General features: G+C 51.2%; 4 protein-coding genes and 1 pseudogene across 4 annotated transcripts; 4 read left to right on the top strand and 1 right to left on the bottom strand.

Annotated features, from left to right (window-relative positions):
- The first annotated feature begins 4,429 nt into the window (after positions 1–4,429).
- On the top strand, positions 4,430–16,583 carry LOC131093394 (serine/threonine-protein kinase PAK 3-like). The gene is given in 12 exon segments (XM_058040546.1): positions 4,430–4,470; positions 6,834–6,961; positions 9,202–9,588; positions 9,868–10,173; positions 10,365–10,428; positions 11,260–11,308; positions 12,327–12,436; positions 13,029–13,146; positions 14,345–14,444; positions 14,696–14,892; positions 15,798–15,935; positions 16,386–16,583. Coding segments are annotated over 12 exon segments (1,728 nt in total). The 3' UTR covers positions 16,476–16,583.
- Positions 16,584–72,646: 56,063 nt separating this feature from the next.
- Positions 72,647–75,968, top strand: LOC131093412 (class I histocompatibility antigen, F10 alpha chain-like). Its single transcript, XM_058040578.1, has 5 exons — positions 72,647–72,713; positions 74,206–74,469; positions 74,821–75,096; positions 75,368–75,640; positions 75,726–75,968. The coding sequence occupies exons 1-5, from the start codon at positions 72,647–72,649 to the stop codon at positions 75,929–75,931; spliced, it is 1,086 nt and encodes a 361-aa protein (XP_057896561.1). The 3' UTR covers positions 75,932–75,968.
- Positions 75,969–83,493: 7,525 nt separating this feature from the next.
- Positions 83,494–92,801, top strand: LOC131093393 (serine/threonine-protein kinase PAK 3-like). Its single transcript, XM_058040545.1, is given in 13 exon segments — positions 83,494–83,595; positions 83,598–83,623; positions 83,967–84,059; positions 86,289–86,670; positions 86,800–87,105; positions 87,297–87,360; positions 88,191–88,239; positions 89,261–89,370; positions 90,129–90,246; positions 90,640–90,739; positions 90,991–91,187; positions 92,028–92,165; positions 92,616–92,801. Coding segments are annotated over 13 exon segments (1,722 nt in total). The 5' UTR covers positions 83,494–83,546; the 3' UTR covers positions 92,706–92,801.
- A 3,295-nt stretch (positions 92,802–96,096) lies between these two features.
- LOC131093355 (zinc finger protein 850-like) lies at positions 96,097–137,857 on the top strand (annotated as a pseudogene).
- A 194-nt stretch (positions 137,858–138,051) lies between these two features.
- Positions 138,052–138,714, bottom strand: LOC131093354 (gastrula zinc finger protein XlCGF49.1-like). Its single transcript, XM_058040506.1, has one exon. It carries the CDS (start codon positions 138,712–138,714, stop codon positions 138,052–138,054), a length of 663 nt encoding a protein of 220 aa, XP_057896489.1.
- Positions 138,715–142,049: the final 3,335 nt, after the last annotated feature.

The following is a 142,049-nucleotide window of genomic DNA, read 5'->3' as shown; positions in this document are numbered from 1 at the left end:
CAAGACCCAAAGGGGCGTGGAGTTCAAATCAATGAGCACATCCAGACAGGGTCTTTCAAATGCTCTTTATAAGGGAGGGCTTGGGAATAAATAAGCTCTGTTGCCACATGAACCTGGGGGTGAGTGGTCTTTGTCTCCTGCACTGCTCCTCCCTGAAACGTGACCTAACGTGTGGTGACCCCGACATGATGAGGACTCGGCAGCCATAGCCTGGCACAGAGCAAAGGCTTAAGAGCTGGTAGAGTGTTTAGAACCAGGACTATTACAGTGTCAGAGCTGGACATTGGTGCTGGAATCAGAATACAATAGGGTGTAGAGCTGGAATCAGTCTAGAACCAGAATAATTGACAGAGAGCTGGACCAGTGTACAACCAACCGGAACAAACAGCTTAGAGCTGGATCAGTGTGGAACCAGAATAAAAACAGCATGAAAGCGGGGACGTCAGCAAGAAAGCTGTCACAGTAACTGGGACTTTGCTGGGCAGACAGCAAAAAGTGCTATGTGGCTTCAAACTCTGTTTTCGTGGACTAGAATCATTACTGAGACCATGGGAGCCTGGACTTCAACACCAGAATATCCCATCCTGAAGGCATGGATGTTCTTTTTCTTAAAAAGAGGGATTTATTACCATGAACGGGCTCTGCAAGCCCTTTTCAAGTGGTGTGAGAGCCATGAACTAAATGTGTCCAAAGAGACCACTTTAAACTTACCCTTTTGGGAGGGGGTTGGACAATATATATTTGTGGCAGCCTCTAATGGTGAGAACACAGCCATCAGTGCTATAAAGCCTTGGACAATTGTTACGGACTAGATAAAACAGTTGGAATATGACAGGCAAAGGGGGAAGGGCAGCAGCACAGCCGTTTCTTTGTGCAACCCCACACAGGAGCTGCACTGCCCAGGGAGTTGGCGGGCCCTGGCCACTGCAAGAACTACTGCAGAGTGACCGTGGGGAGCGGCACAGCCCCGAGGAGTGGAGGAAGCCCAGCAAATAGAGACAAACCGAGGGCTGCCCGTGCCGTGAATGCCGGTACTGTCCAGGGAGTTGGCAGGACAGATAGCGCAATTCAGCCATGTGGAGAGATGGCGGCCTGGCCCTGGCAGCTCCGAAATGCCCCATGTCCACTCTGGACTGCTGTAGTCACTATGCAGCCACCTTGGGCCACTATATGGCTGACCCAGGCAGATGCGCCATGCCACCCTGTTCTGGCATGATGGCTGCTGAGACGCCTCTTGGGATAAAGGCGAATTCCGCAGCCATTCCGCGGCTGCTGAGACTGCCACCCCACCATTTGCAACGGGACCACCAGCACCTCCCATCACCATGGAAATGTCAAGACTGTCCCCTCCGGAGACCCAGTGAGCTGGCTCCAAAGCCACACCTCCGTGGAGCCTGGCCACGCCTGCATCGCAGGACATGTGTGCCCCACCCCAATCCCAGGGTCCTGCACCCAAGGCAGCCTCTGTGGAACGCAGCTATGCTTCCAGTGGGAATGGCCCTGCCTCTGACCCTGCCCCCAGAGCAGGGCTGGGAATGGCACCACCAGGAGCTCCTGCAAACCTCATACCCAGAAGGAGAGTGTGGGAAAAGCCCCTGAGAGAATCCAGCCTGGCTAAAAGCAGTGGAAATAAGCATGCAAAGGTTTGGTGCCATGATGCAGAAACATTGGAGTCTGCCTCAAGAGATGGGGCCAGATACATGAGATAACTGTTTCACAGCAGCTGAAATCAACACACCCTCTCACCCAGTCCAGCGAGAAGCCAGCTTTTCCCTACAAATGGATGATGAGAAGGCAAAGAAACAAACACCAAGTTTCCACCTCTCAAGGGCTTGACAACCACCTTACCTCCTGATATATCAAGGTTTTCATATTCTGAAGACTCTAATAAACTAATAACATGTGCCAAGAGTAAAAATATTGAAGGGTTATCACACAAGAGTTACAAAAATGTACAACTGTTTGTGAAATCTGCCTTAGAGTTCATAGTTCAATACTTATTATTATTGTTTGCATTTGCTAAAACCAAAATTGATAAGCCTGTGATCACTAGTTCTGCTAAAGTTATTTAAAAAATGTTTACAGTTCTGTCTCAGGCAGGTACTACTGTGTCTTAAGGAAACTCGAGTATGTGTATTAACATGTCTTTTCTTACTCCTAGTGACTATTTTCTGTACTCCTAGTAACTATTCTTGCATTGCTTCAAGATAAATGGGTGAGATTCAAAGAATATCCACTGAGGTACACAAAGAACATTAATTTCTCATAAGCAAATTTCAGTTGCAAAGTTTTTTAACTGAAATTCTGCCACTTGTCATCATTTTAAAAGTTAAAAGTAATCTATTAAAGTCAATAACAAAAATTCTAACTTCTAACAAAGGGGGAAAAGTATATTGCTCGCACTGTTATTCATGCTAAAAATTCTTCTTGCACTAGATATTAATAAAAGCTTGTTTTTAAAATATATACACAGAAAATATCTCCCAACCAAGGTTATTGCCCTGATCAAGCCATGAACCTGGCTGGTAAAGAAAAATATATTAGTAAACCTAGATAAAACTTTGCATAAGGTAAACCATTCTTACATTGAGATAAATGAGAAAGTCTCATCTGGAAGAGGTTTTTTCAAGTCCTGATAGAAAAAGAGACCCCCTCAGTAAATTCCATGTTGTGTTCCTATTTTTATTTATTATACAAAGAAAAAAGGGGAAAAAAGGTTGGGGTGAAAGTACACCCCCACACTGAATTTTAAGTAATATCATGTTCTCATGTTTTACAATAAATAATACAACAGTACAATAACCCTATGATATTCAGCTGCCTAAAATACATTTCAATGGACCCTGAAAATCAGAGATGGCATTCTGATGTCGCCTCAACAGTAGATCACAAATGATCACCTACCTCATGCACAGTTCATATAAGGACTTGATTTGCTTACAAATTTTTTCTCATGTTTATAAACTGTTTTTCTGTTTACAGATTGTTTTCTGGGAGTTGGGTTTTTCTCCAAGCGATAACTGGGTTACAGCTTGTTTTTTAATAGTTGGGTTTTTCTCTAAGGGTTAAATGGGTTAAGGGTTAAATAGCTTTCTGCTTGCAGAGATAAGTTGTAATTCGAATAAGCATTATGCCTGTAGCCTGAGTTCCTCCCTAACAGGTCCTGGAAGTGAATGCTGCAGCTCCACTGCAAATTAGATCCATGCTGTTTTCTGTTACCCTGTTTGCAAAGGGCCCTTGCAGATGGATGACAGAGAGCACTTCACAAAACTTTATAAAGACAAAAAGGGTGAGATATTACCATGATGGACAAGGGCCTCCCCCAATCACATATCTCCCAAGGCTGCGGCATCTCGCTGGCCAGGACCCAAAGGGGTGTGGAGTTCAAACCAATGAGGGCATCCAGATGGGATCTTTCAATGCCCTTCATAAGAGAGGGCTTGGGAAAAAAATAAGCCCTGTTGCAACATGGACATCGGGGTGAGGGGTTTTTGTCTCCAGTGCCGCTCCCCCTCCATATTACTTAACAACCTCCCAGACCATTCAGTATTCCTTGATGCCACCAGAAAATATGACTGAACACAAAAGATTTTCTGGGACTGAAAGCCAACAAATCCACTGTTATTGGAAAAAAAGGCTCCCAATATTACCAGTTAGATTGTGCCTGGGCCAGTCTGACCCTCGCTGCTGGGCCAAAGGCAGCAACTGCGGTGTATCACCCCAGAGATACCTTGGCTTGCTGGTGGTTGCAGCTGGGCACTGAACAAGTCCAGGCTTGTAAGGGACCCCGTTACCTCAGGAGGGATAGCTTCAGGCGATGGTGAAGAGAAAAAGGAGATGGATTCTGCTGGAGGGTTTAATGTCCAGAGGTTTATTCCATGGTTACAGAGGTCTGAACATGAGCAACTGCTCCAACAGAACTGAACCGCATGGTCTGATCCACCTTTTAAGCTCAGGGATAGGGGGAGGGGAGGTACAGGTGAGCCACCAACCAGGTGAGAGGGGCAGGGTCTCAGGGGAAGATGACACCCAGACAGGCCAATGACCTCTGGGCATAGGGGCATCCTTTAAACTTGACCAACCACACGACGCCTTGCTGGAATGTTAAGTCTGAGTGACAGGACTCACTCAGCATGGGGGTAAGGGGGAAGGGAGAGAGTATAGGCACACCTGGGAAAGTGACCTGGAAGGCCAAAATGGGACAATACAGCACACCACAACACACTGTCCCCAAGGAATTCCCATTGTTGATCTGTGTCCCAATGGATGTTCCTGCCCCTGTGTTCATCCAGGCGCCCATGGGAGCCAGGAAGATGTGCAGCCTCCCAGCCAATATCTTCCAAACATGGACCACCTGGACCACGGATCACCAGGGCTCTGCCCAATGGGGGTCAGTGGGGATCATCCAACGCGGATCCTCTCATGGCGGATGGAGCTGGAGCAGCACACAAAGCTCTTCCCACACTTGGGGCACTCACAGGGCTTCCCTCAGTGGCGCCTCCATTGGTGTTGGGTCAAGCCAGAGCTGCTGGAGAAGCTCTTCCCACACTCCCCACACTCGTAGGGCCTCTCCCCGGTGCGGATGCGCCGGTGCAGGGTGAGGGTGGAGTTGCACTTGAAGCCTTTCCCGCAGTTGGGGCAGCGGAAGGGCCTCTCTTCTGTGTGAATCTGCTGATGTATGAGGAGATTGGAGCTGGACTGAAACCTCTTCCCACACTCAGAACACTTGTAGGGCCTCTCCCCAGTCTGGAGGCACCAGTGGTGGCTTCTCAGGGCATAGCTCCACCCAAAACTCTTCCCACACTACAAGCACTCATAAGGCCGTTCGCCAGTGCGGATCACCTGGTGCTGGATTAGACCAGAGACCGTCCTGAAGAGGTGACCACATTACCCACACTCAAAGCGGTTTTCCCCACTGTGGATTGTCTGGTGTTTCCTCAGGTTGGAGCTGTGGCTGAAGCATTTCCCACATTCCCTACACTCATAGGGCTTTTCCGCAGTGTGGATCCTATGGTGTTTGCTCAGGTCGGAGCTGTGGCTGAAGCCCGTCCCACATTCCAAGAACTTGTGGGGCTTCTCCCTGCCATGAGGCTTCTCCACCAGCTCTGAGCCCTGGCTGGATCTCTGGCCGCCTTCCTGGGACAGGGGGAGGTCTTTCCTCCTTGCAGCCCCTTCTTGTCTGGCATCTCCAGGAATTTTCCTCCTCCTCCATCTGGCCACAGCTTGGGAATGAAAAATCCTGGTTTGGGAGAAAAACAAAATGAGAGCGCCTTGGGCTGGGGGCTCCTCCTTGCCGGAGTTCATCTCAGGAAGTCATTGGGCATCTTGTGTCTGTAAAAACTGCTAAAACACCAAGATTCAGCACAAAAATCCTACAAGCATCAAGACACAGATCAATAGCTGCCAAACATGAAGATTCAGCCAGAACCCCCTCCAAAACATTCAGATTCAGCCTCCACAAAACACCAAAGTACCAATATTTACCCCAATAAATCTCAGAAACACCGAGATTCACCCCCATGAAAATCGTGGATCCGCCTTCCCCGGAGGGCTGCATGGGGGGGGGAGGGGAGTTGGGGGGAGGGGCAACGCTCCTGGGGCTGGAGAGGAGGCTGCAGACACAGGGAGAGGTGGAACCTTGTGGTGCCTCCTATTTCTGCTCCTCCTCTTCCTCCTGTGTCCCTACTCTTCCTCACACTCCTCTTCCTCCTGCTATTCCTTCTTCTCCTGCACAATCCAACCTTCTCCTCCCACGTGCATCGTTTGACCTTTTTGTTCCTCAACCCTGCTTCTCCTTCCCTTCTCCTCCTGCCCCAGGCCCAGCACCCACTGCCGGCTCCCTCTTTCCCCCAAACGCACAGCATCCCACGGCAGGGGCAGGGATGGAGCTGGGGCAGCTCGGGCTGGGGCAGCGCTGGGCTCTCGGCCGCTCCCGCCCGCGCTCGGTCCCCACTGCAGCCGCTCCCGCCGGGACAGCGCGGAGGGGCCCGGCCTTGGCGCTGCCGCACTCCCACCTCCCCAAATTCCCCTCGAGGAGGGCGCTGGGGCCGAGCGGGAGCGCAGATGGGGAACGCTGAGAGCCGCGGGTCTGCCTGGCAACTACTGAGTCATCAGCGCCGCGTGCTCTGATTGGCTGAGCACTGCCTGAGGGGTGGAGCTGCAGCAAGGCGGGACACCCTGCTCCAGGGGGGATGTCCCACAAACGGGGGACCCCCATGAAAGGAAGAAGAGGAAAGTGTCTTTACAAACAGATGCTGTGAATCTGCTCAGAGATAGAGCCAGGGACTTGTACATAAAGAAGCGAAAGGAGAAGCCATCAGTTTCAGAAAATGTTATTAATTGATGACACAGACTGCTGCTCAGCCAAGGTCCTGCTAAATTCATGAACTTCGAGAAAAATAACAAAGACTTCTGTGAGAATCTGTCCGAAATATCCTTCATCTGCCTCACGACTGTCATGAAGAGCGACCAGGGAAAAATTAAAACCCCTGTTTGCTGAACCAGTGGGGGGGAATGTCATGTGCCTGAGGCCTGAAAGTACTGCTAGCTTACTGTTTTTCCACAGGTGTTGTTTGCTATATGTTACACTGAGCTCGCAGGGCACCCTGCCCTTTTTGCACAATAGCTCTGGAGTCGTCCCCACCTCTCGGCCTGGCTGCTTTGAGCTTCGGGGTGGTCCCTCCTCCAAGAGAAGACCCCTCTTGCCCGTCCTTAACCGCTGTGACAGACAAGTAGAGATGTAAGAGGCCTCTTCATCAACAGACTGACACGAGGCAGGTAGGACTGGGCAGCTCTGAGCTCTGGCTGGATCTCCGGCTGCCTTCCTGGATCAGAGGGGCTCTTTCCTCCTCACACCTCCCTGGGCTGGGTTTGCAGCCCCTCCACGTGTGGGATCTCCAGGGCTTTTCCTCCTCCTCCATCTGACCACAGCTTGGGAATGACAAATCCTGCTTTGGGGGAAACCAAGATGGGAGCACCTTAGAGTAGAGGCTCCTTCTGCACAATTCCATGTCTGGAACTCAGCAGGAGTCTTGTGTCCATGAAAATCTCCACAATATCAAGACTCAGCCCAATGGTTCCAGGGGTTCCCCATTCTCCAACATCCTGCTTAGGGATGATCCAGGGGCTTTTGGGGATCCATGGATTCCCTTCTGCCCTGATGCTCTACTTACAGATCCCAGGGATCCCAGGGGTTCCTCCTCTCCAGGCCCCCCCCCTTTCCACTCTGCCGGGGTCCCCCAGCTCTGGGATCGCCCCTCTCTGCTCTCCCCAATCTGGGGGTCCCAGGGGTTCCCCTCCTCTGCTCTCCCGGGGGTCCCCAGGACCAATGTCCTCCCCTGCCCATACTGGGCAATGGCCACGTGGGCCCCCAAAGATCCCCCAAGGGGCTCAGCTTTGGGCTCCTGCAAGATCCAAACCTACACACACAGAGAAAAAACCTCCCAGGGACACCAGATGATAGTTGGGGTCAATTCCACAATCTGTGAGCTCCAAACACACCCCAATATAAAACCTTCACAGGGACCCCCAATAGATTTGAGACGGGCTCCCCCTCCCCGCTCACCTTCAGGACGTGCTGGGGGCGATGGTCCCGCAGCCGCGGCCACAGGGGGCACAGGAACCTCCTGTTCCTCCTGTTCCTGCTCCTGCTCCTCCTCTTCCTGCTCCTCCTTTTCCTCTCTCCCTCCTCCTCCTTCCTAACCCCACCTCCTCCCCAGTTCTTGCCTTCTGTGTATTTAGAGTGAAGAACCTTGCTTGTTTTTAGAACTAGAACAAAGATCCCAGATGGAACAAGGCTTGCTGCTTTTAGTCAGAAGTATCAGTGACTAAAGGTAATGTTTCCTTTGGTTTGGTGCGTCCTTGTTCCTCCTCAGTGTTCAGGCTGGGCTATGGGGTGTCCTTGTTTGCTGCATTTTCCGAGTTCCTCTTGCACCCTTTGGGCCATAGGCTGTGCCCTGGGAGGGTTCTTTGTGCTCCTTTGTGACACAGGAGAACCTTCCAGGCGGTTTCTGCGTGAGCTGCTGCTGGGATGTCACAGGAACAGCGCCACGTCCCCGTGGTGTTCCCGTTGCTGTGGGACACGGAGGCCTCAGTGCCCAGAGTGGCTCTGGGCTCGTTGCCGGAGGATCCTCCTGCCCGAGGCATTCTCAGCAGCCAGCCCAGCCCTGATGGGTGTCCTTCTGTGCTTGCAGGGCTACAGGCTGCAGACGTGTGCAGCGCAGCCAAAATGATGCAGCACGTGGCTGCTGCAGTTTGCACTCTGTACTCTGTGGCTTATTCGGGGTATTTTTTAACCCACTTGGCACGTAAGTCGAGGTTTTCCCTCGGTGCAGCATCTGTGGCTTTGGCCTTGCTGTGTGCTTTCTGTTCTTCCTCTGGAGCTGTGTTGACTTTGGAACCAAATTGCCATGAAGACACCATTGCTTTGGGAGAGCTCCTGCCCGCAGCTGCAGCTGGAAAAGGGGGTGTCTGCAGCCAGCAGGGCGTGCACAGCATCTGCAATGAGCCCTGGGGGGTTCTGTTCCCTCAAGCAGGGAGTCTGTGCCAGCAGAGCATGGAACTCCCTCCCTTTGCTGCTCCAGGCAAGAGCTGACCCAGCCCAGTATTTTGTGCTGTTCTCTTGCTTGCTGTGGGAAGGGACTGTGGCTCCTGGAGGGATGCTGTGAAATCAGAATGCTCTCTCGGGTTTGCCTTGCTCCATGGCATTTCCCACTACAGGCAGTTTTTCTCCTAACAGCATCTGGTTCATGTTCCCTCTCCCATTGCAGGGCACCTCATGTCTACATTCCGAGCAGCTCCTCCTTCGGTGAGTGGGAAAGGAACCTTTGGTGTTTGGAATTGTGCAGCAAATTGTGAGCTCAGCCTGTGGCAGCCGAGTGCCAGCCTGGGAGGCTGAAGCAAAGTTCCTGTCAGTGTCTTTGCAGCAGCAGCAGCAAAGGAATTCCCATCAGTTTTCTCCTTTTCTGCTGAAGAGCTTTTGAAGAGCTGCAAGTCTGGTTTTGCAGGCAGAAGATTGCTTGCTGGCTATAGCCATGGTGGAATATTGAATTCCCAACAATAAGTGGCAATGTTGACTTTAGCCAATTGTTAGTTGGAACAGCTCTGAACCCAATTTCTGCTTAGTGCAGCTGGATGTCCAGCTGAGGATAAATAAGGTGATAACTGAGACAGAACTTCCCGTCCCTCACGCTGCCATCTGTCCACAGGGCACAAAAGCAGCACCAGCACCTCCTGGGGCTCCCTCTGCTTCCAAAGAGGAGGCCAAAGAGGAGGAAGACAGCAGTGAGCTTCCCGCTGCTCTGGGGGCCGATGGTGAACTTCCCTCAGTGCTGGGAGATGACAGTGAACTTCCCGCTGCTCTGGGAGACGAGGGTGAACATCCCGCAGTGTGGGAATGCAACGGCGAGGCTCCCGCGGGATGGGACAAGGACAGGGGACATCTCCCGGCGTGGGACGAGGACGGTGGATGTGCCCTGGTGTGGGACCAGAATGGCCAAGCTCCCATGGAGTGGGACGAGGACAACGGACAATTCGCAGTGTGCGATGAGATTGGAGGACATCTTCCGGAGTGGGATGAGGATGGAGGACATGTCCTGGTGTGGAATGAGGATGGAGGACATGTCTCGGTGTGGAATGAGGATGGAGGACATCTTCCGGAGTGGGATGAGGATGGAGGACATCTCCCAGTGTGGAATGAGGATGGAGGACATCTTCCGGAGTGGGATGAGGATGGAGGACATCTCCCAGTGTGGGATGAGGACAAAGGACATCTTCCGGAGTGGGATGAGCATGAAGGACATCTCCCGGAGTGGGATGAGGATGAAGGACATCTCCCATCTCCCATCCTCCTCCCACAGGATGGAGGACATCCTCTGTCTTGGGAAGAGGAGAGTGAACATCTCCCAGCATGGGAAGTGGACAGCAAAGATCCCCTGGCTTGGAAAGATGATGGAGAAGCTGCAGAATTTTGGGAAGAGGATGGAGAAGCTGCAGCATTTTGGGAAGAGGCTGGAGAACCTCCCTCTGCTTGGGAAGAGGACAATGAAGCTCCCTCCGCTGTGGGATCCTGGGCTGAACATTCTGACAGCAGCACAGCCCTGCAGCCAGAGGGGAGAGGGGAGTGGTGCCTGATGCAGCTGAGTACGTCTGCTCTGTTCCTGGGTCCCCGAGCAGGTGCTGTGTGTGTGTCTGGGCATCAGCTGCACCCAGGGTTGCTCTGCAGCTGAATGTCACAGAGCCATTTATTGTCCTTCCCCAGCTGACACCAAGGGGCTCACGGCCCCAGGGAGTGGGGCTGCTTCTGGCTCTGCTGCAAGGTGGGGTCTCACTCTGGGAGGGAGCGTCTTCCACGTTTTTTCTTTCAGGGAACACCGTGAGCGAGGCGGAACCTGGCCAGGAATACCTGGAAGTGGAGCAGATTGGCCAAGGGTAAGTGCACGGCAGCTGCTTCTGCACAAGCAAGGCTGGGTGTTGTGCTGGTGCAGGATCAAGTGAGAGGTCAGGAGAGCCCAAAGCACCTTGAGACACTGGGCTACCATCCTGCTGTCTCTCAGTCCTGATCAGAATTGATAACTGTGGTCAGAAGGCACCGTCAAAGGCCCCTGAGGCTGGCAGTGTCCTGCCTGCAGCAAGGAGCAGGACCTGGAAGATCTTCTGTCACTGGAACTGGATTGCCTAAAAGAGCAACTCACCATCTGGTGACTGTCAGAAAACAGTTCTCAAGAATATTTCTTTCAAATATTTTGCTTCAAAAAATATCCACTGGTCAGGATTATCAACCTAATGGTTTATCAACAAAAACCAGAGATGAACTAATAAGTGCTCTACTCTAGCACAGGTAGCAGACCCCATACATTCAGTAACAGACACAGAGTTGATGCACTCTGGGGTAAAATGCATTGCCTGCCTGATGGCAGGGCCCTTGTGGATCCTGCAGGTCTTAGGCAGGAAATGGAAAAGGATGAAATGCATTCTTTTCCACTTCTTTAGACACCCATTTCTCACCTCAGGTTTTGAGCTAAAGCAATTCAGCCTGGACATTTGGGATTTGCTCCAGCCCAGTTCCTTCGTGTTGGGTCTCAGTTTCCTCTTGCACACCTTGCATGGCAGAGGGCTGGTGGCTGCTGTGCTGCTGTTGGAAGGGTCGATGCACCCAGGTGTTTGTGAACGCTGCAGGCAGCAGAGATCTCGTGTCTGGGCTGGCTTTCACTGCCAGGGCCTAAAGCGCTGCTTCTTTCTTCTCTGCTCTTTTGTCTCCAGGGCTTTCGGAACCGTTTACAAAGGACTCGACAGGGCCACTGGAGGAGAGGTCAGTGCCAACACGCCCAGCACGGCTGGCAGCTCTGCAGGGCTTTCCCCTCTGCTGGGAGCTGTGGCTGCAGCTCTGAGGGCCAGCAGAGCTTTCCTGCCCAGACTGCTCCTCTGAAGGCAGAGCAGTGTCAGCCTGCAGAGCACAGCTGGGACAGACTTGGTCCTTCTCAAGTGCCATAGGAATGGAAGGAGGGCAGCGGTGTCTGTCAGTGAAGGACGCCCTGGCTTGGTCTTCATATCTAAAAGTGTGAATGCATCAGCTACTGGAGACTGAGGTCCAGTTTATCTTCATCCTAGCCTCAGACAGGAACATAATTTAGCAGTTTTTCCATCCTGCCTTTTATCTTCAAAGGGAACCTCAAGGCCTAATTAGGGAGAGCTCCTACTTGGGCTCAGTTTGGGGTTTTAGTCCTACTTCAGCTGTTCACAGAGGGAGAGGGAGAGAAATGAGAAGATGGATGTCAAAGCAAAGCTCTCTGCTAAATCCTGCAGTTGTGTTTGGGTCTGGTGTCAGTGACAGCCTGTGACAGGGATCACCTGAGCCATGGATGTGTGTGTTTGCTTTGTTGTGCAATCCCAAACAGAGCAGTTGGATCTGAAATCATGACCAAATCCCAGAGAATTGCTAAAGGCGTCCTGGCTGTTTTGATCTGTTTTTACAGAACCAGAATTACCTCCTGCTTGCAACATGTGTTTGAATATTAATAATAATGAGAGTGTTGAGGCCATTTGAGAAGACTGTAGGTGCAGAGAATGTTGTTAGAGCTTTGAGGCTGACAGCTGAGGGACCATTTCTGCAGAGCTTGCAAGGCCAAATGTCTCTGGCCATGTGTCCTGTAAACAGCCTCCAGCTGGCAGAGCAATGGGCTGTGGCAATGGCCCTTGCTGAGCTCTGGTGTCCCATCCCAAGGCAGTTGGGCCCAGCCCGGCTCCGTTGCTCTACAAAGTCTCGCTCCGTGTTTGCTGTGGCCTCCTGCCACAGACTCCTGCAGTTAAAGGCTGTAATGTCCCTTCAGGTGGCCATCAAGAAAATGAGTCTCAGAGGGCAGAACAGGGAACGAGCTGTGAATGAGATCCTGCTCCTGAAGGACAAGAAGAACCCCAACATTGTCAAATTTCTGGACAGGTGAGTGCTTCAGCTCTTATCCCGTGCCCGGGCCCTGTGTCAACCTTTCCTGGCATCTGGAGTCTGTAACCTGTTTGTAAAATGCCTGACACAGCCACATCTTCCCAAAACAACAGCCTGGCAGTTCACTCCCTCCATGTGCTTTTGTTGCTTTGCTTTGGTTTTTCCTTCAAGTTCCTCCCCGATTGCTGTGTCTTCTAACAAGTGCTGATGAACCACAGCAGAAATTATTTCCCTTGGCTTCTTCTTCCCAGCCCTTTTCCATTGCTACAGATGCCAGGAAGACCAGGTTCTTGTTTCCAAAAATGCCTCATTTGCCCATTTTTCACTGGCCTTGCCTGTTTCTGAAGGGACTTTCTGAAAGGTTTTCTGATTGCTTTTGTCCCAAGTGCTGCACAGCCTCCTCCCCTGGATAACCCTGGCAGTTGTGTTGCCTTGTTCTGCAGGGAATGTCCTGCCTGGCAGGAATGTCTCTCCATCTGATTCTGTCCTCATTGACAAGTGACCTGGAAACAAAACTCCACTCCAGGCTTTTACATGGGGGAATTGAGCTCTGCACTTTCATTTCCATGCCATTGCTTTCCTCTTCCAGCTTCCTTGTTGATGGAGATGTCTGGCTGGTGATGCAATACATGGATGGAGGAACTTTGCAGGATGTTGTCAGACAGATACGCATGGCTGAAGGAGAGATGGCAGCTGTCAGTCGGGAGGTGAGGGATCCTGCTTGTCACTCCATGGCTCGGACACGATGGTCCTTCCAAACAGGGCGTGAGAACAGGAGTGGCTCCATGCTCAGGTCTTTGTTTCTGTGTTGTTTTAGTGAGCTGGAGAAGAAAGAGCCTCTGCAGTGAACAGCCTGCCAGCATCACTGCACTTCTGCTCTGTTCTTGTTCTCTCTCCTGCTGTTGTGGTACTCTTTGTCTGTTTTGGATTTGATTTGCTGTTCTCAGCTTTGCCTTGAACCGTTTGCCTGGAGCTTGTGTGCACTGCACTCCTGGCCTGTCACAGCAAAGCTGCTGCTGGCACAATTCTGAACCGTCCTTTTATATGTGATATATTCCGGCCATTGGTTTTTGCGCTCGTGTTTCTTGTTGTTATGTTTGCCCAATTATCTGATCATTAAAAAAAAAACCAAACAATATTTGAGATAGCAGCAATTTTAATTGAATAGTTTAGAAATATAATTTGATTTAAAATAAGGGATCATTCGGTTCAAATGATAGCGCATAAGGAAAAGATAACCAATATAATTTGATTAAAAATAACGGATCATTCGGTTCAAATAATAGCCCATAAGCAAAAGATAACCGCGAGGTACAGAGTGCAGGGCTCTTGGATGCTTGCCACCTCACGTGCGAACTTGCCAAGTGAAGATTCCCCCCTTATATGTCATGTGTCAATGCCATCTCCTCTCATTTTCAATTCATCATATTTTTACCTCCACCCTCATCACCACCTTTACCGCGCATGCTCCACCACTCGGTTTGGTGGTCGCACCCGTCTTAGGGGGTCGTTTTGGATGAAGACTTCTCCTCTTCCTCTTTGTCCTTTAATTCACCTTTGGGTTACACATGCGCACCAAGCCAGTATAATGTAAGCCAAAATTAACATATTACTACATTTTAGCATCAAAGCAATAAATCTCTTATAGCGGGCATTTTCCTGGGACCCAACCACATTTTCCCTTCTCTCTCTTAATTTTTAGTAACTGTCATCTCTTGCTTTTTCCTCCTATCCTTGAACATCTGCCAGGAGAGGGGGTGGACCCCCTCCTCTCCCTTTCTTCTTTGGCATTACAAGTTTTAACTGTTTTATTATTTCCAAATATTAATTACTGTATCAATATTGATTACTGTTTCAATTTTATCAGCATGAATCATACCTATTTACCACATTGTTCTCTCTCAGTGTCTGCAGGGCCTGGATTTCCTCCATTCCAAGCGGGTGATCCACAGGGATCTGAAGAGCTCCAACATCCTCCTGAGCATGGACGGCTCTGTCAGGCTGGGTGGGTGTTCCTGGCCAGGCACGGCGCTCCCGGGCTGCGGGTGTGGGGCTGCTTCCCAGGGAGGGCCAGAGCCCCACAAGGGCTGCTGGGGGCACTGCCCGGCCTCTGCTGCCAGCTGAGAGCGGCTGCCCCTGCAGAGAGCTCAGGAGAGGAGCAGGGTGCCAGCAGTGCCTTTGCTTTGCCTATGGCCCTTCTTTGTGCTTGGTTTCTTCATTCCAGCTGCCTTTGACAGGGTTTGTTTCTGTCCTCAGCTGATTTTGGCCTCTGCGCTCAGCTCAGCCCTGAGCAGGACCAGTGCAGCTCCATGGTGGGCACTGCTCACTGGATGGCCCCAGAAGTTGTGACCAGATCTCCTTATGGCCCCAAGGTGGACATCTGGGCCTTTGGAATTGTGACCATCGAGATGGTGGAAGGAGAACCTCCTTACTTCAAGGAATCGGCGGCCATGGTAAGAGGCAAATTCTGCAGTGGCTGCAGAGGCCTGTGAGCACAGGGGGACCCTGCACTGGGAGCAGCAGCTGGAGGTTTCTGCACACGGGGAAAAGAATTCCCAGAAGACTCATGCCTCCACACAGACGAAGATTCTGCAATCTCTAGCAACAATTTGCTTTGGGATTTATGTTGTTGCAGCTCATCTGGCTGTGAGGATGACCTGAAAATGTGAAGCAAGTGCATCAGCTCTAATGTTACCTTGCAAGAAAACTGCACACCAGCCGCACATCCCCTCCCCAAACCTAACAAGATTTCTGCAGGAGATTCTAAAAGAGGTTTTGCGAGATGATTTTCCCCCCTGATTCTTATCACTGGGAAACTTGTTGAAAACATGAAGATGATTGTTTAACATCCCCATAGTCTAACATGTTTCTTTCCTAGTCCAAGCTACTTTCTCTGTGTCACCAAGCCTGAGCTTTCAGCATCACAAACCTCCTGTTCCTTGCCTGGCAGTTTCTGGGATGGGGCATCAGGAATGCATTTACCTGAGTGTCAGTGGCATTGCAGAGATGCACTTGATGTAAGAATCCTCTGAAATAACACAGGCAGACCACACTGACTCTGGAAAATGGCCTGTAAAGCTGGTGTCCATATTTCAAGAAGCAAAATGTGCTATTTCTGATGGAGGTTCCTACTAACAAAGTCAGCCGGTGAAACTGGCTCTCAAGGCGAGATCATTTGGATGTTGCTGTGGCATCCCCAGGGTTTGGTTTTTTTGGTTGGCATAGCAAAATGAGCTCTGAGCAGCATCTCTGGCAGGGAGGAAAGTGCCCCTGGAGCTGGGGCTGAGGCCCCGGGTGGATGTGAGCCCGTGTGGGTGTGAAGGGAGCTGGCAGAGCGCTGAGTTTGCTTTCCCTGCAGGCTTGCGCTCTGATCCGGCAGAACGGGACCCCGCAGCTGCAGGAGCCCCGGCGCCTGTCGGCTCTGCTGCGGGACTTCCTCGAGTGCAGCCTGGAGACGGACGAGGAGCGGCGCTGGGCTGCCCAGGAGCTGCTGCAGGTGAGGGCCAGGGGCTGCAGGGGAAGCAGCAGCGCCAGGGAGGGGTTTTCTTGTGGGGCCCCCTCCGACAGTCTCCAGTCTGGCTGCGTTCCACATGCAGAGCAAGCAGAATCCTCACCTGCTGTGGCTTGGCAGGCTCCTTTGAAGCTCATCTGGGCCTGGTGCCCCACAGCGAGCAGGGACATCTTCAAGCAGCTCAGGGGGCCCAGAGCCCTGCCTGACCTGAGCTTGGATGTTTCCAGGGAGGAGGCACCTCCCACATCTCTGGGCACCTTCTGTCACTGTTTCCTCACTCCCCTGGTTAAAAAACTCTTCCTTAGATCTAATCTCAGCCTGCTTCTCTCTCTTGAGTTTCAAACCATTTCCCTTTGTCCTGTTGCAACAGAGCCTGTGAGGAACTTGACTCTGGAAAGTAACAGTTCATTTCTTTCCTTTCTATCCTTTGGGCAGCACCCATTTTTATCATCTGCCAAGCCTCTCTCCAGCCTGACACCTCTGATCACTGCAGCAAAGCAACTGAGGGAGCAGCGGAGGAGATGAAGCACTTGAGGGCAGCTTCTTGTTACAGTAGTTAGGTCAACTAGGTAGTTATGGTAGTTAGCACTGTTAGTTGGTTATGGTAGTTAGCACTGCTAGTTGGTTAGGGTAGTTAGGATTGCCTGTTTGTTATGGTAGTTAGGACAGCTTGTTTGTTATGGCAGTTGTTTGAATAAAAACTCTCTTAAGCCTCAACTGCCTTGCTGTGTCCCTTCCTTCTCCCGCTGTGCCTCAGCTGCCCGGAGCAATGTGAGGGGAGAGCGGGCCCAGCCTGGCCCAGAGCTGAGCCCCAGCAGAGCCCTGGCAGAGCCCAGAGCAGCCTCGGCCCCTGCAGAGTCAGCCTGGAAGGAGGCGCTTGGAGCCTTCTCGGCTGCACCCGGCTCTGGGTTACAAACTGGGTGTTGTGGAAAATGCCACCGGCTCTGCACGAGGGCGGAAGGGGCCCGGGGAAGGCCCAAGTGCCCCATGCAAGGGAAAAACCTGCCCTGGGTTTGTCATAAATAACTGGGTAGTGTTGGCTTTTGCTATTATGTATTGACTTCTGCAAATTATTCTTAATCCCAACGAGTTTGATAGAGCACAGTTTGTAATCACTTTTAACTGCTTTTGCTATAGTATAATTTGTCAGGTTTTTGTGGTCAGTGCCTGGCCCCTGTGTAGCTCATATCCTCAGAACATCATTTATGGATGATGTTTAAGTTTGTGGACAGTGTGAAAAACATACATTATAGTTTTGGCTTTTGCAAAATATTAAAGTGGATGCCAGATGTTGTCCGTTACAATGTTAACTTTTGCAGAAGTAGCTGTAGTTGTGAAATAATAACTAATGCTTTTATTTTTCTAAGTAACTGACAATAATAACTCAGAGATAGTTGTGAAATAGCTAATGTTCATTTCAAGTACTTGTGAAAATTGCTAAAACCATCTGCATGGTCAGACAACATTTAAGGAAATGATGTGATGAGCACCCCTGCCACTGACCCTTCCACTGTCAATAACTGTCACCTGCTGAAACCACAGAACAGGGGCCCTTGTGAGGGAGTGACACACAACCCTCAAAACAGCAATCCACGATTCCTGCACGTACTCTAAAAAGGCGAGTTGGGGGTCAAACCAACCTAAAGAATTCCTGGAACATGTAAACAAGTTAAAAGAAATGTTTGAATTTCTATAATGATTATGAATATGTATTTGACCAATGTAGGGGGAAAAGGAGATAAGAAGAGTTGCTGTGGTTAACAGGTGTGCCTCAGGCCATCGCCAAGCACCAGTGCTGTTATTCACGTCTCTCTAGTTATCCTTTATTAAAATTCTAAAAGTTCTAAAGCGTGAGGCTCCTTTCTCACAACACCCAAGGCGCTCACCCCTTGTTGTTCTCCTAAGGCAGGATCTTTCAATCATAAGGTTTGTCTGGATGGAGAAGAAAAAGACTGCAAAGAAAAGGAAAATGCATTGGTGTGGAGGCCCATGGGCCTACCATTAGAGTTTAGTCTCCCACTCGTGGAGGACTGGTCCCCAATAAGAGGAATAGATTTCAAGGTTATGGGAGAAGCTTGCTTCTCCCACAGATCTTTGCAGGCACATGCTCATTTATGTAAAGTTATGTTACCCCATTGGCCTAATTACCCTAGTTCAACCCCTGTTACCCATCTCTGGTTAGTCCTTAGAATCTTCTCCTCTCTCTGTCCCTCCATTGGCCCTAATTTACTGCATTCCTCTGCCCCTGTTTCCCTATTAGCTAACCCGACCCTTAACCCCTCCTTTGCACCATTTTCCCCCATATCCATTGGACCCTGGCCCTCAGCTCCACCCTCACTACCCCATATAAAAACCCCCTGTGCCCTCAGCTTGCACCCTGTCTCTGTTCCTGGGCCCCGTTCAGCTCTGTCCCCTGTTCCTGTACCAATAAACCCAGTTTGCTGCAGATCATACCCAGACCCATCCTGCCGACTTTGTCAGCTTTATAAAGCAGCCATGATCTTCGGGCTGCGAAGTGCCGAACGCTCCAAGGGCCTTGGCAGCGCCAGGACGCTCCAGACTGGGACAGCCAGGCAGGGCAGGAGGAATCACTGCCCCTTTCCCCTGTCTGCTGCTCCATCTCCCAGCCCAGCATTGCTGCAGGACAGCCTCACTGCCAACGTCGTCCTGCCAGGGATGGACTGGGGGGATCTCCTTCCCCTTCCCTCTGCCATGGAGGCAAATCCCATCTTCTCCTTGTCCGCCCTCCTTCTTCTCATTCTGTCATACATCCATCCACGTTCCTTTCCCATCTCCTTCCTCCCTTGTTCCTTCTTGTTCTTTCCTCTCCTTCTGCCTTTTCCTTTTCCCTTCTCCATGTCTCTTCCACTCCTTGTCAGCCTGGGGAGCTGTGAGGAGGTAAAACCCTCCCTGTGCTGGGAAGGGTGTGGGGAATTTGAGAAGAGCTTCAGGTAGAGCTCAACCTATTCCTGACACGTCCAAAGATGGCAGTGTCGGATACAGAGATCCGTGGGGCTGCAGAGATCTCCCTGCAGATCCATGGGCATGCAGAGTTTCCCCTGCAGCCCCCGGAGCAGCCACGCTGGAGCACAGGGATGCCTGAGAGGAGGCTGTGACCCCGTTGCAAGAGGGCCCCGCTGGAGCAGCCTGTCCTGGCAGGACTGACCCCGGGGCACAGTGACCCACGCTGCAGCACTTGGAGGGGGGGCTGTGCCTCGTGGGATGGACTCAGCTTGGAGAAGTTCCTGGAGAAGTCTCCGGTGGGAGAGAGCCCAGGGTGCAGCAGGGGAATGACTTCTGTCCCTGAGGAGAGGGAGAAGCCCCGAGGCATGAACTGAGCATGGTCCCCTTACCTGTCTCCAGCACTGCCAGGGTAGGAGGCGCAGCTGGAAGGAGGGAGGCGTGGGGGAAAGCTGCATCTAGGGTTTTCACTTACTTCTCATTATCCTGCTCCGAGGTTTTTGGAGTTCTCTGTCAGAAATCTCTCCCCTCCCCCACTCATCCACAGAGGTTTGGAGTAGTTTTCCCTTTTTGGGGGAAATCAAAGCGATGCACTGCTGCTCCTAATTACAGGCAGGAGAAGTGAGGCTCCAGGGCACCCGCTGAGCTGGAACCACCGGAGCCGCAATGCTGGGAAAGCCATTGCAGGAGGTGTGGAGAAGTTTGTCTGTGTTTTCAGCTCAATCCCCCTCGGGCCCGGGCCCGTTCCAGGGCTGTTCCTCAGCTCTGGCTCTGCCCTCACGCAGCCCAGGGGGCGCTGAGATCGCGGGGCGGGGCTGTGCCGTGTGCAGAGCCTGCCCCTGGCTGTGATTGGGCGACAGTGCCGTCAGACGTGGTTGTGGCACGCTGATTGGTGGGAGCGGGGTGGAGCAGGGCCCCAGTGGCAGGCTGAGGGCGGCCGTGGCTTGGCAGCGGTGGCATTGGCGGAGCATGTGTGTGGGCCCGGGAGTGGCGGCAGCGGCCGGAGCATGGTGAGGTGGCGGTGGAACTCGGAGGTGGCCGCAGCGCAGGTGGGAGCTGTTATAAACAAAAATCGGCCAATTTTTTTGTGAGAAAAAGGTTACCACTCTTGCTGCTGGGCTGCTGCTTGTGTGTTATGGTAATTACGGGTCGTTGTCATTAATAGTTGTTTTTGTATCAGTAAAAGCCCTAGCTGGGGCTGAGTTAATGGCTCTTCTCTGGGACAGTGAAGGGTGGGGACCTCCCCAAACAGTGAGGAGAAGAGACTTAGGAGCGGGGGGAGACATGCAAAATAACCCCAAGACCAGCATGCCATGAGAAGCTACTGCTTCTAGCTTGCTAAAAAAGACCCCGAAAACAACAAGCCAACTAAGAGTTGAGAAACTGGAGTGATGTCTGGACGTGAGGAACAGAGTGCTGAGCCTGCAGAAATGCTGAACACCTTCGTAGTCCCTCTCACCCTGAGCACGACACCGGGAGCGGACGGGGCGAAGTGGCAGAGAACAACATCTGAGGGGTCACCATGACCTAAAAACTCCCACAAGGACTAGACCCCCAGCTCTGCTCCTAGTGGACAAAGCTGCGCATATCCTCCTTCTCTTCGTTGCCTTGGGAGAGACGACGGGAGACTGCACACGCGTCGAGCTGCCCAATTCTGAGCTGATCATTTTTAATAAAGGCATTAAAAGGAGAAAAAGTCTCTTGCCATGTTTATTTCAGCTGGGTGCTCGTCTAGGATAGCCACACCAGAAGAGGACACCAGGACTGGCCATCTTGGACCTGCAGGACAGCTGGCTATCAGGACAAGAGAGATCGGCTCAGGACCAGCGACGCAGAGGAGCACCGGAGCACCGGACTGATGAGAAATCCGGTGGTGGGAGTGGGACATGAGCGCGCGTGTGTGAGTGAGACGAAGGCCGGCAGCCGGACCTTCGATGCAAGAGCAGACCCCTCAGTACCGCATTTCCGTACCCCCGCGAAGGAGCCGTCTGGGAACGGGGGAAGCGTGTGGAATTAGTGTGAGTGAGTCGTCTCCTAAGGGGGAAAGAGGGCCCCCTCCCTCTGGGCGTGCAGAGGGAATAGTTGTATGAGTGGCATGCACCCCCAAAAGTCCTGACAGAGGGAAGTCAGGCAGATTGTAAGTCCCGAGAAGGATTCGGGCAAGCTCACAAGCCCTGCAGGCAAAGTAAGTCCTGACAAAGGGATCAGGCACAAATCCCAGCGAAGGAGGCTGCGCTTTGTTTTTAAGTCTTGATAGGGTGAGGCCTAAAAATTGGCAGGTTAGGCAAACTAAAAATCAAGCAGCTGTTTTTCCTGACAGAGGGGAGTCAGGCACAACCCGGCTTCTTATGCCGAGGTTCCGTGTGTTCAAGTCTTGATAGTTGTAAGACCTTACATTAGGAAAGTTAGGCAATCAAGAGATCGGGCAGCTGTTTCAGTATAAAGTGCTGAGTGTCAGGCAAAATTTTGAAGTTTGGTGGAGGAGGCTGAAGCTCCTCAAACAAGATTTTTCTTGAAATTATCTGTCAGTAGAGGCATCTTTGGGATTTTTTACTGTTGAGACCTGAAAAATTGAAGGGTGTAATAGTAAAAAGACCGGCAAGAGACTGAAGAATATACCTCCCAATAGTCCGTTAGGAGAACTGTTAGAGAAAAGGGATTCTATAGAGGCCATGGAGGGATTAGATAAAGTGAAGATGATCCACTACTGCATAGAAGTCTGGCTGGAATTAGAGGTGCAAGGAGGATGGCTTTGGTGTGGGACAAAGGACAAGTGGGTGTGCCAACAACTAAATCATTATCTTGAAGCCATTTATTATAATGGCTAATAGCTTCTGAAAACAAAAGAATTAAAAGATACTCAAAATTATATCAAGGGGATAGCAGCAGTTAATAAATAACCTAAAACACACTTTCAGGAAGACCTTTGATCAGATATTTAGATAAGGCAATGTAAAATACACTCTCAATATTTGGATAAGGTAGTCTAAAATACACTCACAGAAGAAACTTTGGAATTGGAGTATTTGAAGAAACAGAAGTGGAAGCCAATAAGTTAAAGTGACCTGCCAAGCTGCTAGGATCAAGCCAAGTACAACAATAACTTCAGCCAAGCCATGGGAAAACATGCCAAAGATAACAGGAAGAAGACCAAATTAGGAAAATCTTAAAATTTAACTAAGGAAAACCAGGAATTCCTGGAAGATCCCGCCTGCCTATGAATATGCATGTAATAAATGATGTAATCCTTGTTTAAAATTGTATAAAAACCCGCTTTTGCTGTACATAATTCAGAAATCCATTTTGTGATTTCTCCGACGCGTCGTAATAAAATACCTCCTGCTTATCTGACTTAGACTGGGTCTCTTAAGCAGTTATTCTCGCCTTTTGGGGCAAAATTCAGCATCATTTTCTGGCGACCCAGATGGGACCAGACAGGAGATCCAGGACTTGAGGGGTCCTCCCCGAGCCGGGTCCGGGGTCGGGACCCTCGGGCGCCCCTGACTAACTTTTGTCAGAAGAGAGTCCCCCCCCGGACCAGTGCTTTCGGTGGACGAAGAGTACCCTGCATCTCCTGCTGCAATTAAGAGGTATTTCAATTCTTTATTGGTTTTGGAATAAAGCGCTTTATTGGGAAACGGGGGTCAGACGTGACCGCCCGAAGGGAAAGCTGGGGGACGCCCCAGTAAAGAATCCCAGCTGGGTTGAAATCCTAGCATTGGTTTGCTAGCATTGGTTAGCTAGCATTGGTTTGCTAGCATTGGTTTTGCTGGGGTTAAAAATCCCAGCATTGGTTAAAATTGATTGGGAGAAAACACAGGTTAAAGTCCTGCTGGAGGGAGTATTTGTTTATCTTGGTATCTTCGATCTGTTTTTACTGTGTGGGATCTGTTTTAAACATTGTGCACTGTGTTATAACACTGTGGATTGCTTTCTGAGAGGTCTGTCAGCCGGAGATCCTTTTGTGTCTGTTCTATGTGCCTGTTGCAAAATCTTACAGGAAATATCTTGTCGCTCTCTCTGTAATCTTTTAGAAGAGAATAAGTTGATAGACGTCCGGCAAGAAATTTGTCACCCCCTGCAATTGTTATACTGTCTACAGTTGTGATTGCATGAGTCTGGCAAACCGGTATCTCGCGGTCAGTAGGCGACCTCTCGTGACCAAACCTGGTAAAACAGTCCGTTCTGATATAGACTATAAGGTAGGAACTATTTCGTAAAGGTGTGGGTATGAGTGAGAGTGAATGAGACGCAGCATCGCTGCGAAGCGAGAGGGAGTCCCACTCCGCATTTCCTGTTCTTCGCGAGAAGCCAGGTCGGAAAAGGACGAAGCGATTGCAGATTGTGTGTATGAAGTGTTAAAATAAATTAGTAACAGTACATGCGAGACAACAGAGACTGATCTGGTTAGACAGACACAGGGAATAGCAATGGGAGGCCAACAGAGTAAGGACATAAATATGAAAACCCCCTTAGGATGTATCCTAAATCACTGGAAGGACTTGGGAGGGATCCCGGGGGGAAACATAAGTAAAAAGGCACTCCTTAAATATTGTACACAGTGGTGGCCATTGTACAAGTTAGATGACAATGAGAAATGGCCGCCGGAGTGAACAACTAATTATAACACTATTTTGCAATTGATGCTTTTCCTCCGCCGACTTAATAAATGGGACGAAGTAATGTATGCTGACATGTTCTTTACCCTAAGAAATAAACCGGAGTGGCAAAAAGAGTGCGGGGTAAACGTAGCACCTCAGGACCCCTTAGTACTAGCCCTGGAAAAAGATAAGAAAGGTTCAAAGCCTAAAGAACGTTGCTGTGATGCATGTAGTATTGGGCAACAATGTCTTAAATTAACAAGAAGGGATAGTGGAAAGGAGAGCGAAATAAGCCTATGGGAATACCATCCATTCGCCCCAGGACGGGAAGGGCCTCTTCCCAGGCCAAAGGAGGAACAAGGGGACCCTAGCCCATTAAAGGAGCTGGAACGATGGTGGAAATCTAAGTTTGGGCACAGCCCTCAGAAACTAGACAACACTTGGGAGGAGGATAGCCCATTAAAATCGGGGATTGACAAGAGGGAAAGCAGTCCACAGGGACCAGATAGTCCACAGGGGTCGGGGACCTATAGGGATGCTGACAGCCCACCTAGACTAGAAGTGGAAAGGGAAGAAGACAGTCCACACGAAGCAGAGAGTCGAGGGGAGACACGCAGCCTGCCCGAACTGAGTCCATATGGGGATAGTAGCACACCCAGGAATGGGGGTTTTAGGAAATCAGGTACCTGTAGAATAGAAACCAGCACACCAAGGACTGGGGATAAAAGTAACTCACTAGGAGGCGACGTCTCTAAGTTGAAGTATAGTGAGAATAATGACAATGAGATATGCGAAAGGGAGGCAGAGAACAACTCACAGAAGCTGAATATAGTAATTCAGATAGAGGATAAGAGAGATGGAAGGGGAACAGAAGATGAGGACAGTAGCCCGGAACGGGATAGGCGCCAGCAGATGCGGGAAGAAAGGCAACAGATACAGAGTGAGAGGCGGTTGGACTGTGTAAACTATGTCAGGGGAGTAGTAGGAAAGGAATTAACAGAAATAGAAGGTGAAGATGAAGAACAGGGAAAGGGAAAGAGAAAGGAGAAGAGAAAGAATAGGGAAGACATTGAGGCACAGGAGGAAGATCCTGGGGAAGGGACCAGTCATTCGTATTATACCAGATCTGTGGCACAGAGGGAAGCAAAGCAAAAAGAAGGGAATCATACAATAGCTCCTCTTCGACAACTTATGCCAATGGTAGGAGAAAGGACTAGGGTAAAGGTGCCGTTCTCCACGAGTGATCTGAACAATTGGAGGGATGAGGCAAGGAACTTCAGGAGGAATCCAGAGGGAGTAGCGAAGAGGTTTGAATTAATGGCAAAGAATTTAGATATTGATTGGGAAGATATAGAGGTGATGCTGTCAGAATTGACAGATACAGAAAGGGAACTCGTATTGGAAACAGGAAAACTACATGCTCAAGTATTATCAGGGAGACTAGAAGATAATTTCCCCAGCAGTAAACCAGAATGGGACCCGGGCAACGAAGAGCACTATCGACGACTGGTGCAGTATAGAAAGCTGATCGCGATGGGCTTGCGTAATGCGATCCCTAAGGCTATCAATTGGTCGATGCTATATGACATTAGGCAGGGAAAGGATGAGACCCCGTCAGAGTTTTTGGATAGACTTAGGGCAGCCATGAGACAATACACACCCCTGGACCCAGCAACGGAAGAAGGGAAACAACACCTGTTGGGATTAATGATGGGACAGAGTAACCCAGACATCAGGAAGAAATTGCAAAAACTTGAACATCCAGAAAATAAAAACCTGGAGGCCTTGCTGAATGAGGCATGGAAGGTATATAATAATAGAGAAGTTGAGGAGAAGAAAAGAGAGGACAGGAGGATAGCTCGAGTAGTGGCTGTGGCAGTAGCAGCTCAGAAGACAGGTTACCCAGAACCTGGAGCCAGGGGTAGGGGTAGAGGCTACCCAGTGAGAGGGGGAGGGAGGTTCCAACCCCACCCAGCTAGAGTAGGGCCAGATCAATGTGCATACTGCCTACAAACGGGGCACTGGAAACAAGAATGCCCCCAGTTAAAGAGAAGGCTAATGGCCTCTACTACCACCACACAGCAAGAAAGTGAATGAGGGGGACTGGTGGGCCGTACCCTAGCAGACCCACTGGTTAAAATGGAGCTAGGGGAAGGTAAAGAGGAATTGGACTTTTTGATTGATACGGGAGCAACTTTTTCGGTTTTAAATCAACAACTGGTACCTAAAAGTGATGAATTTGTACAAGTTGTGGGAGCAACAGGCCAACCAGAAAAAGCTTACTTTTTGAAACCTATCAAATACAAAATTGGGAAACAAATGGGAATTCACCAGTTCCTGTATTTGCCAAATTCACCAAAGCCTCTATTAGGGAGAGACTTATTGGAGAACTTGGGAGCCATAATAAAATTCAATAAGGACAGATAGGAATTTCAAGTAAAAGAAGAACAACTGATTACAGCCCTAAGCCTAACAATCAGTTGTGTGGAACCTAAATCTGAGAATCACAATTTTGAGCGAATCCTGAGCGAGGCATACCCATTAGTATGGGCTACTGATATACCTGGAAAATCAAAACAAGCAGCACTGATTGTTGTGGAACTTAAAAACGGGGCAAGACCGGTGGTAAGAAAACAATACCCTTTGAGAATAGAAGACAGGAAGGGGATTGAGCCCATAATCAAAAGGTTTCTGGAACTGGGGTTATTGGTAGAATGTGAATCAGATTTTAATACACCAATCCTGCCAGTAAAGAAACCTAATGGAACATATAGACTAGTTCAGGATCTGAGAGCAGTAAACGAAATAACCAAGACATTACATCCTTTAGTTGCTAATCCATACACGCTTTTAACTAGACTCAGGGATAATTTGGCCTGGTTCACCGTATTAGATTTGAAAGACGCATTCTTCTGCCTTCCCTTAGCTCCCGAGAGTCAAAAGATTTTTGCCTTTGAATGGGAATCTGTAGATAGAGGAAGAAAGACCCAACTTACCTGGACGGTACTGCCCCAAGGAGGGACTAACTCTCCTACAATATTTGGGAATCAGTTAGCCAAAGAATTAGAACAGTGGGAAAGGCCGCTGGGAGATGGCACCCTTCTGCAATACGTAGACGACCTCCTAATAGCAACAGTGACAAAGGAAGAATGCATTGAATGGACTATTTCCTTGTTAAATTTCCTGGGTTTAAGTGGATATCGAGTCTCTCAACAGAAGGCACAGCTGGTGCAAAAAGAAGTGGTGTACCTGGGATACGAAGTCTCCAGAGGACAGCGATCCCTGGGAGCAGCTAGAAAAGAGGCCATCTGTCAGATGCCTAAACCAGAGACAGTGAGAGATCTGCGCGCCTTTCTGGGAATGACAGGTTGGTGTCGGCTATGGATCTACCAGTACGGGATACTCGCTAAACCACTGTACGATTTGTTGAAAGAAACTAAGGACGTTCTAGTTTGGACCCGCGAGGCAGAAGGGGCCTTCAAAAAGTTGAAGCTGGAGCTAATGAGAGCACCGGCCTTAGGTCTTCCAGATGTATCAAAACCATTCTGGCTGTTCTCCCATGAACGACAAGGGATGGCCCTAGGAGTCCTAGCACAGCAGTTGGGAACACACAAGAGAGCTGTGGCCTACTTCTCCAAGCGATTGGATGAAGTAAGTAAAGGATGGCCAGGCTGTCTGAGGGCAGTGGCTGCAGTGATAATTAACATAGAAGAGGCCAGAAAGCTCACGTTGGGCCAAAAGATGACTGTGTTAGTATCTCACACTGTATCGGCCGTGCTGGAACAGAAAGGCAACCATTGGTTGTCGCCTTCCAGATTCTTAAAATACCAGGCCATCTTGGCTGAATCAGATGACGTAACCATTCAAGTAACTAACATTGTGAACCCAGCTTCATTTTTAGAAGGGAGAGCCCCATCAGAACCCATCGAACACGACTGCCTGGAAACAATTGAAGCCGTCTACTCCAGTCGCCCAGATCTCAAAGAAGAGCCGCTCGAAGGTGCGGACAACTGGTTTTCAGATGGCAGCAGCTTCGTGAAGCAAGGAGTAAGAATGGCTGGCTATGCAGTCACTACTACAGAAAGGGTAATTGAGTCAAACCCCTTGCCTGCAGGGACTTCAGCCCAAAAGGCAGAGCTGATAGCTCTGACTCGAGCCCTGGAATTGGCAGAAAACATGCAAATTAATATATGGACAGACTCTAAATATGCCTTCTCCGTTGTACATGCTCATGGGGCCATCTGGAAAGAAAGAGGACTATTGACTACACAAGGAAAAACAGTCAAACATGCTGAAGAGATTCTGCGATTGCTAGAGGCGGTCCAACTCCCAGCTCAAGTGGCCATAATGCATTGTAAAGGACATCTGAAAGGTAACACTATCCCAGAAATAGGGAACAGGAAGGCAGATACGGAAGCTAAATTGGCTGCCACAAGGACTAGAGAAGTAGAAATAGTAGCCCTAATACCAGGAGAGCTGGATACTGATATCAAGCCAGATTACCAGGAATCAGATCACAGATGGATTCAAAAGAATAAAGGTAAACTGTTAGACAGTGGATGGGGACAATTAGAGACAGGACAGTTGATAATACCAAGGAACCTAATGTGGCAGATTGTGAAAACGGAGCATGAAAAGGCCCATTGGGGCCTAGATCCACTTCACCAACATTTGCGAGCTAGGATAGAAGGACCAAAATTATTTACTACTGTAAAACACGTTACATCCCAGTGCGAGCGGTGTCTGAAAAATAACCCGAATACGGGAACCAAGGTACACCAAGGAGCCATAAATCGAGGTAAATTTCCAGGTGAAGTATGGCAAATTGATTTTTCTGAACTCCCAAGAAAAGGGGGGTTTCGGTATTTGTTGGTATTAACTGATACATTTTCTGGGTGGCCTGAAGCATTCCCTTGTAGGACAAATAAGGAAAGAGAAGTGACTAAAGTACTGTTGAATGAAATTATTCCACGGTTTGGGGTACCGAAAAGCATTTCTTCGGATAGAGGTACACATTTCTGTGCAAAAGTGGTGAGAGCAATAAGCAAAGCATTACAAATCAAATGGCAACTACACACACCTTATCGTCCACAGGCCAGTGGGCAAGTGGAAAAGATGAATCATCTCATCAAACAGCAAATTGCCAAAATATGCCAGGAGACTAATTTGCAGTGGTATCAGGCTTTGCCTATTGCTCTGCTCAGACTGAGAGTCAAACCAAGATCAAAAGAGAAGTTAAGTCCATTTGAAATTCTGTATGGTAGACCCTATGCTATGCAAGTTGTAAATGGGGACGCTATAGACCAAATCGGTAATCAGTACATTTATGATTATATAATTACGGTGGGGAAACAGTTCGATAAGAATGCTACTGTGGTGATAGGGCACCAACCTAAACAACCTGATTCTAAGTTGCATCCGTTTAATCCCGGTGATTGGGTGTATGTTAAGAATCTTTTAGGAAAACCCCTACAAGAAAAGTGGGAGGGACCTTTCCAAGTGCTGCTGACTACCTGCACCGCGGTTCGGATCAAGGAGCGACCTACGTGGATCCATTACTCACGAGTCAAGAAAGCTCCGGAGAATAAACCAGAGGAGCAGACATCATGATCCTGACTTCACCGCAGATCTTCACAACCCTGATCATTGGACTAATGATAAGTATAGTTCTTCCCCAAGGCTCTGTCTCAATAGACCCATGGTCTAATGCACACCAGTGTATCCACCTGGAGTTGGAAACAGGACTGAAGGGGCCCTACTTTGAGGTGTATGCCTTACGTAACAATCAGCCATATGCGAGTAAAGTATGGGATCAGCCCTCCATGGTAGCGTACGAGGGAGACCAAATTCAAGTCGGGTGTCGAGAGCTTGACCCAATAGAAGGAAAAACAAGGCGGCTGGTATTAACAATTCAACCCTTGATGGCAGCCTCTGAACACAACCTAATCACCTTTAGTCCAGTGAAAATGGGGAAACCCACTGTCTGGATTCAGCAAAAGGGCCCAATTTCATGCCAGTGGAGTGACTTCAGGGGAGATCCACCCGGATCACAACCCCGAAATTCAGTAGTTTTTAGAGAAGATCCGCTTGGGGAAATACATCCTGAAAACATAACCCTTGACTTACACCCTCTTCTCTTTACTGCGGGAAAGATTGTAGCATCTAATGGTCCTGAGGAAGGGAAAGCACAGTGTGAGATGGCATTTAGATTGGATCAGTCGATGACGTTCACATGTGAAAGGGAGCTGAAAGCCCTGGAAATGGGTTTTGGCTTCCCTAAGCGTGCTGTCGCATATAAGGTAGCATTACCGGAAGACGTGATCCCATTGTATCCAGATCTAGACTTGCCCCAAGAAACCACTCCACCGGTGGTATGTAAAGTAGTACATAACCTAACCTTTATAGGGCCTCAGGTGATAAGAAAATCTAATGAACAAAAATTATTGTTAGACCCCACTTACTCCCTGAAAAAGGTGCAGATGAACTTTCACACCGATATTACGTATTTGCAGAAGGATTGCCAACCGTTTATACAGCAAAGCCTTAAGGGATGGAATGCATGGCTAGCAACAAGGTCTCATCATAGAAGACCACAAAGAGATTTGAGTGGGTGGATTGGCACTGGATTTGGTATATTAAACACGATAGATCAAGAAGTATTAGTGAATAAATTAAGTACCGTCACGTCGAACTTAAGAAAACTAAAAATGCCCCTCAGTTCATCCATGCTTACATTAGCAGAAACACAATCGCTAGTAGCAAAATTGCTAACCATGGTAGCAAACCACACTGAAGAGGATTTTTTGAAGTTCGCTAACTATACAGGGGAACTTAGCAAGGAAATTGCATTAGCTATCCAGTGCCCTCAGACACAACAATGGGTACAATCAATAGCGGCAGGAATACTGAGAGAAGGAACGTCAGGTATATTACCTCAAGAGATAAGAGAAACAATATTAAAGGATAATCATACTACACAATTTGAGAAGGACCACCAAGCCTGGTGACAATTAGTAAATTTCACTTATGAGCCTCAACAGGAACACATTGAAACCTATGTCCTCACCATTAGTGCAGCAGAGGAAAGAGCTATCTTTCCTATCCTCACTCTAGGGACAATACATCAAGATGTTATTGTCAGGCCAATCGACCATAATGTCTGGGCTAGTTATGATAATACCAAAAATAGGTGGCAATCGGTTAGCACAGAAGCATGTATTCCTAGAGGACAATTAGGCTATGTTTGTGAAAACGCTGTAGTAGAAGCAGAAGATCTATGCTTAGATGCCGAGAACAGTGTATGTACCTTTGAAATGCTTCCGCATAATAGAACACAATCACAAGTTTATTATATAGGGAATGGGTGCGCTTGCGTGAGGACAGCTTGTGACAATGTCACCATAGATAATTGCCAAGAAAAGACTAATAATACTAACTTCTGTGTATGCAACTTCACCAAGATAGTAGGTTGTGATTTTCATTATACTGTCCCAATAACTACTCAACAGCTAATTAACGCAGATTTCGACCTGTATCAAGAGATACCGAAATTACAAATAGGGATGGACATCGAAGTTCTTAAATCAATGCTCACACATCCTAAAGTAAAGGAATTGATACAAAAGGTAAATCAAACAACCAAACGAATGGTATGGCAGGTAGAACATAATTCAGAAAAAATAAAGAATGTCCTGACTAAAGTAGAACAAGTAGGCCAGCATCATTGCTGGGATATCTTTGTAGGATACTCCCCAACAGCTACACAAGTCTTTAACTATCTGGTGCACCCAACGCTAATAATAATTATAGTTCTGTTACTATTAACTCTCACAAATATTTGTATGTGGTGGAGACTGAGAATCATAATGAAAAGAACCCAAATGATCTGGGCTATGGTACGAGCATATCAGCGCCCTACAGGGTTAGAATTTGACGAAAGAATTCGTAAGTTATAAGAAAAGGGGGGAAATGAAGCCATTTATTATAATGGCTAATAGCTTCTGAAAACAAAAGAATTAAAAGATACTCAAAATTATATCAAGGGGATAGCAGCAGTTAATAAATAACCTAAAACACACTTTCAGGAAGACCTTTGATCAGATATTTAGATAAGGCAATGTAAAATACACTCTCAATATTTGGATAAGGTAGTCTAAAATACACTCACAGAAGAAACTTTGGAATTGGAGTATTTGAAGAAACAGAAGTGGAAGCCAATAAGTTAAAGTGACCTGCCAAGCTGCTAGGATCAAGCCAAGTACAACAATAACTTCAGCCAAGCCATGGGAAAACATGCCAAAGATAACAGGAAGAAGACCAAATTAGGAAAATCTTAAAATTTAACTAAGGAAAACCAGGAATTCCTGGAAGATCCCGCCTGCCTATGAATATGCATGTAATAAATGATGTAATCCTTGTTTAAAATTGTATAAAAACCCGCTTTTGCTGTACATAATTCAGAAATCCATTTTGTGATTTCTCCGACGCGTTGTAATAAAATACCTCCTGCTTATCTGACTTAGACTGGGTCTCTTAAGCAGTTATTCTCGCCTTTTGGGGCAAAATTCGGCATCAATCTGACAGCTCGAGGAGATACCGATCCCGAGCAATTATTGTATGTGGCTTACTGGTTAAAAAACATTATTGGGGAGGAAGGGGTGCGAATTTGTAAGATGCAGAAGAAGAAAGAGGGGAATGAAGGGAGGGATGATTTGAATTAGTAAAAGATGGGACCCCCTGGATTATTTGCCTCCTTCTGCCCCTCCACCTTATAATCCTCTTCCTCAAGCACCTCAAATGGCAGGTCCGGTTCTCCTCCCGGCTGCCATCTCATTACCACCTGCTCAAATTCCTCCTTCTACCTCTTCAGCTTCCCCTATGATAAACCCAGTATCTCCCCCAGTAACCACTCCCTCACCACCCCCTTCAGCTCCTCTAGTTCCTTCTGCATCACCACAAGTGCCTACTCCACCTGCTGCAGTCTCCACCCCTTCTCCAGCTCCACTTAATATCCACTCAGGCTCTTCTCCCCCTTCTGTTGCTGTCCCTTTACCTCCTCCTAGTTGGGACACAAATGCCTCCTTGCCCAGTAAGCAGCTATCACCAAATACACCTGCAGATGTACAGAAAGTTCAGGGTAACCCAGATACCCCTCAAACCAGTAGTTTGGCATCTGAAGATGGGCCGTACTGTAGCACCAGATCCAGGATCTCCAAGGCAGAGAGACTCCTTCCTCTCAGAGAAGCTCCTATGGGAGGACTAGCGGGAGGTGTTGGCTTTGTGAATGCTCCTCTAACTGCTTCTGAGGTGAGAGGATTCAAGAAAGAGTTAGGGCATTTAGTCGAGGACGCAGTGGGCATAGCCAACCAAGTGGATCAATTCTTAGGTGTGAGAATTTTGCTCAGAAATGGCTTATAGAGTTTTGTTCAGACATTCCATAATCATATACAGCTGATGGAAAAGTAAAAGGCAGCTGTAAGGAGCAAATTCTCACAGCCTGTTTCTGTAAACAACAAAAGTTCTCAGGCACGTTTATGTAAACAGCAGAAGTTCTCAGGTTGTTTTTAATAACAAGTAAATATCTTGTCCTTGGATAAGTTTTGGGAAAGCAAAAATTGACAAACATGGAGGCCTTGAGAACTTTCATAACAGGGTGAGAAAATAAATTTTGGATTCAATAACAAACCACAGGTATTGAAAACAAAAGGAGGGGTTAATGTGTAATCTGTGACCTATGTTGAGCTCGGATTTTGCAATATGCATGAGCTTAATTAACACCACTATAAAAGTGTGTAAGTGAGATCAATAAATTGGAGTTCGATGCTGATCAACAAAGATGGGTCATCTCCCTTCGCTTTCAACACTTAGGTCCAAATATCTGCACTTGGGGAGGAGATGAATTCCATCCTAAATATATTATTTTCCCCAGGAGAGGTCAGGATGATTAGAGCAGCTAGCATAAGAATTTGGGAGAAAGAGAACCATCCAGGACCCCAAGTGACATCAGGTAAACAGAAATTGCCACTAATAGATCCCAGCTGGAACACTAATCAGGAGAAGGGGAGGAAGGCCATGATGGAATATAGGTCTTTGATAATACAGGGGATCAAAGAGTCAGTTCCCAAAGGAACTAATACCAAATTGGCATTTGAGGGTGCACAAGAGAAGGATGAAGCTCCTGCTGCCTGGCTTAATCGCCTAAAGCGGAACTTCCAGTTGTATTCTAGAATAGACCCAGACAACCCAGAAGGACAAGTGCTACTAAAAGTCCCATTTGTTACCAAATCTTGCCCTGATGTACAGAGAAAACTGGAAAAGATTGAAGATTGGCAAGAGAAAGACATTAATGAGTCATTAAGAGAAGCATTGAAGGTGGATGTAAGGAGGGACGAAGAAAAAACAAAGGCCAATGTTGTAGTGCGTTCGGTTATTTTATTTAATTGCTCCGCCATTTGAGGTATTGCTCCCCCTATTTTGTGTAAAATGGTTCTGCCCTCCCCTGTTTTCCCGCCACAGCCCTGCCAGTTATGTTGTTCCCTTAGCATCCCTTGCTACGTGTATTGTCAATCTTTTAGGTTATATAATTCCTCCCCCCCCTTTTTCCCTTATATGTATACTTTTTCTCCTCCCTGGGTCCAATCAATCACCCCCCAACTCCACCTAGTATTCCAGAAGCTTCTCCTCTTTGGGGGTTGGGGTTGGCTGTGGTCCCGGGGGCCCTCCCATACCTCGTATCTATTGGGCTCTCCATTATGTCATTTGTGTTAAGTTCATCCCCTCTCCTCTCCCTATTGGTCTTTTATAAACCCCTCCCTTATCTACCCCCTTCCTTCATAACCCTGCTCCCAACTCCATTCTTGGTCACTCCCTGGTTGGCATCGTGGGCTTTCCAATGAACCTGTTTCACCCCCAGCGAGTGTCCAACTCCTTCCTTCTCGTCGTTTAGCAGCAATCCAGTCTGCAGTCAGCACAGCCTGAGGCCTTACAATGCCGAGGGGTGCTGGCAGGATTTGCAGCTGGGTGTCGGCCTTAACCTCAGCTAGCCGTACACTGACCTTGAAGGCCAGATACACCTCGCTGCAGTTTGGCGCCCAACGTGGGGGCCAGCAGGAAAGCTGGACAACTGGACGCCAGGTCTCTGGACCCCGTGGATTGGATTACAAATTCCTTTGGCCACCAGACTACCTCCAGTGGCAGCAGACCCTGTTTTAGGGGTGGCGCTCCTGGGGGATTCGAAGCTGCAACTCCCCGCATCTGAGGTGGGCTTCCAGACGAGAACCATCCACCTGAATTTTTCTTTTGCACCACTGCTGGATTAGGTGAGCCCCGGACTCGGTGGCTACCCCCCCACCTTTTTAATTTTCCCTGGATGCCTCCCTGCATTGAGGACCACTCCTGACCCTTCTTCCCTTGAGGGCTGATCCCCAGGCAGTACACGTGGCCAGGGGGAATCTCTCTCTCTCAGCGCGGGGCGGGGGGAGCTCTCTAGACATGGTGTGGAGGGCCCCGGTATCGGCCTGCCATGTGGCATGGGGGAAGCGCTTTACTCTGCCCTCTCTCTGTGCGGGGCTGAGCCCTCTCGGCGCGAGGTTTTCTTCTGGGGGCAGTCCTCTTCTCTTTCGTTTTTTGTTTTACCTTCCCTGTGGGGTCTGTCTCCCCAGACTTGGGGCCGGATCCCACCACCCAAGGTCCCTTTTTTCCCTTTTGTTGAAACCCCAGACTTGGGAACAGTGGGGGGAGCAGGGGCTGGCGGCGTGTGCTCCATTGTTTTAGTTTGTATTTTTCTCAGGCGGGTGGAGTGTTCCATCATGGGTGCTTGCTCCTCCTGAAGTTGCCTTGTCTAGGGTGCTCTGGAAGTAAAACCATGGCTGCGGATCTGAGCAAAACCCAAAAAGGAGTTTTTTTTGTGGTTAAGGGTTTGTTACTTGGGGGAGGGTTTACTGCCCCCAAGAAAGAGTTGAAAGTGTTGATTAGGTGGGTTTTTTCTCATTTCCCCGAAGTTTCCCCTGAAATTGCTAAGGAGCCACGTTTTTGGGCAGCCGTTGTGGCCAAATTAGATAAAGAAGTTAATTCTGGGGAAACTCAGTTATCTAAGGTGGCTTATTGGGTGGGCAAGCTAACCTCGCTGCACCTGTCTGGGGAGTTGAGAAAAAGCCCTTCTCATTCAAGTTTGCTCCCCAGTTCGCCCAGTTCTCGTGCTCCTACCCCTTGTTCCCCTCCCTCTCCCCCTCGGCATGAGCCCTTGATAGGGATTCTAAAGGCCAACAGCAAGCAGGAGGATCACCTTGCCCCTGCTCCCTCTCGACCGGCTCGGCCCCCTCCTCCAAAGGGTCCTGGCCAGACTCTTCGAAGTCCTCTTCCCTGTCCCTCTGTTCCTCTCCCCAAGTCCCCAGTTGTTGCAGCCTAGTCAGTTAGGTTTATGGATATACCCCAAGATGGCTCCCATGGAGCTCAAGATGGCAGGGACCGCATGGTCCTTCCCGCCAAGACCCTTTCTCCTTCCCAGAATCCCTTCCTCTCTAAAGCCAATCCCTTCCTTTCCCCTGACCTGTCCCCTTTTTTCATTACTCCACCCTTGGTCCCTCCCTCTGTTCTACCCCCTTCTCCGCCTTCGGCTCCTCCCTCGGCTCCTCCCCCTACTCCGCCCACAGTCCCACCCCCAGCTAACTCCTCCCCTGCTCCTCCTCCATATTCTGCCCCACCTCTGAGCTCCACACAGGAGGCAGAGAGTACTAACCTGCCACGCCCATGTCATTGCTCCACCCAAGCACCAAGCCCCGCCTCAGCCTCCTCCTTTTCCGGTTCCCACGCTCCTCCTTCTGGTTCCCACGCTTTGTGCTCCGGCGGGGGGGGTGGTGGATGACCAGAAGCCAGAGCGAGTGCCTTTATTGGAAGCCGCCCCGGTTACATACCACCTTAGCGGGGAGAGGAGTTCTCAGGTCCAATGGATGGACAGGCCCAGATTAAGGAACTGTGCAAGGCCCAGAGGGAGTTTACTTGGGAGTCTGAGTACTTCCGGGGGCTCCTTCGCTTGGCCCTTGCACAGGGAAATCTGGTGCCTGCGTACTTTAGGGCTCTCTTCTCCCACCTTACAGGACCCATGGAGTTTAGGGTCTGGATGGCTGAGTGGAGGAGGGAGATTGTGGAGGTTCTCCCGACGCTTTGAGGGGGCCCCTCCACATCTCACGATGCGGACGGCCTGGTGCTATCGGAAGAATATCTAATGGGCATGGAGGCATGGGCAAGCGGGGCGGCGCAGGCCAAAGCTCTGTTTCCGGAGCAACTGATAGAAACCGGGCAGGCTGCGGAACAAGCTTTCTATAAGCTCGCAACCATCACCTCCCAGTGGGAGATGGAGGAAATCAGGCAGGGCGCGCAGGAACCCTACATGGCATTTATAGAGCGTCTGTATAGGTTTGTAGGAGCGCAGGTACCGGGGGAGAGGGAGAGAGAGGAAATGCTAAGGCAGATGGCGTACCTTAATGCCAATCTGGCATGTAAGAAGGCCATCCGATCTCTCCCTCGGAGCCCCCGGCCCATTGTGGAAGCAACGATAGAGGCGGTTGCCGGGAGGGTTCCTTTGTCAGATCCAAAAGCGTGCCTCAGAAGATTGTCCATGGCCTTTGCCGAGCTTCCAGAGCCTGAGTACGCCGACGCCGAGGCAGCCGCAGCCAGTGGTCCTTTTACACCCGGGACTGGCAGGAGAACAACAGCTTCTCATCCCTGCCATCTCTGCAGACAGATGGGTCACTGGATGCCGCAGTGTCCCATGAGACAGAAGTTTTAGAGTTTAGGAGGAAGGAGGAGGAAGGAGAAAAACTGCAAAAAAGCTAGATCAAGAGCACAGCCCCTCCCTGTGCCAAGATAGAAATGTGGCGGGTGCCGTAACATCAAGCGAGGAGGGAGGAACAAAGGGAAACCTGTCATGCATGTTACCGGACTTGCCTTATTTCTTATCTATACCTGATGTGACATTTAACAACTGTGGTTTACAGCCTCAACCTGCGTTTAACACCTTGTCCTCTGCTTCCCCATATAGGCTGCAGCTCACTAGGGACCTACACCTTCCCAATAGTGATTTACAGCTGGTGTCTGTCGACCTCCAACATCCGGGTTGATGGAGGAGTTTAGGACGATGCAGGTGGACTGTCGTCGGAGATACTAAGCACACTCCGCGAGACCTTTACATCGTCCCAGGGCTGGTCACTATGGACCGGGACCGTTTCGTGGTAGGGCTGTACTGTGTCTGACCCCCACTCTTCCTCCCCAAGGGACAAATCATTGCCCAGGCCATTCCGTTTTCTGATAAGGACTATTGGAAGAAGTCATTGGGAGACTCCTCACCTCCGACAGTGGCCTGGGCACAAGTAGTGGGAAGGGAGAAGCTCCGCCTGACAAGTCAACTCTTGTTGGGTGGGGACCGCAAAATCATCAGCGGTCTTTTGGACACAGGGGCAGATGTGACGATCATTCCCTCTCGGGAATGATGGGGGCCTGCAAAACGCAGCTGGCACGATTCAAGGTGTAGGAGGGCTCCAATTGGCCAAGCAATCAAGGAGCATTGTACAAATTACGGGACCCGATGGACAATTGGCTTCTGTGCGCCCGTTTGTTTTGGATTACACCAAGCCTCTCTGGGGGAGAGACCTTCTAGCCCAGTGGGGAGCCAAAATTGACCTTCCAAAAGCTCCTCAGGTTTTTCAGGCAGTGGTCACTGAAGAGCGCTGGACCTGGAAGCTGGAATGGTGGTCTGATGAACCAGTACAAGTCAAACAGTGGCCACTTAACAAAAATTGAAGGCGCTCCACGAGCTCGTTCAGGAGCAGCTACTAAAGGGCAATATTGAGGAGACCATGTCTCTGTGGAACTCCCCTATATTTGTCATCAAAAAGCTCAACAAGGACAAGTGGCGGCTCCTGACCAACCTCCGCCAAATTAATGAGAGAATCGTAAATATGGGGTCTCTCCAACCAGGGATGCCATCCCCTGCAATGCTCCCCCGAAACTGGAATTTGGCCGTAATTGACATAAAGGACTGCTTCTTCCAAATTCCTCTGCACCCTGAAGATGCCCGGCATTTTGCCTTCACGGTTCCTTCCATCAACCGCAAGTCCCCAGATAAGCGCTACCACTGGCGGGTCCTTCCACAAGGAATGAAGAACAGCCCTGTCATATGCCAGTGGTACGTCACTTCTCTGCTGTCCCCAATACGTACAGACCTCGGGGATGCCATCATTTTACATCATTATATGGACGACATCCTCGTTTGTGCAGCCGACAACAGTTTGCTTGCCCATGCACTTGACCTGACAACCAATGCGTTGGTGGCTTCAGGGTTCGAGCTCCAGCAGGACAAAATTCAAAGGATGCCACCTTGGAAATACCTGGGCCTTGAAATTACAAAGTGGACCATTGTGCCGCAAAAATTGACTATAAGGACTAATGTCCAGACCCTTGCAGATGTCCATCAACTGTGTGGGTCTTTAAATTGGGTGAGACCCTGGCTGGGCATTTCTACCGACGACCTGGCCCCCCTTTTCGATTTGTTGAAAGGGGGAGAGGGGCTTAGTTCCCCTAGGACTCTCACCCCAGAGGCTCAGGGGGCACTGGAAAGGATCCAAAAGGCTATTTCGGCCAGGCAGGCCCACCATTACCATCCAGGCCTGCCATTTAAATTCATAGTACTGGGAAAATTGCCACACCTCCATGGCATAATCCACCAGTGGGATGAGATTCTGAAGGACCAAGGCTGGGGAGATAAACTCTTAATCATAGAGTGGGTCTTCCTCAGCCACCATCGGTCCAAAAGAATGACAAGGCCACAGGAGCTGGTAGCCGAACTGATCCTCAAAGCAAGATCGAGGATCGGGGAGTTGGCAGGATGAGATTTCGAATGCATTTACATACCAATTGAATTGGAGTCGGGCCAATTAAAGATGAAGACGTTCAATGAACTGCTGCACACTAATGAGAACCTTCAGTTTGCATTGGACAGCTACACTGGGCATATTGCAGTAAATCGGCCGGCCCACAAATTATTTAATTCGGAATTTAAATTATCACTAAAGAAGGTCCAAAGCAAGGGGCCTCTGGATGCAGTGACAGTTTTTACAGATGCGTCTGGAGCATCCCACAAGTCAGTCATGACTTGGAAGGATCCTCAGACTCAGCGGTGGGAGACAGATGTTGCTGTTGTGGAGGGTTCTCCACAAATTGCTGAGTTAGACAGTAGTAGTCAGGGCATTCCAGAGGTTCCAGGGACCTTTCAATTTGGTAACAGATTCTGCATATGTTGCTGGTGTAGTGTCCAGAGCTCAATCTGCAGTTCTGCAGGAGGTCTCAAATCAAAAGTTGTTTGAACTACTCACAAGGCTCGTTGATTTAGTCTCCCACCGAGAGCATCCGTTTTTCGTAACGCATGTGAGATCGCATGCAGAGCTGCCTGGGTTCATCGCTGAGGGCAACCGTCGTGCTGATTCCCTGGCCGCGGCTGCTGTCACGGTGGGCCCGCTCCCAGATGTGTTCGGCCAGGCTAAGATCAGCCACCAGCTCTTCCACCAGAACGCACCTGGCTTGGTCCGGCAATTCCATCTGACCCAGGACCAGGCCAAGGCGTTCGTGGCCACATGTCCCCAATGCCAGCGCGACCAGATGCCCACCATTGCCTCAGGGGCTAATCCCAGGGGCTTGGCGAGCTGTGAGGTGTGGCAAATAGACGTAACGCACATCCCTTCTTTTGGTAGATTGTGTTACGTCCATGTCTCAATGGATACCTTCTCCGGAGCCATCTACGCCTCTGCCCACACAGGGGAGAAGGCCACGGATGTCCAGAAGCATCTGCTTCTGGCATTCGCTGTCTTAGGCATCCCTAGGGCCATCAAAACTGACAACGGCCCAGCGAATACATCTAAGGAACTGCGGAGCTTCCTGCAGCAATGGGGAATAGAACATAAGACCGGCATCCCTTATTCCCCGACAGGCCAAGCCATGGTGGAGAGGGCCCACCAGAGCCTGAAGAAGATCTTAGCTCAACAGCAAGAGGCTGTGAAGGTGGAGACCCCCACATCTGGTTGTCAAGAGCACTTTACACTCTCAACTTCCTTAATTGCTCTTTTGACAATCCCAACCCTCCAGTGGTCCAACACTTCGGCAGCCACCAGCAGTTGCAGCCTAAAGCCAGGCCGCTGGCCCTTATCAAGGATCCGGAGACCTGGCAGATGGAGGGGCCCTTCGACCTAGTGACCTGGGGGAGGGGATATGCTTGCGTGTCCACTCCCTCAGGCCCCCGTTGGATATCATCAAATGGGTCAGGCCCTTCGTCCCGAAGCAGAGGATGCAGAAGGAGGCTGTGCCACAGGTCCAGGTGGTGTGCTGGCGGTGACGGAGAAAACCCTCCCAAACACCATCAGTTTCCTCAGATGTCCAGTTCCTCCCCAATGCTGAGACCCCTCCTCCTACCCCTCTCCTCACTGAACTACCTTTGATTTTTGACTCCAGACCTTCCTCCCCTTCTTCTACTCCTCTTCCTGAGTTAGGTTTGTTGTTTGGGGCAGAACCATCTGTTTAAATATTTGTTGCTCCCACTGTTCTCTTTTGTATTATAGTTACTTCTCCCCAGTGGCCCCCGCATCAACACTGATGGCCCCCAATCTAAACGTCCTGCTGATGCTACTGACGGCCAGCGTATTCCAGCTATCACCATCGGAGTCATGGGTCATCCCCCAGCAGAAGGTCAACGTCTGGCATGCCTTGGCTCAATCACTGGGACAGAATCATATATGCCTTGACACCGGCTCAGCAGAGGACCCCATGTCGTCTTGTCTTGTGGGGATCCCTTTCGCTCCAGACGAGTTTCCCCCGCCTTTAAGTCAGCCTTTTCCCCTATTTTGGCCCAGAGCCTTACTATCCTTCCCAGTTTTGATTCTAGCAACGCCTGGAGCGATGTAGTGTTTAGGCTGAATCCTTTAGCCTCCGAGCCCACACAGAATTACATCTTCTCGGTTCTGCCACCTCCTCTATCTGTTTTCAGTTCGATTACACTTATGTTCCTATAAAGAAGGGCGTGGAGGTGGTCCAGCAAACTAAAAAGGAATATCAGGCGAACCAGTGATGCAAAGCCATGCTGAAGATCAGTGGCCCTACCACCACTGGATGGACCCCATATGCCCTTCCTAGGGGAGCGTTTTTGATTTGTGGCAATCGAGTGTGGGCAGGCGTCCTCTCTGGTCTGATCGGAGGGCTGTGCACTTTTGGCAGACTGACGCTGTTCACCCCCAATATCACCCAAATTGTCAGTTGGAAAAAGGCAAATGTCACGTCTGAATTGGCCAGAGCTAAAAGAGATCTCAAGGATCTCACTGAGGACTGTGACAACGAAATTACACATTGGTCTCACTCTAAATCGGTCGCTTTTACCATTCTATTGCCTTGGGTATCAGTGGCGAAGTCTCTAGGTGAATTGTGCCGCCTAGAGTGTTGGGTGGCAAAACAAGCCAATTTTACATCAGCTGCCTTATACGACCTCCTTACAGATGAGGAAATAACAAGAAAGGCGACACTCCAAAACAGGGCAACAATAGACTTTCTATTGTTGCTACATCATCATCACTGTGAGGAGTTCGAGGGCCTTTGCTGCATGAACCTGTCCTCACGAGCCGAGGACGCCAGGCATTCTGTCAAACGACTTCAAGACCTGCTCCATCAAGTCAGACAAGAGACCTCTCACTGGCTGGGGGACATTTTTAAGGGTTGGGGCCTTAGTTGGTGGGCCGGTTCAGTTTTAGAATCAGTTTATAAAGTTGTTTTAGGTTTGATTATACTTTTAGTTCTTGTTACTTTGATCCTCAGCCTGGTTAAAAGACTTGTGATGAAAGTGTCAACGCCAAGTGTGAACCACGCCACCGTTCCCCTCAATGAGCTCATCGAGCTGGAGGACCTCTCCTCGGAGGCCGGAGAAGCAGTGGATGAGGAGGGGGTGACCGTGCCGCCCCTCAAACACCTATGGGCGGACGGACTCCAGCTTGAGGAGGGCGAGACTTGGTGGGACCAGCCGCAGGTCCCTGCTGTTTAAGTTTTATATGGACTTTTCAGTTCTTTCTATTTTTAATTGGTAAAAAACGGGGAGATGTTGTAGTGCGTTCAGTTATTTTATTTGATTGCTTCCCTATTTGAGGTATTGCTCCCCCTATTTTGTGTAAAATGGTTCTGCCCTCCCCTGTTTTCCAGCCACAGCCCTGCCAGTTATGTTGTTCCCTTAGCAACCCTTGCTATGTGTATTGTCAATCTTTTAGGTTATATAATTCCTCCTCCCCCTTTTTCCCTTATATGTATACTTTTTCTCCTCCCTGGGTCCAATCAATCACCCCCCAACTCCACCTAGTATTCCAGAAGCTTCTCCTCTTTGGGGGTTGGGGTTGGCTGTGGTCCCAGGGGCCCTCCCATACCTCGTATCTATTGGGCTCTCCACTATGTCATTTGTGTTAAGTTCATCCCCTCTCCTCCCCCTATTGGTCTTTTGTAAACCCCTCCCTTATCCACCCCCTCCCTTCATAACCCTGCTCCCAACTCCATTCTTGGTCACTCCCTGGTTGGCATCGTGGGCTTTCCAATAAACCTGTTTCACCCCCAGCGAGGGTCCAACTCCTTCCTTCTCGTCGTTTAGCAGCGATCCAGTCTGCAGCCAGCACAGCCTGAGGCCTTATGATGCCAAGGGGTGATGGCAGGATTTGCAGCTGGGTGTCGGCCTTAACCTCAGCTAGCCGTACACTGACCTTGAAGGCCAGATACACCTCGCTGCAGGCCAAGGCTAGGATCATGGTTGCTGTAGCTAGAGAAAGTGTGGGGCGCGCAGGTCCACCACCAGGAGGAAGCAAGTATAGGCCAGTACTGTCAGGTACAAGAGGGATGGAGAGACCTCAAGTCCCTTTGAGAGAGCGACATTGCTATTACTGTGGAGAGGCAGGACACATCAGGAGGTTTTGTAGAAAGCTCAGTCTCGATGAGGCAATAGCCAGGGAACAAGATAATTTAGGGAAGATATTTAGAGGTGACAATTAGAGGGTCAGGGGCTTTACAGTTTAGAGGACCCGAGGCAACATCTAGAAGAGTCCTTGGTAAACTTTAAGGTGGGACCCCTAAATGAAGAATTAGAATTTTTGAGTAGACACAGGAGCAGATAAGTCCTGTCTCAACAAAGTACTAAAAAGTATAGTATAGTAAAAAAAAATCTGAAGTTAGACAAAAACAGATAGACAGGACATCCAATAGCACCAAAACTGGCCAGTAACACTAAACTTGTAATAAGTAATGTGAAAACAAAAGGTACCTTATTGTTGTCTTGTTTTGTGTGTGAGAGTGAGTGACAAAGTCAGCCTCAACTTCCCAGGCCGGTGGGAAGGAGGGCAGTGGAAGTGTGTGTGTGACCTGCAAACCAGACTAGTGCTCCCCAGATGTGTGAGGGAGCCGTAGCTGTAAAAGCCTGAGTGACACGCAGGCAGCCTCACAGGCAACCAGAGTCAGGGCCCTTCCAAGAGGCCCAGAGATACTGAGACCTGGAGGCCAACCCCAAGGTGAGGGGGGCTACAGGGACCCATGATTTTCTAGCAATAATGATCCAGTTTGTGTCTTGAGGGTGTGAAGGAATGTATGAAAGTGAATGAGAAATAAAAGAGAGTGAATTTAGACAAATTAGAATAGAGGTAATGTAGATTGTGCATTATAAGTTTTACCACATCTCCTTAGAGGGAGGTGTATTGTGTAGAAGAATAGTGTGAGAAAAAAATTAAGTGTAAAGGGTTGAAAGAAAAGTAGTATTTAAGCTGTAAGTGAAAGTAAGAAACAGAAGCAAGAGATAAATAGATAAGATGTTGAAAATAGAACAGAAAACCAGTAAGTTAAATGCACAGAAAAATAGGAGAATAAAAGCACTTCGGGAGTTAAGTTAGCTAACAGAAATACAACTCCTTGCAAAATACAGAGTATGCAGAAGTTGATGAGAGAAATATGCAAGCTATGGAAAAAACATTAACCAATAACATTAAACAGAGAAACTGAGTTTTGATAGAATCATAAAATAGCAGACCTATATTTGAAAGCCTGTTTCAGGTACTCTTCATTACTAATTCAACTGTGCAGATCAAAAGAAAAAGGTTGGACCCACATCACTCTCACCCCCTGGCATTGGACCAGGATTCAACATCAGTTTTTTCCCTCTGGCATTCTGGCATTGGACCGGACTCCACCCCATTCTCCTTCTGGCATTGGGCAAGACTCCCAGTTTTTCCCTCAGGCATTGGGCCAGAGTCCACACCACTCTCACCTCCAGGCACTGGATAAGGATTCAACCACCTCACAAGTTAATTCACCTGAGTATACTGTGATTTAAAGTTGACTCTCAGAAGGAAGAGTCAAAAAGACTGAACTGTATGGGAAAATACTCGGTATCAGAGCTCTAACATAGCTTAAAATGTTTCAAGACAGTTCTGTGTAAACTATGTTGGTAAAAAGTTTAAGACTGTAAATAAGTAATTCTGGTTAAGTTCCCCAACTTGGTTCTAAAGACTCCAGGTTAATCCTCTACAGAGCACTCCCCTAGGAGAAACCAAAATTGGTAGGGAACAGACCAAGAGAGGTTTAACCAGAGAAGCGGATAGAAGATACTCTAAAGAGCTTGGAAGCTTCTTCTCAGTAAAATTCCCCAAGAGGCAAGGCCGGGTGGGCAGACTGTGTGAGATGACCCATACCGGACTCTTGGGAAGGGTAGTAATGATGGCTCTGATTGCTGGTGGTGCTCTGGGGAGCCCAGGAGAGCTGGGCAGTGAGTGCTACCAACCCCTCTAGGAGGAGGAAGAAGTGAGCTCCTGGTCTAGAGTCCACATCAGTTCTAACCCTAATTGTGTTAACTGTAATGGGTTAAAACTTTAAGTTTGTTCATCAAAAGCTGACAAAGTTATTCCAGTAAGACTGTTGCACCACCTCTAGTTTAAGTAAATTTCCAGACTTAAAAGGGTAAGGAAGGTGAAACCAAAAGATAATAGGTTTCACAAGCATTTGTTTATCTGTTTAGTAAACTGTTAATATGGGAAGGGGGGTTTGCTATGATTGATAGCACAGTATCAGCTTATCCGCTCAGTAAACCTAAGATTCCAGGAACTCAGCAGATTGAACCTAAAATTCCAGGAACCAGACAAAGGAAAATACCAATCTTCATCTTCAGACCTCTGGGGGGTGGACTATGACCCCCTAGACACAAAAGAAGAATACGCAGAGTACTACACATCAACCTGGAAACAGGACTGTATAAGAACTCCACGAAATATCAGAAGAGTGTGGCAGTGTTAGAGCGCAGACTCTCCTGTTGCCCAGTGCACCCGGGGTGCTGACTTTGCCTATTATCGCTTGCTCTATCAATTAATAAATTTCATTTTATTTGGACTTATTAGTCGGTGATTCATTCCCCACCGCAACTAACCTATAACATTAACCTCTCCCAATCGGTCCTTTATCAGAAAAATAAGAGAATGCATTGTATAGCCCAGAATACTGCCACTTTGAGGCAGCCACTCCTGGGAGAGTTCCCTGTAGGAGAAGTCTGGTTGTGCTTTGAATGTGATGCTGCTAAAACAAGCTCAGTAGATGTAGTAAAAAGAAAAGAAATGGTAAAAACAGTAAGAAAGATGGTTTGTAACAAGTATTTAGCAGTAAAATATTCAGCTACCCAGTGAATCCCAAGAGATCCAAACAAATTAGAGTCTGTTGAGAAAAGAGAAAGAGACAAGTGTACCCACTATGAAGTATATGAATGTTATGAGTGTACTGAAAAAGGGATAAACCCCTCTTGAAAAATGAAAGAACTGTGTAAATATAAGGAATGCCTAACAGAAACTGATAACACATTTCAGGAGAGCTCTAAACACCTGGTTTTGATCTCTAGTACTACAGCATACACTAAATTGTCAAGAGACTGGTCTGGCAGCTACACAGCTAGAATAATAAAACCAGCTTTCTTCTTATTACCCAAAGAAACTGGATTGAGTTTAGGAGTTCCTATACACAATGAGTTAGGAGAAACCAAACAGAAGAAGCAAAGTGCAATAGAAATTGAGAAAATCCAAAATTGTAAAAGCCAAGTTCAGACTACAGTATCTATGTTAAAAAGAATCATCAGGCTCCAAAAAAATATTAAAAATAAAGAATGAAGTTATCAGAAACATTTCAAACAAAATAAAAAATTAGCATGTGTAAATAACCAAGAAGAAACTCCTATGCTTGATTCCAGTTGGCGGGATAATCTATGTGAAATAAACAGGGCCAGGAGACTTCTTCTCCTGTGTAATGCCTTTATTAAAAAGTGATCAGCTCAGGATTGGGCGGCTCGACGGGTCTGCAGCGTCCGTCGTCTCCCAGGGCGACTCAGAGGAGGAGGATATGTGCAGCTCTGTCCACCAGGGGCAGAGCTGGGGATCAGATCCTCTTGGGAGCCTTTTGGGTCTCCTGATCCCATAAGATGGTGTCGTCAGATGTTGCCCCTCCCACTCAGTCGGCCTGGTCTCAGCTCCGGGGTCAACTCCCATGGTCAGGGCGAGAGGGTCCGAAGGTGTTCCGCGTCTCTGCAGGCTCAGCACTCGGTTCCTCACGTCCAGACATCACTCTAGTCTCTCAACTCTTAGGTGGCTCGTTGTTTTTGGGGTTTCTCCATGAGTTTGGAGATGGGGGTCCCACAAAGCATTCTGGTCTTGCGAGTCACTTTGCATAACCCCCCCCCCCCCCACCTTCTCAGGTGTCTTCCCTATTCTGAGAAAGGTAAAACTTAGCTTCGGGCAAGGTCCCCACCCAGGAGAAGGGCCATTACCTCGCCCCAGCCAGGGCTTTTACTAATACAAAAACAACCATTAACGACAACGACCCGTGATTACAATAACAAAACACACAGAACTTGGGCAGGGCCAGTGGTCTGGCTGCCTTTTTGAAACTTTTTCTCATAAAAAAATATTAACCGAGTTTTTGTTCATAACAGTCCCCCCTCTTTTTCTTTGATCGAGCTTAAACTCTAAGCTCGCATCAACTCCCGATTTTTGTTTTGAATCTACTATAAATCTCTTGTGCACTTTGGTAATCACAGTTACTTAACCTTGTTACTTTCCTTGGTTTCTTCAGGTTTGTCTTCACGGCAAACACTATTTTACTGAAACAGATAAATAAGCATAGTAAAAATAGCAATCCTCCAAGTGCACACACAGCGAGAAAAACTACCTTTTCCCACACATCCTTTTTGAAAATCTCCAGGTTCTCCCACCCACTGGGATCAAGTGTAGGAGTTTGATCTTCATTATTTACACATGCTAACCTTTTTATTTCGTTTGAAATGTTCCTAATAATTGAATTCTTAATTTTTAATACTGCCTGGAGCCGGATAACTTTGTTTAACATAGATATTGGGATCCGAATTTGGCTTTTACAATTTTGGATTTTCTCAATTTCTATTTCACTGTGCCTGTTCTGTTTAATTTCTCCCAAATTATTATATATAGGAACTCCCAAACTTGATCCAGTTTCTTTGGGTAATAAGAAAATTGGTTTTATCACTCTAGCGTTGCAGCTGCCAGACAAGGTCAAATCTAGGGGTTTAAGGCTCCCCTGAAATGTGTTCCTAAAGGGGTTTATCTCTTTTCCAGTACACTCATATAAATACTTGTAATAAACAATTTTTCTTACCATTTTCACCATTTCTTTGCTTTTTACTTGATCTGCTGAGCTTGTTTCAGCAGCATCCCATTCAAAGCACAACCAGGCTTCCCCTATAGGGCACTCTCCTAGGAGTGGCTGCCTAAAAGTGGCAGTATTGTATATTATCCAATACACTCTCTTTTTTTTTTTTTGATAAAAGACCAATTGGGAGAGGTTAACACAATCAGGGATAGAACTGATGTGGACTCTCGACAAGGAGCTCACTCCCTCCTCACAGAGGGGTTGGTAGCATTCATTGCACGGCTCAGCTGGGCTCCCCAGAGCACCACCAGCAATCAGAGCCATCAGCACTACCCTTCCCAAGAGTCCGGTATGGGTCATCTCACACAGCCTGCCCACCCGGCCTTGCCTCTTGGGGAACTTTACTGAGGACAAGCTTCCAAGCTCTTTAGAGTCCCTTCTACCCGTTTCTCTGGTTAAACCTCTCTTGGTCTGTTCCCTACCAATTTTGGTTTCCCCTCCCAGGGGAGTGTTCTGTAGAGGATTAACCTGGAGTCTTTAGAAATAAATTGGGGAACTTAACTAGAATTACTTATTTACAGTCTTAAACTTTTTACCAACATAGTTTACACAGAACAGTCTTAAAACATTTTAAGCAATATTAGAACTCTGATACCAATTTTTTCCCACACAGTTCAGTCTTTTTGACTCTTCCTTCTGAGAGTCAACTTTAAATCTTTTGGTCCTTTTACCACAGTGTACTCAGGTGATTTAGCTTGTGATGTGGATGAATCCTTATCCAGTGCCCGGAGGTGAGTGGTGTGGACTCTGGCCCAATGCCAGAGGGAAAAACTGGGACTCTGGCCCAATGCCAGAAGGAGAAAGGGGTAGAGTCTGGTCCAATGCCAGAGGGAGAATGGGGTGGAGTCCGGTCCAATGCCAGAATGCCAGAGGGAAAAAAAACTGGCGTTGAATCCTGGTCCAATGCCAGGGGGTGAGAGTGATGTGAGTCCAACCTTTTCCTTTTGGTCTGCACCGTCGAGTTAGTAATGGAGAGTACCTGAAACGGGCTTTCAAACACAGGCATTAATGGTCTGCAACTTAATGATTTTATCAAAACTCAGTTTTCTCTGTTTAATGTTATTGGTTAATTTCTCTTTTTCCATAGCTTGCATGTTTCTCTCATCAACTTCTACATACTCTGTATTTTGCAAGGAGTTGTATTTCTCAGCTAACTCAACTCCCAAAGTATTTTTATTCCCCTATTTTTCTGTGTATTTAATTCACTGGTTTTTCTGTTCTATTTTTCAAGATCTTATCTATTTATCTCTTGCTTCTGTTTCTCACTTTCACTTACAGCTTAAATACTTCTTTCAACCCCTTACACTTGAATTTTTTTTTCTTTTTTTTTTTCTTACGCCATTCTTCTACACAATACACTTCCCTCTAAGGAGATGTGGTAAAACTTATAATGCACAATCTACATTACCTCTATTCTAATTTGCCTATATTTATTCTCACACATTCCTTCACGCCCTCAAGACACAAACTGGATCATTATTGCTAGAAAATCACTGTGGCTCCCCTCACCTTGGGGTTGGCCCACAGGTCTCAGCATCTCTGGGCCTCCTGGAAGGGCCCTGGCTCTGGTTGCCTCTGGTGCACATTCACCTGTGAGGCTGTCTGCGTGTCACTCACACTCTCACAGCTACGGCTCCCTCACACACCTGAGGAGCACTAGTCTCGTTTGCAGGTCACACACACTCTTTGGCCACAGCCCCCACCTGCCTGGGGGACACAAGCCTGGTTTGCAGGTCACACATACACACACTTCCACTGCCCCCTTCCCACGTTCCCGGGAAGTTGAGGCTGACTTTGTGACTCACTCTCACGCACACAACAAGACAACAATAAGGTACCTTTTACTTTCACATCACTTATTACAAGTTAAGTATTACTGGCCAGTTTTGGTGCTATTGGATATCCTTTCTACCTAGCTGTTTTTGTCTAACTTCAGATGTTTTTCACTATACTATACTATACTATACTATACTATACTATACTATACTATACTTCTTAGTACTTTGTTGAGACAGGACTTATCTGCTCCTGTATCTACTCAAAAATTCTAATTCTTCATTTAGGGGTCCCACTTCAAAGTTTACCAAGGGCTCTTCTAGATGTTACATCAGGTCCCCTATAGTGTAAAGCCCCTGACCCTCTAATCGTCACCTTTAAGGATCTTCCCTAAATTATCTTGTTCCCTGGCTATTGCCTCATCAAGACTGAGTTTTCTACAAAACCTCCTGACGTGTCCTGCCTTTCCACAGTAAGAGCAATGTCGCTCTCTCAAAGGGCCTTGAGGTGTCTCCATCCCTCTTGTACCTGACAGTACTGACCTATCCTTGCCTCCTCCTGGTGGTGGACCCGCCCACCCTGCACTTTCTCTAGCTACAGCAACCATGATCTTAGCCTTGGCCTTTGCTTTATCTTCCTCCCTCCTTAAATACACCTTCAGTGCCTCTTTTAATAACTCATTAATGTCCTTCTCTTGCCAATCTTCCATCTTTTCCAGTTTTCTCCGTATATCAGGCCAAGATTTGGTAACAAATTGGACTTTTAGTAGCATTTGACCTTCTGGGGTGTCTGGGTCTATTCTAGAGTACAACTGAAAATTCCGCCTTAGGCGATTAAGCCAGGCAGCAGGAGCTTCATCTTTCTCCTGTGCACCCTCAAATGCCAATTGGGTATTAGTTCCTTTGGGAACTGACTCTTTGATCCCCCGTATTATCAAAGACCTATATTCCCTCATGGCCTTCCTACCCTCCTCCTGATTAGGGTTCCAGTTGGGCTCCGTTAGTGGCAATTTCTGTTCACCTGATGGCACCTGGGGTCCTGGACTGTTATCTTTCTCCCAAATTTTTATGCCAGCCGCCCTTATCATCTGGACCTCTTCTGGGGAAAATAATATACTCAGGATGGAATTCATTTCCCCCCAAGTGTAGATATTTGGACCTAGAAATTGATCCACTTGTTTGGCTATGCCCACTGGGTCCTCAACTAAATGCCCCAACTCTTTCTTGAATCCCCTCACCTCAGAAGCAGTTAGGGGAGCATTCACAAAGCCAACACCTCCCGCCACTCCTCCCATAGGAACCTCTCTGAGGGGAAAGAGTCTCTCTGCCTTGGAGGTCTTGGATCTGGTGCTACAGTATGGCCCATCTTCAGATGCCAAACTACTTTCAGGGTTCTCTGGGTTACCCTGAACTTTCTGCCCATCAGCAGGTGTATTTGCTGATAGCTGTCTACTGGGCGAGGAGGCATTTGTGTCCCAGGTAGAAGGAGGTAAAGGGACAGCAATAGGAGGGGGAGAGGGACCTGAGTAGATATTAATCGGAGCTGGAGAAGGGGTGGAGAATGCAGCAGGTGGAGTAGGCACTTGTGGTGGTGCAGAAGGAACTGGAGGGGATACTGGGTTCATCATAGCAGAAGCTGAAGAGGTAGAAGGAGGAGTTTGAGCAGGTGGTAATGAGATGGCAGCCGGGGGAGGAACCGGACCTGCCATTTGAGGTGCTTGAAGAAGAGGATTATAAGGTGGAGGGGCAGAAGGAGGCAAATAATCCAGGGGGTCCCATCTTTTACTAGTTCTATCATCCCCTCCTTCATTCCCCTCTTTCTTCCTCTGTACCTTACAAATTCACACCCCTTCATCCCCAACAGCACTCTTTAACCAGCAAGCCACATACAATAATTGCTCAGGATCAGTATCCCCTCGAGCTGTTAGATAATTATTTAATTGTTGGCACATCCACTTATCCTTTGTCCCACACCACGGCCATCCTCCTTGCACCTCTAATTCTGGCCACGCTTCCATACAATAATGGATCATTTTCACTTGATCTAATCCCTTCGTGGCCTCTATAGAATCCCATTTTACTAACAGTTCTCCTAAGGGACTACTAGGAGGTATATCCCTCAGTCTCTTGCCAGTCTTTTTACTACTACAACATCCCATTTTTCAAGTCTCAATAAAAAAAATCCCGAAGGTGCCTCTACTGACCGGGAATTTCAAAAAAAACCTTCCTTGAGGAGCTCCAGCCTCCTCCACTGAACTTCAAATTTACTGCCTGATGCTCAGGACTTTATACTGAAACAACTGCCCAATCTCTTGATTGCCCAACTTCCCAGCATCAGGTCTTACATCTATCGGGACTTAAACACACGAAGCCACGGCCAAGAATCCGGGTCGTGCCTGACACCCTCAGTCAGGAGAAACAACTGCCTGATTTTTAGTTTGCCTAACCTGCCAATTTTTAGGCTTCACCGTATCAGGACTTAAAAGCAAACCGCAGCCTCCTTCGCTGGGGTTTGTGCCTGACTCCTTTGTCAGGACTTACTTTGCCTGCAGGGCTTGTGAACCACCCGAATCCTTCTCGGGACTGACAAATCTTACTCGAATCCTTCTCGAGACTTACAAAAGTGCCTGACCTCCTTTTGTCAGGACTTACTTTGCCTGCAGGGCTTGTGAACCACCCGAATCCTTCTCGGGACTGACAAATCTTACTCGAATCCTTCTCGAGACTTACAAAAGTGCCTGACCTCCCTTTGTCAGGACTTTGGGGTGCGTGCCACTCATACACAGTAATTCACTCCGCACGCCCGGAGTGGGGGGGCCCTTTATTCCCCCTTGGGAGACGACTCACTCACACTAATTCCACTCGCGTCCCCCTGTTCCTGGCCGCTTTTCTCGCGAAAAGACGGAACCGCAGTAATGAGGGGTCCACTCTCGCTTCGAAGGTCCGGCTGCCGGCCCTCGTCTCACTCACACACACATACGCACGTCTCCCGCTCCCGCCACCGAGTTTCTCACCAGTCCGGTGCTCCGGTGCTCCTCTGCGTCGCTGTCCTGAGCCGGTCCCTCTGGTCCTGGTAGCCAGCTGTACTCTGAAGATCCAAGATGGCCAGTCCTGAGTCCTCTTGCGGCGTGGCTATTCCGGACGAGAGCGCCCAGCTGAAATAAACAGGGCCAGGAGACTTCTTCTCCTGTGTAATGCCTTTATTAAAAAGTGATCAGCTCAGGATTGGGCGGCTCGACGGGTCTGCAGCATCCGTCGTCTCCCAGGGCGACTCAGAGGAGGAGGATATGTGCAGCTCTGTCCACCAGGGGCAGAGCTGGGGATCAGATCCTCTTGGGAGCCTTTTGGGTCTCCTGATCCCATAAGATGGTGTCGTCAGATGTTGCCCCTCCCACTCAGTCGGCCTGGTCTCAGCTCCGGGGTCAACTCCCATGGTCAGGGCGAGAGGGTCCGAAGGTGTTCCGCGTCTCTGCAGGCTCAGCACTCGGTTCCTCACGTCCAGACATCACTCTAGTCTCTCAACTCTTAGGTGGCTCGTTGTTTTTGGGGTTTCTCCATGAGTTTGGAGATGGGGGTCCCACAAAGCATTCTGGTCTTGCGAGTCACTTTGCATAACCCCCCCCCCCCACACACCTTCTCAGGTGTCTTCCCTATTCTGAGAAAGGTAAAACTTAGCTTCGGGCAAGGTCCCCACCCAGGAGAAGGGCCATTACCTCGCCCCAGCCAGGGCTTTTACTAATACAAAAACAACCATTAACGACAACGACCTGTGATTACAATAACAAAACACACAGAACTTGGGCAGGGCCAGTGGTCTGGCTGCCTTTTTGAAACTTTTTCTCATAAAAAAATATTAACCGAGTTTTTGTTCATAACATATGGATTTTCAATAAGAGTGTATGGGAAAAAGTTTTTTTCACTGTGTGTATACTTAGAAGATTGCTCTTTTTACTATGCTTGTTTCCCTGTTTCATTAAAGTAGTATTGGCCATGCAGACCAACCTAAAGAAATCAAGAAAGATAACAAAGTTAAGTAACCATGATTACCAGAGTGCTCGAGAAATTTATAATAAATACAAAAAATTAAATATGAAGCTCATGAGTAAAAAATTGTAAGTTGATGCGAGCTTAAATTTAAGCTTGATGAAAGAAAAAGAGGGTGGACTGTTATAAACAAAAATCTGCCAGTTTTTTTGTGAGAAAAAGGTTACCACTGTTGCTGCTGGTGTGCTGCTTGTGTGTTATGGTAATTATGGGTCGTTGCTGAGTCCCGTCCGCTCCTGGTGTCGGGACGACTCCCGTGCTCAGGGTGAGAGGGACTACGAAGGTGTTCAGCATCTCTGCAGGCTCAGCACTCTGTTCCTCACATCTCGACATCACTCCAATCTCTTACCAATCTCTTAACTCTTAGTTGGCTCGTTGTTTGGGGGTCTTTTTTAGCAAGCTAGAAGCAGTAGCTTCTCATGGCATGCTGGTCTTGGGGTTATTTTGCATGTCTGCCCCCCTCCTAAGTCTCTTCTCCTCACTGTTTGGGGAGGTCCCCACCCTTCACTGTCCCAGAGAAGAGCCATTAACTCGGCCCCAGCTAGGGCTTTTACTGATACAAAAACAACTATTAATGAAAACGACCCGTAATTACCATAACACACAAGCAGCAGCCCAGCAGCAAGAGTGGTAACATTTTTCTCACCAAAAAATTGGCAGATTTGTGTTTATAACATGCTGTCTCATTTTTATCCTCATTTTCCCGGCCTCATCTCCCTCTCCCTTTGCCCACTGGCTGAGGTACTTGGAAGGTTCAAACTTCCTGATCCACCAGCTGCATGTCCTCGTTAATGTGCAGCCCCACTTTTGTATAACAGCTGATATTCATGGCTCTGTTAAGTCTTTGTTCTTTTCCTCCAAGTTCATGAATTTAGAGGAATTTTGAGTAGCAGTCCTTGTCAGTTTGTTATATTTTCTGAAATTGATGGTTTTTCCTGTTACTTCCTAATCTACAAGTCCCTGGCCCTATCTCCAAGCAGATCCACTCATTGACTCTGTTTTTTTCTTACTGAGTCTTGTTTCGTTTTGGGATTATTCTCAGTGCCCTCATTCCCTGTCCTTCTGTAGCAGGAGGCCTGGCTGCCACGTGCATCACCTCGCTCACCTGCTTCATGAAGGAGCTGCATCCACAACTTTCTCCATTTGCTGTTTCCCTTTGCAGCTTCACCCGTTTCTGTTGCAGGGTCAGATATCCTCCCCCTGGGCTCTGCCTTGAGCTGTGCAAATTCCATCAGTGCAAGCAGGCAGAGCTTGGGGTGAGGGGCAGAGGGAATCAGCCCAATTCCTGCCCCAGGAAGGAAGACCCAGGTACATTGTCCACGCGCCTTGCCCCAGCAGGGTTAACGTGCATTTCTAAGTTCCTCTCAAGGCTGCCTGGAATGCAGATTCTCTTCCAGAGCAGCTATGTAGTCCCCCCCCCCAGAATCTGCTTTTTTTGATGTTGTTGTTTTTTGTTTTGTTTGGTTTTTATTTATTTGGTTGGTTGTTTTTTTGTTTTGTTATACTTTTAGGTGGGGAGAGGGTTTTTGATTTGTTATTTAAACAAACTATTAACTGTTTATGAGTTAAATGGTCACCTTTAAAGCAGTTCTAGGTGAACGTTGAAAAACCCGTACCAAAACTTGATTCTCACACTTCTGTCCCAAACCTACCTAACAATATAAAGTAGGATTATTATGAAAAACGATTCTCATGTTGTATTCTTGTCACTGAAACTGCTGGGAAAACAGAAACCTCACCCTCTATGCCAGTGGTACATGGCCCATGTTCCATCTACCATCCAAAGGACTTTCCCAGATGCCATTATCCTACATTATATGGACGACACTCTGTCTTGGTTTGAAAAGACAGGTGTTTGCTAAGGAAGGCAGGAGCTTCCTGTGAAATGGAAAATGTAAATCCCCTCCCTCTGAAATATTATAATTTTGAAATTAAAAGGCTCTCAAGCAAAGATATGGGAATAGGAATAACAGTTCTTTACTGGGAAAATTAAAAATACAAACACAATAGTACAAACAAAAAACCCCACTGACAGAGTCAGAATATGACCTGACACCCGGTGGGTCACAGTGGTGGTACCAGTCCTATTAAATGGTGGCTGCAGTGCACCTGCAGTGATAGGTATTGTTCTGTTGAAGCAGTGATCTTGTAGAAGGGTGGAGTTTTCCTCTGAAGGTCCAGTGGTGGCGTAGATGGGCCTGGACTTTCTCTGGGAATGCAGTGGAAAAGAAAGCTGCTCCTCTGGAAATCCAGTGGTAAAAGGCTGTCTCTCTTCTTGCAAATGTCAAATTATATCTGGTAGGAATGCTTGGCTCCTCCCTCTGGTCAGAGCATCTCACAATGGGATGATGAAATTTTTATCAGTCATGCAGTTACACTCAATGGCCCATTATTACTGCGCCTGAGTGGGTCGCTGCTGGTGAGAGAGAGACAGTGAATCTTGTTTCTTGAATCAGAAGGCTGATTTATTTATATATCATATATAATACATTAAGACTATACTAAATAGAATAAAGGAGAGAGGTTGCAGAGCTGCTAGGCTAAACTAAGAATTGATAGAAAGAATCTATAACAAAGTTGTGTCCAAGGACTGAGTCCCTGGCTTACACTTTGTGATTGGCCCTTAATTATAAACAAGAAGCACGAGCCAATCAAGGTGCATCCCATTACATGCCACAGCAGCTGATAATAATTGTTTACCTTCTCTTCTGAGGCCTCTGCCCTCCAGAAGATGCAGAAATCCGAAAAAAAGGATTTCTGTGAAGAAATGTCTGCGACATCTCACCTTTCTAAATTGTATAAAATAAAAAAATGCTGATGTGGAATGAACAGGAAATTTCTTCACCTGTAGAATATACAATAACTAACAAATCACTAAAACAATGCTACAATATAAGAAAAATGCAAAATACAATGCAAAGAGAATTTGAGTCCATGCAGCTGAGTTTCAGGAACAGTCCAAGAGCCGAAGTTGTTTCCCTTGGAATATCTGAGAGTCCTTTTTGGTCCTGAAAACAACTTGCTGCAAAAAGAATCCCATCAAAAGTTATCAAAAAACCATTGACAGTCCTAACACAATTTTAAACAGTTTGTACAATTTTAAAATGTCCTTTTCTGGCCCTTCAATGCTTCAGTGCTGCTGCCCGCTATTTTCAATCTTTTTTTATTTATTTTTAAATTTTAAATTTTTTTTTTTTTTTTGATCGAAAACAAAAGAGCAGCAGCTGAGCAGAGCAGTGCCAGAGAAGGAAAAGGCCCTGGGGGCCCTGGCCCATGCTGGACCAGGAACCCCAAAACTGGCTTACAAAGGGGGACCAGGTCCAGTAGGACAAATCAGAATCCCCAAAAACATAAGGAGGCCACGCAGTGGGGCCAGCCCAGGAACTATCTGAGCCCAACGGCCCAGGCCAAACCCATGAGGAAGGCTCTGCATTCCCGCAGGCCTGCACCCCTGCCTCTGCAATGCAGATGCATCAGGTGTGTCTCCCATCTGCTTCATGGCACCACCCCCACCGGGCTGGGGACCAAAGGCAGAACTTTCGGCAGAACCCACCTGCCCCTCGCCACTAGGGCACAAGAGGGGGGGCAGAGATGGCAGCCTCCATGCGGCAGCAACCGAAACACCACCCCCCAAACCGCCGAGAATGCTGATCTTAAAAACCGGCAGCTGGACTGCCACAAGAATCAGCTGGTGGGCAGCCCCCGCTCCACTGAAGGAGAGACCCCCCACTGGGGCGGCTGCTGGGGCAGCCGGTCTGGGATGGTCCGAGTTTGAACAAGCCGCCAGTGCCATGGCAGTCTCTGACGCCGACCCGGAGGGCAGAGCCCCCGATAACGGCAGAGCCGCTGGAGCGCCCAGTCCGAGCAGCGAGGGGGGAGCCGGAACTGGGGAGGGAATCACGCTGATTGTAAGATCAGCTGCGGGCTGCTCTGAGGGTCCCGCGGGTTCAACGCCGTTTTCTGCCGCTGACTCTGGGGTCCGCTGCGGAGGTGCAGTCGCAGTCTCCGTCGCAGCGCATAACGGCAACAGTGGAGCCGGGAGAAGCGGCGGCGGAGCATCGCTGTTGCTTAGCAACAGCTCAACCGGGACCAGAAGTACTGTCTCTTCTGCCGTGTCCGATGCTGAGCCGGAAGCTGGAGACGCTTCCTCATCGTTGCCTAGCAACAGCTCAACCAGGACCAGAAGTGCTGTCTCTTCTTCAGTCTCGGACACAGGCTCTTGCGGGGGCGGGGAGGCCGGTGAAGCCACGGGCGGGACCGCCTGGAGAGGCGGAGACGGGATCTCCTAGAGTGATGGCTCTGGCAGGGGCGTGGAGGAAGCCTCAGAGACCGGTGCCGCCCCCATGTGTGAAGGAGGCGGAGTCTGAGAGGCCGGCTGTGGCTTGAGCGGCGTCCACTCCCATTGCCCCTGCGGGGGAGAAGGGGGGAAGGAGAAGGCTCCATCTGAGCATGCTCCAGAGAAAGAGTAAAAAAAACTTCTTCGCCCGGCGAAGTTTCAGGCCCCCCCCCCCACCGCGAAGCAGTGGGGGCTGGGAAACAAAATGTCCTCCCCCACCGCGTCTTCTGCCAGGGGCGGTGGAAAAGGTGCTTGTCCATAACAGTTAGAAATCCATGGAAAACAAGCTGCTCTGCGTTTCAGAAGTGGGAAAAGCTTTATAAATGCTGGGTAGATAGAAGGCAACACGTGTCCCTGACTGTAGACGCACTGGATAATCGAGTCCATGCACTCCCAGACAAAAACATCTAGAGCGTACAGGACATCAGTAAAAAATGCAAAAAGCTTTGCCCATCTAAAGAACCCATAGAGATCTGTTTCTGACAAAAAAAACCCATCTTCTCTAGACCAGTGTTTCCAGAGGGCAATAAGCTTCTCCTCTGAAGGGGAGAATTGAATCTCTTCTGCCAAGGCATGTGTCTGCCATACGAACAGCCACAGACTATGAAGGGCTGAATCCTCAGGGATAGAAAAGTGAACAGTACCTTCTGAAAGAGTCCAGCTTGCTCTGGCCAGCTCCACAGGTCTGCTGCTCTTTTCCATCATCTTTCCTGAAGGTTTTCCAGAAGAAGGTTCTCTTTTGTGGTCAGCCTTGCCTGTGAACTCTGTCCAGATCAGGATCTTCAGTTCTTCAGCTCCTGGCTTGAATCCACTTTTGTGGTCACTTCAAAGCAACCATCAAATGCTACACATACAAGATTTTTACCCAGTGCAGCAATTTTGCTCCTCTGGTCTTATCAAATTAATTTTTGCTCTGACACGTCGGGTCACCAGATATTACTGCGCCTGAGTGGGTCGCTGCTGGTGAGAGAGAGATGGTGAATCTTGTTTCTTGAATCAGAAGGCTGATTTATTTATATATCATATATAATACATTAAGACTATACTAAATAGAATAAAGGAGAGAGGTTGCAGAGCTGCTAGGCTAAACTAAGAACTGATAGAAAGAATCTATAACAAAGTTGTGTCCAAGGACTGAGTCCCTGGCTTACACTTTGTGATTGGCCCTTAATTATAAACAAGAAGCATGAGCCAATCAAGGTGCATCCCATTACATGCCACAGCAGCTGATAATAATTGTTTACCTTCTCTTCTGAGGCCTCTGCCCTCCAGAAGACGCAGAAATCCGAAAGAAAGGATTTCTGTGAAGAAATGTCTGCGACAGCCCATTAACAGAAGATATCTCCCAGAGGGGGTATTGTTGAGGAAGACATAAAGGAAACTGATATAAGAGATGGTCCAAAGTTTCCCTCATTTGCCTCCTGACTGTGGCAAGGACAGAGACCAAGATCCTGAAGACCCTGGCTGGAGTTCTGGCCTGGTTGAGGTGGATGCTCACCAAGTGATTGTTTGCAGCTGTGCTTGCTGTGTCACAACAGTACAACTGCTTTGAGCAGGGGCTGACAGAGAGCGGCTTGCTCTGTACACTTACACCTGCTTCACGATCCCTGCTCATCACAATGGCCCATGAATTTCCCCACCTCATGGCCAAATGAACTTTCTGGGGTAACTTTGGTGATCCCCTACAGAAAATCCCTCATTTGCTTCACGACCGCTGTAAGGGGAAGGACTGTAAGGACCCCTCCCAAGGACTGAGACCCTTAAAACTTTAACACAGGGCGCTCGCCTGACTGATGGAAGATGTTTGCCGAGTGATGTCTGCAGGTGTGTTCACTGAGCCAAGACTGGTTTCTCATGGACACCAATCCTGAAAACAATGGATCCCACTCACTGCTAAGATTGACTTGTCCTGTTTTGGAACATGGACTGTCTGTACTCATTTTCAATAGACTTATTCTACATTGTCTTTTATCTGTTCCCCCCTCAGTGGATGACTATAAAAGACCCCTGAGTTATCCAAAGAATTTGAGATTCTCCCCAACATGACAAGACACATCTATTGGTTGGACCAGGAGAATTTTGTCTCTCCCTTGGTAGCTACTCTCACCCCTTCTTTTTCTCTCTCCCTCTATCCTTTATCTCCTTTCTATTCCTTCTATTGCATTTGCTATGGGCACTCAATAAAAGGTGCATTTGTTTTGATTAAGACTGAAATCCCCTCTGTGTTGTTTTTGCACTCTGAGATCAGTTAATGAACCATCACAACCCCACTTGTACGAACGGATCATGACATTAAATTGGCATCATGGACAGGATTCCAACAGACAGACGGGTTTGCAGGGTTGTGTGTAGTCTGTAACAGGGGAAGGACGTTTCACTCCAGGCCCACCGAGCCTGACACCCCAACAGGGGTGAGCGGTTGTCTAGAAAGCAAGGGAGGTGACGCGAATTTGCCACAAACTGCACATGCCTGGGTGAAAAGCAACCCCATACTCAATTGAGGGTTCTCTCTTCAGAATTTCACAAAAGATCTCTTTGTGCAAAAGGGGAAATTGTTTTATGTGTATGTGTGAATCTGGACTGTCTGGGAAGAGAAGGGACAACTTGAAGTAACTGAGTAGACCCTCCCAGGCACATTTAGTCTCTTCACCCACCCAGGGAATTGGGAAGGGAACAGAAACACAGCAAAGGCTGTGAGATTGTGTAACTTAAGTCCATACCTCTCTGTTGTGGTTTTGGTCCTTTCATAAAATGACTGAAAACCTCAGTGCAAAAGTTAAAGCTGAATTTTATGCTCTACTAGCCAAACACAATGCCAAACCTTCTCTGGGAGAAGAAGAATAGGCACAAAGTAACTGATTTAATTTGGAAAATGCTATTGATAGCATATGTTCTTCACAACATGAAAAAAATTTAAACTGGGCAAAAATAAAACAATTCTCTGCTCAGTTTTGGGAGCTTGTCTTACAGCAGCTATAGAAACTCTCTTAAAGTGAAGAAGTGAGGAATAAGCTATAATGGACTCCCTTCAAAACCTAGTTGAAATTTGGAAAAAAACTTAAATTAATAAAGGAATGAGATCCATCTGTTACGAGCTGCCCTTAGAGAGGAACATGTTAAGAATTCACTGAATGCTGATTCCTCAACACAGGCAGAGGAAAAGAAACTCTTCACATTAAACAGATTTATCCCCATAAGGAACTAGAAGCAGTAAAACACTGTGGAGAAAACTGCTGCCCTCATTTGAGACTCCTGGTTAAAACAGAATATAATTATGTTAATGATGAAGATTTTGAACCACATATCACAACTGAACAAATATCATTCAGTGCTACCAAATTAGCTAAGCTGAAGAAAGAATATGGGCGCCTCCCACAAGAATCAGAGAAGAATATGCCTTCTGAGTGTCCCTCAGTGGGGGAGATAAAATTAAATTAACGGAACAGGAGACCAATGGGTACTGGGGACATGGAGTTTTCTTAACAACAGGAGATAAGCGTGACACATGGTCCCTGACACAATGTGCGGCTTTCTGGGCCAGGGGAATTAATACTTTGGAAAGGGGAGACCCTTTAGCTATAGTCAGTACCCTCGACCAGCTTCTGGAAAGCGCCCACAAAGCCACCTGCCTGCAAATGATTTATGGAATAAAAGTTGATTCCCGGTTTTCAGTCGCCAATGCAATTACCTGTAAAGCCTGAAATTATGACTTCTTTAATTTGAGGGCTTCCTAAACCTACAGCAATTACTTTACAGGAAACCATAATGGCCTTGGGTCCCATAGAGAGACTAGGTAGATTCCTTGGTAACCCCACTGACCAAACTGGATCTACCGATTCTGGTTTCACTCCATACTCCATCCCCTCACAGCCCCCAGCTTCTCAATCTAATTCACCTTCCAGTAGCTGTAAAGTTTGGACATGGAGGGAGGTTGCAGTAGATTTGATTAATTACAAAAACCCTGTAAAAACCCTGGAGGAGAAATCAGAAAAAACAAAAGGTGTTTGGTTTATCGGGGCTCCTCACAGTGAAAATTTAGAGAAGGGAAAACAGATCTCTAACTGCCACCATTGATGGTTGTTGGAAGTTAAAAGGGGGGTCCCCAGAGAGGTGATGGATGGTTTGCCCCTTGATAAATTACAGAAAATAATAACAAATTGGCACTATCAGAAACTGAATTTATCCGTTCAACCCAGTGCACCCCTCCCTTCTCAGAATCCAGGCAGTGAGCTAAAACAAACCCTTTCCCAGCCTATCCCTCAGAATTTAGGATGTGAGCCAAAGCAAACACAGAACCAGAGAAACTAGTTTCTCCATCCCTTGTCGGTGAGCGAAGGATCAGAGCATGGATGTATCTGAGAATGCTCACTAAAAATAAATCAGGAGATATATTGATCACAGCTATCACAGGCCTCAACAGACACTGGTAACCTTTCTAATTGACACTGGGGCACAAATCTTTGCACTAACAGAAAGGATGCCCAGAAGTGTAGAATTGCTCCAACAAAGAAATAATGTTGTGTTTTAAACGTCCTAGGAGCTACAGAATCTATGAATGTGACCTTAGTAAAACTCACGCTCCATGGAGAGGAGAATGAATTAGTTCTCAAAGTGGTAATTGGGGATATTCCAAACAATTTATTAGGGATGGATGTTCTTGCTGGGAGGCAGTGGGAAGGTTCTGAAGGATTCCTGTGGTCATTTGGTGTGCCACATCTTAACATTAGACTGCTCCAAGCTGCACCCTCCTTACTGTCTAGCAAAATTGCTCATGTAAAACAATACCTCCTACCCTCTGGTGCCAAAGAGGGCATCAACCAGTCATGCAGGACTTGTGAGACCAAGGAGTAATAGTCAATACCCATTCTCCTTTCAACTTGCCAGTCTGGCCAGTTTGAAAACCCAATGGGAAGTGGAGGCTGACAGTTGACTTTCACAGGCTTAATGCCAACACAGACCCTCTTACAGCAGTGGTCCCAGATTTGGCTGAATTAATAACACCAATTCAAGAAAAGGCTCACTCAATCATGGCAATAATAGATGTCAAAGACACAATTTTTATGATACAGCCAGAAGATATGGACCGTTTTGCCTTCACATGGAAAGGACAGCAATACATTTTCACTAGGCTCCCTCAAGGCTACAAACACTCCCCCACTTTGGTCCACCTTACTTTAGCCCAGGAATTAGAAAAAATACCCAAACCTGACAATGTAGCTGTTTATCAATACATGATGATATCCTGGTGGAAGGAGATTAAATAGAAGTAGTGGGAGATACCCAACAATAAATAATCTCCCATTTAGAAAGTCTTGATTTGCAAATTCTCTCTGAGAAAATTCAAAAGCCTTCTCAGGAAGAGAAGTTTTTGGGAATTTGCTGGAAAGGAGGTATGACATGTATTCCACTTGATATCCTAACCTCTTTAGATCAGATCAAAATGCCTGAATCCAGGAAAGACCTCCAGCAAGCTCTAGGATTATTAGTGTTCTGGAGAAAACACATTCCAGACATTTCAATAATTGCCAGGCCCCTTTATGACTTGCTGAGCAAAGGGGTGAAATGTATTTGGACTCCTTCTCAGGAGGAAGCGATGCAATTACTGATCTTTGAAGCAACAGCTCACCAAGGACTGGACCCTGTCCATCCCACAGATCCCTTTCAGGTGGAATGTGGATTTGCCTCCTCAGGGCTATCAGTACACATTTGGCAGTGGGGTCCTGAAGGTCTGATGAGGCCTGTTGGTTTCTACTCCTGTGGTTTCAAAGATGCTGAGAAAAGATACACCACCTGGGAAAAAGGATTGTTTGTGGTTAGCTTAGCTCTCATAGAAGTGGAAAAAATTGCACAACAACAACTAATTGTCTGAGAGGCCCTTTTCAAAGTTATAAAGACACTACTGGGACCCCCCCACCTGACGGGGTGGCCCAGAGGGCCTCAGTTACAAACTGGTATGCTCAGATTGAACATGACTCTAACACTTTCTCCATAACAGAAGGTGCTGCAAAAAATTTAGTGATCCAAGATACTGAGAACTTGGGCAGAAGCCATGACAAACCTGCCTCTGTAATTAAAGTAGTCCCTCCTTTGTCCACCAAACAATCAGCAAATTCTTGTTTCCCTGATGCCTCTGCTAAACAAGAGAGGAAGGTGTGGAGATACAGGGCAGAGACCTCCACATTCCCTCTGGTGAACAAATTATTACTGAGGGAGAAGGCAGCACTCAGGTTGGGGAGCTGATAGTTGTTTGAAGTGCTTTCCAACATGAGGTACAGAATACCTCTCCTGTCTGCATCTACACTGACTCCTATCCTGTGTATAAAGGATGTACTGAGTGGCTTCCTTTTTGGCAGCAAAATTATTGAGAAGTTAACAGAATTCCAGTATGGCAAAAGGAAAAATAGCAAGAAATTTTAAACATCGCAAGCCAAGAGAACTTTGTTGGGGTGGGCAGCCTTACTACAGACAGATGGAAATCCAGCAGGAAGGTGGAACAATAAAGCTGATGATTTAGCAAGACTAAATCTCCTGAAAAAGGAACAGATTACAGAGGACTGGGATCAACTATTAGAATGGCTGCATGTAAAAAGACAGCACACAGATGCAAAAGATTTGTGCAAGGAAGCACTTGCCCAGGGTTGGCTATCACCAGGGAAAGGTGTAAAACATGCGTATCAGCCTGTGAGCAATCACAGACTGGAGACTGGAGAGACATCCTTTGGAAGATAACCCTCTGCATTTAAGAAAGGGTAAAGGCTTATGGGACGCATGGCAGGTAGATTATATCAGACCCTTTAAGAAGTCAGGAGGCAAACACTTTGTGCTGGTAGGACTAGAAATTGTATCTGGGTTGGTCCAGGTCGATGCTTTTAAAAGAGCTACAGAAGATAATACTGTTAAAGCATTGCAGGGATGGCTTGGAATTTTCCCAAAACCACAGGAAATTCAATCTGATAATGGGTCCCACTTCACTGCTAGAATTGTACAGGATTAGTCAAAAAATGAAGGATTAAGTGGACTTTTCACACCCCTTACTACCCTCAAGCTAACGGGATCATAGAAAGGATCAATGGTCTTTTGGAATTACTTCTGAAACCAGAGGAGGAAAATTGGGATGTTTGGTTATGGGAAGCTGTGAAAAGTGTGAATGATAGACGGGGGGCAAATGGGTGTCCCAAAATCACTGCTTTTTGCCCAATAGCTCCAAGCATAATTGCCTCTCTAGGGAGACCAGATGATTTCAAGATTCCAGCACATTACCCTGGACAACCTGTTCTGGTGGACTTCCCTACTGTAGGGGAAGGACCACTAGTGCTGAAAACCCTTCTGAATAAATATGCATGGGTAGCCTCTGATGTTCTAGGGAGAGAGCATCAGATTAATACACACTGGATAATTCCATCATTCTAACTTTTTCTGCCCCTTAGTGGCAGGATTCTGTTGTGTTTACTTTTACAGAAGAACCCCAAGGGACATGAGGATCATCTGAACCATGATAACACTGGTGATACTGTTCTGCATCGTACCACAATTTCATGGACAGAATCTTGCTGAGTGGTTTTGGTCTGAAGCTACCATCCATCACACTAATGTTCTAGGAGCGTATCCCAAGTGTCACCACCTGAACCTAGAGTCTATAGTGCTGCATGACTCCGAGGTATATTGTCCAGGTGAGTGGGGATGGGATCAGAAGGACTGGACTAGAACCCTAACTGGAACAATTGGAGAGCCAATTGTGGTCGCATGCAGAAAAGTGGAAGGATCTCTCTATGAGAAAACTTCCTCCATTACAGTTGCTTTAAATTTTTTAGAACCAGATGGAAAAAACTATTTGCACATCCCTACAACAGAACTGTGTCCTACAACGAAGTGGGAGTGTTATAAACAAATTCCCCTCACTCTGTGCTGCTGGCAGGAGTATGTTGGTAACTACACTTTAGGCCCCAGAACCAACAATGCAATTAAAAGGATTATAGAAATGAACTAATTGATTGCTGGCATAATTTTACTTTAGCCAAACCAACTCATGTGACATGGCGTTGGCAAAATAACTTGACAGATCCATTAAGTTTAAAAGGCCCGGTTTACAAATTTAAGATACACAGTATAACAAAGCCCACACTGAGTACAGTAGTCACACCCCAATGGGTAGAAAGGACTGAGAGCGCCCTTAGTGAACTTGGTACTGAATGGCCTTGGTCCCAGGCTTTTGTTCATTTTTCTGAATCCACAGGAAATGTGAAGGATTTAAAACTATCAACTGTTGATATGCATGAAAATCAGATATACACTAGGCAGGAATGGGAAAACCAAAAACTTGGCAGCTTCAAGCGATAGTGGGGAAAAAAATTAGTATAGGATATAAATGATTAATGGTACTACCCATAGTAAGGCAACCTCAATCAGTGTCAAACAAATAAGCATGAAAAGGTTTGTATGCACCCAAGTATACAGGATTGTTGGCACAATTTTACATTAGCACAAACCATAGAAGTGGTTTGTCTTTGGTCCAAAAAATGTAGGCCTGTAGGGCCTACATTTTAAGTTTATAGTAAATGCTATAGCCCAACTTGTTACAATTTACACCACCACTGCTCCAGCCCAACCACCGGTTATGCTCAGCCCAAGAATTTTTGAAAATGGACCATATATAATTGGGAAAACAGGACAACAAAAAATACTGTTCAATCCGGCATGGTCTCTTAAACAAGTCAAATTGCTGATGCAAAATAATGTCTCAGAAATTCAGCCGGCCTGTTCACCTTTCTTGCAAACTTCCTTTGAGGACTGGATGACCTGGCTGCAAAAGCAGAACTCTTTTAAAAGACGGATGCTAAGAGACATAACCAGTGTTGTGGGAACAGGATTGGAAATTCTAAAAAGTAGTGATTCAGAAGTGAATGAATAAAATTGGCTGCTACAACTAGAGATTTGACCAAATTGCAACAACCATTGCAGTCGTCCGTACTGGCTTTAGGAACACACCAGTGGCTGCTATCAAACATTTTGCCAAATTGGGAAAACATAAATGTAAATGACCACAAATTGGTAATTGATGCACTCGGTGCTGCACAAAACAATGTTTCTTTGGCTCTCAGCTGTATCCAGCACAATTGTGGAAGCAGTCAGTTGCTGCCTCAAGTGTAAGAGAAGGTGAAGAAGGCACTTTTCCCACTGAAATTCAGAAAATAATTTGGGACAGAGCCACTGATTTTGAAAGAGAATTCCAATCCTGGTGGAACTTAGTGAATTTTACTTACAACCCCATTACAAACACAGCCACGGCTTTTGTTAACCATACCTAATGCCTCAGTGCATTTGATAGTTCCTACGATTGCATTAGGGCTGAATTGTGATGGAGCTATTCTCTATCCTTCTGAGCATAGGGAATGGGCCCGTCAAATTGGTGAGAAATGGCAAACTGTCAATTTAGAATCTTGTATTGTCCGAGAACAACAAGGGTTCATCTGTAAAAGCAATGCAATCATAGCTTAAGACATTTGTTTAGACACAGAGCAAAATATCTGTCATTTTGAAATTTGTCCCAATGAGGCATCTGAAACAGTCTTTATATATATATATATAGGCAATGGGTGTGTGCATGCTTCAGAACTGCTTGTGATTTTGTATTCGTAGAGAATGTTGTAGTAGATACTAAAAATGATTCAAATTTTTGTGCTTGTAACTTTACCAAGATTACAGGATGTGATTTCTCTTATGAAGCTCCAGTTACCTCTCACCACCTATTGCAATCTAACTACACACTGATTCACAAACTGATGCCTACTCCTATTGGGATGAATCTCACTTTGGTAAGACAACTGCTGCTCCATCAAGACTTGGTAGAAATCCTTGAAAAGATTAAGAAAAACAGACAGAAAACCTTGGTAACTGTTCATCACAATGTGAGACAGATACAGCGTGTTATGGAGAGGGTAAAGAAAGATGCCGAGCACAGGTGGTGAGATACCCTCTTTGGGTGGTCACCTACTGCCACGGGTGTCCAAACAGTGTGTCATCCCATTGTTATCCTTTTGATTCTAATTCTGCTTTATCTTGTCAGCAGCCCTATTCGTTCTGAATTGGAGGATGATGAAACGGCTGACAAGACTGACATCTATAATCAATGCACACTCTTGGCTGATGGCCTCTACACTGTGGACATCCCCATGTCAGTTGACAAGGCAATTATGAATTAAGCATATATGTTTTAGGGCAATCCTTGATTCCCGTTTATGATTTTGTGAGAATTACCTTCAATTTTTATTGTTTTGTTTTAGAAAATAATTTTAAAGTTAATGCTTATATTATTATTTGTTTATTGATTTTGCTTTTGATTATTTGTGATTTGTTTCAACCATTTGAAAATTGTTACAAAAATAGCCCTACTTTAATTAATTAACCATTTTGAAAATTGTTATGAAAATAATACTGTTATAATCAATATTAATTATGTTTGTTTATAGTCTCCTTTTCCCCCCTCTTTTTCCTATCTTTTCTTTTCCTCCTTTTTCTCTCTCTCTCTCTCTCTTTCCTCTCTCTGTCATACTGTCCCTATTTTCCGGGTTATACTACCAATGTACGGTGAGTTCTGCAGACTCATCAACGACACTCCAGAGCCCTGCTGATGAAGATCCCTCAAGACAATAGTGAGTCACGGGGTCGTGTGAGAGTCTGTCTGAAATATCCCTCATCTGCCTCACGATCGTCATTGGGGGGGTGTCCTGGGGTGACGTTATGATGCTTGTATCCCCATTCATCTGTTCTGTGCCTTTAAGACTGGCTCTGAAGAGTGGATGTTTTGTTTGGGTTTCTCTTATCAGGGACACAGAGACAGGCAGTACATAGGGCTGTTTTTCACTTCTTGCTTTCAGCTTGCTGCTTTGCTTGCTTGCTTTTCTGCTCTTGCTTCTGCTCTCGCTTTTGCTTCTGCTTATTAGCTAGTTTAGCTAAACAGTCCAAATTCCATCCTGGACTGTTTCTCCTCTCCTGTTCCTGTGACCATCTCAAACCTGCTCTGGACTGGGACCCTGGAACACCGAAGGTTTGGCTGCAGCAGCTGCCCCAGCGCCGGAGGGACTGAGAACAGAGCAACCACCCCCGAAAGAGACTTTCTGATTTTGTCATCTTTCTCAGAGCGGTGTCAGCTGGTATTGTTCCTTTTGTGTGCTGGGGGCTGCTGTGCCTGAAATAAACAGGTTCTTTCCACCTCTCTCCAAGGAATTTTTTCCCGAACCGGTTGGGGGGAGGGGCCGTGTGGGTTTTGCTTTCTGGAGGGGCCCTCCTTTGGAGATTCTTTAACAAATTTGCCCTAAAGCAGGACAGGGGGTCACTGAAAAACAGACCTTTCCTGTCTGAAGTTTCTGAGCCTGTAGGGGAAAGTCATATGCCTGAGACCTGAGAGCATTGCTAAATTATTGTTTTCACAGGTGCATTTGCTATATGCTACACTGAGCTCAAAGGGCATTTTGCCCTTTTTCACAATAGCTCTGGAATTCTCCCCACCTCTCGTTTTCGGCCTGGCTGAACTTCTCCTAGGCTTTAGGGTGGTCCCCCCCAAAGAAGACCCCTCTCACTCGTTTATAACAACCGTGACAGACAAACTGAGATGTAAGAAGCCTCTGCATCAAGAGACCGAGACACAGAATCCCTATGTGAGAAGGCCCCTCTCACCTTCTTCCAGAGACTGGGACTGAAACCCCCAAATCAGGGGAGGTCTATGGGGGAGAGAAGGAAAGCTGCCCAAAGCAAGATGGATGTTGCAAGTGCAGGCAGTCAACCACAAAAACAATGGCTCTCACCTACTGCCAAACATGGACTGTGCGTGCCCCTTTCCAAACACCATTCTTTCCCCCCAAAGATACAGTAAACTAACTTTGATTCGATTGCAGAATCCATCCCCCCTTCCCCCATCAAAAAAGAGTATAATTGGGGTCCAGATGAGCTGGGCCTCTGAGATCTCCCCGGACATGGCCTGGTGAACTCCATCGGCTGGACATGGAGGGACTTCGCAGTTCGACGTTTGGTAGCTGTATACCCATTCTTTTTTCTCCCTCTTTTTCCTTTTTTCCCTGATTCCTCCCCAATGCATTTTCGCTGTGGTTATTTCAATAAAGGTGCATTTGTTTTGATTATTGCTGCAAACCCCCTTGTACCATGCCAGTTCTTTTGCACCCTGAGATCAATCCATGAACCATCATGAAACCCGTTCGTAAGGACGGATCATGACTCTCCCAAACTGCATCCCCGGGATCCGCCCGCCTCTCCCAGCCCCAGACCCCCCTTCCTGTGACCCAGGGACCCCCTGAACCCCCATTCCTGCCTTTCCCAGCTCCCAGACCCCATTGCCCTCAACACCAGGGACCCCTGGACCCCCTTTGGTGGGCACAGAGACCCCCTGGATCCCCCATCCCGCCTCTCCCAATTCCTTCCTTGAACCTTAGACCCTTCCCGGCTCTCCCGGTTTCCTTCCCGACCCTTGGACGCCCCCAGACCCCCCAATCTCTGCGTCCCCCCAGTTCTCCACCCCCTGCGCGTCCTGCGGGGGGTCCGGGCAGGTCCCGGGGGTTTCAGGGGAATTCCCAGGGTTTCCTCTGTCCCCCCCCACCCCCGCTCCCCGCGCTGCCCCGGTCACTTTCGCGTCTCCCAAGCTGCGGCTCCGGGATCCGCCCGAGCACCGGGGACTGCCCCGGCACCGAGAGCCCCTGACCCGCAATTCCCGGGAACGGGGACCCCCCGAACTTCCATTTGCGGGCGAACCCCCGTTCCTGGGCACAGAGACCCCCGTGAACGTTCATTTCGGGGCACCGGGACCCGCCTGTAATGCCTTCCCCAGCCCCGATAACCCCTGCACTCCCTTATCTGGAGCCTAGAACCCCCTGAATCCAATATCCCGGGCACGGAAACCGCCCTGAACCCCGATTTCTGGGCACCGGGACCCACTGCATCCCCTTATCCGGCACCGGGACCCCCTGAACCTCAATTTTCAGGCAGCAGGACCCCTTGAACCCCGGAATCCGGGAAGTGAACCCCCCTGAACCCCATTTCCTGGGCACTGGGACCCCAGTGCATCCCGTTATCCAGCCCTGGGACCCCCTGAACCCCATTCCACTGCATCAGGACTCCCTCGAGCCCCTCATTCATGTGAACGGGGACCCCCTGCACCCCCTTCCCGGTCACTGGACCCCTGCCACGCCATTGTCTGGCACCGGGACCTCCCTGAACCCCGATTGCTGGGAAGGGACTCCCCCTGAAGCCCCATTCCTGGGCACTGGGACCCCACTGCATCCCCTTACACAGCACCAGGACCCCTTGAACTCCCATTCCGCTGCACCAGCACCCCCGTGCACCCCCATATTCGGGACGGGAACCCTCCCAAATCCTCCGTTGTCAGGCACAGGTACCTCCCCCTGCACCCCCTTATCCAATACCCATGCCCCCCCTCGCACCCCCTTTCCCGCCACTCTCCCTATGAGACACCCCAGCCCCCGCTTTTCCTTGACCCTGGCACACCCTGAACCCCCACTCCTGCCTTCCCCAGCCCCCACCCATCACCTTCCTCAACCCCGGGTCCCGTGCACCCCCTTTCCTGGGCACAGGGACCCCCTGCACCCCCCATTGCCCTCACCCCCCTTCCCTTGACCTGGGACCCCCTGAACCTCCGTTCCTGGGCATGGGGACCCCCTGCACCCCCTTATCCGGGACTGGGACCCCTTCCTGGACCCCCTTCACACCCCTCTGGGACCCCCCGCACCCCTCCCCGCCCCTCCCGCCCTTCCCAGATCCCAGACCCGCCCTTTTCCTTCACCTTTGCACCCCCAGATCTCCCAAATTTCCGGGTCCCCCCAGTTCTCCACTCCGGGCGCTTCCTTAAGGGGGTCCCAGGGGTTCCCAGGTGGTTCTCAGAGGGCTCCAGGGCGGTCGCAGCGGGATCCAGAGGGATCCAGAGGGATTCTCTGCAATTCCCCCGTCCCCTCCCCGTCCCGCCCTCCTCGGTCCCTTTCGCTTCCGCGTCCCAACCTGCGAGACCGGGATCTGCCCGGCGACCGGTGACGTCACTGACATATCGGGCTGCAATTGGCGAACATGAAAATAGGGGGCCGAATGCTGCTGTGGGGGTTGGGCTGTGGGCGGGGTCGGGGAGCTGTGGGCGGGGTCGGAGGGGCTGTGGGCGGGGTCGGGGGGCTGTGGGCGGGGTCGCAGCGGAGCAGAGCCATGGCTGCAGCGCTGGGTCTGGGGCTGCTCTTGGGACTCCTGGGGGACCCGGGGGCAGCGACCAAAGGTGAGTGGGAACCCCGAAACCGGGAACCCTCTGAACTTCCATTACCGGACACCGGGGTCCACTTGAACCCAGAATTCCGGGAAGAGAATCCTCTGAACCCCCATTCCTGCGCAGGAAAAACCCCCTGAACCCCCATTCCTGGGCACAGGGACCCCCGTGAACGTTCATTTCCTGGCAGCGGGACCCCCCTGCACCCCCTTATCTGGCCCCGGGACCCACCGCATCTCCCACTTCTGGTTTGAACTCTGAATCGCTGCACGTGAACCCCCTGAACCCCCATTCCTGGCCCCTGGGACCCCCCTGAATCTCCATTTCTGGAACTGGGATTCCCCTACACCTCTGTCAGTGCTCTGGGACCCCCCTGTCCCCCCTTTTCGGACATCCCGCATTTCCCAGACCCGAGACGCGCCCTTTTCCTTGACCTTTGGACTCCCCAGATCTCCGAACTTTCCATGTGCCTCCCGTTTTCCACTCCCGCCCCTTCCCGAAAGGGGGTTCTAGAGGGTCCCAGGGGTCTCAGGGGTCTCGCAGGGGGCATCTAGAGGGATCCAGATAACTCCCTGGAATTTCCCCTTTCCCCCGTCCCCTTCCCCCGCGTTCCCTCAGTCTCTTTCGCGTCTCTCAAACTGCGTCCCCGGGATCCGCCCGCCTCTCCCAGCACCAGACCCCCCTTTCAGTGACCCAGGGACCCCCTGGAGCCCCATTCCTGCCTTTCCCAGCTCCCAGACCCCGCTGCCCTCAACACTGGGGACCCCTGGACCCCCTTTGGTGGGCACAGGGACCCCCTGTATCCCCCTATGCCACCTCTCCCAGTCCCTTCCTTGAACCTTGGACCCTTCCCAGCTCTCCCAGTTTCACTCTTCAATCTTTGCGTCCCCCCAGTGTGTGTCCTGCTGGGGGGAGGGGGGTTCTTGGGGGTTCAGGAGTGTCCCAGGGGGAATTCTGGGCCCCGCGACCTCCCTGAATTTCAGTTCTGGGCACTGGAGCCTCCCTGTGCCCCCTTATCCAGTACCAATCTCCCTGCATCCCCTTTCCCATCCATCCTTCCTTCCCCAGTCCCCATTCCCCCCTTTTCCTTGTCTCTGACATCACCTGGATCCCATTCCTGCTTTTCTCAGCCCCCAGCCCCCCCTTTCCTCTGCTTCAGGAACAGAGCCTCCCATTCCCAGGTCTCCCCACCTTGTGACCCCTTTCCTTGGCACTGGGGACCCCTGGACCCCCTTTCCTGGGCACAGGGACCCCCTGGAACCCCCATCCCACTTTTCCAGTCCCTGCCTCCCCCCCTTCCCGTCCATAACACTGGAACCCCCTTGAGCCCCCATTTTTGGACACCAGGACCCCCTGCAGGCCCTTTCCTGTCCATCCCACCTCTCCCACCCTGCACACCCTTTCCTTGGCCCCAGGATCCCCAAACCCCTTCCCAGCTCTCCCAGTTCCCCTTTCATTGTTCCATGATCCCCTCAACCCCCCCCCAAATCTCCATGCCCCCCAGTTCTCCACTCACTGCATTACCTGCACGTGGCGGTGTCAGAGCCCAGCCCAGGAATCCCCCAGTACATGGAAATTGGGTTTGTGGATGGGATCCCCTTCACACGCTACGACAACGAGCGGGGCCGGATGGAGCCACTGACAGAGTGGGTAAAGGATTCAGCTGATCCAGAATATTGGGATAGGGAGACCCAGATTGCTGTGGGGAACCAGCACATCAATGCCAGGAACCTGGAGACACTGCGGGAGCGGTACAACCAGAGCGGGGGTGAGTGGGGGGAGCTGTGGGGCTGGGATGGGGATCCATGGGTTGGGATGGGATCTATAGGTCATGGATGTGGATCCATGGGGTTCCAATTGGTTGAAATCCCAATTGGTTGGGATCCGTTAGGCTGGGATGGGATATCTTGTGATCCATTGATTGGGATGTGGATCCATGGGACTGGGATTGGATCCATGGAGCTGGGTTGGGATCCATGGGGTTGAGATGAGATCTGTGGGGCTGGGATGTGAATCCATGGGGCTGGGATGTGGATCCATGGGGCTCCAAGGGGCTGGGATGAGGCTCTGTGGGGCTGGGACACAATTCCATGGGTTTCTGTGGGTACAATCCCCCCAGGTCTCCACACCGTACAGTGGCTTTACCGCTGTGAACTCCTGTCCGATGGGAGCGTCCGTGGGTCCCGCCGGGAGGGCTACGATGGTTGGGATTTAATCTCCTTTGACCTGGGATTCGGGAGATTTGTGGCGGCTGACAGCGTTGGTGAGATCAGCAGGAGGTGCTGGGAACAGGATGGGACCGAGGCTGAGAGGTTGATGAATTACCTAAAACATGAATGCCCGGAATGGCTCCAGAGGCACGTCAGACACGGGCAGAAGGAACTGGAGCGCAAAGGTGGGAGCAGAATTCCTGTGGGATTTGGAATTTCGGAATGGAGGACTTGAGAACATGTCAATTCCTATGGGAATTCCATGGATAGATCTCACCTCCATCCCATTCCCATGGAATTCCATGGTCAGATTTCACTTCCATCCCATTCCAGTGGGAATTCCATGGTCAGATCTCCCCTCCATCCCATTCAAGTAGGAATTCCATGGTCAGATCTCACCCCAGACCCATTCCAGTGGGAATTCCATGGATGTCTATCACCATTATCCCATTCCAGAGCCCCCTGATGTCCACGTGTCTGGAAGAGAGGAACACGGGACGCTGATCCTGTCCTGCCACGCGTACGGATTCTACCCCAACAGCATCGCAGTCAGCTGGATGAAGGGGGGTGAAACCTTGGATCAGGAGACGGAGTGGGGCGGGATCGTTCCCAACAGCGACGGCACCTTCCACACCTGGGCCAGGATCGAGGCGCTGCCGGAGGAGCGGGAGCAGTACCGGTGCAGGGTGGAGCATCCCGGAATGCCAGAGCCTGGGATCTTTGCTTGGGGTGAGGCTGGGAATGTGGGGATTGGGAATTTGGAATTCCTAAATGGGGATTCCCCTCACCCTCCTCACTATCCCGCGTTTCCCAGAGCCGACATCTGGCGGGAATCTCACCGTGGTGGTCGCTGTGTCCGTCATCGCTGCCATCCTCATCCTCATCGTCCTCATCGGATTTGGCGTCTGGAAGCTCCAATCCGGTAACACACGGGATGGGGGTTGGGAAGGGACACGGATCCACCCGGCACTGTTCTGGGAATCCTGTGCAACTGACACTGATCCCACTTTGTTTCCATAGGGAGGAGGGACAGGAATGGATACAACCCTGCAGCCGGTGAGTTCCAGTGGTGGATCCAGCTCTGGATCCCCTCTGTGCGGATCCCAGGATGGATCCTGGGGTTAATTCTGGTGTGTGATCTGTGCTGGAATCTCATGGATCTTCTCTTTCTGCAGGAAAAGTTGTGGGAACCAATGGCTTGAGCACAGGTATGGAGCAGGATCGGGGTGAGATTCCAGAGAGGAATTGGGGCAGGATGGACAGACTGGGATTGGGGAGGGATTTCTGATCAGAGCAGGGTCCAGAGTGGGATCAGGTGGAATTGTAGAGTGGGATTGGGGCTGGATTCTGGTGTGGGATCAGGAGGGATGGATGGAGCAGGATTGGTGTGGGAGGGATGGAGCAGGGTTGTGGCAGAGTGGATGGAGTGGGATTGGGTGGGATGGATGGAGCAGGATTGGAGCAGGATTGAGGTGGGATTGTGTGGGATTCTGGAGAATCTCCTGCTCTCCATGGACTCCAGCCAGGTCCATCCTGTGGAATGGGGACAGGGACAGGGTGACACCATGACCCTCTCTCATCCTGGCAGGAATCACAGCCTGAGTGATCCATGGAGCTGGATCTGGCCCCTTTCCTTTTCCCTGGAAAGCTGAGAGCTGCCAGCAGAGCTCATCCTGCTGCTCCCACCCACCCCACAGCTCTTGCTAACAGATCCATTTCCCATTTTCCAATGTTTTAAAAGCAAGAACAACAAATATTCACAATGTTTCACTTCTGGTGCAAAACTATCCTGCTTTGGGAAATAAATCCAGGTTCCCTCCTCCAGTGTCTGGTAGTTCACCTCTGTGAGCCAAGAATGGGAATGGGGTCACTGAAGCAGGGATGGGGACACCAGGAGCAGGATGGGAACACCAGGAGCAGGATGGGAACACCAGGAGCAGGATGGGGAGATCAGGAGCTGGACTGCAACACTAGGAGCAGCCACACCAGCTCCATCACCCAGGATTAATTTCCCGCTCCGTGTCCCATGTCTGAGGTGTCCCCAGAAGGGTTTGGCCACGCTGGGCTCCTGGAGGGGCAGTCAAATGGGGGGAGGGGTCAGGCCAGGCCTTGTTGTCCCCAGAGGTCCTTGAGTGTCCCAAAATCAGGGCTCAGGATCTCAGAGAGGTTCCCTGGCCATGACCACGGCCATGACACGAGCATGAGATGGCCGTGAGAATGACCATGAGTGACACAACCCTGAGATGACCATGACCTTGGGATGACCATGACTGTGACCATGACCATGACACAATCACAACCCTGACCATGAAATGATTTGGACCAAGAGATGACCGTGGCTTGGCCATGGCACAACTGTGGCCTTGAGGTGACCCTGACGTGATCGTGGCCATGAGATTACCATGAAGTGACAATGACATGATCATGAGATGACCATTACAGTGACATAACCCTGAGCATGAGATGATGGTGATCAGGAAATGACCATGACCATCACTATGAGATGGCCATGACCGTAAGATGACCATAAGATGATTATGACAATGGGATGACCATGAGATGACCATGACACCACCATGGCCATGAAATTATGAAGGCTTTGAGATGACCATCACTATGACTATGACACGATTTTGACCAAGAGGTGACCATGAGATGACCACAATCGTCTCACACAATGGCCATGTGGTGATCACGACCATGAAATGATAATGACGCAGCCATGGCTGTGAGACAATTGTGACCATGAGGTGACTGTGAGATGACCATGAGATGATCATGACCATAAGGTGATGGTGATGACCATAACTGTGGGGAATAAGCCTTACAGAATAAGGACCTTTCCCACTTTTGTTCAATCCTGTTCACTTCTGTTCACCAAAAGGCATTCTGGGGAGGTTCAGCTGTGGGTCGATGGCCAGAGAGTTGGTGGTTGGTGGTTGCCTCATGTGTGAGGCAGGGATTGGCTGAGGAGATGCGTGGACACCACATGATCAGAGAGCTGATTGGGTAAAGGGACACATCAATAACAACACTGCAATGGCAGGCAGAAAAAACGTGTGCTTATTTTGGTTAAGTTTGGAGCAAGTTTTAAGTATAAAAAACCTCAGTTGGTTACAATAAAGGAACTTCTTTGGAACAAGCAAGGAGGTCCATGTGTCCTTGTTCCTCATTGCTGTGCATGACCATGAAATGACCATGACCATGATTGTGATCATGACATGACCATGACGATTGTGGCCATGAGTTGACCATGAGATGATCTTCGTATGACCATGACCATGTGAGGACCATGACTGTGACCATGTCCATGATATGATCATGACCGTGAGAGGACTGTGACCGTCGGATGACCATGACATAGCCATGAGCATGAGATCATGACCATGAGAGGACCATGACCTTGAGGTGATCAGGGGATGACCATGAACATGAGATGATGGTGCTGAGGAAATGACCATGACCATGACATGACTATGACCATGAGTCGACCATGAGATGACCATGATCATTTAATGACCGTGAGCATTTCATGACCATGACACAGCTATGAAGTGATCAAGGTCATGAGATGACCATGATTTGACCATGGCCATGGGGTCATAAAGACCACGAGATGAGCAAGAGATAACCATGGCCATGAGACAACATATAACAATGAGACAACCATGACCATGAGATGATTGTGACCAAGCGATGACAATGATATGACCACAACACAACCATGGCCATGAGACCACTGTGACCATGAGGTGATTCTGAGATGACAGTGAGATGACCATGACTGTGAGGTGACCATGATGTGACCATGTGATGACCCTGGCCATGTGGTGGCCATGACCATGAGATAACCATGGCAGGACTATGAATATGAGATGACCAAAACAGAACCATGGCCATGACATCACCATGACATGACCTTGGCTGTGAAACAATAGTGACCATGAGGTGAGTGTGAGATGACCATGAGATAACCATGACCATGAGATGATGCTGATCAGGAAATGGCTGTGACCTTGAGATTATCATGACCATGACACAACCACAGCCATGAGATGACCATGATATGACTGTCGCCATGAGCTGACCACGAGATGATCATGAGATGACCGTGACCATACAATGACTTTTGACTATGACTATGACATGGCCATGGTTATGAGATGACCATTCTAATGAGATGACCATGAATGTGAGATTACTGTGAGCATGTGATGACTGTGACCAAGAGATGACCAAGAGATGACCATGCTAGTGAGATCATCGTGATCTATTTGCAAATAAAGATGAGTTGGTGGGAGATGTGGTAGTTGGAGGCCACTTGGGGCATAGTGATCATGGAATGATAAAATTCTCAATATTTGGTGAAGTCAAGAGGAGCATTAATAAGACTTTTACACTGGACTTTGGGGGGGCAGACTTTGGCCTATTCAGGAGACTTATTGAGAGAGTTCCTTGGGAAGCAGTCCTTATAAACAAAGGAGTTCAGGAAGGGTAGGCATGCTTCAAAATTGAGATCTTGAGGGCACAGGAACAGACTGTCCCTGTGTGCCAAAAGATGAGTAGAGGAGGCAACGTCCAGCCTGGATAGGCAAGGAGGTTTTGGAGGAACTCAGGAATAAAAAAAGGATGTATTATCTTTGGAAGGAGAGTCAGGTCTCTCAGGAAATATTTAAGGGGGCTGCTAGAGCATGCAGGAAAAAAAATAGGGAGGCTAAAGCTCAGTTTGAAATTAAAATTGCGACTTTTGTAAAGGATAACAAAAACTGTTTATATATATATATATATATATATATATATATATATATATTAATGGTGAAAGGAAGAGTAAGACCAAGACCAACCTTTGTTCTTTACTGGATGAGGGAGAGAACTTAATAACTGCAAATGAAGAGAAGGAAGAGTGCCTAACACACTTTCTTTGTCTCAGTTTTTAGTGAAAAGACTTGCCTTCAAGGACAACTGTCCTCTTGGGCTACTCAGTGGTGTCAGGGAGCAGAGTGTATCCCCCATTATCCAAGAGGAGGCAGTCAGAGAACTGCTGAGCCACTTGGATATTCATAAATCCATGGGACCAGATGGGATCCATCCCAGGGTGATGAGGGAGCTGGCAGATGAGCTTGTGAAGCTGTTCTCTATCATTTACCAGCAGTCCTGGCTCACTGGTGAGGTTCCAGATGACTGGAAGCTGGCCAATGTGACACCCATTCACAAAAAGGGTGGGATGGAGGATCCTGGTAATTTTAGGCCAGTCAGTCTGACCTCAGTACCAGGTAAGGTTATGGAATAGTTCATACTGAGTGTCATCACACAGAACTCACAGGATGGCCAGGGTACCAGACCCAGACAGCAGGGGTTTAGGAGGGGTAGGTCATGTTTGACCAACCTGATCTCCTTTTATGACCAGGTGGCCCTCCTGGTGGCTGTGGATGTTGTGTACCTGGACTCCAGCAAGGCCTTTGACACTGTCTCCCACAGCACACTCCTGGAAAAGCTGCAGCCCACGGCTGGGACAGGAGCACTCTGTGCTGGGTTAGGAACTGGCTGGATGGCCAGGCCCAGAGAGTGGTGGTGAATGGAGCTGCATCCAGCTGGCAGCCAGTCACCAGTGGTGTACCTCAGGGGTCTGTGCTGGGACCAGTTCTGTTTAATATCGTTATTGATGACATGGATGAAGGGATTGAGTCTTTCATTAGTAAGTTTGCAGATGACACTAAACTGGGAGTGTGTGTCCATCTGTTGGAAGGTGGGAGGGCTCTGCAGACAGACTTGAAACAGTTGAATAGATGGGCAGAGTCTAACAGGATGAAGTTTAATAAATCCAAGTGCCCAGTCCTGCATTTTGGCCACAATAACCCTCTGCAGTGCTATAGGCTGGGGATGGTGTGGCTGGACAGTGCCCAGGCACAAAGGGACCTGGGGGTGCTGGTCAACAGCCAGCTGAACATGAGCCAGCAGTGTTGCCCTGGTGGCCATGAAGGCCAATGGCTCCTGGCCTGTATCAGGAATGGTGTGGCCAGCAGAACTAGGGAGGTCATCCTTCCCCTGTACTCGGCACTGGTGAGGCAACACCTTGAGTGCTGTGTCCAGTTCTGGCCCCTCAGTTTAGGAAGGACATTGAGACACTTGAGTGCGTCCAGAGGAGGCAACGAGGCTGGTGAGAGGCTTGGAACACAAGCCCTGTGAGGAACAACTGATGGAGCTGGGGTTGTTTAGCCTGGAGAACAGGAGACTCAGGGATGACCTTATCACTCTCTACAGCTCCCTGAATAAGGTGATTGTAGTCAGGTGGGGTTGGTCTTTTTCTCCAGTCAGCACTGACCGAACCAGAGGACAGAGCCTCAAGCTGCGTCAAGGGAAATATAGGTTGGATATTAGGAAAAGGTTTCTTACAGAAAGGGTGATAAAGTTCAGGAATGGCCTGCCTGGGGAGGTGGTGGAGTCACCATTCCTGGATGTGTTCAAGAAAAGACTGGATATGGCACTCAGTGCCATGGTTTAGTTGAGGTGTTGGGGCATGGGTTGAACTCAGTGATCTTTAAGGTCTCTTCCAACCTTGTGATTCTGTGAATTCTGTGACCATGAGATGGCCATGAGCTGACCATGATGTGATTGTGACCATGAGATGAGCATAACAATGAGATGACTGAGAGGATGCATGATGACTGTCAGCAAATGACCGTGACCATGTGATGGCCATGACTGTGATCATTAGATAACCATGACCCAAACGTAGCCCAGAGATGACCATGATAAGATTGTGGCAAATGAGTTGAACATGAGATGATCATAAAATGACCATGACAATGCAATGATCATGACCGTGACCATGACACAACCATGACCATGTGATGACCATTACAATGAGATGACCATGAGCATGTGATGATTGTGACCACCAAGAGATGATCACAACACACCATGGCTATGTGTGATCATGATCATGACATGACTGTGAGATGACCATTATAGTGAGATATCCACGAAAATAAGATGATGGTCATCAGGAAGTGGTCACCAGGAAATGACCATCACCCTGAGATGGCCATGAGCTGACCATGCCCATGACACAGCCATGATCATAAGATGACCATTACAGTCAGATGACCGTGAATGTGACCATGACAGAACCATGACCATGAGATGACTATGAACATGAGATGATTGTGACCAAGACATGACCACAATACAACCATGGCCATGTGGTGATCAAGACCATAAGAATGATGCCTTAAGTTTTAACTTTCATATTTTCCATATTCTGTACTGTGCTAGTATATAACTCTGAACTTCATATAAAGTGTTAGCAAGTTCTCTTGTGAGTCAAAGCGGAGTTGGGGGGGGACACAAACCCACCCCCATAATCAGCAGAGCAGGGACGGAGCGGGGGGTCCCGGCCGGGACGGAGCCCACGGGGAGGGGCTGCGGCCGCCGGCGGCTCAGGAGCTCTGTGGGCAAAGAAAAGGGGATGACACCGGGCTGGGGGGCCCCGGGGGGAGCGCACACACCCAGGGGGATGGGAGGACATGACCCTCGGGACCCCCCCTCACCTTCTTGCACAGGTGGAAGCCGAGCGCCAGGAAGACGAAGCCAACACGGAGTTCCTAATCCCTGTCAGCATCTTGCTGCGGGCAGCTCCGGCGGCAACTCTGCGGGGTCCCATGGGCTCGGTTTTGGGGTTCCACCCTCCCCTTTTCACCACTTTCCCACTGTCTCCCACCCCTAACTCACCTCCCCCGACCCCTCAGCCCCTCCCGCTCTCCCTTTGGGGGGTCCCCTCCTCCTCCCCCTCCATTCCGGGCTCCCCCTTCGCCCCCTTTTCCCGCTTCTCCCTCCCGTCCCAGCGCCTCCCGCCCCCCGCTCACGCGAGAGCTCCGCGCCCGCAGCCGGGGGGGCTCCCAGCACCACCAGTGCCACCAGCAGGGCCCCAGCTGCCGCCCCTCGCCCCATGGCTGGGGCCGGGCAGGGAGCAGCAGCCCCAAAGCAGCCGCGCTGCGCTGGGAGCGCCAGTCCGGAGCAGGGCGGGCTCGGCAGCGCCGCGCGCTCTCATTGGCTGCCGCCACTTTTGGGGTTCCGATCTCAGAGACTCCGCCACACAACTGATGATTCTTCAACCCGCTCTCATTGGCTGCGGCGCGTTTTGGCTGTGTTTTGATTGGCTGAGGGGTTCCCGGGACGCTGCAGCCCCGGACTGGGGGTTTTTGGGGAGGTGGGGGGGGAACCTTGGGGCGCTGGGCAGGTGGGAGCTCAGGTGAGCCCAGCAATGCGTGCCCATGTGCGCAGCATCTCAGGGCTGCCCGTGGTGAGCGGTGACGCTGGCCCGATGCCAGGCACCCCCAGAGCCGCTCTGTCCCTGCCCCCGCCGCCGCACAGGGCCAGAAAATGGAACCGAGGGTTCCTGCGTGGGGACAAGGACTGGGAGAGATCCCTCAGCAAATCCGGCACGGGCACAACAGACCCGGCCTGGGCACACGGAGGGAATTTATTACCAAATTACAGCAGCACAAGGAGAAGGGAAAGAAATCTCTCCAACACCTTCCCCCTGCCCAACACGGATCAGCCAGAACAGGGGTCACCAGGGCTCTGCCCAACGAGGGTCCCTGGGGATCATCCAGCCACGATCCTCCCATGGGGGATGGAGCTGGAGCAGCGCACGAAGCTCTTCCCACACTCGGGACACTCGCAGGGCCTCTCCCTGGTGTGGAAGTGCTGGTGAGTGACAATCTCTGAATCCCACCTGAAGCTCTTCTGACATTACAAGCACTCCTAGGGCCCTTCCCCAGTGTGGATCTTGTGGTGCTTGCTGAGGTCGGAGGTCCCACTGAAGCTCTTCCCACATTCCCCACACTCCCAGGGCCTCTCCCCAGTGTGGATGCTCAGGTGCTCCATCAGGGTGGAGCTGTAGCTGAAAACCTTCCCAGATTCCAAGCACTTGTGGGGCTTCTCCCTACCATGAGGCTTCTCCACCAGCTCTCAGCTCTGGCTGCATCTCTGGCCACCTTCTTGGCTCAGGGCAGCTCTTTCCTCCTCACACCTCCCTGGGCTGGGTTTGCAGCCCCTCCTCCTGAGGGATCTCTGGGGCTTTTCCTCCTCCTCCATCTATCCACAGCTTGAGAATGACAAACCCCGATTTGGGGGAAACGTGGAAGTGCCTTGGAGTAGAGGCTCCTCCTGGCCAGGTCCATCTCTGGAACTCAGCAGGAGTCTTGTGCCCATGAAAATTTCCACAATATCAAGACTCAGCCCAATGGTTCCAAGGGTTCCCCCTTCTCCAGCGTCCTGCTTAGGGATGATCCAGGGGCTTTTGGGGGTCCATGGGGCCCTTCTGCCCTGATGCTCTACTTTGAGATTCCAGGGATACCAGGGATCCCTCCTCTCCAGGCCCTCCCTTTCCAGTCTGCTGGGGTCCCCCAGCTCTGGGATCTCCCCTCTCTGCTCTCCCCAATCTGGGGATCCCAGGGGTTCCCCTCCTCTGCTCTCCCGGGGGTCCCCAGGACCAATGTCCTCCCCTGGGCAATGGCCACGTGGGCCCCCAAAGATCCCCCAAGGGGCTCAGCTTTGGGCTCCTGCAAGATCCAAACCTACACACACAGAGAAAAAAACCTCCCAGGGACACCAGATGATAGTTGGGGTCAATTCCACAATCTGTGAGCTCCACACACACCCCAATAAAAAACCCTCTCAGGGACCACCCGATGGATTTGGGACGAGCTCCCCCTCTCCGCTCACCTGCAGGACGAGGAAGGGGTGATGGTGCCGCGGCTGCGGCCACAGGGGGCACTGGAACCTCCTGTTCCTCCTGTTCCTGCTCCTGCTCCTCCTGTTCCTGCTCCTCCTTTTCCTCTCTCCCTCCTCCTCCTCCTCCTTCCTAACCCCACCTCCTCCCCAGTTCCTGCCTTCTGTGTATTTAGAGTGGAGAACCTTGCTTGCATTTAGAACCAGAACAAAGATCCCAGATGGAACAAGGCTTGATACTTTTAGTCAGAAGTATCAGTGACTAAAGGTCACGTTTCCTTTGGTTTGGTGTGTCCTTGTTCCTCCTCAGTGTTCAGGGTGAGTTATGGGGTCTTCTTGTTTGCTGCATTTTCCGAGTTCCTCTTGCACCCTTTGGGCCATAGGCTGTGCCCTGGGAGGGTTCTTTGTGCTCCTTTGTGACACAGGAGAACCTTCCAGGCGGTTTCTGCGTGAGCTGCTGCTGGGATGTCACAGGAACAGCGCCACGTCCCCGTGGTGTTCCCGTTGCTGTGGGACACGGAGGCCTCAGTGCCCAGAGTGGCTCTGGGCTCGTTGCCGGAGGATCCTCCTGCCCGAGGCATTCTCAGCAGCCAGGCCAGCCCTGACGGGTGTCCTTCTGTGCTTGCAGGGCTACAGGTTGCAGACGTGTGCAGCGCAGCCAAAATGCTCCAGCACGTGGCTGCTGCAGTTTGCACTCTGTACTCTGTGGCTTATTCGGGGTATTTTTTAACCCACTTGGCACGTAAGTCGAGGTTTTCCTTTCCTGCAGCATCAGTGGCTTTGGGCTTGCTGTGTGCTTTCTGTTCTTCCTCTGGAGCTGCGTTGACTTTGGAACCAAATTGCCATGAAGACACCATTGCTTTGGGAGAGCTCCTGCCCGCAGCTGCAGCTGGAAAAGGGGGTGTCTGCAGCCAGCAGGGCGTGCACAGCATCTGCAATGAGCCCTGGGGGGTTCTGTCCCCTCAAGCAGGGAGTCTGTGCCAGCAGAGCCTGGAACTCCCTCCCTTTGCTGCTCCAGCCAAGAACTGACCCAGCCCAGTATTTTGTGCTGCTCTCTTGCTTGCTGTGGGAAGGGACTGTGACTCCTGGAGGGATGCTGTGAAAGCAAAATGCTCTCTCGGGGTTGCCTTGCTCCGTGGCATTTCCCACCACAGGCAGTTTTTCTCCTAACAGTATCTGGTTCATGTTCCCTCTCCCATTGCAGGGCACCTCATGTCTACATTCCGAGCAGCTCCTCCTTCGGTGAGTGGGAAAGGAACCTTTGGTGTTTGGAATTGTGCAGCAAGTTGTGAGCTCAGCCTGTGGCAGCCGAGTGCCAGCCTGGGAGGCTGAAGCAAAGTTCCTGTCAGTGTCTTTGCAGCAGCAGCAGCAAAGGAATTCCCATCAGTTTTCTCCTTTTCTGCTGAAGAGCTTTTGAAGAGCTGCAGGTCTGGTTTTGCAGGCAGAGGATTGCTTGCTGGCTTTAGCCATGGTGGAATATCGAATTCCCAACCATAAGGGGCAATGTCAACTTTAGCCCATTGTTAGTTGGAACAGCTCCAAACCCATTTTCTGCTTAGTGCAGCTGGATGTGCAGCTGAGGATAAATAAGGTGATAACTGAGACAGAACTTCCCGTCCCTCACGCTGCCGTCTGTCCACAGGGCACAAAAGCAGCACCAGCACCTCCTGGGGCTCCCTCTGCTTCCAAAGAGGAGGCCAAAGAGGAGGAAGACAGCAGTGAGCTTCCCGCTGCTCTGGGGGACGATGGTGAACTTCCCTCAGTGCTGGGAGATGACAGTGAACTTCCCGCTGCTCTGGGAGATGAGGGCGAACATCCTGCGGTGTGGGAATGCAACGGCGAGGCTCCCGCGGTGTGGGACAAGGACAGGGGGCATCTCCCGGCGTGGGACGAGGACGGTGGATGTGCCCTGGTGTGGGACCAGAATGGCCAAGCTCCCACGGAGTGGGAGGAGGACAACGGACAATTCGCAGTGTGGGATGAGGATGGAGGACATCTCCCGGAGTGGGATGAGGATGGAGGACATGTCCCGGTGTGGAATGAGGATGGAGGACATCTCCCAGTGTGGAACAAGGACAACAGACAACATGCAGTGTGGGATGAGGATGGAGGACATCTCCCATCGCCCATCCTCCTCGCAAAGGATGGAGGACATCCTGTGTCTTGGGAAGAGGAGAGTGAACATCTCCCAGCATGGGAAGTGGACAGTGACCATCCCCTGGCTTGGAAAGATGATGGCGAACCTGCATTATTTTGGGAAGAGGATGGAGAAGCTGCAGCATTTTGGGAAGAGGCTGGAGAACCTCCCTCTGCTTGGGAAGAGGACAATGAAGCTCCCTCTACTGTGGGATCCTGGGCTGAACATTCTGACAGCAGCACAGTCCTGCAGCCAGAGGGGAGAGGGGAGTGGTGCCTGATGCAGCTGAGTACGTCTGCTCTGTTCCTGGGTGCCCGAGCAGGTGCTGTGTGTGTGTCTGGGCATCAGCTGCACCCAGGGTTGCTCTGCAGCTGAATGTAACAGAGCCATTTATTGTCCTTCCCCAGCTGACACCAAGGGGCTCACGGCCCCAGGGAGTGGGGCTGCTTCTGGCTCTGCTGCAAGGTGGGGTCTCACTCTGGGAGGGAGCGTCTTCCACGTTTTTTCTTTCAGGGAACACCGTGAGCGAGGCGGAGCCTGGCCAGAAATACCTGGAAGTGGAGCAGATTGGCCAAGGGTAAGTGCACGGCAGCTGCTTCTGCACAGGCAGGGCTGGGTGTTGTGCTGGTGCAGGATCAAGTGAGAGGTCAGGAGAGCCCAAAGCACCTTGAGACACTGGGCTACCATCCTGCTGTCTCTCAGTCCTGATCAGAATTGATAACTGTGGTCAGAAGGCACCGTCAAAGGCCCCTGAGGCTGGCAGTGTCCTGCCTGCAGCAAGGAGCAGGACCTGGAAGATCTTCTGTCCCTGGAACTGGATTGCCTAAAGAGCAACTCACCATCTGGTGACTGTCAGAAAACAGTTCTCAAGAATATTTCTTTCAAATATTTTGCTTCAAAAAATATCCACTGGTCAGGATTATCAACCTAATGGTTTAGAAACAGAAACCAGAGATGAACTAATAAGTGCTCTATTCTAGCACAGGTAGCAGACCCCATACATTCAGTAACAGACATAGAGCTGATGCACTCTGGGGTAAAATGCATCACCTGCCTGATGGCAGGGCCCTTGTGGATCCTGCAGGTCTTAGGCAGGAAATGAAAAAGGATGAAATGCATTCTTTTCCACTTCTTTAGACACCCATTTCTCACCTCAGGTTTTGAGCTAAAGCAGTTCAGGGTGGACATTTGGGATTTGCTCCAGCCCAATTCCTTCGTGTTGGGTCTCCGTTTCCTCTTGCACACCTTGCATGGCAGAGGGCTGGTGGCTGCTGTGCTGCTGTTGGAAGGGTCGATGCACCCAGGTGTTTGTGAACGCTGCAGGCAGCAGAGATCTCCTGTCTGGGCTGGCTTTCACTGCCAGGGCCTAAAGCGCTGCTTCTTTCTTCTCTGCTCTTTTGTCTCCAGGGCTTTCGGAACCGTTTACAAAGGACTCGACAGGGCCACTGGAGGAGAGGTCAGTGCCAACACGCCCAGCACGGCTGGCAGCTCTGCAGGGCTTTCCCCTCTGCCGGGAGCTGTGGCTGCAGCTCTGGGGGCCAGCAGAGCTTTCCTGCCCAGACTGCTCCTCTGCAGGCAGAGCAGTGTCAGCCTGCAGAGCACAGCTGGGACAGACTTGGTCCTTCTCAAGTGCCAAAGGAATGGAAGGAGGGCAGCGGTGTCTGTCAGTGAAGGACGCCCTGGCTTGGTCTTCATATCTAAAAGTGTGAATGCATCAGCTACTGGAGACTGAGGTCCAGTTTATCTTCATCCCAGCCTCAGACAGGAACATTATTTAGCAGTTTTTCCATCCTGCCTTTTATCTTCAAAGGGACCCTCAAGGCCTAATTAGGGAGAGATCCTACTTGGGCTCAGTTTGGGATTTTAGTCCTACTTCAGCTGTTCACAGAAGGAGAGGGAGAGAAATGAGAAGATGGATGTCAAAGCAAAGCTCTCTCCTAAATCCTGCAGTTGTGTTTGGGTCTGGTGTCAGTGACAGCCTGTGACAGGCATCACCTGAGCAATGGATGTGTGTGTTTGCTTTGTTGTGCAATCCCAAACAGAGCAGTTAGATCTGAAATCATGACCAAATCCCATAGAATTGCTAAAGGGGTCCTGGCTGTTTTGCTCTGTTTTTACAGAACCAGAATTACCTCCTGCTTGCAACATGTGATTGAATAATAATAATAATAATGAGAGTGTTGAGGCCATTTGAGGGGACTGTAGGTGCAGAGAATGTTGTTAGAGCTTTGAGGCTGACAGCTGAGGGACCATTTCTGCAGAGCTTGCAAGGCCAAATGTCTCTGGCCATGTGTTCTGTAAGCAGCCCCCAGCTGGCAGAGCAATGGGCTGTGGGAATGGTCCTTGCTGAGCTCTGGTGTCCCATCCCAAGGCAGTTGGGCCCAGCCTGGCTCCGTTGCTCTACAAAGTCTCGCTCCGTGTTTGCTGTGGCCTCCTGGCACAGACTCCTGCAGTTAAAGGCTGCAATGTCCCTTCAGGTGGCCATCAAGAAAATGAGTCTCAGAGGGCAGAACAGGGAACGAGCTGTGAATGAGATCCTGCTCCTGAAGGACAAGAAGAACCCCAACATTGTCAAATTTCTGGACAGGTGAGTGCTTCAGCTCTTATCCCATGCCCAGGCCCTGCATTAACCTTTCCTGGCATCTGGAGTCTGTAGCCTGTTTTGAAAATGCCTGACTCAGCCACATTTTCCCAAAACAACAGCCTGGCAGTTCACTCCCTCCATGTGCTTTTGTTGCTTTGCTTTGGTTTTTCCTTCAAGTTCCTCCCCGTTTGCTGTGTCTTCTAACAAGTGCTGATGAACCACAGCAGAAATTATTTCCCTTGGCTTCTTCTTCCCAGCCCTTTTCCATTGCTACAGATGCCAGGAAGACCAGGTTCTTCTTTCCAAAAATGCCTCATTTACCCATTTTTCACTGGCCTTGCCTGTTTCTGAAGGGACTTTCTGAAAGGTTTTCTGACTGCTTTTGTCCCAAGTGCTGCACAGCCTCCTCCCCTGGATAACCCTGGGAATTGTGTTGCCTTGTTCTGCAGGGAATGGTGGAACTGATGAGTTCAGAAGCTGAACCAGCTGGGGCCAAGGGTTGTGGTTCCACATTGATATGGGCTGTTGCTAAACTGCATTTTTCACCTGCTTGCCATCTCATTCCTCTCCTTTCTCACAGGTGTCTCCTTCTCCTTTAGACTGTGCAGATTCCATGGGCTGTGCAGCCTGGCAGGAATGTCTCTCCATCTGATTCTGTCCTCATTGATAATTGACCTGGAAACAAAACTCCACTCCAGGCTTTTCCATGGGGGAATTGAGCTCTGCACTTTAATTTCCATGCCATTGCTTTCCTCTTCCAGCTTCCTTGTTGATGGAGATGTCTGGCTGGTGATGCAATACATGGATGGAGGAACTTTGCAGGATGTTGTCAGACAGATACGCATGGCTGAAGGAGAGATGGCAGCTGTCAGTCGGGAGGTGAGGGATCCTGCTTGTCACTCCCATGGCTGGGACACGATGGTCCTTCCAAACAGGGCGTGAGAACAGGAGAGGCTCCGTGCTCAGAGCTTTGTTTCTGTGTTGTTTTTGTGAGCTGGAGAAGAAAGAGCCTCTGCAGTGAACGGCCTGCCAGCATCACTGCACTTCTACTCTGTTCTTGTTCTGTCTCCTGCTGTTCTGGTACTCTCTGTCTGGTTTGGATTTGATTTGCTGTTCTCAGCTTTGCCTTGAACCATTTGCCTGGAGCTTGTGTGCACTGCACTCCTGGCCTGTCACAGCAAAGCTGCTGCTGGCACAATTCTGAACCGTCCTTTCTTGTGTGATATATTCTGGCCATTGGTTTTTGCCCTCATGTTTCTTGTTCTCTCTCAGTGTCTGCAGGGCCTGGATTTCCTCCATTCCAAGCGGGTGATCCACAGGGATCTGAAGAGCTCCAACATCCTCCTGGGCAAGGACGGCTCTGTCAGGCTGGGTGGGTGTTCCTGGCCAGGCACGGCGCTCCCGGGCTGCGGGTGTGGGGCTGCTTCCCAGGGAGGGCCACAGCCCCACAAGGGCTGCTGGGGGCACTGCCCGGCTCCTGCTGCCAGCTGAGAGCGGCTGCCCCTGCAGAGAGCTCAGGAGAGGAGCAGGGTGCCAGCAGTGCCTTTGCTCTGCCTATGGCCCTTCTTTGTGCTTGGTTTCCTCATTCCAGCTGCCTTTGACAGGGTTTGTTTCTGTCCTCAGCTGATTTTGGCCTCTGCGCTCAGCTCAGCCCTGAGCAGGACCAGTGCAGCTCCATGGTGGGCACTGCTCACTGGATGGCCCCAGAAGTTGTGACCAGATCTCCTTATGGCCCCAAGGTGGACATCTGGGCCTTTGGCATTGTGACCATCGAGATGGTGGAAGGAGAACCTCCTTACTTCAAGGAATCGGTGGCCATGGTAAGAGGCAAATTCTGCAGTGGCTGCAGAGGCCTGTGAGCACAGGGGGACCCTGCACTGGGAGCAGCAGCTGGAGGTTTCTACACATGGGGAAGGGAATTCCCAGTGGACTCCATCCTTAACACAGATGATTATTCTGCAGTCTCCAGCAAAAATCTGCTTTGGGATTTATGTTGTTGCAGCTCTTCTGGCTGTGAGGATGACCTGAAAATGTGAAGGAATGCAGTATCTCTAATGTTGCAAGAAAACCCCAAACCATCCCCAAATCCCACCCACAAATCCCAACAAGTTTTCTGAAGGAGTTTCTAAAAGAGGTTTTGCAAGATGATCACCCCCCTGATTCGTCTCACTGGGAAACTTGTCTAAAACCTGAAGATGATTGCTTAACATCCCATTTAGAGTCTAACATATTTCTTTCCTAGTCCAAGCTACTTTCTCTTTGTTACCAATCCTGAGCTTTCAGCAACACAAATCTCCTCTTTCTTGCCTGGCAGTTTTTGGGACGGGGCATCAGGAATGCATCTACTTGAGTGTCAGTGGCACTGCAGAGATGCACTTGATGTAAGAATCCTCTGAAATAACACAATATTTCTGACGGAGTTTCCAACGAACAAAGTCAGCCAGTGAAACTGGCTCTCAAGGCGAGATCATTTGGATGTTGCAGTGGCTGTGGCAGCCCCAGGGTTTGGTTTTTTTGGTTGGCATAGCAAAATGAGCTCTGAGCAGCATCTCTGGCAGGGAGGAAAGTGCCCCTGGAGCTGGGGCTGAGGCCCCGGGTGGATGTGAGCCCGTGTGGGTGTGAAGGGAGCTGGCAGAGCGCTGAGTTTGCTTTCCCTGCAGGCTCGTGCTCTGATCCGGCAGAACGGGACCCCGCAGCTGCAGGAGCCCCGGTGCCTGTCGGCTCTGCTGCGGGACTTCCTCGAGTGCAGCCTGGAGACGGACGAGGAGCGGCGCTGGGCTGCCCAGGAGCTGCTGCAGGTGAGGGCCAGGGGCTGCAGGGGAAGCAGCAGCGCCAGGGAGGGGTTTTCTTGTGGGGCCCCCTCCGACAGTCTCCAGTCTGGCTGCGCTCCACACGCAGAGCAAGCAGAATCCTCGCCTGCTGTGGCTTGGCAGGCTCCTTTGAAGCTCATCTGGGCCTGGTGCCCCACAGCGAGCAGGGACATCTTCAAGCAGCTCAGGGGGCCCAGAGCCCTGCCTGACCTGAGCTTGGATGTTTCCAGGGAGGAGGCACCTCCCACATCTCTGGGCACCTTCTGTCACTGTTTCCCCACTCCCCTGGTTAAAACACTCTTCCTTAGATCTAATCTGAGCCTGCTTCCCACTCCTGAGTTTCAAACCATTTCCCTTTGTCCTCTTGCAACAGAGCCTGTGAGGAACTTGACTCTGGAAAGTAACAGTTCATTTCTTTCCTTTTTATCCTTTTGGCAGCACCCATTTTTATCATCAGCCAAGCCTCTCTCCAGCCTGACACCTCTGATCACTGCAGCAAAGCAACTGAGGGAGCAGCGGAGGAGATGAAGCACTTGAGGGCAGCTTCTTGTTACAGTAGTTAGGTCAACTAGGTAGTTATGGTAGTTAGCACTGCTAGTTGGTTAGGGTAGTTAGGATTGCCTGTTTGTTATGGTTCTTATGACAGCCTGTTTGTTATGGCAGTTTTTTGAATAAAAACTCTCTTACACCTCAACTGCCTTGCCGTGTCCCTTCCTTCTCCCGCTGTGCCTCAGCTGCCCGGAGCAATGTGAGGGGAGAGCGGGCCCAGCCTGGCCCAGAGCTGAGCCCAAGCAGAGCCCTGGCAGAGCCCAGAGCAGCCTCGGCCCCTGCAGAGTCAGCCTGGAAGAAGGCGCTTGGAGCCTTCTCGGCTGCACCCGGCTCTGGGTTACAAACTGGGTGTGCTGGAAAATGCCACCGGCTCTGCACGAGGGCAGAAGGGGCCCGGGGAAGGCCCAAGTGCTCCATGCAAGGGAAAAACCTGCCCTGGGTTTGTTATAAATAACTGGGTAGTGTTGGCTTTTGCTATTATGTATTGACTTCTGCAAATTATTCTTAATTACAACAATCTTGATGCAGTACAGTTTGTAATCACTTTTAACTGCTTTTGCTATAGCATAATTTGTCAGGTTTTTGTGGCCAACGCCCTGGCCTTTGTGTAGCTCAATATCCTCAGAACATCATTTATGGATGATATTTTAATTTGCGAACAGTGTGAAAAACATGCATTATAGTTTTGGCTTTTGCAAAATATTAAAGTGGATGCCAGATGTTGTCGATTATAATGTTAACTTTTGCAGAAGTAGCTGTAGTTGTGAAATAATAACTAATGTTTTTATTTTTCTAACTAACTGACAATAATAACTCAGAGATGTTTGTGAAATAGCTAATGTTTATTTAAAGGACCTGTGGAAATGGCTAAAACCATCTGCATGGTCAGATAACATTTAAGGAAGGGATGTGATGAGGAGCCCTGCCACTGACCCTTCCACTGTCAATAACTGTCACCTGCTGAAACCACAGAACAGAGGCCATTGTGAGGGAGTGACACACAACCCTGAAAACAGCAATCCACGATTCCTGCACGTGCTCTAAAACGGCGAGTTGGGGGTCAAACCAACCTAAAGAATTCCTGGAACATGTAAACAAGTTAAAACAAATATTTGAATTACTATAATGATTATGAATATGTATTTGACCAATGTAGGGGGAAAAGGAGATAAGAAGAGTTGCTGTGGTTAACAGGTGTGCCTCAGGCCATCGCCAAGCACCAGTGCTGTTATTCATGTCTCTCTAGTTATCCCTTATTAAAATTCTAAAAATTCTAAAGCGTGAGGCTCCTTTCTCACAACACCCAAGGTACTCAACCCCTTGTTGTTCTCCCAAGGCAGGATCTGTCAATCATAAAGTTTGTCTGGATGGAGAAGAAAAGACTGCAAAGAAAAGGAAAATGCATTAGTGTGGAGGCCCATGGGCCTACCATTAGAGTTTAGTCTCCCACTCGTGGAGGACTGGTCCCCAATAAGAGGAATAGATTTCAAGGTTACCCCATTGGCCTAATTACCCTAGTTCAACCCCTGTTACCCATCTCTGGTTAGTCCCTAGAATATTCTCCTCTCTCTGTCCCTCCATTTGCCCTAATTTACTGCATTCCTCTGCCCCTGTTTCCCTATTAACTGACCCGACCCTTAACCCCTCCTTTGCACCATTTTCCCCCATATCCATTGGACCCTGACCCTCAGCTCCACCCTCACTACCCCATATAAAAACCCCCTGTGCCCTCAGCTTGCACCCTGTCTTTGTCCCTGGGCCCTGTTCAGCTCTGTGCCCTCTTCCTGTGCCAATAAACCCAGTTTGCTGCAGATCATACCCAGACCCATCCTGCCGACTTTGTCAGCTTTATAAAGCAGCCGTGAGCTCCGGGCTCCGGAGTGCCGGACGCTCCAAGGGCCTCGGCAGCGCCAGGACGCTCCAGACTGGGACAGCCAGGCAGGGCAGGAGGAATCACTGCCCCTTTCCCCTCTCTGCTGCTCCATCTCCCAGCCCAGCATCGCTGCAGGACAGCCTCACTGCCAACACCATCCTGCCAGGGATGGACTGGGGGGATCTCCTTCCCCTTCCCTCTGGCATGGAGGCAAATCCCATCTTCTCCTTGTCTGCCCTCCTTCTTCTCCTCATTCTGTCATACATCCATCCATGTTCCTTTCTCATCTCCTTCCTCCCTTCTTCCCTCTTGTTCCTTCCTCTCCTTCTGCCTTTTCCTTTTCCCTTCTCCATGTCTCTTCCACTCCTTGTCAGCCTGGGGAGCTGTGAAGAGGAAAAACCCTCCCTGTGCTGGGAAGGGTGTGGGGAATGTGAGAAGAGCTTCAGGTAGAGCTCAGCCTATTCGTGGTGACTCCAGAGACGGCGGTGTCGGATGCAGAGATCCGTGGGGATGCAGAGATCCCCCTGCAGATCCATGGGGCTGCAGACATCCCCCTGCAGATTCACGGGGATGCACAGATCCCCCCGCAGATCCATGGGGATGCAGAGATCCCTCTGCAGCCCCCGGAGCAGCCACGCTGCAGCACGGCGATGCCTGAGAGGAGGCTGTGACCCCGCGGCCAGAGGGCCCCGCTGGAGCAGCCTGTCCTGGCAGGACTGACCCCGGGGCACAGTGACCCACGCTGCAGCACTTGGAGGGGGCTGTGCCCCGTGGGATGGACTCAGCTCGGAGAAGTTCCTGGAGAAGTCCCCGGTGGGACAGAGCCCAGGGTGCAGCAGGGGAACGACTCCTGTCCCTGAGCAGAGGGAGAAGCCCCGGGGCATGAACTGAGCCCGGCCCCATTCCCTGTCTGCGGCACTGCCGGGGTAGGAGGTGCAGCTGGAAGGAGGGAGGCGTGGGGGAAAGCTGGATTTAAGGCTCTTCACTTACTTCTCATTATCCTGCTCTGAGTTTTTGAAGTTCTCTGTCAGAAATCTCTCCCCTCCCCCACTTATCCACAAAGGTTTTGAGCAGTTTTCCGTTTTTGAGGGAAATCAAAGCGATGCACTGCTGCTACTAATAAGGGGTAGGAGAAGTGAGGCTCCAGGGCTTCCCGCTGAGCCGGAGCCACCGGAGCCGCAGTGTCGGGAAAGCCGTGGCGGGAGGTGCGGAGAAGTTTGTTTGTGTTTTCAGCTCAATCCCCCTCGGGCCCGGGGCCGTTCCAGGGCTGTTCCTCAGCTCCGGCTCTGCCCTCACGCAGCCCGGGGGGCCCCGCGAGCGCGGGGCGGGGCTGTGCCGTGTGCAGAGCCCGCCCCTGGCTGCGATTGGGCGACGGTGCCGTCAGTCGTGGTTGTGGCGCGCTGATTGGTGGGAGCGGGGCGGAGCAGGGCCCCGGTGGCGGGCTGGGGGCGGCCGTGGCTGGGCAGCGGCGCCATTGTCGGAGTGTGTGTGCGGGCCCGTGAGCGGCGGCAGCGGCCGGAGCGCGGTGAGGCGGCGGCGGAGCTCGGAGGCGGCCGCAGCGCAGGTGGGAGCCGCGCTGGGTTGTGCGGGGGCTCGGGGCTGGCTGCGGGCCTCGGGGGCGGCAGGGGGCTCAGGCGGGTTCGTTGTGCCGTGTCCGGCCCGTGTTGCCGCTGGCGTGAGGGCGCTGCGGGAGCGGCTGCCCGCGGTCTCCTTGCGGCCGCTGCCTCGGCAGGAGCCGCTGCCGGAGCAGCGCTGGCTCGGCCCGGTTGCTGTGGCTGGGACAGAGGGGGCTGCCCCGTGCCCGGGGCTGTGCGGGGAAATTCCCGTGGCCGGAGGTTTCTGTGCCCAGAGGAGACAGAGGAGTCCTGTAAAAGTGGCTTATATTACTGAGCAGAGGGAGAGGCCGTGGGCAATTTCCTTCAGGTGTCTCTTAAATGCAGGCTCCTTTATATTTCCCCATCCTCATCTCCCTCTCCATTTGCCCACTGGCTGAGGTACTTGGATGGTTCAGACTTCCTGATCCGCGAACTGCATGTCTCCCTGAAGATGCAAACCCTCCCCCCCATATAACATCCGATATTCGTGGCTCTGTTAAGTCTTTTTTCTTCTCGAGGCTCGGGAATTCAGCGGGACTTAGTTTGAGCAGCAGTCTGTGTTAATTAGTAACATTTTCTGAGACTGATGTTTTCTCCCGTTACTACAAGTCACTGGCCCTATCTCCAAGCCGATTCTCACATTGACTTGTTTTTTGTAACTGGGTCCTCTTTCGTTTAGGGATTATTTTCAATTACCTCATTCCCTGTCATTTCGTAGGCATTTCTGGATCAGGAGGCCTGGCTGCCACCTGCATACCTGTGAGAAATGACCATTCACTTTAAAACTTTAAAGTTTTATTAAACTAAAACAAACACAAGAAAGGACTGAATAAGGTAAAAGGGGGAGTGCTGCCAGCATGGCTATCTGCCAGATGCTCATCCACTAAATGGCTGCTCCACCTTTTCTACGCTGGTGTCTCATCAGTCAACCCTGGCACCTCCCAAGTGCCAGTCAGCTCTTCCTTGCCGTCATTGATGGAGAACTTCATGCAGCTCGATTGGAGGTGCTGTGTTCCCCATTTCTGCCTGCCCCATGCAAGGGGCACATGTGCCGCCCTCCCTCCACATCACCCCGACAACCCTGACAACCGCGGCTCTCCAGTGGCAACAGTACACGAGGGGATGGGGGACAGCGAGGAGAACAGAGGTTGTCCAAATTACAAACAAAAATAAGGTAACCATACATCAGCAAAGCTTCTCTTAACATACACAAAATATTCATCCCTTAATTCCAAGAGGCAATCATCATATTACCCATCTATAACAATCCCCTTGCTCACCTTCTGAATGAGCTGCACTCTCAAGGTGTCCAGCATGGTACAAAGATGAGAGTTGCTGTAGCACATCAGAGGAGAAACAGCATTTGTTTAACCCATGGTCTGCCAGGGAGCCACGAAACCGTGTCCCATTCCCATTCTTTCCACGTTTGGATTAGTGCATGAGCTGTTTTCTTATTTCCTTTGTTTTCTGTTTCACCACTTTTCCTTTGTCATCTGCTTGCCAACAGCAGTTTGTGTCATTTAATTTTCCACAAACTCCTCCTTTTTCTGCTAACAGATGATCTGATCCCATCCCATGGTTAAGTGTTGTGTTCCTCATTTCAGTGGATTGGTCAGCAGGAAGGTCAGGAGCTGGAGCTGTCTGGTTGGTTATTATTGCGAGGACGCTTGTAATCGAATGATGCCATTGAAATGAGAAATGGGTTCTGTGGCTCCTGATATGAATTGGTTCGGGTTCCCAGGGGCTGGTCCATGGTGTTGTAGGATTTGTTCTGCTGGCCGTTCATCTTTTCCCCATTTTTGGGCACTTCCTCATGAGCCAGGGTTGCATCAATTGACCACTTTTCTCTAATTAAATAATCAAATACTTGGATTCCCACCCGATTTCCCTGAATTTTTGGTAGCAAAAATCCCCAGTGCTCTAATACACCCTATATAACATAGACAGTGACAGCACATATTGGAGATGGCAGAGGGATGATTCCCCCCCACTTATTTTAGTGAAGTTTTCCCAACATTCTCCATTTGCTGTTTCCCTTTGCAGCTTCACCCGTTTGTGTTGCAGGGTCAGATATCCTCCCCCTGGGCTCTGCCTTGAGCTGTGCAAATTCCATCAGTGCCAGCAGGCAGAGCTTGGGGTGAGGGGCAGAGGGAATCAGCCCAATTCCTGCCCTGGGCGAGAGACCCAGGTACATTGTCCGCACTTTGCCCCAGCAGTGTTAAACTGAACCTTGTGTTCCAGTGCAGCAATCTGGTATCTCATGTGTTTCCTCCACTCCACTGCTTTTATTTTTCTGCTTTTTTTAAACAATATTCTGTTAACTGTTTACAACTAAAGGGTCACCTTTAATGCTCTTCTAGGTTTTAAAAGGCAGCCTAAAGTGAGTATGGAAGAACCCATAACAAAATTTTGCCATCACTAAGGGCTATGCATACACATACACAAAAACCTCCCAACGGAATAAAAATTTCTGTTACTTCCCTTAAGAATAAAAATTGGTTCTCAGAACCCTGGTCCAAACGTAACTGACAATATTAAAGTAAGATTGTTAAGAAAAAAACATTCTGATGTTGTAATCTTAGCACTGAATCTGGAGGAAGAACAAAAACTCTCCAACAATATTTTTAGTGTTATATAATCAAGGCATTACTTGATTCTGGCCAGGATGTGCAACAGAAATAATTTCATCTGCATATAGCCCGGCTGTGTAGAGAAAAATCATTCCATGACATGTGAATTTTACTAGATTTATCCTAAACTTTCTACAGTCTGACCCAATATAAATCCATTGGTTTAATATTCATTGTTTAGAAGTTGGGTTGTTCTTAGTATTTGATTTCCTATGGGACCCAGATTTCTTCCCCTCTGATGTGAATTGGGTCCACACTCCTGGATTTCCTTCTCAGCCTTTTCCAGCCCAGGTGTCTCCAGCTGTGCCAGGGGTGGTGTCTGGGGTAGCTGTTGGTTGCTGTTTGCTGCTGGACACTGTTGATGTTTTCTTGCTGGTCGTTATCTCTGTGGGTGTCTTTTGGGCTATTCCCAGTCTATTAACATGTTAACCTCATCTCTATTGAATGCTGTCACGTCCCTTAAAAAAATAATTCAAAACTCCTTTCCCCAAAGCAAAGGGAAAAGAAGCACAATTAGAGAAATATATTTTTTTTTAATAAATGAAATTTGAAATTATTCTTTTTTAAAATACCTTCATAATTGATGAAGTGATTGCTGAAGCAGTGAGAATTGCTTTTGCCCCCCTGTTAGGTGCCATGGTGTCAGCAGAAGAAATTGAAGCCTTCCTGCTCAGGGCATTTCAGTGCCAGGCTCTCACAGGCACCCACAGCTCCACGGGTTGAACTGAGCATGGGGCAGTGACCTGCGCTGTGTCTGATTCCCCTTCCTTAATAACAGCCTGTCTTGTAGCTCTTTTCCCTTCTGCTGCCCTTGCACAGCCATCCACAAACACATTTTCTCCCTCAGGCCAGGCAATGTCCCATCATCAATCTGTCCCAGCCTGGGTCTGGAGCTCTGTCCCTTGAGTGCAGTCGTGGGTTCCTTGCCAGCCCCTCTCCAGGCTGTTCAAACAGGAGGCTGGGTTAAACCCTTGCCCTGTCCTCAGTTCTAAATCCTCCTGTGCCATTGAACAAGTTTCATACTGCAATAACCGAGCCCTGCTCATCCATTTAGAGGCTCTTTTGGTTGTCAAAGCTTTACCTTGATGCCAGACTTGAACAATAAGAGTTCCTGTTGTCATCAGTTTTCAGCTCTCAGTTCCTGTGGAATCTGTGGTTGCACAATTCTGCAGACAATGAGGCCACTCTGGCCACTGGGTTAAACATTTTAGCACAAAAATTCCTTTGGCATGGCCCTGTTTAACGTTCACTTACATTTTATTTTCTCTGTCTAGGAGGGCCACGGACGCCTCAGTTAATCTTTATTTTAACACTTGAAAATTCTGCTTTTCTTCTGCAGTCCATCCTTCTGGTTTCTAGACTGGCAAGATAGGAGCATTGCAGGAAGAGATCCCTGGCTCCAAAAGCTCTGCCTTTACAAGGACTCAATACCAGGCTGTGAGCCCTCCTTCCCTCTCGCGGAATAGGGAATGGTTAAAGTAATTCAATAAGTTTTGCCATATAAATTTGCATTCACACATTTGCCATAAAATTCCTTCCCAGAAATTATAATCACAATTAGGAGCAAGCAAAAATTAATGTTTTTAAACCTGTACACCACATGTACTGAGTGGTTGAAGAAAACATACTTGCTCATTTTTTCCACTAACCCTCTGAATATTCAAAGAATTTCTGTCAATTTTCCCCCCTTACATCTGAGATTCAGAGTGGATTGAGAGGCCCCAGTGTCCATCAGGAAATGCCTCCTCTCAATGCAGACCCACCCTGAATGTTCTCAAGGGCTGCAGTGTGGAGGGTCCCTGGTGTGATGGGAGCTGTGACAGCCCTGCCAATCCATGTCCATCAAGGGGTGGACTTGCTGGTGCTGAGGGTGCTGCTGTCTGTGCTTGCAGTGTCCTTGTGCCCTGCAGCTGGAGCCCTGGTTCCTTGCCAGGGGCTGTTTGGGTGGGCTCTCCCCTGCCGAGGAGGGCAATGCCTCTGCCAGGTGCTTGTGGCCGAGCCGTGCCCTGGGTGCTGGGGCCCCCTTGGGCCCTGGGGTTGATCCCTCAGGGGCTGTAGGAACTGTGCCCTGGCCTTTGCCTTCAGCTTGGCCTTTTGCTGCTCCCTTCTTGCACTCACCTGCTGTGCCTTTGTGCCCAAGTGCTGCAGGGCCTTCTTGTGCCCCTCCTGCAGCCTCCCTCAGTGCCTGTGGCTGCTCATGCTCTGAAAGCTGCCAAGTTTTTTTCCAAAATCATTCATTTCTCAAGTGACCCAAACGAAATCCTTAAAAGAAAATCCTGACCCTTCCATGTGCAATCCGCCTTTCCCAGATGTTCCTTGCTCCTCCTCCCTGTGCTCAGGGTGCCCTCCCCCGCCCGTATCCCAGAGCCGCTCCCTGTCCTGCCGCAGTGTCCAAAGGCGCCCCCGGCGGGCAGGGCCGGCAGCTCCACGGGGCCGGGCAGCGGCCGGGGCGTCCCGCAGCCTCCTGGGGGCCGGGGGCCGCTGCCGGCCCTGCCCGGGGCTGGTGGGGTCAGGCAGCGCCCGGCGCTGAGCCCCGGCTGCCCCACAGCCCCGGCCCGGCCCCGCAGCTCCCCACAGGCCCCCAGCCCGTGCTCCCGGTGCCGCAGCTCTGCGCCCGGTGCTGCCGCTGCTTCCCACAGAGAAAGCCCCTGAAACCCTGACCTCCTTGATTTGCTGTCCTGGAAACCGGGGATAGAAAAGGATCTGTAATTGGTCCTGCATCACCTGGCAAATTTTGAGGATTAGATGGTGCTGAACATTCCAAATCCTCACAATTCATTCTTTTCCTCCTCCTTTGCATCATCCTTTTTCATACCACATAGACTCCTCTTGCTGCTCCTTGCCTTAACCATATTGCTGCACACTCCCCTTCACCCAATCCCTTCCCAGCACACCAACACCATCCATCCCCTGTTGTCCATATCCCTTCTCCACTTCCCTTATTGCCCCTCTGGGTATCCGTGTCCTTAATTACCTCTGGGGGAATGTGCAATCTACCTCAACATTATCCACTTTTTTATCACGTATGATAATAATGGCTTTGTTAAGTCTTTGTTCTTTTTCTGGAGGGTCAGGAATTGGCAGGACCTTGGCTGAGCAGGAGTCCATGTCAAATAATAACATTTTCTGAGACTGATGGTTTCTCCTGTCACTTCCTTATCTAAAAGTCCCTTCCTCTATCTCAAAGGAGATTCACACCATTTTTTTGTAGACACTTTCATCTCATTCTTTTCAATACAATGGGAAAAGGGGGGAGAAGCCATAAAAGGGCATTTAGGACACTAAAACTGCAAGGGACAGGGGAGGGTCAGCCCTAAACTGAGCCAGAGGGGAGCTGGGATTTAGAGGGGATGGTTGACAAAGGATAGGAGAGGTGGATAAGGGCAGGGGGACAGCAGCAAAGGGGTTCCATGGTGTTCCCTTTGTGTGCCCATCACTCAGTCCCTGGAGCGATTCCCCAGGGCTGTGGGAGGGGATGGATCCGCGCTGGGCGGTTCCCCAAACTCCCTGTCCATCCTTGGGGAGCTCCGTGGGCTGGTTCCCCCCAGCCAGCAGCCGGTGATGCTTTTTCAGCTGTGGGGCAGAGGGGGGTGGGAAAGGGGGATCTGGGTTGGTCAGGGAGGAGGAGGGGAGGGGGAGAGGAGAAGGAGGAGCAGGAAGAGGAGCAGAAGGAGAAGCACAAGTTTCCATCCTGCTGGTGACTGGGTGGGGGAGCTCACCCCAAATGTATCAGGGAGTCCTCCAGAGGGGAGGGAAACAAACACTTCTAGGGGAAGTGTTTGGAGTTGGCAGATTCCAGAGGTTCCTGGGAGGCCTTGTGTTTCTCTGGGGGGGAGAAGTTTGAGTCTTGCAGGAGCTGAAAGCTGAATCACAGATTCCACTTTGGGGGAATATTTGGCAATCCACAAGATGATCTCCAGGTACTGGTGGAAGGAGCACATCAGTCTCGGGACTCCCCAGGAGAGTGGTGGAGGGGAACTGCAGGACCCCTGCAGTGTTTAGAGTGGAGAGGAGCAATCCCATAGCTGTTGGACCCACAGCATCCTGAAGGGGGGAGGAGAAGATTCTGGAGTTGGGGGACTCCTGGGATCTATTTGTCAGAACCCAGGACATCCCTCTGACTGTCCTGAGGAGCCAAGACCCCTGCCAGGGGTCTCACAGACCCTGGCACAGAGCCCAAAATGCTGGTGGTTTTGATTATGACCCATGGAGCAAGTTACTAACCTTGTATGAAGGATCAGCAGGCCACAACAGTTTGAGTAGAATGACAGTGAAGTTATCACAGGGTGGAAAAGTTGATTTTGGGGTTTTTGGTATGGGGGTTCAGGAGGCAATATGGAGGGAACTGAGTGTGTCCAGCCTTTCTCCTTCTTCTTCTTGGCCTCCATCTTCCGCTGTGATGTTGGCACTTTTAGATTGGTTTAGAGTAGAAGCTCACTGTCTAACATAGGTGATAGGTATTGGAAAGTTATTGTAAACATTGTATACGTAGTTTTTAGTATAAAGACATAATAAAGCCATAATAGTATAAAGACATAACGCCGCTCTGTGGGCAGGCAGAGTGCCTGGAACTGTCCTGCTGAGCTGACCTCGGCAGGCCAGGAGAAAATTTTTTATAAGCAACCTTGAGATTGAGAAATGAAGAGCCCTGACTCCTTCTTCAAGCACCAGGCTGGGAAAAAAGACTTTCGAACTTTTCTCGGGGTCACTCTGACCAGCTAGACATCCCGACATCCATGGAACCCTCTAATAGGGAGTCAGGGGAGAAGGGATCACTGGGACCCTCAAATACCCTGGGTCATCTGTAAGCAAGACCCCAGAATAGAGGAGCCACAGGAACCTGATCAGCCAAGGGAAGGGAAACCCCAAAACCCAGAGTGGAGAAACAAGAGAGGTGAATCTCCTGTGAGGATTTTTTTGGGGGCTGAGCCTTTGTGTTTTGGAGATTTTTATGGACACATAATATCTGGTCACTTTCTGAGAGGAACTTGGGTAGGAGGAACCCCAGCCTAAGGTGTTCATCTATTCTTCCTCCCCTCAGACCAAGATTTGTCCTTCCCAAGCCTTGGGCCAATGGAGGAGAAGGAAGAGCCCCAGAGATGCAGCATGAGGAGGGGCTGCAAACCCAGCCCAGGGAGCTGCAAGAAGGAAAGACCCCCTATGTGCCAGAAAGGTGGTGCGAGGTCCAGCCAGAGCTCAGAGCTGGTGGAGAAGCCCCACAAGTGCTTGGAATGTGGGAAGGGCTTCAGCCGGAGCTCCCACCTGCTCCGGCACCAGATGATCCACACTGGAGAACAGGTGGAAGAACCCTACAAGTGTGGGGAATGTGAGAAGACCTTCAGAGACAGCTCCAACCTGATCCGGCACCTGAGGATCCACACTGGAGAACGGCCCTATGAGTGTTATTTGTGTAAGAAGAGCTTCAGACAGAGCTGCAGCCTGATGGAACACCGGAGGATCCACACTGGGGAAAAGCCCTACGAGTGCTTGGACTGTGGGAAGAGCTTTGGGTGGCACTCCGACCTGATCCGGCACCGGAGGACCCACACTGGCGAGAGGCCCTACGAGTGTTCCGAGTGTGGGAAGAGGTTTCGGAGCAAGTCCCATGTCCTCCTGCATCAGCGCACTCACACAGACGAGAGGCCCTTCCGCTGCCCCGACTGCGGGAAGGGCTTCAACCGCAACTCCCACCTCACCCTGCACCGGCGCACCCACACCGGGGAGAGGCCCTACGAGTGTGGGGAGTGTGGGAAGAGCTTCTCCAGCAGCTCTGGCTTGACTCAGCACCAACGGACGCACCAGTAAGGGAAGCCCTGCGAGTGTTCCAAGTGCAGGAAGAGCTTCGTGAACTGCTTCAACTCCATCCCTTTGGAGACTCAGGGGCCTGCCAGTGGGGCTGTAACGCCTCAGTTCTGGAGGGGCAGAAGAAACAAGCAAGGAGAAACACTCCTCTGAGGTTAGGGTTAAAGGAATCAATCTCTCTCCCATTGGCCTCTGCAGACACATGTAATGTGTTAAATTTCATTGGTTTATCCAGTTGACATTACCCCTGTTCAGCCCCTTTTTACTACATTTGTATCCCCCTAGAATGTTCTTCCCTCGCCTGATCACATTGGCCCCAGTTTGCTGCAGTGTTCCGTTCCTGTTATCCCATTGGTTCCCCTAGTTTACTGCCCTTCCTCTGCACCGCTTTTCCCCATTTCCATTGGTTCTTGGCCTTCAAGTCAGCCCCTTTTTCCATATTTAACCCTGTGTTCCCAACCCTGCTGGGTCTTTGTCCCTGGGCCCTCTTCCTGGCAATAAAAGGCTTTCAGATCTCCAAAGAAAGACCTGTCCCTCCCCTCCTTTGCCAGCTCCTTTAGCAAGCGTGCTCCAGGCCCTGAAAGCGCAGGTTGCTCTCTGGGACTCGTTGAAGCGCGCTGCTTCAGCTCCGTTGGAGGATCCGCAGTGGATGGTCCCCAGTGACCCCCGTTGGGAAGAGCTCTGGTGACCCCTGTTCTGCATGATCTCCATTTTGTGGAGGGAAGGTGTTGGAGAGATTTCTTTCCCTTCTCCTTATCCTGCTGTGATTTGGTTGGTAGTAAATTCACTCCCTGTACCCAGGCTGGGTCTGTTTTGCCTGTGCTGGTGCTCATGACGGGATGTCTTCTGGTCGTTCTCTGCACTCCTGGCCCTTTCCTTGTATTTCCTCTCCCTGTGCCATTGCAGAAGGCAAGGACAGAGCAGTTTTGGTGGCTCCCAGTGTTCTGGCAGGACCAGCCCAGCTCTGGGGTTCTGAGGAGCTTGTGGGGCTCCCCTGTTCGTGGGACATCCCGGCTGGAGGAGGGTGCCCCCCTTGCTGCAGCCCCAGCCCTCAGGCAGTGCTCAGCCAAGCACAGAATGCCCTCACCTGGGGCCTCATTTATGGGCACACCTGAGCCCCTGGACAATTCAATACCCATCTTGGAGTTCACCTGAGTTCCTGAATATCCATTTTTAGAGCTGCTTTGGGTTTGCACAGCCTGTTTTTTGTCGCAGGGGTGCTCCAGGGGTGGGTTCTGAGAGAAGCAAGATGGAGGTGCTGGATGCAGAGATCCCCCCACAGCCCCTGGACATCTGTTGAGGGTTTCTTGCAGAACTGTGGGCGTGTGCACAACCCAGCCTTCACTGAGACTGAGCAGGAGGTCGCAGCGGCCTTAAGGACACGCAAGAGGAAGAGCGTACTCAGGAGTAAACGAGTCCAGGATGGAAGGCAGGGTATGAAGATGGAGCTAAAAGCCACAGCAGAGCACATGAAGAAAGAAAACTAAACAATTAGCTGACAGCTTGAGACGCATGCACAGACTGAACCAATCATGTATTCGCTTATGGTGCGTGAACAGTAGAACATGGTATAAATGTAACTTATTTGAGCGATAAATCGGCTTCACTTGATCACATTGATCATGGTGTGATGTCCCATTTTTGACCCTCCACAGACATCCACAGGGATGCAGAGATCCTCACACTCCCAGTGCTTCTCACTTCATTCCCTACCCCTTCCAGTGTCCTCCATCTGTCCCCCGTCCAGTGCCTTCCAGTTCTCATCCAGGTCTTCCAAGTCTCAATCTATTCTGCTTAGTTCAGTCCCAGTCCCTTACTGTTCAAGCCCAGTCCCTAGGATTCCCTCCATCCCTCCCAGTCCCTTTCCAGTTTATTCTCAGTTCATTTAGATCTGCCTCTGCCCCCTCAGTGCTCCCCAACCTGCTCCACTCACTCTTAGTGCCACCCCATTCCATTCCCAGTCCCTCTTAGTGCCACAACAGCCCTGCACCCTCTTTCTCCCCACACCCCCCGTGTCTCCCTGCTCTCTTCCAGTGCCCCCCAGCGTGTCTACCTCACTGGTGCCCTGGAGCTCCCAGGCCAGCCCCAGCTGCCTACTCTGCTCTGTGATGGATTTTCACCTTGCGCAGGTGCAGCTGAGGTGGTTCCAGGGCCAGCAGGAGCTCTTGGAGCACGTGATGACCCCTAATGTGGTCCCCAATAGTGACTGGACCCACCAGCTCCTGGTGCTGCTGGAAACCTCCCCTGGTGTGGGGTCACCTCCACCTGCCACTGGACACCCTGGGGGGGCATTCCCTGGTTTTTAGGAGATGCAAGAAGCTTCACTCAAAAAGCTGTTCGACCCCATTGGCTCCTTCCCCTGTTCCTATTTCTGTTCCATGTCCCTGAGCCCCTCCTTGTTGAGCGGGCCAAGGAAACCAGACCCGTCCCATGGGGTGGCGGCCCGGGCCCGGGTGGGGGTCAAAGGTGGGGGGGCGGGCCGAGAGGCCAGACCCAGCCCATGGTGGGGGTCTTTGTTCTCACGACCCGCCCCCACCGTGCTGCGAGTGTCTTGGCAACAGGAGGGACCAAGCTCGTAAGTTTCTCTGAGGGCACGAGAACTCCGTGGTCACAAACCAGGTTCTCCATATCCTAAAAGTGACTCTCTCTCCCCGCAAATCTAGTGCTGATGTCTACAGACATTTCTTCCCAAAGTCAAAGTCCCCCCAGTCGGGCAGTGCCTGCCAGAAGGGCTTCCCCAGGCCTCGCCTTTAAGGCTAGGGGGCCAAACTCGGCCGGAAAAGACCGAGCCTCCACCTAGGGCGACGCAGGCAAGGGGAAAGCAGGCGGCAGTGTCCCGTTTCAGCGGCTGGGGTCCGCTGGGTCCTAAAGGCCGTCCGCGGCTTCTCCCGCCTCTCCCGCGAAGGATCCGGACACGCTGCTGGGAGGATTCGGCAGATTCTTCTGTGCTCGGTCTGGCCGCCAACTCCGCCCAAATTCAGGGTCCTGGTTCTGCAGTCCAGGCTACAGCACAGGTCTGCGGTCACACTTACCGAATCAAAGGCGCCCCCACAAAGGAGAGGAATGATTCATCTTACTCCATGGATATCAGAAGGCTAATTAATTATTTTATTATACTATATTATTCTATACAATATACATTATATCTAAACTGAATCTGCCAAGCAGTCACTTTGCACTCAACTGCACTTCACTGCACTCATCCCGTCACTGTCGGCTGACAGTCCCAACTCACACACACGCTTGGCCCTGATAGGTCTAGGAAACAAAACACCATCACTTTGGATAAACAATCTCCATGTTACATTCTACTTTTGCACAACACAGGCACAGCAAATGAGAATTATGTTTTCTTTCTCTGATGTTCAGAGAATGTGAAACCCAGAAATATTCTTGGGAAGAATTGTGCCTTGCTTTTCTCTGTGAAGAGAAATGTGGCAACAGTTGGTCTTACCCTTCCTTATACCATTAATATGGACACACCAGCTACACCTTTCAACCATAGACACAGCCTCCTGTCAGGCACCCCCATGTTCCAGCATGGCTTCTCCAGTGGCTGCAGGTGAATCATTGCATCCCCATGAATCTCTGCATGCAGCATCTCCATCGTTCAGGCACCAGGGATTGACTTTGTGGGACATGAAGGAAGCTTCCAGCAGCTTCTCTCAAAACCCAGCCCTGAACCCTCCCTGCTAACAAAACCTGCATGCCCAAAACAGCTCCAAAAATGGGGTCCGAGATATCCAGGAGCTCAGGTTAACCCAAAATGGGGATGGAGATTTCGAGGGGCTTAGGAGTGCTCAAAAATGAGGCCACATCTGAGGGTGTTCTCTGCCTGGCTGAGCTCTGCCTGAGGGCTGGGGCTGCAGCAAGGGGGTACACCTTCCTCCAGCGGGGTCACCCGCAAACAGGGAACATCCACAAACCCCTTTGATCATCCAGGGCTCAGCTGACCCTGCCTGGAAGCCACAAAAACTGCTTTGTGCCTGCCCTCTACAGCTGCACAGGGAGAGGAAACACAAAGGAGAAGCCCAGGAGCTCAGTAAAGAAACGGGAGCAGTCCCATCCTGAGCACCGGCACAGGCAAAACAGACCCAGCCTGGGCACAGGGAGTGAATTTATTGCCAACCAAATCACAGCAGCAAGGAGAAAGGAAAGAAACCTCTCCAACACCTTCCCTGAACTCAGTAGGGATCACACGGATCAGGGATCATCAGGGCTCTGCCCAGTGGGGGTCACTGTGGATCATCCAGTGTGGATCCTCCCATGGGGGATGGAGCTGGAGCAGCGCACGAAGCTCTTCCCACACTCGGGACACTCACAGGGCTTCCCTCAGTGGCGCCTCCGTTTGTGTTGGGTCAAGTGAGGGCTCTGTGAGAATCTCATCCCACACTTGGGACACCTGCAGGGACTCTCCCTGGTGTGGATGCACTGGAGGGTGACGAGCTGGGAGCTCGGGCTGAAGCCGTTCCCACACTCCCCACACTCCCCACACTCACAGCGCCATTGCCCGGTGTGGATCTGGTTGACCTTGATGAGGTGGAAGTTTTTACTGGAAGCTCTGCCCAAATTCCAAGCATTTGTAGGGCAATTCCCTGAGGTGGATCCTATGATGGGTAACCAGGTCAGACTTCCATATGAAGCTCTTCCCACATCCCAAGCCCCAGCAGGGATGTTCCTTGCTTTGGATCTCCTGGTGCTGGATCAGGTGGGAGCTCTGGCTGGAGCTCATTCCACATTCCAAGCACTTGTAGGGTATCTCAGGTTGAGAGATGATTTAAAGGAGGACACTCTGGGGTGAATGTTGTCCCCTCTACAGAATTCCAATAATCCCTTTCCACCAACAGGAAATGAACGCTAATAGATGAAACTGAAAAAAAAAATCCAACAGTGTATTAACAAACAGAATGCCCACAAGGCACGAACAAAAAACCATTAAAAAACATTAATAGACAGTGAGTTTTCAGCCCTTAGCCCCCCCACACACTCTGGGACAAAAGACTCAAAATGCCAGAGAAATCCCCGCTCACGACACGGGCTACAGGCGGCACCGGCTTCTCCCGCAGGGAAAAGCCAACCAGGGGCTGTCCCACGGCGATGCGAGCCCGGGGCTCGCCCGGCGTTGCGCTCCTCCCCAGCCGCGCTCCGCGGGCGCGGTCCCGGCGGGTGGAGCGGCGGCGCCGCAGCCTCGGGCTGTTTTCTCTCCCGGCCCGGCCCGGCCCGGCCCGGCTGCCGGGGGTTAAAGACACAATAGCCATTCTTTGGGCACAAAGCAGAGGAGCACGGAATGTGCCGTCACAGCAACTCACTGCGAGACAACTGCATGCACAATAATCACAGGTCTCCATCTATCTATAAAAGCACGTACTGAACTCGGGATACAGCAATGTGCACCAGGACAGGAGCGGAGAGGCTGAACGGACACCAGGGGAGATGGGGAATGTACGGACAGAGCAAACCCTCCAAGGGCTTTAACCTGATTCCCTGCTTTTCCGTGTTTCAAGGGCTTTGACTGCTGGATTTGAAAGAACCGGGATCACATTGTGAAAAGCAGAGCAGTCAGAACCAGACACTGCTGTTGGAGTCCAAGTCTGGACTTGCACATCTCAGGTTTGAAAATACGGTGAATAAAAAACTCCATTACCCACAACCTTTCCCAGCCCATCCCTCCGCATATATAACAAAAAGTTATATATTTATCTCATTTTAAAGGGAGAAAATATTGTAAAATGAATGTAAGAAATGTTCCCTCATAGAAACTCACGTTGAGAATATACAGAATAATGAAGTGTGTCTAGCAACACGTGCTGTCATTTCTCAGGTGTCTCAGGCTCAGAGTCAGCTCCGAGCCGGGCTCTGTTCCCCAGGTGCCCGAGCCCCGGGCCAGCTCCGAGCAGCCTCTCCCGGCTCTCCAGCGCGGCTCTCCCCGGCTGTGCCCGGGCAGCCCCTCGGTGTTTCCGTGGTGCCGCTGCCCCGCTCGGCTCCCCGTGCCCTGCCAATGGCCGGGGCTGCGCTCGGTGCCCCCGGGTGTCCCTGGGCGGGGCAGGGCCGAGCCCCGGTGCCCCGCAGAGCCCGGAGGGTCCCCCTGGGCCCCGGCCCCCCCGGGACACGGAGCCACGGCCCGCAGGGCCCCGGCGCGTCCGGCCGGGCCGTTCCCGCTCCCCGGCAGCCCGGGCTGCGGCCCCGGCGCTCGGCAGGGCGGCGCTGTCGCTGGCACCGCGGCCGGAGCCTGCCCGGGCTCCGGGCACCGCGGGGGCTGCAAGGCCACAAGGCCGCGGCTGCTCCCGGCCCCTTCCAGGCTGTCCCTCGGCTGCTGGGTGCCGGCTGTGGCCCTTGTGACACCCTCGGGGATGTGGGACATTGTGGGGCAGTCAGGAACGAGAGCTGTAGGAGTGTCAGGGGTTAGGATGGTCGGGAGGGACAGAGACGAGAGATCTCTGCAGCCAGGTCGTGGAACTTGGGGTTTATTGCAAAGGGCCTGGGTGCAGGGCCCTGCTTGGAGCTGCCAGGCACAGCTGGAGCAGGCCTGAGAGAAGAGAGGGGTAGAGAGGATGAGAGGGTAAGAGAGTAAGAGAGGCAAGAGAGTAAAAGGGGTAAGAGACCAAGGTTCCCGTTACAATACAATAAATCTTCTTCTGTGTTGAATATTCTGATTCTCACTAACCAATCTAGTACAAGATACAAATCCTATAGCATTTACATACAGCCTATGAGAATCAATACATTACCATAATGTGTTACATTTTAAACCCTAAAAACTCCTCTTTGGATTCCTTCTGCCAAGCTGGTAGGGTCTGCTCTGACCCTTGGAGCTGTCTGGAAGCAGAGGGAATTGTTTCATCAAAAGGGGATCACCTTCAGCTGGGCCACACCATTGTTTTCCAGTTGCTCCGTAACCGAGGGATCTCAAAGCTTGCTTTCATTTCAATCTTGCTTATAATTTCTATATTCTCAAAATCTTTTGCTTTTGCCAGACAATCATATTTATAAAGGCTTTCCTGTTTCATCTTCCGCAACAAGAATGTTTGAGATTGATTAAAAATCAGTGGCAAAGGCATGAGCAAAAGTCAGATTTAATGTTTAGCAACTTACGTTCAACAACTGAGCAAAGGAACTATACTTAGCAGCATTTAAGTAAGTTCAGAACTATAACTGAACCTTGCTTACAGGCCTAACTTAGATATCCAAGGTACTTACACATCTAAGAAAGCATTATTTCTCCCTGATTTCCTATGGCATATGTGCAGGAGCACACACACAAACAGAAACAGTCAGTGCAAGCAAGGTGCCTGTGAAAAATTCCCCTCGGGGGTCACTGAAATCCTCCCTCCAGATGCTTTTGCATCTCCTGCTGGATGAAGGTTGGGGCCTTGAGGAGTGAGGGCATCAGCCAGGACAGGTTTCAGTGATCCTGCAGGCAGAGCAAACCCGAGGGCATGATCCAGCATGATCCCCAGGGTTTGCTGGCTCTGAGAGGCCCCCTCAGAGGGAGACTGAGGGTCACAGCCCACAGTGGCCCAGGACAGCTCACAGGGTCTCCTTTTGGACTGCTATTGATAGGGCCACAAGAGAGTGGGCTTCAGTCACAAGGGTGTTTCATCCCAGCCACAGCTTGGCTTGGCACTTCCTCTAAAAGTGTGAGAAAGGAATGTTGTGCCATTCAGGCAAGAGGAACATTTTCCAAGGCTGGCCATAAGGAAAACAGGAGCCTTTTAGCAGTTCCTGGCAGCAGACAGTATTTCTGATAAGTCTGGAAAGACCCAGGTGCTGTTTCCAAGGACAAGACCTAACAGGCATTTCTCAGATCACACTGCAGCCTGGAAAGGAGGAGGGGGCAATGCACCACCACACTGGGATCTCAGGGGTGCCCATGGCCTGGGTGATGCTGGCCTGATGTCAGCCACCCACCAAAGCCACTCTGTCCCTGCCCCCGCAGCTGCACAGGTCAGAGAGAATTTAACCAAGAGTTCCTGGGTTGGGATAAGACAGGGAGAGATCCCTCATCAAACCCCAAAATGAGCATCACAGACCCCGCCTGGGCACACGGAGGGAATTTATTACCGACCAAATCACAGCAGCACAAGGAGAATGGAAAGAAATCTCTCCAACACCTTCCCTCCACACAACAGGATCATGACAACCATGAATAACCAGGGCTCTGCCCAACGGGGGTCACTGGGGATCATCCAGCGCGGATCCTCCCATGCGGGATGGAGCTGAAACAGTGCCACACTCGGGACACTCGCAGGGCTTCCCTTAGTGGTGCCTCCGCTGGTGTCAGGTCAAGTGAGAGCTCCTGGAAAAGCTCTTCCCACACTCAGGGCCTCTCCTGGTGTGCATGTGCTGGTGCCGGATGCGGTGGAAGTTGTGGTTAAAGCCCTTCCCACATTCCAAGCACCTGTAGGGCTGTTCCCTGGTGTGGGTTGTTTGGTGGTGGATGTGGTCTGGAGCTCTGTCTGAAGCTGTTCCCACATTCCAAATGTTATAAATAGGGGCAGGAGAGCAGCTCCTTCAAATGGCCTTTATTAAAGACAGCTCTGGTTGGGGAACCCAAAGGGTCGCACACAGCACCACTGTTCCCACAGGACAACGCTGAGGAGGAGGAGGAGTGCAGCTTTGTCTCTCGGCAGAGCTGAGGCTGCCCTTCTCAGGAGAGTCCTTAGGAAGGCAATATTGGCTCGTAGCCCAAGGATATCCTCCAATCAGGGTACTACCAAAGTTATTGTGGCAGGACGGGATCCGGCTCTGGTCAAGGGTGGGTGACTTAGTGTGGTTCTGGTGGGTTACAGTCAAAGCTTATGTGTTGGTTTGTTGTTTTGAGAGGGTTCACATAGTTCCCACAGCCTTTCATTTGAATTCAGTCCAGGTGCAAGTCCTCCTGGGAGCAGGGGAGCAGGGGAGCAGGGGAGCAGGGGAGCAGGGAAGTGGTTCCCGACAGGAATGGGTGAGATGGAAAGGGGTACAAATCCAGAGTATGACAGTGAGAGATACAAATCAAATACATGGTAAAATAGTAACATCTAACAGCGGCAACTAAAGGCAAGTCCTAGAATTCTAACATTCCAGGTTTAACAACAGACTAACACCGGGTACAAATACCGAGTATGATGAGGAGAGATACGCATACAGGGTAAAATAGTAACATTTAGCAACGGCAACTGAAGGCAAGTCCTAGAACTCTAACATTCAATGTTTAACAACAGACCAACCTTTCAAATTAAGACCTTATCAATTTCAATAACATCAACTACCAATTACTACTCTGAAAAGGAACTCTCATCTCCAGGATTTCATTCCTCACACAAGCAGGTGTGGGGCTTCTCCCTGCCATGGGGCTTCTCCACCAGCTCTGAGTTCTGGCTGCATCTCCGGCCGCCTTCCTGGCTCAGGGGGGCTCTTTCCTCCTCACACCTCCCCGGGCTGGGTTTGCAGCCCCTCCTTGTGCGGTATCTCCAGGGCTTTTCCTCCTCCTCCATCTGTCCACAGCTTGGGAATGACAAACCCTGATTTGAGAGGAAAAACAAGGGGTTAACACCTTGGGATGGGGACTCCTCCCACTTCCCCTCCTTCCTAATCCCGCCTCCTTCTCTTCTCTCTGGTCCTTCTCCTGTTCCTTCCTCGGCACTCCTCCTCCTCCTCCTCCATCATCCCTTCCCCTGCTCCCGCCGGGCCTGGCGCGTACCCTTGGCCCCTCCTTATCCCGACGCCGTCGCTTCCCGCGGGAGGAGCCGGGATGGAGCCGGGGCAGGTCGGGCTGGGGCAGCGCTGGGCTCTGGGGCCGGCCTGGCAACTGGGGAATCATCAGCGCCCAGCGCTGTTTTAATAAAAAATGTTCACCGCCTTCTCTGACTGGCTGCTTTCCGCAGATTTCTTTTTCGGTAGAATTTTTCCGTGGTGTCTGGGAGTCCTTGGGGCCTGTGGGGCGACTTAGGAGGGTCCTGGCGCCTTTCGGGGTTCGCTGGGTGCCCCGCTGGGGTTCATATCAAGGCCCCCCCGAGCGGGGACACACGGGGGGACACACGGGGGTCCCCATTCCCGATCCATCCCGGGGTCGGTTCTGCCACCCCCAATCTCGAGCCCCCCGCGGGGTCCCCCCGAGTCCCTCCCCAGTGCCCCCATAAACTGGACTGGGTTTAACTGGGAAGCTTTACTGGGAGCACTGGGAGCAGGCACTGGGAGGGGGGACACGGGACCCCCCCAAAATCAGCGGAGCGGGGACGGAGCGGGGGGTCCTGGCCGGGCCCGAGCTCACGGGGAGGGGCTGCGGCCGCCGCCGGCTCAGGAGCTCTGTGGGCAGAGAAAAGGGGGTGACACCGGGCTGGGGGCCCCGGCGGGAGCGCACACACCCCGGGGGACGGGGGGACACGACCCCCAGGACTCGCCCTGACCTTCTTGGGCAGGGAGAAGCCGACATGAGGACAAAGCGCCGGCGCTGGGCCAGGGGCAGCACGAGAAGATATGGAGGAGAAGGAGGAGGGAAGACAAAGGAGTTTCAGAAGGGCCGGGATTAGAGGAAGAGGAGAAGGAGGCGGGATTAGCCACAGGAGGACGAGTGGGAGGAAAGACGGAGGAGGAGCGGGTGGAAGAGGAGGGAGAGAGGAAGAGGAGGAGCAGGAAGAGGAGAAAGAAGAAGGTTCGCGGCGGGCTCCCCGCTCAGTGTGCGCTCCTGCAGCCCCGGGAGCGCCTCCGCTCCCTCGCCCTCTTCATCTCGCGGGGGAGCTGGGACGGGGAGTTCGCCCCAGACTGCTCAGCAGGAAGGTCAGGAGCTGGAGCTGTCTGGTTGGTTATTATTGCGAGGGCAGCTTGTAATCTAATGATGCCATTGAAATGAGAAATGGGTTCTGTGGCTCCTGATATGAATTGGTTCGGGTTCCCAGGGGCTGGTCCGTGGTGTTGTAGGATTTGTTCTGCTGGCCGTTCATCTTTTCCCCATTTTGGGTGCTCCCTTCTAGCCAAGACTGCATCAATTTTCTCTAATTGAATCATCAAACCACTTTTCTCTAGTTGAATCATCAAAAACTTGGATTCCCAGCTGATTTTTCTGAAGTTGTGTTAGCAAAAAATCCCCAGTGCTCTGATATACCCTATATAACACAGACAGTGACAGCACGTGTTGGAGTGGGCAGAGGGATGATTCCCCCCCATTTATTTATAGTGAAGTTTTCCCAACATTGTCCATTTGCTGTTTCCCTTTGCAGCTTCACCCGTTTGTGTTGCAGGGTCAGATATCCTCCCCCTGGGCTCTGCCTTGAGCTGTGCAAATTCCATCAGTGCCAGCAGGCAGAGCTTGGGGTGAGGGGCAGAGGGAATCAGCCCAATTCCTGCCCCAGGCAAGAGACCCAGGTACATTGTCCGCACTTTGCCCCAGCAGTGTTCATTTGCATTTCTAAAGCTCCTCTGCAGGCTGCCTGGAATGAAGCTTGACTTCCAGGGAAGCCATTCTGTGACTCACTTGTGGCCCCCCTAAAAGCTACTTTTATTTTACCAATATTAACTTTTTACCAGTTTAAGGGTCACCTTTAATGCTCTTCTAGTTTTTAAAAATGAGTCCTAAATTTGAATATCGAAGAGCCCATACCAAAATTTTGCCATCACAACAGCCACACATGCACATACACAAAAAAATCCAAAACCATAAAGATTTTTTCTACTTCTCCTACGACTAAAAACTGACTCTCACACCCCTGGCCCAACACCCCTAATCTAACTGGCAGTATAAAAGTAGGATTATTAAGAAAAAACATTCTAATCGTGTAATGTTGTCAACAAAACTGCAAGAAGAACCAAAATTCTTCAACAATATTTCTAGTGTTAGAGAATCAAGGCATTAATTGATTCTGTCCAGGATGTGCAACAGAAATAATTTCATCCGCATATAGCCCGGCTGTGTCGAGAAAAATCATTCCATGACACGTGGGTTTTACTAGATTTATCATTAAGATTTTACCGTCCAAAACCCATTGAAATAGTTTATTGTTCATTGCTTCCAAGTTGCCGAGTTCTTATTTATCATTTGATTTCCTGTTGGACCCGGATTTCTTCCCCTCTGATGTGAATTCGGTCTCCACACTCCTGGATTTCCTTCTCAGCCTTTTCCAGCCCAGGTGTCTCTAGCTCTGCCGGGGGCAGTGTCTGGGGTAGCTGTTGGTTGCTGTTTGCTGCTGGGCAATGTTGATGTTTGGTTGCTGTCGTTATCTCTCAGGGTATCTTTTGGGCTATTCCCAGTCTATTAACATGTTAAGCTCATCTCTGTTGAGTGGTGTAACGTCCCTTAAATTAAACCTTTAAAATTCCTTTCCCCAAGGCAAAGACAAACCAAGCCTGAGCAGAGAAATAAGGTTTAAAAGAACCAAACTCGGTACATTTTGCAGCAGTGCAATGGCAGGCAGCCCAGAGTGTGGGTGTCAGTGAGCCCCAGAGTGGAATTGTGCCGTGGTGTTCCCCAGCAGCTGTGGCAGTGCAGGCCCAGCCAGCGCTGAAGCTGCAGCAGTGGCAGCAAGGCTTGGCCCCAGTGGCTGGAGGTGGCAGAGGAGGGTGGCCAGGATTGCAGAGGATTCCAGGCGAGGATCTGTGGGCAGGCGCAGGGGCTTGGCCCGCTGTGGAGCCCTGGCTGCTGCTGCGTTGCCTTCAGGGCAGGCTCAGGGGCGGCCTCCCATCCTCCTGCTGCAGGGCGGGAAGTGCAAATCTCCGGGGCTTCAGAGCCCTTGAGGCCAGGCTGAGGGGTCCCCCCGTGTTGAGCTGTGCTGGCAGCTGTTTCTGGCCTCAGGGACACTTGGCATGGGCCCCTTGGCCACCAGTGGTGCTGCTTTGCACTCCTTAGGCAGGAGCCGATGTCCTGGCTGCGTGTTGGCAGCAGCAAAGTCCCAAGGTGTGTGTCCCATCAATCTGTCCCAGCCTGGTTCTGGAGCTCTGTCCCTTGAGCGCAGTCCTGGGTTCCTTGCCAGCCCCTCTCCAGGCTGTTCAAACAGGAGGCTGGGTTAAACCCTTGCCCTGTCCTCAGTTCTAAATCCTCCTGTGCCACTGAACAAGTTTCATACTGGAATAACCCGAGCCCTGCTCATCCATTTAGAGGCTCATTTGTTTGTCAAACCTTTACCTTGATGCCAGACTTAAACAATAAGAGTTCCTGCTGTTATCAGTTCTCAGGCCTAAGTTCCCATGAAAGCCCTGGCTGCACAATTCTGCAGACAATGAAGCCACTCTGGCCACTGGGTTAAACATTTTAACACAAGAATTCCTTTGGCATGGCCCTGTTTAACATACAATTCAAATTCTTTTTCCCTGTCTGGAAGGCCCAGGGCAGCATCCTCAGTTAATCTTCATTTTAACACTTGAAAATTCTGTGGTTCCTCCTCCTGTCCACCTATCCAGTTTGTTGACTGGCAAGATAGGAGTGTTGTAGGGAGAGATCCCTGGCTCCAAAAGCTCTGCCTTTAACAGGGACTCAGTACCAGCCTGTGAGCCCTTCCTTCCTTCTCACCCTTGGAATAGGGTGTTTCTTTTAGACACCTCTTGTCCTGGTTGCTACAAAATACTTTGGAGAGGCTCCATATCAGATTGTTTGTATTTTCCTGGGGCTGCCCACACTTCAGGGTTCACTTTAGCACAGGCCTTGCCACTCATCTGACACAAAGATACAGCATGAGCCTCTGTTTTACCTTTTAGAATGCAAATCTGTATTTCCACATTAGCCATTCAATCCCTTTCCAGCAAATGATAATCACTATTAGGAGGAAGTAGAAACCCATGCATTTCAAATCTATCTCCCACATCTTCTAATAGTGGTTGAAGAAAACATACCTGCTCATTTTTCCCACTTATTCCCTGAATGATCAAACAACTTTTTGACAATTTTCCCCCCTTGGGTCTGAGATTCAGAGTGGATTGAGAGGCCCCTGTGTCCATCAGGAAATGCCTCCTCTCAATGCAGACCCACCCTGAATGTTCTCAAGGGCTCCAGTGTGGAGGGTCCCTGGTGTGATGGGAGCTGTGACAGCCCTGCCAATCCATGTCCATCAAGGGGTGGACTTGCTGGTGCTGAGGGTGCTGCTGTCTGTGCTTGCAGTGTCCTTGTGCCCTGCAGCTGGAGCCCTGGTTCCTTGCCAGGGGCTGTTTGGGTGGGCTCTCCCCTGCCGAGGAGGGCAATGCCTCTGCCAGGTGCTTGTGGCCGAGCTGTGCCCTGGGTGCTGGGGCCCCCTTGGGCCCTGGGGTTGATCCCTCAGGGGCTGTAGGAACTGTGCCCTGGCCTTTGCCTTCAGCTTGGCCTTTTGCTGCTCCCTTCTTGCATTCACCTGCTGTGCCTTTGTGCCCAGGTGCTGCAGGGCCTTCTTGTGCCCCTCCTGCAGCCCCCTCAGTGCCTGTGGCTGCTCATCCTCTGACAGCTGCCAAGTTTTTTCCAAAATCATTCATTTCTCAAGTGACCCAAACGAAATCCTTAAAAGAAAATCCTGATTCTTCCATGTGCAATCCGCCTTTCCCAGGTGTTCCTTGCTCCTCCTCCCTGTGCTCGGGGTGCCCTCCCCAGCCCGTATCCCAGAGCCGCTCCCTGTCCTGCCGCAGTGTCCAAAGGCGCCCCCGGCGGGCAGGGCCGGCAGCTCCACGGGGCCGGGCAGCGGCCGGGGCGTCCCGCAGCCTCCTGGGGGCCGGGGGCCGCTGCCGGCCCTGCCAGGGGCTGGTGGGGTCAGGCAGCGCCCGGCGCTGAGCCCCGGCTGCCCCACAGCCCCGGCCCGGCCCCGCAGCTCCCCACAGGCCCCCAGCCCGTGCTCCCGGTGCCGCAGCTCTGCGCCCGGTGCTGCCGCTGCTTCCCACTGAGAAACCCCCTGAAACCCTGACCTCCTTGTTTTCCTCTCCTGGAAACCGGGGATACAAATGATCAGCTGATAAAGGTTGAGGATAAGACCCTGCTGAAAAACATCCCAATCCTCAGTATTGTTCTCATCCTCCTCTTTTCCATCATCTTTTTTCTTACCACATAGATTCCTCCTGCTGCTCCTTGCCTTAACCAGAATGCTGCACACTCCCCTTCACCCAATCCCTTTGCAGCACACAAACAGCATCCATGCCCTGTTGTCCATATCACTTCTTGACTTTCCCTTATTGCCCCCTTGCATGTTCACGTCCTTAATTGCCTCTGGGAGAATGTGCAAACTCAACATTCTACCCTTTTGTATAAAATACAATATTCATGGCTCCGTTAAATATTCGTTCTCCTTCACAAAGTTCAGGAATTTAGCAGGACCTTGGCTGAGCAGCATTTCCTGTTGATTAATAACATTTTCTAAAACTCATGATTTCTCCTGTTACTTCCTTATCTACCTCAAAGGAGATCCACACTATCTGTTTGTAAAGACACTTTCATCTCATTCTTTTCAATATGATGGGAAAAGGGGGGAGAAGCCATAAAAGGGCATTTAGGACACTAAAACTGCAAGGAACAGGGGAGGGTCAGCCCTAAACTGAGCCAGAGGGGAGCTGGGATTTAGAAGGGATGATAGACAAACGATAGGAGAGGTGGATAAGGGCAGGGGGACAGCAGCAAAGGGGTTCCGTGGTGTTCCCTTTGTGTGCCCATCACTCAGTCCCTGGAGCGATTCCCCAGGGCTGTGGGAGGGGATGGATCCGCGCTGGGGGGTTCCCCAAACTTCCTGTCCATCCTTGGGGAGCTCCTTGGGCTGGTTCCCCCCAGCCAGCAGCCGGTGATGCTTTTTCAGCTGTGGGGCAGAGGGGGGTGGGAAAGGGGGATCTGGGTTGGTCAGGGAGGAGGAGGGGAGGGGGAGAGGAGAAGGAGGAGCAGGAAGAGGAGCAGAAGGAGAAGCACAAGTTTCCATCCTGCTGGTGACTGGGTGGGGGAGCTCACCCCAAATGTATCAGGGAGTCCTCCAGAGGAGTTCTTCTGGGGGAAGTGTTTGGAGTTGGCAGATTCCAGAATCAAGACTCAAATGTCTTGGTTGTCCCTGAGAGGGTTTGGTTTTTTTGTGTGTATGTATGGATCTTGCAGGACCCCAAAGCTGATCCTCCTTTTGGGAATATTAAGGGTCCCTCCTGGCAATCACCAGGTTCTGGTAGGGGGAGGACATCAGTCTTGGGGACCCTCCCAGAAGAGCAGTGGAGTGGTACCCCAAGACCCCAGGAGTGGGAGAAGGTGAGGATTACAGCGACCTGAGTGGGTCGCAGCTGGTGATAGAGAGACGGTGAATCTTGTATCTTGATCAGAAGGCTTGATTTATTAAGATAATATATATAATACATTATGACTATACTAAAAGAATATAGAGAGAGGTTTGCAGAGCTGCTAGCTAAGCTAAGAATAGATAGAAAAGAATCCCAAACAAAGTTGTGTCCAGGGACTCAGTCCCCTAGCTTGCACCGGTGATTGGCCCTTAATTATAAACATAGAAAATGAACCAATCAAGGTGTCCCTGTTGCATTCCACAGCAGCTGATAACAATTGTTTACCTTCTCTTCGGAGGCCTCTGGCCTCTCGAAGACGCAGAAATCCGAAAGAAAGGATTTCTGTGGAGAAATGTCTGCGACAGGTGAGAGGGATGGATCCAGAGTTGGGTGAGACCCAGCAGCCTGAAGGGGGGAGGGAAGGGCCGGGGGTGTGGGGATCCCTGGGATCTGTGGAATCCTGAAGCAGAGAATCAGGGGAGAACGGACCTCTGGGACCCTCAAAATCCCCTGGGTCATCTGTATGCAAGACTTCAGAGAGGGGCAACTCCAGGAGCCACGGGACTCCAATCAGCTCAAGGAAGAGAAACCAAACCCCAGATTGAAGAGACAAGAGGGGCAGATCTCCTGTGAGGGTCATTTTGGGAGCTATATCTTGGTGCTTTGCAGATTTTTCTGAACTCAAAAGCCTGGAGACTTCCAGCAATAGTCCTCTGCAGGAGGAACCCCCAGCCCAAGGCTCTCACCCCTTGTTTTTTCCCCCGGACCAGGATTTGTCATTCCCAAGCTGTGGACAGATGGAGAAGGAAAAGTCCCGGAGATCCTGCACGAGGAGGGGCTGCAAACCCAGCCCAGGGAGGTGTGAGGAGGAAAGAGCCCCCCTGAACCAGGAAGGCGGCTGGAGATCCAGCCAGAGCTGCAGCTAGAGCTCAGAGCTGGTGGAGAAGCCTCAGGCTGGAGAGAGGCCACACAAGTGCTTGGAATGTGGGAAGAGCTACAGCTACAACTCCTGTCTGAAGAAACACCAGGTGATCCATACGGCAGAATGGCTCTACAAGTGTGGGGAATGTGGGAAGAGCTACAAGTGTAGCTCCATCCTGAGGCAGCACCAGGTGGTCCACACTGGGAAAAAGCCCTATGAGTGCTTGGAGTGTGGGCAGAGCTTCAGCTGGAGCTCCAGTCTGACCAAGCACCAGAGGATCCATAGTGGGGAAAGGCCCCATGAGTGCTTGGAGTGTGGGAAAAGATTCAGTGAGAGGTTTGCCCTGAGTCACCACCAGAGAAGTCACACTGGAGAACGACTTTATGAGTGTTTGGAATGTAGGAAGAGCTTCAGCCACAAGTCCAGCCTGCACAGCCACCAGAAGATCCATACTGGGGAACGGCCCTATAAATGCTTGGAATGCGAGAAGAGCTTCAGCGATAGCTTTTGTCTGATTCACACAGGGGAACGGCCCTACACGTGTAGAAAAGAGCTTCAGTGACTACTCTAACCTCATCAACCACCAGCGCCTGCACTCTGAGGAACGGCCCTACCAGTGTGAGGACTGTGGGAAGAGGTTCAAGCTCCTGTCCTACCTCAGCCGCCACCAGAGCATCCACACCAGGGAGAGGCCCTACGAGTGTCCTGGGTGTGGGAAGAGGTTTCGGCTCCGTGCCCATCTCCTCCATCATCAGCCAATGCACACTGAGGGGAAGCCCTTCCGCTGCCCCGACTGTGGGAAGGGCTTCAAACGCAGCTCCTCCCTCACCACCCACCAGCGCATCCACACCGGAGAGAGGCCCTACGAGTGTGGGGAGTGTGGGAAGAGCTTCACCAAGAGCTCTTACTTGACACAACACCAATGGAGGCGCCACTGAGGGAAGCCCTTTGAGTGTCCCAAGTGTGGGAAGAGCTTCATGCGCTGCCCCAGCTCCATCCGCCATGGGAGGATCCACGTTGGATGATCTCCATTGACCCCTGTTGGGCAGAGCCTTGGTGATCTGTAGTCCTGGCTGGGGGTGCTCCACATTTTCCTGTCTCCTCATGGGCACCTGGATGAATGCAGGGGCAGAAACATCCCTTTGGATGATCCTGGCAGGACTGACCCCGGGGCACAGTGACCCACGCTGCTGCACTTAGAGGGGGCTGTGCCCCATGGGATGGACTCAGCTTGGAGAAGTTCCTCGGGAACCTTTCCTATGGGAGGGACTCCAGTACTGAGCTGGGAAATGATTCCTGTCCCTGAGCAGAGGGAGAAACCATGGGGCATGAACTGAGCACGGCCCCATTCCCTGTAGAGCTGGAAGGAGGAAGGGGTGGGGGAAGATGTTTTGGAGGGGTTTTTTTCTACTTCTACTAGTCTACTACTTCTACTAGTCCCCAGTTTGTTAGCAATAAATTCAATTCATATCTCCAGTTTTGAGCCTGTTTTGCCCATGATGATGTTTGATGAGGGATCTCTCCTGGTCCTTATCCCAACTCCTGAACCCCAGGTTAAATTTTGTCTCCTCTGTCTAGCTGTGGAGGGCAGTGAGAGAGCGGCTTTGGGGTGTGCCCGGCATCCGGCCAGCGTCACTGCACTCCAGTGGGACGCGTCCTCCTGTGGCCCTGTGCTACGGTGACGCTGTTGCTGTTCCTTTTGTCTTCCTTGTGATTTTATCTTTTGCATTGAATGCTTGTGAAGTGCCCCCCATATCCCTTGTGTTCCCCTGGCACCGGCAGCCCCGTCCCTTCCCCTGCTCCCCCTGCCACGTTTCATCCCAGCTGGAGGAGCCTCGGAGCTGCCGTGGGGCTGCCCCAGGGGCTGCGGCCCGAGCCAGGGCCCCTTCCCAGAGCTCCCAGTCTGCCCTTGAGCCTGGAGCAGCCAGCGAGGGCTGCAGCTGGGACAGCAGAGGGGCACTGCTGGGGGGTCCCACATCGGTTCAGTTTGGCTGGTTCTTTCCAGACTCAGGAAAAACAATATTGCAAGTGTTCTGCTAAACCCTGTCCCATCCTCTGCTCAGCTGAAAGGGTCTGGGGCGGTTTTCCCTTTTGGGGGAAATCAAAGCAATGTAGGGCTTGCTTCCCCCTGGGGCAGCCCCAAGGGAGAAGGTGTGGGACTGCCCAGGACTGTTCCTCCCCTCCATTCTCACCAGGCCACGCTCAAGGACGAGGAGTGAGGGGAGATTCAGCTGGGTGAGGTGCAGATTGGGAGAATCAGCTGGGTGAGGTGCAGATTGGGTACACGGGATAAATTGCCCCGGGCCTTGCAGTGTGCTGCTCTCCCAGGAAATGCTGAGATTTGCTCACCCCAGAATGGCCCAGGCAGGAGGCTGAGGAACTGCTGCTGCCCTGGACCACCGGGAGCTTGGGGTCACCTGGAGCTGGAGGCGCTGGGAGCTGTGGCTGAAGCCGGGATGGAGCAGGGACCCACCTGCAGCCCCGCAGGAGCCCAGCCCGGAGCAGGGGATGACTGAGAGAGACCCCGAGCCTCTCCAGATCTTTTCTCTTTTCAGCCTCTCTCAGATCTTCCCCCGAGCCCCTGGGAAGCCCCTGCAGAGCCATGGAAGCGGCTCCTGGCGGCTCCTGTGAGCCCGGGGGGATCCCCGCTGGAGCAGCCCGTTCCCGAGGGATGTGTCCCGTGGGAGGGACCCCAGGCCGGAGCAGGACGAGGATTCCTGTCCCTGAGGGGAGGCTGTGACAGGACTGGGCTGTGACCCCCATCCCCTGTGCCTCTGAGGGGAGAAGGGAGGGAATCTGGGAGAAAGCAAAGCCTGGGAAGCAGGCAGAAGTGAGGGCAAGGTGTTTTTGGTAGGATTAGTTTTACTTTTCCTTCTGCTGTGATTTGCTTGACAATTGTCCTGGTTTAAAAGAGAAGTGTCTGCCAAGGAAGGCAGCAACCTTCCTGGAACGGAAAAGATGGCCCCCTCCCTCCACAATATTATACCTTTGAAATTGTGGGGCTTTCAGGCACGGGTGTGGGAAAAGAAATTTCTCCCCATTGAGCCCAGATTTACCCTTTGCTGAAGTTACAGTGGTGACGGGATGGGGACACCGCTCCTTTGGGGACCTGGGGACAGCGACCTGTCCCCGCACTGACCCACCCCGGGGGGCAGCAGAGTCAGGCGGGTCCCATGGGCAGCGCAGGACCTCGGCGGGACCTCGGCACCACCCCCAGCAGCTGCAGGGACGGCGACAGCGAGGGCAGTGAGGGGACAGCGAGGGGACAGTGAGGGCAGTGAGGTGACAGCGAGGGCAGTGAGGGCAGTGAGGGGACAGCGAGGGCAGCGAGGCCACAGTGAGGGCAGCGAGGCGACAGCGAGGGCAGCAAGGGGACAGCGAGGGCAGTGAGGGGACAGTGAAGCCCCGTCCCGGGAAAGGGGCGCCCGCTCTCCGCGCCACGCGTGGCCACTCGCTCTCTCTGCCATCCCCGAAAGCTCTGGGGATCAGCTCCCACCCCCCGAGTGCACCACAGTCAATACCTCTCGAGGCATTTCTGCCATTCCTGAGACACATTTCGCCCCAGACAGAGAAGTCAGTCCCCAGCCAGGACTTCCAAACTCTGCATTCTCTGGCTGAGCCATTCCCGTGGCATGGGAGAGTGCGTGGCCTTTTAGTTTGTTTGTCCCTGTTTGTCTCCCCTCTCTGCACCTCACTGTTTGATCTTTCAAGTAGAAGATGGGATAAGAAATTGCCTGACCGGAAAAACCCAAACATGCAAACAACAACAACACCATCTTATCCCCAAATTCAATTAATTTCCCCAAGTCAGATGTTCTGTGCCCATGAGTGACCTCTCCCTGTCCTTACCCTGACCCTGGAGCCTCTCCTTGTGTTCCGTTCCCTGCCCAGCCTCAGGACGGCAGTGACAGAGCGATTTTGGTGGCACCGGGCACCTGGCCAATCCCAATAATCTCTGCAATAATTCGTTCCAACATTAACCAGCCCCACGGGGGGGTCCAGCTGCACGGGCAAGCAGCTGGGAAAAGTGGGACACAGTGAGAGGTGTGGTGCCAGGGGGAGAAATCTCTTCCCTGTGAACTGTCACGGGGGGGAGGAGGGAGAATCTGGTGCAAAGTAAAGAGGAGAGGAGAAAGCATAGGGCTGGAGCTGTGGAAGGCCATAGGGCAGACAGGGATATTCCTTTTTAGCTCTGTGGAGTGAAACGGGGTGGTGTAAAATCCGCCAAGAAAAAAAGAGGAGAAAGAGCAGGTGGTGGAAACCTCTGACATTTTGAATTCGATTTACCTGCCTGAAGTACAAACGCCAGCAGCCTCCGAGCATGACAGATGCCCGCCGGCGATGCGTGTGCTCAGCCGCTCCCCTGGCTGCAGCCCGCGCGTTAAAGCCCTCATAAGCATCTTCCCGGGGGCCGCTTCGCTTTTTGGGGCCATTTGTGGCAATTTCGTAGGGTTTTTAAACTTTGTTCTGTTTTTTCGAGGTAGGAGGGACCCCACTGCAGGGGCAGGCGCCTCTGGGCTGTTTTGAGGCAGGGGGAGCGGCAGTGCTGGAAAAGGGGGGAGTGGGGTTCATAGAGGGGCGCGGGCCGGATCGGGGCCCCCTCCCCGTGGGGCCGAAGCCGCCCCACACCGTGATCAAAACCTTGGGGCAGATTCCATGGAAGGACTCAGCAGGACCGGTGTAGGAATGGTTATAAAAGGCACGAGCCTCGCCGAGCTTTGCAGCCCGGGAAATCCCATCTGGGGGAGTTTCGCTCTCTGTTCATGACGTGGTTTGAACGCAGCAGAGAGCAGAGCCAGGAAACATCGCCGCCCATTTGTGCAGCGACCGGCTCCAGCGTCCCCATCCAACCCCGCTGGCTCCGGCATCCCCCGCCTGGTTCCCGCATCCCCCGTCTGGGCGTTTCTCCCGGCCCCCAGGTCAGAGTTTGGTGGCTTCTCTCTAGCAGATCCGCTGCAATTCCAAGCTGCAGTCCTGAGGGATGGTTCTGCTGCTCCTGATCATCCCACAATCGCCAGGTCTCTCCCTGAGGTCCGTCTGGGACCTGCGGCTCCAGGAGGGAGGCCGGATCATGCCCGGGCTCTGTCGAACACTCCCGGCCCCCCGCGCTGCCCCCGGTGCTCACCGGGGCCGGTCCGGGCGGGAGCTGTTCGGCCACGTCCAGCCCGTCCCGGCCGCGGGCTCCCAGAGCCTGACCCAGAGGCAGAGCCCGGATTTCTCCAGGGCGACATTCGGGAGCTCCTGGGACAGGCAATGGAGAAGCGGTGACCTTGCCGGCCGTGGATGACAGAGCCCATTTTGGGGGGACCATCCATGGCCCATCAGTGTCACCATTTCATCCTCTCCCCCAGGAACTCCTGAGTGAAACCCTGCAGAAACCCTGCGCTGCCTCTTGACCGGGCTCAGTGCCTATTGGGAAAAAAAAAGGCTCCCAATATTACCAGTTAGATTGTGCCTGGGCCAGTCTGACCCTCGCTGCCGGGCCAAAGGCAGCAATTGCGGTGTATCACCCCAGAGATACCTCGGCTTGCTGGTGGTTGCAGCTGGGCACTGAACAAGTCCAGGCTTGTAAGGAACCCCGTTACCTCAGGAGGATAGCTTCAGGCGATGGTGAAGAGAAAAAGGAGATGGATTCTGCTGGAGGGTTTAATGTCCAGAGGTTTATTCCATGGTTACAGAGGTCTGAACGTGAGCAACTGCTCCAACAGAACACTGACCGCATGGTCTGATCACCTTTTTAAGCTCAGGGACAGGGGGAGGGGAGGTACAGGTGAGCCACCAACCAGGTGAGAGGGGCAGGGTCTCAGGGGAAGATGACACCCAGACAGGCCAATGACCTCTGGGCATAGGGGCATCTTTTGAACTTGACCAACCACACGGCGCCTTGCTGGAATGTTAGGTCTGAGTGACAGGACTCACTCAGCATGGGGGTAAGGGGGAAGGGAGAGAGACATAGGCACACCTGGGAAAGTGACCTGGAAGGCCAAAATGGGACAATACAAGTGCCTGCGGCCGGGCCGGGCGTGGCTGAAAGGGGGCAGCGCTGCGGGCCAAGGGGGGCACCCTTGACCCCCCAGCTCCCTCCTGCACCTGCAGGTGTCAGGAGGATCCCAGGGAGCGACCTGGCGATTGTGGGGCGATCGGTGACAGCAGAACCATCCCTCAGGACTGCGGCTTGGCTTCGCAGCGGATCTGTCAGAGAGAAGCCACCAAAGTCTGACCTGGGGGCCGGGAGAGATGCTCAGGTGAGGGATGCGGGAGCCAGCGGGGGCGGATGTGGAAGCCGCTATCGCTGCACAACAGCCGCCTGCACAAATGGGCGGTGACGTTTCCTGGCTCTGCTCTCTGCTGCGCTCAAACCATGAACAGAGAGCAAAACTCCCCCAAATGGGATTTCCTGGGCTGCAAAGCTCGGCGAGGCTCGCGCCTTTCATAAACATTTCTGGTTTTATACAAACCAGTCCTTCCGAGTCCTTTCACTGGAATCAGCCCCAAGGCGTCAAACACAGGACCCTCGGCCCCCACCTCAGAGCGGGGCTGTAGGGGGAAATTGGCATCAAAGGGCCTCGCCCGCCGCTGCTCCGCGGGGATCGGACACCGCAGGCGGCCCCAGTCCCTTCCTCTTCCTCTTCTTCCTCTTCTTCCTCCGGCCGGATCGAGCCCTGCCGCCGCTCGTTGTGCCGCCCCTGCCCCGCACGAACCCCAGGGCCGGGCCCAGCAGGGACCGCACGCGTCGGGGGGGACCCCGCTGGACCGAGCAGGGACCGGCCCCGTGCAGAGCTGAGCTGACACCTTGAAACGAGGGAATCCAACGTGGATGCTGAGACTTCCGTAATCTCAAGGCGTTACTTGATACTCGACACTTTAGTTTTGGCAATACGAGGCCTTTCAGCAGCCATATCTCTCACAGCCATTGGTTTCTGAAATAAACAGGACCAGGAGACTTCTTCTCCTTTTCAATGCCTTTATTAAAAGCAATCAGCTCAGGATTGGGCAGCTCAGGAGGGCTGCAGCCCCTGTCCTGTCACCCAGGGCGACTCAGAGGAGGAGGATTTCCGCAGCTTTGTCCACATGGGGCAGAGCTGGGTAATCAGGTCTTCATGGGATCCTTTACAGCGTGGTGGTCCCTTCCACTTGTTACTTCTCACGACTCAGTCGGCCTGGTCTGGCCGCTGGGGACGACTCCCACTGGTCAGGGCGAGAGGCTCCGAAGGTGTTCAGCATCTCTGCAGGCTCAGCACTCGGCTCCTCACGTCCAGACATCACTCCAGTCTCTCAACTCTTATTTGGCTCGTTGTTTTTGGGGTTTTCTCCGTGGGTTTGGAGTCGGGGGTCCCACAAAGAATGCTGGTCTTGGAGTCACTTTGCATAACCCCTCCCCTCTAGGTCTCTTCTCCTCACTGTTCGGGGAGGTCCCCACCCGTTACTGTCTCAGGAGAAGGGCCATTACCTCGCCCCAGCCAGGGCTTTTGCTAATACAAAAACAACCATTAACGACAACGACCCGTAATTACCATAACACAGGCAGCAGCCCAGCAGTAGTGGTAACTTTTTTTCTCACAGAAAAAGATCAACTGAATTTTTGTTCATAACAGTTTCTGGCTCAGAACCAGCTTGAAAAGGGGACAAAAACCCAAAGTCCCAGCAGAAAAAGCTCTGCCGTTGCTTTTTATTTTTCAGAATTTTATTTTATTTTATTTTATTTTATTTTATTTTATTTTATTTTATTTTATTTTATTTTATTTTATTTTATTTTATTTCAGATACGTTTAACTTTTTTTTTTCTTTTTCTATAATCCCGTGTTTATTCTCTATTTACGCCCTCACCCGTTGCCCTCCTCCACCAGGGCCAGCCTCGAAGGGAAACCACAAACCCCTCTGGGAATAAAGCCGGTCTGGGGGCAAACCCTGCAGGGGGGATTGAATCCCATGGAGAGCGCTGGCTGAGAGCTGGAGATTCCAAATGCTCCAAGGGGCCGGAGGGAGCTGCCCTGGGGCCTCGGGGCCTCCCCTGGGGGCGCTCCGAGACTCCCGAGCAGAGCGACCCCTCCCACCCCCCAAAATCTCCAGGTTTGTGTCAGCTGAGGAAAAGAGCTGGAAAAGGGACTGGAAAGGCAGTGGAGCCTGAGGGGATCCCTCAGCCTTTCTGCAGGAAAGCCACAGGAAAATCCCCCAGAAACCAAGAAAATAATTATTACTTTTAAAACTCTTTCCACTCCTGTTTCCAGAAGGTCCCAGCCAGGTCCTGCCAGGAGGAGCCAGGGATGGGGAGGGGGCTCAGAGCCTAATTAGGCAGTAAAGTTTAATTGGGGTGAGGACACTTTTATTGTGGGAAGAAAATGTAAATGGAGAGGATTTGAATAGGAGGGGATGATTTGAATTGGGGAGAGAAAATGAAGTCGGGGGAGGAGCCCCCAGCCCTTGGCTGTGTCCCGAAGTTGCTGCCAGCGGTTCCCCCTGCTCTGACCCCCCAGGCTGGGGCACAGGTTCCCAGGAATGTCACAGGATAGAACCTCCATTCAAGCTTTTATGTTCCCTGTCACTCCCAATAAGATCCCAGTTGCCCCCAACACGGTCCCATTTTCTCCCAGTCAGGCCCTGTATGGTTCCGTCCAATCTCAGTCCCTCCCAGTAGGAGTCCAGTATGGCCCCAGTCACTTCCACTATAAACCCAGTCACTCCTAGAATGTCATTTGCCCACATGATGGCCCCAGTTGCTCCTAGCATGATCCCAGTATGAGTCCAGTCACCCCAGTATGATCCCAGTCACACACAGATACTCCCAGTATTATTTCAGTCACTGACAGTATGACACTCAGTCCTGCTATTACTCCAGCATGGGCCAGTTGCTCCCAGTGTGATCCCAATTGCCTCCTGCATTTTTCCAATTGTGCTTTTTCACCACTACTGTGGTTCCAGACACTCCTAGTACTGTGCCAGTCACTCCAAGTATGACCCTGTCAGTCCCAGTATGATCCCAGTATGACTCCAGCATGGGCCAGCTGCTCCCAATAGGATCCCAGCTGCCTCCTGCATTATTCCAATTGTGCTTTTTCACCACTGCTATGGTTCCAGTCACTCCCAGTATGATTCCAATCAGTCCCACTATGATCCCAATCACACCCAGTATATCCCAACAGCACCCAGTTGCCCTCAGCATGCTCCCAGTACTCCTCAATGTGGTCCCAGTATATCCCAGTATGATCCCTGGTGCCCCAAATCTGGTCCCGCTGGTATATCCTGCTGTCCCAGTGTGCCCCAGTCCCTCCCAGCCTGTCACATTCCGTCCCGGACCCTTCGGGGCAGCCGCCGCCGTTTCGGGATCCTGCCCACGAGCAGCCACCGAAAGCTGCCCCAAGATGCTGACGGGCATCGGGGGCTTCGTCTTGGGCTTCGTCTTCCTGGCGCTGGGGCTCGGCTTCTCCCTGCACAAGAAGGTCAGGGCGGGTGCCGGGGGTGGCGTCCCCGCCGTGGCAGAGCCCCGTGTGCGCTCCCGCCGGGGCCCCAGCCCGGTGTCACCCCCTTTTCTCTGCCCACAGAGCTCCTGAGCCGCCGGCGGCCGCAGCCCCTCCCCGCAGGCTCGGGCCCGGCCGGGACCCCCGCTCCGTCCCCGCTCCGCTGATTTTGGGGGGTCCCCTGTCCCCCCCAGCCCCGCTGAGGCGGCGCTAGGAACGAGGAGGAGCGGGAGGAGCCGTGGAGAAAGAGACGGGGGAGCAGTGGGAGGGAGAGAGAGAAGAAGAGGAGGAGCAGAAAACTGAAAAGGAAGAGGAAGTGGAAGTGGAAGTGGAAGAGGAAGAGGAAGAGGAAGAGGAAGAGGAAGAGGAAGAGGAAGGATTCTCGGTCCCAGCGCCCGCTGCGTCCGCAGCAGCCTCGGCCCCCGTGTGCCGCAGGTGAGCAGGGAGGGGAAGTTCGCCCCAGGTAAGTGGGGGGTTCCTGGCGGGTGTTCTGGGGGTTGTGGCTGTTTGGACCTTGGAGGAGCCCCAGGCTACACCGCAAATGCCCCGTGGTGGATAATGAGGGTCCAGGACCGGCTGGGGGTTTTTGGGAGGAAGGGGCGCGGGTGGTCGCTGCCGGCAGAGCGCAGGCGGGGGCTGTGGGATCGCTGGATCATCCCTAAGCGAGATCCTGGAGAGGGGGGACAGCAGGAGCCACGGGACCCCCGTCAGCCCAGGAAAGGGCACGCACAAAACATCAAAGTGTGAAGATCACAGAGGGGGAACTCCTGGGAGGGGTTTTTGGGCTGAATCTTGGTAGTTTGAAGACTTGTATGAACACAAAAACCCAGTGACTTCCTGAGATGTTCTTGGGCAGTAGAAACCCCCATCCCAAGGCACTCACCCTTGTTTTTCCTCTCGAACCAGGATTTTTCATTCCCAAGCTGTGGCTGGATGGAGGAGGAGGAAAAGCCCTGGAGATCCCGCACGAGGAGGGGCAGCAAACCCAGCCCAGGGAGCTGCGGGGAGGAAAGAGCCCCCCTGAGCCAGGAAGGCGGCCGGAGATCCAGCCAGAGCTCAGAGCTGGTGGAGAAGCCTCATGACAGGGAAACCCCCCACAAGTGCTTGGAATGTGGGAAGGGTTTCAGCCAGAGCTCCAGCCTGATCCGGCACCAGGTGATCCACACTGAGGAATGGCCCTACACCTGCTTTGATTGTGGGAAGAGCTTCAAACAGAGCTCCCACCTGACTCGGCACCAGGTGATCCACACTGGGGAAAAGCCCTATGAGTGCATGGAATGTGGGAAGAGCTTCAGGTGGAGCTCTGACCTCAACAAGCACCAGGTGATCCACACTGGCGAAAGGCCCTATGAGTGTAGGGAATGTGGGAAAAGCTTCAGCCTGAGCTCCAGACTCATCCGGCACCAAATAACCCACACTGGGGAAAAGCCCTATGAGTGCTCGGAATGTGGGAAGTGTTTTAATCGCAGCTTCCACCTCATCAGGCACCTGCGCTGCCACACCGGGGAACAGCCCTACAAGTGCTTGGAGTGTGGGAAGAGCTTTAGACGGAGCTCCAGCCTAAACATTATTATAAGCAAGATTGAAATGAAAGCAAGCTTTGAGATCCCTCAGTTACTGAGCAACTGGAAAACAATGGTGTGGCCCAGCTGGAGGTGATCCCCTTTTGATGAAACAATTCCCTCTGCTTGCAGGCAGCTCCAAGAGTCAGAGCAGACCCTACCAGCTTGGCAGAAGGGGTCCAAAGAGGAGTTTTTAGGGTTTAAAATGTAACACATTATGGTAAGGTAATGATTCTCATAGGCTGTATGTAAATGCTATAGGATTTCTATCTTGTACTAGATTGGTTAGTGAGAATCAGAATATTCAACACAGAAGAAGATTTATTGTATTGTAATGGGAACCTTGGTCTCTTACCACTTTTACTCTCTTGCCTCTCTTACTCTCTCACCCTCTCACCCTCTCTACCCCTCTCTTCTCTCGGACCTGCTCCAGCTGTGCCTGGCAGCTCCCAGCAGGGCCCTGCACGCAGGCCCTTTGCAATAAACCGCAAGTTCCACGACCTGGCTGCAGAGCTCTCTCGTCTCTGTCCATCTCGACCGTCCTAGCCCCTGACACTCCTACAGCTCTCGTTCCTGACTGCCCCACAATGTCCCACATCCCCGAGGGTGTCACAAGGGCCACAGCCGGCACCCAGCAGCCGAGGGACAGCCTGGAAGGGGCCGGGAGCAGCCGCGGCCTTGTGGCCTTGCAGCCCCCGCGGTGCCCGGAGCCCGGGCAGGCTCCGGCCGCGGTGCCAGCGACAGCGCCGCCCTGCCGAGCGCCGGGGCCGCAGCCCGGGCTGCCGGGGAGCGGGAACGGCCCGGCCGGACGCGCCGGGGCCCTGCGGGCCGTGGCTCCGTGTCCCGGGGGGGCCGGGGCCCAGGGGGACCCTCCGGGCTCTGCCGGGCACCGGGGCTCGGCCCTGCCCCGCCCAGGGACCCCCGGGGGCACCGAGCGCAGCCCCGGCCATTGGCAGGGCACGGGGAGCCGAGCGGGGCAGCGGCACCACGGAAACACCGAGGGGCTGCCCGGGCACAGCCGGGGAGAGCCGCGCTGGAGAGCCGGGAGAGGCTGCTCGGAGCTGGCCCGGGGCTCGGGCACCTGGGGAACAGAGCCCGGCTCGGAGCTGACTCTGAGCCTGAGACACCTGAGAAATGACAGCGCGTGTTGCTAGACACACTTCATTATTCTGTGTATTCTCAATGTGAGTTTCTATGAGGGAACAGTTTTACATTCATTTTACAATATTTTCTCCCTTTAAAATGAGATTAATATATAACTTTTTGTTATATATCCGGAGGGATGGGCTGGGAAAGGTTGTGGGTAATGGAGGTTTTTATTCAATGTGTTTTCAAACCTGAGATGTGACAAGTCCAGACTTGGACTCCAACAGCAGTGTCTGGTTCTGACTGTTCTGCTTTTCACGGTGAGATCCCAGTTCTTTCAAATCCAGCAGTCAAAGCCCTTGAAACACGGAAAAGCTGGGAATCAGGTTAAAGCCCTTGGAGGGTTTCTCTGTCCGTACATTCCCCATCTCCCCTGGTGTCCGTTCAGCCTCTCCGCTCCTGTCCTGGTGCCCATTGCTGTATCCCGAGCTCAGTACGTGCTGTTATAGATAGATGGAGACCTGTGATTATTGTGCATGCAGTTGTCTCGCAGTGAGTTGCTGCGACGGCACATTCCACGTTCCTCTGCTTTGTGCCCAAAGAATGGCTATTGTGTCTTTAACCCCCGGCAGCCGGGACGGGCTGGGCCGGGAGAGAAAACAGCCCGAGGCTGCGGCGCCGCCGCTCCACCCGCCGGGACCGCGCCCGCGGAGCGCGGCTGGGGAGGAGCGCAACGCCGGGCGAGCCCCGGGCTCGCATCGCCGTGGGACAGCCCCTGGTTGGCTTTTCCCTGCGGGAGAAGCCGGTGCCGCCTGTAGCCCGTGTCGTGAGCGGCGATTTCTCTGGCATTTTGGGTCTTTTGTCCCAGAGTGTGTGGCAGGTAAGGTCTGGCAATTGAGTACCTAGCACTTATTTACTTTTATTTGAATTATTCTTGCCTTTTTGTTATTCTGTTTGTTAATAAACTGTTGGAGGTTTTTTCAGTTTCATCTATTAGCGTTCATTTCCTGTTGGTGGAAAGGGATTATTGGAACCCTGTAGAGGGGAGAACACTCACCCCAGAGTGTCCTCTTTTAAATCATCTCTCAAGCTGAGACACCCTACAAGTGCTTGGAATGTGGAATGAGCTCCAGCCAGAGCTCCCACCTGATCCGGCACCAGGAGATCCAAAGCAAGGAACATCCCTGCTGGGGGTTGGGATGTGGGAAGGGCTTCAGCAAGAACTCCCACCGCATCAAGGACCACAAGATCCACACCGGGGAGAGGCCCCACAGGTTTGGGGGGTGCGGGAAGGGCTTCTGACAGCGCTCAGCCTTGACCCAACACAAAGGGAGTGTCCCGAGTGTGGGAGGAGCTTCGTGCGCTGCTCCAGCTCCATCCCCCATGGGAGGATCCGTGTTAGACGATCCCCAGTGACCCCCGTTGGGCAGAGCCCCGGTGATCTGTGATCCTGGTGATCTGTGTTCAGTGGGAAGAAAGTGTTGGAGGGATTTCTTTCCCTTCTCCTTGTGCTGCTGTCATTTGATTGGTAATAAATTCACTCCCTGTGCCCCGGCTGGGTCTGCTGTGCCCATGCTGGTGCTCAGGGCAGAATCTCTCCCGTTCCTTCTCAGCTTCTGTGCCTTTCCATGTGTTTCCTCTCCCTGTGCCATTGCAGAAGGCAAGGACAGAGCAGTTTTGGTGGCTCCCAGCATTCTGGCAGGACCAGCCCAGCTCTGGGGTTCTGAGGAGCTTGTGGGGCTCCCCTGTTCGTGGGACATCCTGCCTGGAGGAGGGTGCCCCCCTTGCTGCAGCCCCAGCCCTCAGGCAGCGCTCAGCCAAGCAGAGAATGCCCTCACCTGGGGCCTCATTTATGGGCACACCTGAGCCCCTGGACATCTCCATCCCCATTCTGGGGTGCATCCGAGTTCTTGGATATCTGGGACCCCATTTTTTGGGATGTATTTTTGTGGGATCTCAGCACCTCAGGACGGAGGTGCAGAGTGGCCGAGACCACCCTTGGGGGGCTCGGGAGTCCTGGAATGTTGCCAGAAGTGTCTGGTGGCTGGACTTTGATCCTGCACAGGAGACAACACCTGTATGAGGATAGGAGGATTTCACTGGGTGAATGGTGAAGGGATAAGTTAATTAGAGTGTAAAACACAGGGTTTAGGATTTCTGTACAGGGGGGTCTAAAGAAGTAAGATGGAGGAATTGGGGCGTGTCCTCTTCTTCTTCTTCTTCTTCTTCTTGGCCTCCATCTTCTGTGGTGATGGTGGCACTTTGGGATTCATTATTACTAAAAGTGCACCGGTTAATAAGGGTAGAAGGTATTGGGGAAAAATGATAAATATTGTACACGTAACTTCGCGTATAAAGATAAGTGACTGCCCCGGGGGCTTGCAGTGTGCTCATGGCTGGCTTGCTGTGCAGACCTCTGTCGGGCTGAAAGAAAATCTTTTAGATAAACAATTAATAAACACCAAGACCGAGAAAAGATCTGAAGTCTCTTCTCGTCCTTTGAAGTGCCGGGCTGTCCAAGGCCACCCTGGACCTTTCCAGGCCACCTAAACAGCTGAGAAACCGACATATTTTGTTTGTATAGACTGGTTGTGGTAGTGGTGGGCTCTGAGAGAAGCTATGGAAGCTTCCTCCATGTCCAGCAGAGCCAATCCCTGGTGGTGCTAAAGACGGAGGTGCTGGATGCAGAGATCCCCCCACAGCCCCTGGAGCAGCCCCCTGGTGCAGGGGGTGCCTGAGAGGAGGCTGTGACCCCGTGGGATCCCCTTGGCCAGAGGGGCTCCCGCTGGAGCTGCCTGTCCTGCCAGGACTCACCCCGGGGCATAGTGACCCCCGGGCTGCAGCAGGGTGAGGGGGTGCTGCCCGTGGGATGGACTCACATCAGAGCCGGGCACTGATGGGGTTTGGGTTTCTCTGGGAGTTTTTGTCCCATTTGTCACCCGGAAAGACGCCGGGAGCAGCAGGGGGTGGCAGCCACGGGTGACTGGGATGGCAAAGGGCTGGCTGCTGGCTCTGGCACAGCCCTGAAATCGTTTGGGGGAGCGCAGGGGCGCAGGGCTCGGGCAGTCTGGGGTGTCGGGCGCTTCGCTCCTGGATTTTCCTGCCCGTGCCCGCAGCTCCTGGGGCATAGAGAGGGGCCCGAGCGTGTCCCCTCATAACCTCCCTGGGAATCACCCCAGAGCCCTCAGCCCTCCTTGTGACCGTCCCCGCGGCCTCTTGTCCGTCCCAGTCGCTCCCGTGGCTCTCCCAGTCCATTCCCAGTCACTCCCAGTCCATTCCCAGTCACTCCCAGTGCCCCCCGCGTGTCCATCTCAGCCGCGGGTGGTGCTGCCGCCCCTCACCCAATCAGAGCGCGTCTCTCTGATGACTCATCAGTTGCCGGGCAGACCCGCAGCCCCCAGTGCCCCGCGCTGGACTCGGCCTCCCAGTGCCGCGCACGCCATTCCCAGTTCCGCCCAGTGCCGCCCCAGGCCCTCCCAGTGTCCATAAACTCCCTCCCAGTCCCTTTCATCTCATTCCCAGTACAATACCAGTCCATTCCCAGAACTTCTCATTTCACTCCCAGACCTTAACCTTCGCTCTGTGCTCCACAGTTCTCGCAGTGCACTCCCGGTCCCTCTCAAGGTCATTCCACCCCTCTCCTTTCTCTCCCAGTTTCCCCCAGCTGATCCCAGTGTGTCCCCACACTCTCCCAGTGCCCCCCAGCGTGTCCATCTCGCTGGTGCCCCCCTCGAGCTCCCAGCCCGGCCCCGGCCGCCTGCTTTGCTCCGTGATGGATTTCTACCCTGCTGCCATCCAGGTGAGGTGGTTCCAGGGCCAGCAGGAGCTCTCGGAGCACGTGGTGGCCACCGACGTGGTCCCCAATGGGGACTGGACCTACCAGCTGCTGGTGCTGCTGGAAACGCCGCCCCGGCGTGGGCTCGGCTACAGCTGCCAGGTGGAGCACGTCAGCCTGGAGCAGCCCCTGAGGCGGCACTGGGGCACGGCCCGGCCCCCAAAGCACTGGGGGCAGCAGGGGAGGCACTGGGGGGGCTGAGAAGGAACGGGAGGGATTCTGCCCTGAGCACCAGCACGGGCACAACAGACCCAGCGAGGGCACACGGAGGGAATTTATTACCAACCAAATCAGAGCAGCACAAGGAGAAGGGAAAGAAATCTCTCCAACACCTTCCCCCGACCCAACGGGGGATCATCAGGATCCTGGATCACCAGGGCTCTGCCCAAATGGGATCACAGGGGATCATCCAACGTGGATGCTCCATGGGGAGGGGAGCTGGAGCAGCGCACCAAGCTCTTCCCACACCTGGGGCACTCCCAGGGCCTCTCCCCAGTGCGGAGGCACCGGTTCAGGAGGGTGGAGCTGCGCTTGAAGCCCTTCCCACAGTCGGGGCAGCACAAGGGCCTCTCCTCCCTGTGAATGCGCTGATGCAGGAGGAGGCGGGATGGCCTCAGAAACTTCTTCCCACACTGAGGACACTCGAAGGGCCTCTCCCCAGAGTGCAGCATCTGGTGTTCCTTCAGGCCGGAGCTCCGCACGAATCTCTTCCCACATTCCTGGCAGGTGTGGGGCCGTTCCCCAGTGTGGATCTTGCTGTGGCTGATGAGGTTGCAGCTCTTGCTGAAGCCCTTCCCACATTCACCACACTTGTAGGGCTTTTCCCCACTGTGGATCACCTGGTGCTGCCTCAGATGGGAGCTGTACCTGAAACCCTTCCCACATTCCAAGCACTTGTGTGGCCTCTCTCCAGCCTGAGGGTTCTCCACCAGCTCTGAGCTCTGACTGGATCTCTGGCTGCCTTCCTGGGTCAGGGGGGCTCTTTCCTCCTCACAGCTCCCTAGGCTGGGTTTGCAGCCGCTCCTCATGAGGGATCTCTGGGGCTTTTCCTTCTCCATCTGTCCAGAGCTTGGGAATGACAAATCCTGGTCTGGGGGGAAAAAACAAGGGGTGAGAGCCTTGGGCTGGGGGTTCCTCCTGCAGAGGACTATTGCTGGGAGTCTCCAGGCTTTTGAGTTCAGAAAAATCTGCAAAGCACCAAGATATAGCTCCCAAAATGACCCTCACAGGAGATCTGCCCCTCTTGTCTCTTCAATCTGGGGTTTGGTTTCTCTTCCTTGAGCTGATGGGAGTCCCGAGGCTCCTGGAGTTGCCCCTCTCTGAAGTCTTGCATACAGATGACCCAGGGGATTTTGAGGGTCCCAGAGGTCCGTTCTCCCCTGATTCTCTGCTTCAGGATTCCACAGATCCCAGGGATCCCCACACCCCCGGCCCTTCCCTCCCCCCTTCAGGCTGCTGGGTCTCACCCAACTCTGGAACCACCCCTCTCACCTTCTCCCACTCCTGGGGTCTTGAGGTTCCACTCCACTGCTCTTCTGGGAGGGTCCCCAAGACTGATGTGCTCCCCCTACCAGAACCTGGTGATTGCCATGAGGGACCCTTAATATCCCCAAAACGAGGATCAGCTTTGGGGTCCTGCAAAATCCATACATACCCACAAAAAACCAAACCTTCTAAGGGACCACCAAGATATTTGAGTCTTGATTCTGAAATCTGCCAACTCCAAACACTTCCCCTAGAAGTGTTTGTTTCCCTCCCCTCTGGAGGACTCCCTGATACATTTGGGGTGAGCTCCCCCACCCAGTCACCAGCAGGATGGAAACTTGTGCTTCTCCTTCTGCTCCCCTTCCTGCTCCTCCTTCTCCTCTCCCCCTCCCCTCCTCCTTCATGACCAACCCAGATCCCCCTTTCCCACCCCCCTCTGCCCCACAGCTGAAAAAGCATCACCGGCTGCTGGCTGGGGGGAACCAGCCCAAGGAGCTCCCCAAGGATGGACAGGGAGTTTGGGGAACCGCCCAGAGCGGATCCATCCCCTCCCACAGCCCTGGGGAATCGCTCCAGGGACTGAGTGATGGGCACACAAAGGGAACACCATGGAACCCCTTTGCTGCTGTCCCCCTGCCCTTATCCACCTCTCCTATCCTTTGTCTACCATCCCCTCTAAATCCCAGCTCCCCTCTGGCTCAGTTTAGGGCTGACCCTCCCCTGTCCCTTGCAGTTTTAGTGTCCTAAATGCCCTTTTATGGCTTCTGCCCCCTTATCCCATTGTATTGAAAAGAATGAGATGAAAGTGTCTTTACAAACAGATAGTGTGGATCTCCTTTGAGGTAGATAAGGAAGTAACAGGAGAAATCATGAGTTTTAGAAAATGTTATTAATCAACAGGAAATGCTGCTCAGCCAAGGTCCTGCTAAATTCCTGAACTTTGTGAAGGAGAACGAATATTTAACGGAGCCATGAATATTGTATTTTATACAAAAGGGTAGAATGTTGAGTTTGCACATTCCCCCAGAGGTAACTAAGGACTTGGACACCCAGGGGGGCAATAAGAGAAGTGGAGAAGGCATATGGACAACAGGGCATGGATGGTGTTGGTGTGCTGGGAAGGGATTGGGTGAAGGGGACTGTGCAGCAATATGGTTCAGGCAAGGAGCAGCGCAAGAGGAGTCTATGTGGTAAGAAAAAAAAAGAGGAGGAAGAGAAAAATACCGAGGATTGGGATGTTTTTCAGCAGGGTCTTATCCTCAACCCTTGTCAGCTGATCATTTGTATCCCCGGTTTCCAGGAGAGGAAATCAAGGAGGTCAGGGTTTCAGGGGGTTTCTCTGTGGGCGGCAGCACCGGGCGCAGAGCTGCGGCACCGGGAGCACGGGCTGGGGGCCTGTGGGGAGCTGCGGGGCCGGGCCGGGGCTGTGGGGCAGCCGGGGCTCAGCGCCGGGCGCTGCCTGACCCCACCAGCCCCGGGCAGGGCCGGCAGCGGCCCCCGGCCCCCAGGAGGCTGCGGGACGCCCCGGCCGCTGCCCGGCCCCGTGGAGCTGCCGGCCCTGCCCGCCGGGGGCGCCTTCGGACACTGCGGCAGGACAGGGAGCGGCTCTGGGCTACGGGCTGGGGAGGGCACCCTGAGCACAGGGAGGAGGAGCAAGGAACACCGGGGAAATGTGGAATGCATATTTTAGCATGGAGATTATCTATTAGGGATTTTGTTTGGGTCACTGGAAATACAAATGATTTTGCAGAAAGCTCAGCAGCTGTCAGAGGATGAGCAGCCACAGGCACTGAGGGGGCTGCAGGAGGGGCACAAGAAGGCCCTGCAGCACTTGGGCACAACGGCACAGCAGGTGAATGCAAGGAGGGAGCAGCAAAAGGCCAAGCTGAAGGCAAAGGCCAGGGCACAGTTCCTACAGCCCCTGAGGGATCAACCCCAGGGCCCAAGGGGGCCCCAGCACCCAGGGCACGGCTCGGCCACAAGCACCTGGCAGAGGCATTGCCCTCCTCGGCAGGGCAGAGCCCACCCAAACAGCCCCTGGCAAGGAACCAGGGCTCCAGCTGCAGGGCACAAGGACACTGCAAGCACAGACAGCAGCACCCTCAGCACCAGCAAGTCCACCCCTTGATGGACATGGATTGGCAGGGCTGTCACAGCTCCCATCACACCAGGGACCCTCCACACTGCAGCCCTTGAGAACATTCAGGGTGGGTCTGCATTGAGAGGAGGCATTTCCTGATGGACACAGGGGCCTCTCAATCCACTCTGAATCTCAGACCCAAGGGGGGAAAATTGTCAAAAAGTTGTTTGATCATTCAGGGGATAAGTGGTAAAAACCAGCAGGTGTGTTTTCTTCAACCACTATTAGCAGATGTGGGAGACAGACTTGAAATGCATGGGTTTCTACTTCCTCCTAATTGTGATCATCATTTACTGGGAAGGGATTCGATGGCTAATGTGGAAATACAGATTTGCATTCTAAAAGGTAAAACAGAGGCTCTTGCTGTACCTTTGTGTCAGATGAGTGGCAAGGCCTGTGCTAAAGTGAACCCTGAAGTGTGGGCAGCCCCAGGAAAATACAAACAATCTGATATGGAGCCTCTCCAAAGTATTTTGTAGCAACCAAGGACAAGAGCTGTTTAAAAGAAACACCCCATTCCAAGGGTGAGAAGGAAGGAAGGGCTCACAGGCTGGTACTGAGTTAAAGGCAGGGCTTTTGGAGCCAGGGATCTCTCCCTACAATACTCCTATTCTGCCAGTCAACAAACTGGATGGATGGACAGGAGGAGGAAACACAGAATTTTCAAGTGTTAAATTGAAGATTAACAGAGGATGCTGCCCTGGTCCTTACAGGTAATAAGAATTTGAATAGTATGTTAAACAGGGCCATGCCAAAGGAATTCTTCTG

This window comes from Melospiza georgiana, chromosome 25 (genome assembly GCF_028018845.1).
Source record: "Melospiza georgiana isolate bMelGeo1 chromosome 25, bMelGeo1.pri, whole genome shotgun sequence".
Classification (NCBI taxonomy): domain Eukaryota; kingdom Metazoa; phylum Chordata; class Aves; order Passeriformes; family Passerellidae; genus Melospiza; species Melospiza georgiana.
Note: the sequence above shows the minus strand (reverse complement) of the source record. Positions and strands in the feature narration are given on the sequence as shown.

Bases quoted from the DNA above. Each gene is read 5' to 3' on its own strand.
- LOC131093412 (XM_058040578.1), top strand. From the start codon at position 72,647: ATGGCTGCAGCGCTGGGTCTGGGGCTGCTCTTGGGACTCCTGGGGGAC. The intron at 72,714-74,205 runs GTGAGTGGGAAC...CATGCCCCCCAG, and splicing joins CCCGGGGGCAGCGACCAAAG to TTCTCCACTCACTGCATTAC. The intron at 74,470-74,820 runs GTGAGTGGGGGG...CAATCCCCCCAG, and splicing joins GCGGTACAACCAGAGCGGGG to GTCTCCACACCGTACAGTGG.
- LOC131093354 (XM_058040506.1), bottom strand. From the start codon at position 138,714: ATGGAGAAGGAAAAGCCCCAGAGATCCCTCATGAGGAGCGGCTGCAAA.